Genomic DNA, 144179 nt, shown 5'->3' on the forward strand with positions numbered 1-144179 from the left:
CTATTCCTCTGAATCTCCTGACTGGATTCACTGCAATTACTGCCTTGCATGGTTGTTGTCGTCTCACCACGTTTTGGGCAAACTAAGCCTCTGGCTGGCTTTGGATAGGATTTAAACCACTATCTTCAGACAATTCTCACCTGGAACCGTAGAGATTCAACATCTCTATCAACTGCGCCACGGGCCCCGAAGGGCGATCAAGGTGGGATTTTTTGGTCTTATGAATCCATGTTTTATTTTATTATCTGATCTTCCATGGTCGGGTCCGTACCGAATGGTATATATTATTTAACAGGGAACTTCTTTAATCTTTGCTGCCACTTTCAGAAGTAAGAATTTTCTATTTTTTACAAGTGAGTCTCTTGCCCACGCATGCCTATACATTACCTGAAAAGTGTTAAATTGATTGGCCGATTTCAATTGTCTGACTCAATTTCACAAAGGTTCCACGTGCTTATATGATGCTATGGATTCAGGAAACGGCAAGGTGATCTGGTGATTTGATAACAAGGTGATTTGGTGATGCCAGGTACTAGGAATGTCACAAGGTTCAATTCTCAGTGTTGACAACCAAAAAATACAGTTATGAATTACTTAGGACCTCTATCTGTTGTGTTTGGGGGGTGAGGTCTGTATAACATAGGAGGTATGTAAATCGTGTATATATTTATGAGTTTCTATTATTGTATGCAAGTGTATATACATGTGTGTATACGTGTGTGTATATGTGTATCTATGACTGTCTACATTGTGATTGTCTTATTGTAGCTCCACCGTCGACTCAGCGAACGATGGCGGGATCTACTCAAACAGAATAATTGTTTGTCTTAGCGTGAGTTGTACAATCGAACAAGATGGCTAGCGACAATGCCAACTACAATCCCTCCATCAGCATCGCTGTGCATCTGATGCACCTACCAACGTTCAGTGAACATGGCCCAGGCATTACTTCCCGCCGTGGTTAACGAAGTGGTCAACACATTCAAACACGTCCCTCAACATGAACCGACACCGAGCTCTTGACTTCATACGAGATGTAAAAAGTCGGGCTCTGCAAATATCGACGACACTCTCCAGGACTTACAAACTTTCTCCGACGACTTATTCAACAAACCCGAACACTCACGGATTTTCGTCATAAAATCCACGGACATCAATAACAACTACCATATTACTCCCACCAATTTGAAACGAGTTAGCTGCGACACGCACGTTGAAAAACTCAATGACTGGATGTAATGAAAGAAGTCACACCAGTTTAAAACGAGTTAGCAGAGACATGCACATTAAAAACTTAGCGACTGGACGTTCGTTGATTTACCCAATGCATGGGAACCTGATCAACATAAACGATGCAGACTGACCTCGGTATAAACTCACCTGTACTTGGCACTGCAAACTCGCTAGCAAGCTTTTGTGTAACTGACTTCAACCTTATTCGCTTAGACTCTACAGACGCACTCGCAGACTAAGATCACAATTGTGCAGATTCACTTGCACTCGTTTTCAATCTACCAATGAACAATCATGCAGACCCAATTTGCATGCACTGATAATTCTCAACCAACCATGTTGAAAATTACATACACTCTTCTTCGACAACAGGAAGCTTCAACATATTTGGTTCATTTTCCGGACACCTTAGAAACGTTCATTTATTATTGAATTGATTATCCAATCAATTTTCTAAGGAGGAGGCTATATCGTAGCCCCATCATCGACTCAGCAAACGATGGTGGGAGCTACTCAAACAGAATAATGGCGCGCAGCCCCAACTGTAAAACCTAGTTGCGCATGCGTGGCAGTGTAAAGTTCATTTTAGCTATGCGCGCATTTCCTTTCTACACCCACACAAATTCAGTGGGCATAAAAACTGGAACTCTGTCTTTTCACGTGGACATCTTTCAAAGCACCCTCCATCACAAAGATGCTTTTTTCATCCAATCAGATTATGAAGAAAGCAAATTTAAAAAATATCTTTTCTGATAGTGTTCGTGGAGCCGGTTTGAAATCTATAAATGGGGCATTTTACGCCAAAACCAATTAGTCAACCTCCAACCAGCATGCTGTAAACATCAACATCGATTCCGTTCATGGGATGTTAAATGCGTTTATGCCCGATAATTAATTCTCCATGTAGAGATGGACTTTTTTTACCTAATGGATTTTTACTCTTTTCTATCTCTTTACTAAAGTAAACGATGGAATTTTATGTTGTTTAATTCTTCCTAAAAAGAACTGATTATTTCTAACCAAGAACTTTCATTTTTCCACTTCATTTCATTTTATTACCTCAGTCGCAGGAAGAGACTCACTAAGAAGAAACTTTTTTGTCTTCTCTTATTTACGATTTTGAAAAAATAAATTTTGTATTAAATTCATTCTCCGCCTCAGTCATCTTTGCTTGACTGTTCAACTCCATTTTATACACTTTATTTTCATTTATTTATTTATTTTTTTTTTTTAAATTATGGGACTAACATCGACACTCGTAGTCCCGCAACAGTCTAATCTAGAGCTTGTTTTATGTGTATGTACTTTTAAATACAGTTCATGATCGGATAAAAATATACATAAATACTTTTACAACACAATGAACGAATAACACTTATTTGGGGTTTGAACATCTGACCAATCGGGAAACATCTAGTTTATCTTGGGTCTTGTTTGATGGGAAGCTGCACAGAAGATTCATCCTAGGAATGACAAAGCGTGGAGTTTTATTTTTGGCAACTTTTTAATGCAGAATGTTTTTGTTTTTTTTTAAGTTGTGATGCTGATCCTAGATTCTCACATTTGATAAGCGTTGGACCTCTTAATTTCTCTGGTGCTTCCAACCATTTGATCACTCCACTCAGCTCTGCAACTCTCTGTCTGTCTCTTCAAACTCTGAACACTAACTACACGTCTCTCAGAATCTATCTTATTACGTCATTAACTCATGTTACCCGGACATTTATTGGATTGGTTTCTACCACCATTTTGTTTTATTTTTTATTTTGAAGTCATTGGCGATACTTTAAAGATGCAGAGAGGCATTGCGGCCACCTTTTCTTGTTTTTTGGACCGAATAAACATTTTACATTAAATAAAACCACTAAAAACTTATCCAGCAAGGTAGAAGAGTAACTTATCTTGCCTTTGATGACATTTATTTGTTATGTATATATATATATATATATATATATATATATATATATTATTTTTAAAATGTAATTATCCACTGACACGTGTTTCGTCGTCTACGACTCATCAGAGTGGCTGTATATATATATATATATATATATATATATATATATATATATATATATATATATTGACAACTTTTTTGTACCTCTGTGGATTGTAATAGAAATCTCAAAATTTTTATAGCTTTATAAGTTTATTACTTAATTTATTTGATAAAATTGTGAAATTTTATGGAGTCGTACGACGTCGAAATATTTTTAAAAATGTCAAAATATTTAAAAAATGTCAAAATATTTAAAAAATGTCAAAATATTTAAAAATGTCAAAATATTTTAAAAAATATCAAAATATTTAAAAATGTCAAAATATTTAAAAAATGTCAAAATATTAAAAAAAAAAACAAAAAAAAAAGTTAAAACAAAAAAATATCTAAAATTGTGTTGTTTGGTTTTGAAGACTTCCACTCGGAACAGGGAGAGACAATTTCAAGATCTTAGTTTTCCAATAATGAATGTTCAAAAATTATTTATAAATTTAAATGATTATTTTTATTTATTACCAAAGATTACATTTTGTAAAAAAAAAAAAAATCATTTTCAAAGAAAAAATTTTGAAATGTACTAATTTTAAATATTGCTTTCATCTGAAATGCATTGGTTTAAAAGAACATCAATATAAATAAGTACCGCTTTATGAAATTTTTATTGATTTCTTTCTTTTCTTGATTTATTATTATTACTTAAAAAAATATAGAATAATTTTTTGTCTTACACCGTTTGCTGCGGACTTAGAGTCGCCTGTTCTTCTTATTTACCGAGACATCAATATAAACCATGTGTTAGCACATGCGCAGACTAATATTGCTAAACTTCCGATATTTTATCTACTTCCGGTTTTATTGTTTTGCCCCCTTCCCTTCCTTGTTTCGTCTGGTGCTGCTGCTGATTATTATTATGATTTCATTCTTTTCTCTAAATGTCATAGTAATAGATACACACAAGGGAGCAGATTAGCCGAGTACAAAGAAAGTTTTTTTTTTTCGATTAAGAAACTACAGTTTTATATTTTTATAATATATACATAAACATTTTAAACAACTTTATATCATAAGCGCAGACTTTTAGAAGGATCCATATAGCAACAATTTAAAATAATAATTTTCAGAAAAAATAAGAACGCAAACATAATAATAATAATAATAATAATAATAATAAGAGATACTAGGATTAAATATATAGATTCTTTTAATTCGGTTTAGGCAAACCATAAAAATAGATATCTACATTCACCGCTATCCTCACTACTACAGACAGCATAACCGATATTATTATTATTATTATTCCTCTGATTATTATTATTGCGAAGACTTGTCCGACGGTGGCAGAGGGAACAGCCCTTTCTCTCCTTCTTCTTGGCGTTGTTATTTCAGTAAAAGTCTGTCTGCGATTGTGAACGGAACCAGCGGTTCTTCTTCCTCGCTATCGTCGTCTGTGCTGCCGAGCCTGATTGTGGTCGGCGCTTCCCCGAAGGACGGACCCGACGAACGAGACGACGACGGAGGAGGAGGGGGAGGGCCGTTCGACAACCAACACAGGAGAAGGTTCCTCCTCCTTCACGCGGTCATCGTCGGCTTGCTCGTGCCGCTCGTCCTGCTCACTCTCTTGTTAGTCTCCAGACTAGTCAAGAAAATGTCCAAGAAAAGGTTCGCCACTCACGCTGGAAGTTGGTATTCGGAAAATGGTGAGATTTTTTCCTACCCACCTTTCTTAATTCTTTGTTTATTTCTCTCCCAGGCAACTTTATTAGATTTTTTTTTGTATGTGCTAATTAATATAGTGGACAAATCGATTTTTTTAAATATATACTTTAAAGAAAAGAAAAAAAAAAAGTACCTACGTAATTGCCATGTCGAAAATAGTAATATCTCCAAAAATTACGAAATTTCAGAGTAGAACTGCTATCGTGTTTTTAGCATATATATATATAAAAAAAAAAGTATCGCTATAGACAACAAATATTGGTACTAGTGTACTTTTTGATCCGTGCTGAAATAATAACGTTATTATTTAGAAAGCCATTCTTAACATGGGGGAGGGAGGGTGTTTTGTACCTATTCTGTACTTTAACCTTACAATTTAATAAACACATAAAACTAATTGAACGTAAAAATACTATTTAAAAGATAGCGCGGATCAATAAGTGCACATTAAAACCCAAATATTGCACTTCATGGACAAGTAATGTATGTAAAATATTCGTTCCGAGTTATGTCTATTGTGTGCGAACTCTTCAATGTCTACTTAAATGCAATTTTACCCCATCTTTCGTAAAAATTACTTTTAACTATAAATAACTGTTCGTAATTTTTGGATACATCCCTATTTTCGACATAATTAAGTACGTGATATTGTTTTTGTTTAAAACGATATATAATCACTGTAATCCGTGCTTTTACAGAATTCGAACCAAACAAAACCCTCTTTTGCTAAACTAAATCTAAAAGTTAAATTAGAATTTGTAAAAAAAAAAAAAAAAATTAAAAAAAAAACAGTTCGGTTTCGGTTCAAATTCTGTAGAAGTACTAAATAATTTAGGTGAATGGGGTTTGTATTACTGTACACATAGATTCGAAAAAGTTGTCAAAAAAACAAATATATAACAAATAAATGTTATCAAAGGCAAGATAAGTTACTTTTCTACCAAACTGGATATATTTTTTGTGCTTTTATTCAATGTAACATGTTTATTCAGCTCGAAAAACATGCAGTGTTTACCGATGTATTGGAAAATTCAAAATGGCGCCCGACTCTCTTTAACACGGTAAGTTTGGGAAAAGGTGTTATAAATAATAAACTAGACAATACTATTTAAAAAAAACACCGAATATATGTCAACTTATGTCACGGTAACATATATTGAGCGAATTTCTAACAGTATTTTGGCTAGTTTATTATTTATAACACCTATTCCCGAACTTACCGTGTTAAAGAGAGAATCGGGCGCCATTTTGAATTTTGCAATACATCGGTAAACACAAACACTGTATGCTTTTCGAACTGAATAAACATGTTACATTGAATAAAAACACGAAAATTCTATCCAGTTTGGTAGAAAAGTAACTTATCTTGCCTTTGATAACATTTATTTGTTATATGTTTTTTGACAACTTTTTCGAATCTGTGTACAGTAATACAAACCCCAAAACGCTCTCCCCCTCTCCATGTTAAGAATGGTTTTACAAATAAATAACGTTATTTCAGCACGGTACAATAAGTGCAATGTTTACACCCGTCTTCAAACAGGGTTAATTGTAGGATTAATATTTTATTCATTTATTTTTTTCTGTTAGGCGTTCATGCGTAATCACTTAATTGTAGAATTTCTACCCCCCCCCCGCAAAAAAAATAAACACCTGATTGAAAACTTGAGTGACGAAAATAAAGGGTGCTAGTGCACTTATTGATCCGCGCTATTTTTTAAATAGTATTTTCAAGTTTAATTAAATTTTTATATCTGTTTGTATTAAATTGATAAGGTTAAAACTTAAAGTACAGAATAGGTACAAAACACCATCCCTTCTCAATGTTAAGATTGGTTTTCTAAATAACCTTAATTCAACACAAGTGCAGTCTGCAGTGCAGTGCAGTACTGCACTACTATATATATTTATATCTGTTTGGTAGTGCAGTGGAGTGCACTGCAACTAACTAGTGCAGTGCACCACCAGTACCAAATAGATATAAATTAGTATTTATTACAAATACGATAAAATAGTATTTGATAAAGTACGAGGTGCTTCTACAGAATTTGAACCGATTTTTGCCGAAATAAACCTAAAATTTGGGGTGAAAAAAAAATTGGTTCAGATTCTGTAGGAGTGCCAAAGATACTCCAAATAATTTATATTATTTTTAGTAGTTGCATTATTTTTACTTTCGAAATTTGTAGGATTCATAGTGTTTTTTTAATTTTTTATTAACAATGTTCACCTACCTCCACCTCCCTTTAAAGAGGAAGGACTACTTTAGAAAGTATTCCTACAGTATTTACTATTTTAAGACTCTAGAGATATTCTTGTCCAGTCATTCTATTTCGAATAGTTTTCGCTTAAAAAAAAAAAAATCAATTGTTGGTCTAAAATATTCCCCAAATTACAAATTTCATTTTGTGACGCTTCTACACTATTAGGACGAAATTTCGGAAATCGTAAAACTGAATTTCATATGAAAACAATGATATCTACATATTCCTCGTATTTTTAAGATGATTTTATCAAAAAAATTACGAACATTGATGAGGTAGAAAATTATTAAAGAAAAAAAAATAGAATTTGATTGAAACGATCGTGAGACACAGAGTTCAAAAGGGAGGTAATTTTCCGTTTTGATTTAAATTAGATGGCCGCAATTTTTCACCTGCTAACACGATAAAAGTTTTTTTTAATAATTCAGTAATATGCGGGTAATTTCGACTGCATAATTTGGAAGGTACCCTTTTAATTTATTAGAATTGACAAAAAAAAAAAAAAATCAGTAGAAACCATTATTTTTTTTTTATCTGAAAACTCCATTTATCAACTAAAAAAAATCGTCCTAATAGTGTAGAAGCGGCGAAGCGAAGCGCCCATTTTTTTTTATTTTAATTTTTATTTTTTTAAAACTTTATGAAAATAGCTAAATTACAGTATACGTAGATTAAATCAAATTGAGAAATAAAATTTTGCCTTTTTTATATATAAATTTTAACGTTTATTCAAAATTTGGTTACATTGTATTCACCGTTAGACTATATCCCCCCTTCCGTTTTTGTTTGTTTTGTTATATATATATATATATATATATATATATATATATATATATATATGATTCTTTAAATGTAGACGGCGGACGTTAAGGAGATTGCTCCCTCTAAATTCCATTATGTACATTTTCTATTTTTACGTTAATCTCATCGATTACAAACTTAACTTTCAGATTTAAAAAAAAAAAAAAAAAAAAATAGTTATGATTTATCGTCGGGGGTGGGTTTTCAATTATAATGTTCTTCTAAATTGAACACCCACCCTGTGCTGTGGCCATCTCTCTCACATGACCGGACCGGGACCGGTAAATATTCCTGTCTAAAAAGGGGTTAGGGTATTTTTTAATTTTTTTTTTTTTACTTTCTTTCCAACTCGATAACGACTTTTACAGGTTTTCGAGTATGCTGAAAACGAATATCACAGTAATGTTCTATTTTAACGTCCTAAAAAATTGACGTAGTTGAAATAGATAGAAGACGTGGGGTGGTGGGGTTAAGAAAGTTCCCTTCCTAACCCCTTTTTTAGACGGGGAATATTCACCGGTCACGTGAGAGTCGCAATATTTTTCTCGGTGAATTCAAAACTGATCCCCCGACTATAAAAGTCATAAAAAATATATTTTTGCAATTTTTTAATCTGAAAGTTAAGTTTGTAATCGGTGTGATTAATGTGGAAAAATGTGTAAATTGTGGAAGCAATTTCCTAAACGTATGGAGACTTTTTGATATAATAAAAAGCTCGACATGCAGTTGAATACAAGAGGAAAATATGTTGATAATAGAAAAATATATACTGGTGTGTATAGATTTATTTTTCAATTTGAAATGAGGTAATACTATACAGTAATGAAAGATCCCTTTATGCTAGGAATTTCGAAGCTTAATGCTTCTCATCAGAAAAGGAAGGGAAGTACTAGATAACACAATAAGGATGCGACGTCTAGCATTAGTTATATTAGGAGATCTTGTATAGGTTGTATATATTGGAGGAGGAGGCGGCGGTTGTCTATGAATAAACTCGAATCATGCTCTGGAATCATGCTTTTTGTCATCAAATATTTAACAAAAACACGTTTTTTAACGCATATAAAATTAAATTTTACTACTTGAGTAAGTGGTGATGATTTCAGTATTTAGTAATTCCTGAATATTGGCGGAGGACATGGAATCGGTCCCAGAAATGACCGAAGTAGTTTGCGATTTAAACGTTTTTTTTTTTGTTTTTTTTTTTTTTTTTTGTTTTTTTTTTTCATGTCTACATTTGTGAGAAAAAGTTAAACAACTAACTTGACTTGAGGATGTTGGAGATCAGAGGAGGGTCAGATTCGTTTTGGACTGTGCATGCACTGCACTAGGTGTGTCAGAAACCGACCTTACAAATGCGTGAAAAAATATTGAATAATTCGATCTCCTATCTTTCCAAGCTTATAACTACTTGAAAAATGTAATTCAAACCCTAATTTTTTTTTCAATTGAAGGAGCAATTGAAGGAGCAAAGACCAAATGAAAAAAAAAAAAAATAACAGGTTTAATAGCAAATTATGCAATATTTGTTTTTTTTAATCGGTTTTCTTTAAAAAAGATTTGAAGAAAATAAACGAAATTTAACTTACGTTGATTATAAAAAATCTATATAAATTCCAAAAAATCACTTACCTATAAAAATTACTAATCAATGTGGAGTTCTATTCTTCATTGTTAAGAATTTATCCATATTTATATTTTAAAATGCATTTATTTTTTAAATAGAAGAATTTTTTAAATACCTATTTGAAAAAGGTGCCATGACGCAAGAATTTTACTTTTTATCGAAAACCGGAAGTATTTTTTTTTGTTTGTTTTGATAGACAGAAGGAAGTAAAAACCACACGTTTGTGTTAGTCGTCTAGCCTTGTCTGTGAAGAAATATGTGTTCCCATAGTTTAAAAATAGTCAAATTTTACTTATAAGATTTTGTTTTTAAAAAAAAAAAAGACTCGAGGAATTTTCTTTTTTTTCTTTTCTCAAAGAAATATATAAATTTTTGATTTATTATATTTTCATTTTTTTTTTTGTTGAGTGAAATTTTTTTTTTAAATATCTAAAAAAAGAAAACATTGAAATAGAAAAAATTGTCGTCATCGCCCATTACTTACTGGTCAATATAAGCAGAACATAGGCTTCCAATAAAAAAAAAAAAGAAAAAAAGTTTTACACTTTGGACTTTACAGGTAAATTTCCAAAAAAACACTTTTTATTTTAATTTACAATATATTATTTATTGATCTTTTATCTTCAATTTGTGATATATAAAACTTTGGTACATAAATTATTAAAATTTTAATAGACATTTCAAAATGGGGGTAGGAGTGAATTTAAAAAAAAAACGTTTGTCTAAAATATTCCGTTTATTGGAAAGAGCATAAAATTTCACATTGACCCTGAAAATATCGTAAAAATTTAACCAATAGAAAAATTTTGATAGATTTTTAAAGTTTAAAACTTGAAAAAAAATTAACTCGTAAAATTCAATTGATTTCATTATGTAAAAAAAAATGGCTGCATGAAGGCACGCCGGCACTTTATAAACACTGTTTTGTTTTTTTTAAATAAAAAGTATTTCTATTTTTTAAACAACTGTAAATGACAAAGTTCTCTCTGATTCTCTCTCCTCTGATCTCAAGCGCGTGGTTCAGTGGGGGAAGATGTGGCTGGTTACCTTTAATGCATCTAAAACCAAACTCCTATCCTTACATCATCAATGCTCTGATCCCCATCTGGCATTAATTGGGATGAATGGCTCTCGTCTTGGAGAGGCCCCGTGTTTTGACAAGCTTCTGGGTTTGACCTTTACTTCTGATCTGAAATGGAACACGTACATCAAGTCTGTTGCCAAGGTCGCTGGAAAGATGGTGGGATCCTTCTACCGCTCCAGAAGATATCTCACTACTGATGCAATTCTCTATCTATATAAAAGCCAAATACGTCCAAGGATGGAATACTGCTGCCATATCTGGGCAGAAGCTGCTAAAAACAGCCTATCCTGCCTTGACAGAGTACAAAATAGACTTTGTGGCTTAGTGGGGGATGCCCTTTTCTCTACCCTGCAACCTCTCTCCCACAGAAGAGACGTTGCGAGCCTATCCTTATTTTATCGTTATTTCCATGGCAGGTGCTCGTCTGAACTCCAATCATTGGTCCCCCCCTCGCCAATCTTTCACGAAAAACACCCGTCTAGCTGAATCCACTGTGAAAAATTTCCCCCACTCTTTATTTGTGCCTAAATCAAAACGTGGATTCCATGAACAAAGCTTCTTTCTTAGAACTGCACGCCTGTGGAACTCTGTTCCGTCTGCCTGCTTCCCACCTGACTACAACTTGGATGTCTTCCAGTCCAACGTTAACAAATTCCTAATGAACCGCCCCCCCCTTAAGTAAACACTTCATCAAATCTCCACACTAACATACTGTACTTGCAATAACCCTTATCCCTGAGTGGCTTCCGGGCCTTGATAAGTGGTGACCACTGTGTAAAAAAAAAAAAAAAAAAAAGAAACTTTAATAGTTTATTTTGGAAGCATATTCCATAAAGAAAATAAACAAACCACTTTTAAAAGAAAAAAATTAGGAGTTTGTTACATTTTATTCGCAGTTTTGTGTTAGGGGTGTCAAAAATTCCCCCCAAATTCTGATACACCTCGCACTGAACACCTAGTGACGTTTTAATTCTAACTTTTATCTGTTGCTTCTGCTGGAAATGATGTCATATGTATGACAATTACTGGTTATTTAAGGGATTGCTTCCATTGGAGCATCAGTGTTCTGATGACGGATACTTTGAGCAAACATTATTTTGTTACCAACACTCGAGTTCAGACGCACGGGTTTTGATTTATAGTCTTGTGTTTCTTGACTCTTAACAGAGCTGGGGGTCGTGATCTTGGAAAAATTTTCCACCGTTATATCAGACTCAACTCTGATTTATCCACTATCTTTTGGTGTCGGAATTTTCAACAAATTCTATCGTATATAAGCATCCAAACTAAACCGACTCTTGCCGAACTAAAACTTTGGGGCAGTCTTGCAGTTAAGTCCGGCAAACTCGAAAGTAAGTTCGACAACTCTAGAAGAGCCACATCAGTATTTACACAAAGTTTAAAGTTTTATCACAATATTACGAATTAATGTTTTAAAATACTTTTTAAATATTTTATTTCAAGTTTTACACTTTATACACGACAGTTTCACAGTTTTTTATATTTTGTTCTGTTAAGACAATAATACACTTTCTAAAAATTTCTTTTTTTTCTGTTAAATAAATAGTTATAATTATAAAAATGTATATCTTGTTCGTTTACTTGATTTAATCAAGGGGTTACTTCCAATTTATTCAATATAATTTTCTTAACAAAATAACACATGATTTGACAGTGTAAATACTGATTTAACCTTTCTAGAGTTGTCGAACTTACTTTCGAGTTTGCCGGGCTTAACTGAAAGACTGCCAACTTTGCTTAAAATAAAAAAAATAAAAACAATAACCGATTCTTATTGTTAGAAATATCTTTAACGCTAACACTTCTTATGCATAACGTCGCCTGCTATGTTTTTATATTCTATGGCTTTCAAATCATAAAGTGCTCCAGCCATTTCTGGAACTGATTCTGATTTCTCCGTCAATACTCGGAACTAAGTGCTGAAATCCTTAATACACATTAGGTAACTCCAACGCACGCCACGGTTTTAACACAATGTAACTGTAATTTAATTTAATATTATAATAACCTTTTTACTATTTTAAAAGAAGCTTTAAAGAGTTTCTATTACTGTACACATAGATTCGAAAAAGTTGTCAAAAAACAAATATATAACAAATAAATATTATATTATAATATACAAAATACTGTTAAAAACCCACCGAATATGTCAGCCTATGTCGCGGTAATATATATCGAGCGAGTTTCTAACAGTATTTTGTCTATTTTTTTTATTTTTTAACTCCTCTTCCTAAACTTACCGTGTCAAAGAGAGAGTCGGGCGCCATTTTAAATTTTCCAATACATCGGTAAACACTGTTTTTCGAGCTGAATAAACATGTTACATCAAATAAAAACACTAAAAGCCTATCCAGTTAGGTAGAAAAGTAACTTCTCTTGCCTTTGATAAGATTTATTTGTTATATATTTGTTTGTTTTTTTTTGACAAATTTTTCGAATCTGTGTGCAGTAATACAAACCTGCTTCAAATACTGCTAATATTTTTAATTTTTTTACAGCATACAAAAATAATGAAAATGCAAGACTAAAATCGTATTTACATTATCAATGCTTTAAAACAACGTTCCTACATAGTGACGTTTTTGAAGCCGTAAACATAGCCATGTTTTCAAAATCGGTAATTTAGCAGAAAAGCCAACAACCAACTATACGAAAAATAAATATATACAAAAAATAAATGTTACCGTAGCCAATAAAAGTTAATTTCATACGTATTTGGCTTATTTATTTTGGTTTTCAAGTAGTTTTTATTGATCTTTATCTATTTAAAAAAAAATTTTTAAGGGGTTAAACGACGTTGGGGCACGTCGTAAAAATTTACCCTTTTTTTTTTTTTTTTTTTTTTTTAAATGTAAAATAATGAAAACATGGTCGCCAGCGATTAAAACCTAAAAAAAAAAAATTGATTCTCATTTTTTTAAAAAAAGAATTATTTACAAAATTAAGACTAAGGAGGTACATGTAAGAAATAATTAACCATGAATTTCATTATTTACGTAGCGAGTTCTGAATATCAATGAAAATTCCGATCCAGTCTCGGAAATGGTCGAAGAAGTTTACGATTTAAAAGCCGTTAAAAAGGGAATCTGAAAAGACCTAAAATTTTAAAATCTGGTTTTAAAATCGTAAACTGCTTCGGACATTTCTGGATCTGATTACACAACTGGATAACTAAAACTAGCTTTTAACCAAGCGAAATAGGGGAAATGTTCAGATTGTCTCTATACTACAATTGAACGTAGTAAGCGAGTGTGGAGACACTGACAACAGAGTGGTACTATTGTGTATGTCTTGGAAGTTTTTTTTTAACCTTGAAAACTAAAAAAAAGAAAAAAATTTAATTTTATTATTAGTCCTTCTTTGGAAAATTATTTTGTCAGTAAGTCATTTAATCTCTTCCTCTACCCCTACTCCCTTCAGCACACCTCCCTAAAAAAAAAAGCCCTACTGCTTACATTCATGAAGTATACACCCCACTTTCTTCCAGAACGTTAACCACACCCAAATATTTTATAAAACTATTCTAATTTTGACTCCCGTTTCAATATCGATTCTTTTTTGGGGGGGGGGGGGGTCTGATGAAGTGTTATCCTTGAATTGGGATTCCACTGAAACATGTATGCACATATGTAACCAATAATGTTTGTATAATAAAGGACTATGAGTGTAGCCATCAACAATTGTAGGTTTTTCAGACTTTTATCATTTTTTAATATTTTAAAATATTGATAGCTACACTCTTTTAAATATACATTTTAATCATCCCTTTATATATATATATATATATATATATATATATATATATATATATATATATATATATATATTTACTGTTTAATTTTTAATTTTTCGTTTGTATGTATATATGTACTGTATGCATGTGTATGTGCGTACTTATGTTTATATATTTAAGACTGACGTGGCACCTTCTCATTGGCTATACCTCCTTCTCCTCCTTCTTCTCCTCCTCCTCTACCTTCCTTCCTTTTCCATTCCCCTTTTCTCCGTGCATCCTCATACTTTCACTACACCGATGAAGACTGAAGGATCGGTCGAAAATTATGTACTTATGAAAAAAGTTTTTTAATTTTTTTTCATAATATTATTTTGTATTCCTGCACGTCACCAATTAAAAACGAATAAAGAAAAGTTATAAGCTTTTATACTTTTCGTATTCTTTTTTATTCATATATATATATATATATATATATATATATATATATATATATATAATGAACTTATTTACCTAATTTGAATTCGCCCTCTTTTAGAAAAGGACAAAGTAACTTGATTAAGTGTTCAGTATTTACTATTTCAATATCTAGTTTCTGTCTTAGTGACGAAGTAAATGTAATTTTCTTTCAATCATCCTCGGCATTTTTTCAAATAATTTGTATTTTTCTCTTCATTGCCAAGAAGAGGTCATTTTATTTTGGGGAGAAGAGGGCTGGCAAATATGAGGAATGGAGGCTGATAAATTGTTTCTTTTTCTTTTTTTTTTTCTTCGGACTGATGTCTGTTGCCGCTTGGACTTTGGTTAGTGGTTTTACCTGATTTAGTATTATTGTAGAAATAAAAAAAAAAAAAAAAAAAGGTAAAAACGAAATTCAATAAAGTTTTGAATTTATATGCGTTAAAAAATAATTTAATTTGAAGAAATTTCAAACATATCGAATAAATCCATACTTTGTAAGAAATCTATGCAAGTACTTCTACAAATCGAACAAGATTTTTTAATATTCGTCTGTAAGGTATAAGTTTAAAATTTATATACTTTAGAAATTGCAAATACAATCGCTCATTGCAATCAATAGGTGAGATTTTCCTGTGATTCTACGGAATTTTAACCAAACCGAATTGGGCCGAACTAAACTTAAAACTTGGATTAGTTTAGGGTTAATAAATTTGTTTTAAGTAGGTTCAAATACTGTAGAAGTACCGATTCTTTAACTGCCCTTATTTAACATTTTTTTTTTTTTTTTTTTTTTTTTTACAAAAGGGGTCACCACATATCAAGGTCTGGAGACCACTCAAAGATAAGGGTTAATGTGTGCATTATAGTCATTGGGACAGTTGTTTAATAATAATTTGTTGAAGTAATTTGGTATGATTAAATCATTTACGAGGACGGCTGAACAAGAACTTATTTACATTGCACTTTAAGATAATTATATTGCAGTCAGTTGAAAAGCAGACCAGCGGAACAGACTCACAGGCGAGCAGTTCTAAGAAAGAAGCATTTTTTTTTTCATGGAATCCATGTTTAGGTTTATAACTTTTATTTTTTATTTTTTAGGTAGTGATAGAGTGGGAGAATTTATTGATAGTGATTTTAGCTGGACGAGTGTTATTTTTTTTTTTGTGTGTGTGTGTGTGAAGGATTACTGAGAGGGGACTATTGATTGGAGCTCAGTTGAACACTTGCCATGAAAATAGTGATAGAGCAGGGACAGGCTTGCAATGTCTCTTATGTGGGGAAAGAGGCTGCAGAGAAGAGAAAAGGGCATCATCCAGATTACGAAATCTGTTTTGAATTCTGTCAAGACAGGATATGATCTTTCTAACAGCTCCTGCCCAGATGTGGCAACAGTATTCAATCTTAGGATGTATTTATCTCTTATACATATAGAATTGCTTCAACAGTGAGATATCTACTGGATTAGTAGAATGATTCATCCATTTTTCCAGTGGCCTTGGCTATAGATTTGATGTATGTGCTCCATTTCAAATCAGGAGGGAAGGTCAGACCAAGAAGTTTGTCTAAACATGGAGCATCCTCAAGATGTTTTAGATGCATTAAAATTAACAAGCCACCTTTTTCCCCATTGCATCATCAGGGAGAATCAGATCTTGACCGTTTCTTGTCTCGTTTGTTATGTTGGCATACATGGTAGTGTCGTCTGCATAAATGCCTATGAATTATCTAAGAATGTGATTTGGGATATCATTGATGAAGATCAGGAAGAGAGTTGGGCTCAAGATGGAACCCTAACCATCATGATTGGTTATTTTATTATGGTGCTATTAAATTTTCTTGACTGGAGCGATTTCATTTCTGTTAATTTCAGTTTTGTGTTGTCTCCAGCATAATCATGTTTGACACACCAGTTCTCATTAGATCACCAAAGGTAAGCAACATTGTACCTGGTCAGTACTAGAATGGATAACAGTTTTAAAATACCAGGCACTGTATGTGCTCTCTGCTTGTCTCACCATTGTCTCTAGTCGTCCTGAATTTCTCTTTGCCACTGGAATCAAGCAGTGCCAATTTAGAAATGTAGTTGAAGATTGTGCAACCCTTGCTTTAGTTACATGCGCAGCCACCTTCGCAGTAGGTATCCATTGTCTTCCAAGACTAAATGGAGGAGGTGATGGTGGTGTTGTTTTTTTGCTTATACAGTGTTATAAATATTCATTTAATTAGTAGGGCATTTTGCAGTATAGACCACAAAACGAAAAAGTGGACAAAATAAATGTTACCAAAGGCAAAATAAGTTACTCTTCTACCTACCTAGATGTGTTTTTAGCTTATTTTAAAGCGTTTATTTAGTTTAAAACATAAGTAGTACTGAGTCTGAAGTTAGAGCAAGAAAAAATGGCTATGAGATGGTAATCGATTTAAAATCAAACAATACATTGGTAGAAACTAATGTTGGGACAATTAGTCAGGAATAATAAAAAAAAAAAAAAGTAATAATTTTGCAGAGGTATCAGAATCGGAAAAATTTGTGCTTATTTTGTGATGCCAAAACGATTCTTTTAATTGTCTTTTTATTTGATTTTGTTTTAAAGCAAAATCTTTTACTGCTAGTAGTCATCATCATTGCCCGACCAATGTGACTCTTCCTCTCCAGAGTTTCCTGCCTTCCATCAGTTGCCTCAGATCTTCAGGTTCACAGTTGGCGTCGTGTACCATTTGTTGGATGTACGTGGATCTAGGTCATCCTCTGCTTGCGCGTCCGTGTCGTGGAGTCCATAGCAATACATCACTCACCAATTCATGCTTGCTCCTCAGACAATGACCGGCAAATCATAAGCATCTTTCTCTGATGGTATTAGATATGGCAGGTAGGTTGCCATAAAGTTGCTGCTTCGTGGGATGATTTTGCCAAGATATATTTAATATTGTTCTTAGCATACGGGTATATGTGCCATCTAGTTTTCTTTCCAATCTTTTGGTGAGTGTCCAGGTTGTAGCACCATAAACAAGGACAGACTCTACCACTGCCCTGAAGGACTGCCTTTTCAGTTTGTCAGCCAGTCCCGAAGTTCATACTGAATGTAGCCCATCCAATGCGGTCCATTCTTTTGAGATGCGAATTCCGATATCTCTCTCTGTGGAAACTATGTTGCTGCCCAGATACGTAAACTCAGCGACTTCTTTCAGTGTTGATCCAACCAAAGCCCTGATCTCTCCTTTCACATTGAAAGTCATAAACTTTGTCTTATCCGCATTTATGTGGAGACCAATGTCATTTGCAGACTTTTCTAGCTTACGTAACAGTGTTTGTTTGCGCATCAGCAGTGTTGTTCACGAACAAAGCAATATCATCTGCGTAATCTGCATCAGTTATGTATGCTGATTGATGACGTCTGTTTCTGGATTCATTTAGGGTGAAGCTTAGCATGTTGTATATATCAACAGAGGTGCGAAGTACAAAGTCAAGACAGATAATAAAAAGAAAAGGGGCAAGAGTATTTCCTTGTAGAACTCCAGTGCGGATGTCGAAAAATTCAGTGTCCCCATCTGGGGACCTGACCATTGCTCGAGTGTGCTCATATAGCATCATGATAGCATTAATGACTTCATTTGGAATGCCATATGCTTTTAATATGCTGGCCATCTCCAATTGCAGCAAAAATCTACAATGCCATGCTTCTCAACCATATCCAACCAAAGATCGAAGAAGTGCTCAGGAAGAACCAAAATGGATTTAGAAAGAATCGCTCTACTACTAGTCAAATACTTACTGTTAGGAGACTGGTTGAAGGAGTCAAAGCAAAAAACATTGAGGCGGTCATGATCTTTGTAGATTTCTCCAAAGCATTCGACTCTGTACATTGAGGAAAAATGGCCAGCATATTAACAGCATCTGCCATTTTAAATGAAGTCATTAATGCTGCTGGTAGCAATAATAGATATTTATTGATTTTAGATTACCAGTAAAACTAAAACCTATAGATCATCTCGCACAAGTGTATTTTTATGTGCGAGAAAATATCTGCACATTTAACATGTGTTTTTACGGTAATCAGAAATAAATAACAATATGGTTACATAATTAGATTTGTAAAGAATCGGAATTGGGAATTTATTACGAAATCGGTAATTGTATCGGAATAGAAGAAAAATATTGGAATCGTCCAATCACCAGTAGAAATCCACACAATAAATGTCCCTATTTACAATGCCTCCCCACGGGACAGAGTTAGACACCGGGGTCGTTTTTTAATGCATAGAAAAGGGACAAAAATAAAAATTGTCTCAGTCGTGAAGGATTTCTCCTCCACCGACAGAGAACAAGAAATTGAAGTGCAGCATCTGGAGAACAGATACTACACTTTGATCTTGTCCCGGATTGCTGAGAACAGCGATCCACACAATAAATGTCGCTGAGTAGGTTTCTACCAGTATTTTAATTTTTTAGCAATTATCTAGACTCCTCAGAATTAGTATTGTTGTTTAATTATTTATTAGTGTTTTTTTTTTCTTTTTTTTTTTTGAGGAGGGGGTGGAAAAACTTATACAAATTCTGTTCACATATTTATTCTTTATTTTAAGACTTTGTTTATATTTAGTATGATCCCCAATGGAGACTATTATACTTAGGGTCTGCTTTTAATTGTGAGTTCAGCTTCCTTAAGAAGGGTCATCCTGTGGATGGGACAAAAAAATTTTTTAAATTGTCTTGGTTCTCTCTGGCCGAGGATTACAACACGATAGGGTGCTTATTTAGAATTGCACTTATTTTAAAAAAAAAAAAAAAAAAAAGATCCAAAAAAAATCTTTGTGCATAATCGTTATGGAGCAAAGATATCATATTCCAAAAATTAGGTAAATTGATCAAGTAATTTTATTTTTAACTAGGAAAATCAAAATTTAGGATTTTTAACAATTTTAATACTTAATTGTATCCCATTATGAGGCTGATTTCAATCTTGATTGTTCAAATTATCTCCCTTATTTACAGATTATGGTCGATCAAAACCTTGCGTTTCACTTAAAGGATCAAATTTGATTTTCTTGGTTAAAAATAAAACTTGATCAACTTATTTGATTTTTGGAATATATCTTTGTTCCGTGACGAGTACGTGCACCATAAAGATTAAAAAAATTTTTTTTTTATATGTGTATAATTCTAAATAAAAACTCAGAATCTTTATTTGAAAATGAATGAGATATGAAATAAAAATAAGAGGAAATAGAATAAAGAAAGAAAAAAATGAGTGGGTAGAATATAAGAAGGGATAAAATTAAGGGGGTTTCATTGTAACTGAAACATGTATGCACATATGTAGCCAATGTTTGTATAAATATACATTCATACTATAACACCTTGCTGGCTATTGAACACCTTTTGATAAACACCGGGCATTGAATTTACATCTAGGAAATTGCGGTCATAGAATCATACGACCCCCCCCCCACACACACACACACAAATAATAGTACAAACATCCAAAGTTCAAAATGTTTATTTTTCTTACTAAACAATGCTTTCAGCATGTCAAAACTTTGGCACATTTTTTATAGATCTGTTTCATTACGCAGAAACAATCAATTATGTCAATATGGATTCCCCCCCCCCCCCCCCGTGTATACTCATCAGAAATTTTTTTTTCTTGGAAAAATGGAATTGCATAGATCTAGCATCGCGTATTTAAATAGCCATCTTAATATTCACACACATAAGATTCAAAATGGCGTAATGGAACAATATTAAAGGTATTTGCAGCTTCTCTTCCAATTTTTGGATTTAATCATATGAAATCGCACTAAATTTCCTTTTGATGAATTAATTGTTGCTATTTCTTCTGATGAGTTAAGGGCATAATACGTTCACTGATTGATATAATAATAAAGTGATTGATTTTGCGCTATTAAACAGATACTGTCAAGAATTGTAAATGCCAGCTGAATTAAAGGAATAAATTATAAGATGGTCAACATCATGATTTTTGGAATATAGTTTTTTGTCATTTACTCACTAATATATATATATATATATATATATATATATATATACACACACACACATGGCACAATCACGTTAATATACCAGTTTTCACCAGATCACCAAAGTTGAGCAATGTTGAGCCTGGCCGGTACCAGATGGGTGACCATTTGGAAAGGCTAGGCACTGTATGTACCTTCCGGGAAGGTTAGGTGTGGAGCCAGCATCGTCACTCCGAAAAAAGAACTCGCTACTAAAGCATCTACAAAGTTGTGGATGGCCTATGCTCCTCCAGGGGTTCAAGGCTATATATTAATGATGGTATGATTCCAATATTTTTCCCAATTCTGATACAATTTCCGATTTTTTTATAAATCTCTAATTATTTAACTATAGAGTTCTTATTTTTCCCGATTTCCATAAAAACACATGTTAAATATGCAGATAGTTTTCGTAAACATTAAAATAGACTTGTGTGGCTAAAATCTATAGATTTTTAGCTTTTACTAGTAATTTAAAATCAATAAATATTATTTTATCATTACCAGCAATGGAAGATTTTGCTTTAAACAAAATCGAATTAAAAAAGACAATTAAAAGAATCGTTTTGGCATCGGAAAATAGGCAACAATTTTTCCGATACCACCAAATTTTCTGATTTTCGATTCCGATTAATCGTCCCAGTACTAATATATATATATATATATATATATATATATATATATATTAGCAGGCCGCCCAGCGTTGCCCAGTCATAAATACGCACGAATATTATAGTTTCATTCATACAGAAACTGAGACGTGCATGCGAGTATTGTTTTTTTCTAAACGGTTCAATTCTTTTAAGTAAAAAAAAAAAATACTCTGAGATTGAAACCAAAACCTAGTTGTAGTGAGTCAAGTAAGATTACCATTAGACCAGCTTGACACTTTTTTTTTTTTTTTTTCCCCGGATTAAAACCTATTAAATTTTTCCACATGTCTGAATACCATATATACCAAATTTCAAGTTTGTAAATAAAAAATTTGGAATATATAGGTTGAGGTGTGTCTCTCGCACACACCTCACATGATTGGATAACTATAATTAATTCAAAGTATTGAATTATTTTTTAAACTCATGGAAATATATTCATTTTTTTTTTTTTTCTAATTATGAATGTTGCGTTTTTTATTTAAATTTTTATTTGTTTTTATTCTTTACTAGCGGGGGTACCCGGCGTTGCCCGAGTGTTTGTTTCCGGGACGGGGGGGGGGGAGTTTTAAAAAATGTTATGGTAGGTAAGTAGGAAGGATCAAACCCGGAGTCATGAGTAAAAGTAGGAAAATAAAGTGTGAAAAAAAAAAAAAAAAAACATCTGCAACGTTAACAGTTCGGCCACCAAGAAAAGTCCATTCCAGTTACGGTAGGTCGGCGCGAACGTGAAAATATAATGTGAATTGTCCAGCACGCTAACCACTACGCCACAGAGCACTGCAGCTTAGTTTAGTGATTTTAAATGACTTCACATGTAAGAACTACGAAGCCAAACCGGTGTTCTCTTCTCAACTATTCCTTGTGAACGATCCCCAAACGGTGTTAAGTGGTGACAGGGGGAGGAGGAATTTATTAGAGAGAAAATATTTTACCACTTCCATTGATCTTAACCGATTTTGGCCGTGACTTCTCAGCAGAAAAAGTATAGAAATCTAAGATTATCGAGGAATTTGAGAAATAATAAGCCTATAACACACCTCGGATATTGTTCTACCGTTTGTGCATATTATATTTGCATAAAATATCTTGATTTTTAATCCTATTAAGGTCAAAATCAGACGGGAAAAAATGAGTTCATTTTATTTATATAGATAGAGAAGAGAAGAAGAGAAGAGAAGAGATATATAGAGAAGAGATAGAGATTTCTTCCCATTCCTCATGCGATGTTGTAAATTTTCTTCCTCGAAATAAACGAAACTTTTACAGACGGTTTATTTATCAAGAGACTTGTAAGAAGTCATAGTTTTACTAATATCTATGAGGAAGGTATGACTCCATATATCTTCTCCATCCATCCAGCTATGGATTAAATAGTAGGGCAGGGGTTTAAAAAAAAAGAAAAAAAAAAGTAGTAGGATAGGGTTAAAAAAAAAAGAAGAAAAGAAAACGTCCGAAACAACGCTCAGCATTGTTTTCAGTCGTGCCGATTTGAGATAGATACGGTTGCGTTTGCGTAATTCTTGCTTTATCTATATTTACAGTTTACAGAGTGTTGTCTCTCGAAATTCAAAACTCTCTCTCACACACTCACATATAATACCTTTTTAAAAAAACATCTTTAAAAAAAAAAAAAACTTTGATGTACGTGACCAGTGACGGAACGAAGATGTCATTTTTCGAAAATCATGTAAATTGATCAAGTACTATTTTTTATGTATAAAAAAATACAAATTTTAGCCATTTTAATAGGAAATTGTAGCCATAACTAGATTGATTTTTATAGTTCGAATTGACTTGTCTCCTCATTAAACATAACGATTTTAATTTAATTTTTATTTTTTTACTACTTGATCAATTTAGGTGACTTTTGGAATATGACATATCCGTTCAATGGGTAGGTGTACATCACATCAAAAAGATGTTTCTGCATTTTTATTTATTTATACTTAATTTTGTGTATTTATCGTTTCAATCAAATAGTTAAGATTTTTAATTTTCTTTGTGCAAGTTCAAAATTCAAACTAATTAAAAAAAAAAAATTAAAAAAAATAAAAATAGGTTGAATTCTGGACTTGCACCTCAAAAAAAAAAAGAAAAGAAAAAAAAACATTGAAACTGAATACACAAAAGAATCCAAAGTAAAAAGCTTCTTTTTTTTTTGTTGTTTTTCTTCTTCTTAAAAGCTCATTCAGTCCCGTTTACGGTAAGACGATTCACGTGATAAATTTAAGGGCGCCCCGAGAATGAACGGGGTTTTCTTTAATTATTATGTAATGTCTGCAATGCGACTAATCTCTTTTCTTTCTATTTGTTAGTTGAAGTTGGGTGGGAGCTTGTCTGTTATTGTTTTCTTTGTATTCAGCATTACAAAAAAAGTTTCCGCGGTAAATTTTCGCTTTTTTTTTTTTTTTTTTTTTTTTTTTTTAATAATAAATTTCTTTAATGAAAGACTTTAAAATAATTTTTGGAAAAGGCAGGTACGACGCATCCCGCACTCTCTAAGCGTTTTTTTTTTTTTTTTTTTTTTTTTGTTTTTTCCGCCCCGTGAAGCGTGAAGAAGCGACGTGTTTTTGCTTTTAAATACTGTGCGAAAAATTTACTCGCTCATCCTATCCTTTCCAAAAATCTAGGATTTGTATTTCTCGTCGTTGAGGACAGAACAGATTCTACACTTTGATCGGAACCCTAAAGGCAGAATTGGGTTTGTATTACTGTACACATAGATTCGAAAAAGTTGTCAAAAAACAAATATATAACAAATAAATGTTATCAAAGGCAAGATAAGTTACTTTTCTACCAAACTGGATATATTTTTCGTGTTTTTATTCAATGTAATATATTTATTCAGCTCGAAAAACATAGTGTTTACCGATGTATTGGAAAATTCAAGATGGCGTCTGATTCTCTTTTTAACACGGTAAGTTTGGGAAAAGGTGTTATAAATAAAAAAAACTATACGAAATACTATTAAAAACCCGCTCAATATATGTTACCGTGACATAGGTTGACATATATTCGGCGGGTTTTTAATAGTATTTCGTATAGTTTTTTATTTATAACACTTTTTCCCAAACTTACCGTGTTAAAGAGAGAATCAGACGCCATCTTGAATTTTCCAATACATCGGTAAACACTGTATGTTTTTCGAGCTGAATAAATGTTACATTGAATAAAAACACGAAAAATATATCCAGTTTGGTAGAAAAGTAACTTATCTTGCCTTTGATAACATTTATTTGTTATGTATTTGTTTTTTGCCAACTTTGTCGAATCTGTGTACAGTAATACAAACCCGAAATATTTAATTAAAATAATATTGATTTAGCACATTTTGCATTTATTTTTTTCTTTAGACGTAAGGGTTATTTGCTAGATTAATTTAACGTGGATCTGCCCTCCAGGCAACTAAATTAATTTAACAAAAAAAAAAAAAAAAAAAAAAAATTCAAATAAAAAGGCATGCCGGCATAGAGACCGTTTATTGTTGCATTACTTCCCCTGGTGATAGATGATTTGGTGTCCCCGACGAAACATCTTCCAACAGATATTTTAACTGAAGGAATTTATCACTTTCTTAGACGAATTATTACTATTATTATCATGCTTCTTAGTAGTAGTAGTAGTAGTAGTAGTAGTTTGGCGTTAGAATGATACTTTTCTATAAAAATGTTTTACCTTTAAGAATGTTTTACATAAAAATTCTCTTTCTGTAAAACTTTCTTAAAAGTATTTTTGTCATATTTGGGCTGGTGCATCTGCTACTAGTCTCTCACTCCTAGACAAGATTCAAGAGAGTCGCCAACCTAATAGGTCCTGAACTGTCATCTGTCCCACCAACGAAATATTGCATTCCTCTGCCTGTTCTACAAGTATTTTAATGGTGAATGCTCTGACGAACTGCAAACACTTGTGCCCCCTCGACGTAAATACCACCGACAAGCAGCTAAATCCCACCTCTACACAGTAAAGATCCCCAGATGAAAGAGATCTTTCTACTTCAGTAGTTTCTTCCCCAGAACCACTGGACTGTGGAATTCCTTTCCAGGTTCTTGCTTCCCCAACTGTACTGACATGCAGAAGTTCAAGTGTAACATGAACCGACATCTTGCTGCCCAGCTCCCTACATAGTACTCCTGTAGCTTATGTCCTTGATAGTAGCCCCCACATCAAAGTGGCAATGTGCCTTGTTTAGGGGGAAATGTAATTAAAAAAATGAAATAAAAATAAGTAAATAATAATTACAAGAAATAAATATTACTTTTTTAAATAAAAGTAAGAATTGTTCACACTGTTTCACTTATTTTGATATAAAATGTTAAGGTGCTTATGCACTTTTGTTACCATGCTGAAATAATGTGATTTCGAAAGCTATTCTTAACATGGGAGGGATTTTTGTAATTATTCTGTGCTTCCACCTAACAATTTAATAAAAAAAAAAAAAAAGATATGGTGAAACTTTAATTCAACCTAAAAAAAAAAAACTATTTAAATATAGCGTGGTATGAAAAGTTCATAAACACCAAATATTAATAATAAAAAATATTATATATTATATGCAAAATATCTGTTGGAAGATGTTTTGTCGGGGACGCCGAATGATCTATTACCGTCCAGAAAACAGGAGAGGAAATGTCTCGAGGAATACATTGGAATGCACCCCCCCCCAATGAATATAGATATATAACATTTTTATTTTAATTGTGATATTTTTCTTGGTTTTTATTTTTCGTTTTTGCGTTGAGGCACTGACATAAGAAATTGAATTTAAACAAATTGTAAATTAAATTTTACGAGGAATACAAGTTGAAAAGTTAAAATTTTTCTTGTGAAATGGAATTTCAAAGAATGGCTTTTATCCTCAGAGGAAAAAATAATCAGAAAAATAATATTCATAGGCAGGCTGTAATTTTGCTGGTTAGCACAAATTGAAAACTACAAATAATGAGAAGTTATCGAAATAACTATAAAACTCTGTAAACCTTGTCTTTGATCAGACGATTCAGTTTTTTAAAAAAGGTGAATTGTGTGTGTGTGTGTGTCTATAATATAAAGCTGAATGTCTGTGTCTGATCACGAATAGGCTCCTATATGGTTGACTATTATAGAAAACTGATCACATATAATGATAGAAGATGTATCGAGACACAGGCATGGGTATGTTTGATCTGGCAGAATCATTATTCATTAAAATTGTGGGGTCTGCGTACGCGCATGGTCCACAAAGTACGGAAATAAAAAATTTAAAAATTAAAACAAAAACGTTTACAAGTGTTTTTGATATGGATGTACATAATAATACTTTGATAAGTATGTTTTAATTTAAATAGGGATGGTATGATAAAATTGTGGGGTCTGCGTTCACGCCTGACCTCCATAGAATGGAAATAGGCACAAACGTTAATAAAGACTTTTCATATCTATCTGCGTAAGTATAATGTGATGATTATGTTTCAGTTTGAAGAAATATGGTATAATAAAATTATGGGGTGTTCGTTCGCGCCTGACCTCCATAGAATGGAAATATGTCACAAAGTTTAACAAGGTTTTTTAATATAGATCCACAGAATGTTGTGATAAGTGTTTCAGTGTGAACAGGTATGGTATAATAAATTATGGAGTTTATCTATTTTATTTTTACTTTCATATTTTGCTTTGGTTTTGATACTCCCAAATTCGAAGCTATCTCTTTACAACCCTTCATTTTCATAACCTATCATACTTTCATAAATCAGTCCATTTTCTGTAGGCTGTTTTTGAACCCAGTCAACGACGGGTACTTTTGCTAGTGTGTATATATATATATATATATATATATATATATATATATATATATATATATATGTATATATATATATATAATTTTTTTTTTACACATGTAGTGTAATCCAGATGTAAGAAAAACGGATAAGAGAGATTTTCTCTGGTCCAAAATTAGAGCCTGTGTTAATGCACAATGTAACCTGGATATGAGAGAGCTGTAGTGACCAGAGAAGTCGTTGTCTCTTATATCCCATATCCTAGTTACACTGTGTGTGCGAGCGCGTGTATGGGTGTGTCTTAGAGGCTAAGGAATAAGGGTGGAGAGTTGTATGTTTTGGTTTCAATTCTAGATGATGGCACCCAAGTCATATAGTTTTGATTTCACTATATAATAGGTTCACTATAATAATCTATAGATTTGTCTCTGTAATAATAAATATTTAATCTGCATTAATCAAAATATATTTAAGCGTATCTTACAATCGGGCAATGCCGAGTGGCCTGCTAGTATTTGTGTAAAAGTTAATGATAATTTGAAATATCCTTATAACGTATACATTTCTGCATTAAGTCCAGGTTCGATAAAGAAAAGGTTGAAAAATGTGACATAATTCAAAGAAAATGTTGCTTGGTTAAATGTAGAGATGCAAATGAAATAGTCCAATAGTAATTGTAATAATCCAACTTGTTGATTGATAAATTTGTCAAATTGTTGTAAATTCTAATTTGAATTGAATGTCTTACATATAAACACAATAGCACCCGCCTGGCGTCGTCCAGTCGTAAAATGTTTAAATATATTTTAATTAATGCAGATTTCATATTTATTATAGACTAGCCTGGGTGCCCGGCGTTGCCTGGGTGTTTGTGTTTGTAGGTGTGTGTGTTGAGTAAAAAAAAAAAAAAAAAAATGTTATAGTAGGCAGGCGTGCTCGAACCCGTGACGCGAAGGCAAAAAAGAAAGTGGAGGTGTGTATAAATGTGTTGGTTGAACAAAAAAAATAAAAAGGAAAATTACGAGCACAACAAAAAAAGTGGTAGTCGGCAGTACCACGAAGGAGGAAAATAAAATGAAAAATAAAACGTGACGCATTAGCTAAATGCCAAAATGGAAATGACGTAGGTTTAAATTAAGGCTAGTCAATCGAAAAGTGGGGATGACTTTTGAAAAAAAGCGACCATTCCTTGTAGAAAAGTGTCCAGTTGAGGGTGAAGGAATGTGTTTAGTCAAGTTTTTGATATTTGTCGTCCGAATGGTCGAGCTTAAAATGATATCGATCTCGTGAAAATCTGTCTCCTCTGTTGGAAGTTTTTGTGAGACAGACATATATACATACATTTAAACGGAGAGGTGAGATTTATATTATAGATTAAATTCTCTATTGTTTATGATATTGTACCCAATATATAGTAGTGATTTTAAAGAGTTTAAAAAAAAATAAGTTGGGTTCCATCGACTAAAACCAAAACATCTAGTTGTCAAGCGGTATTCACTACTATCTGACCTAAGGACACATGCATATCAAAACTTTACAAATTAACACCATTAAACAGATAAATGTATATTTGCGCATGTGTAGAGTATGCACATTAAGTCGACAGGTCTGCCAACTGCCTATATCCATGACAAATAACACTCTATCTGAGAATTCTTCCTTCAAACTCCTTGGCCCAACATTTGCGGGCAATATGAACTGGAACAAATACATTGAGGATATTGCAAAGAAGGTGGGTTCCCTCTATCGAGCTAGAAGACTGCTCACACTTGAGAGTATCCTGTACCTCTACAAGGCCACCATTCGCTCATGCATGGAGTATTGTTGCCACATCTGGGCTGGTGCATCTACCACTAGTCTCTCCCTCTTAGATAAAGTCGAAAAAAGAGTTTTCAATCTAATCGGTCTCATTGTCAACTAAGCTCCAACCCCTGTCCTATCGCCGCAATTGTGTCATTGTGCTTGTTTTACAAATATTTTAATGGAATATGTTCTGATGAACTTGTTGCACTTGTGCCCCCTCAACGTACATATCCCCGACAAACCTGCTTAGCAATAAAATCTTACCCCTTCATTGTTGAGGCCCCTAAATGCCAGAAAGTTTTCTATTCTAATCGTTTTTTCCTTCAACAGCTAGACTTTGGAATCCCCTTCCTGTTACCTGCTTCCCTGGCTGTACTGATATACAGAAGTTTAAATGTAATGTAAACCAACATCTTGTTAATCTTTCATAGGCATGGTTCCAAATAGTAGCCACTTACGTCCAAGTGGCAATATACCTTGTTAGGGGTGAATGCGAGTAAAAAAAGTTTCAATTTTTTACTTTTGACACCTTAGTAGCACTTTTTTTTTTTTTTTTTTACAGCTAAAAATTAAATTTTTTTCAGTTAGTCTGTAAACCAAAAATTGACAGAAGCTTTGTATACCGTTCTGCACATATTTGAACCGTATTCATTACACCTTAAACCCCGCAAAGGAACAAACAAAAAATAAATAAATCACTCTGCATTTTTTTTTCTGTTTTAGCAAAAGTCATTTATTACCGTTACTTTCCAAACAATGCTTCTTGTTTTCCTCATTTCGTCCTCCATAAGATTAACAAAACCTGCTGTCTCGCTGCCACTAAGTCACATGTCCATCTTGTCTCGCGCGCGCTTTCCTTCTCTGCTGACCACATGCCTTTTTCTTTTTTTGTTGTCACGCAAGCTCGCACACACATGCTCATTTCCATAGTGATCAAACGGCAATGCTGCTGCTGCTACCTTCACTAGCCATCTATCCTTCAGCTGCTGCTTCTATTTTCACAAGCGATCGTGCACACTCAAGTTCTATACCCCACAATATTATTGGTGTGAATAAAGTAAAATTATTTGAAACTTATTTTTCATTCATTTAAAATTGCCTAGTCACAAAAACCTTTTATTTATTTATTTTTTTGCATTTTCATTAGGATCAAAGTTTAGTATCTGTTCTCCACAATATCAGTACTATTTGTCATCAAAAGTTTTCATGCAATTATCACCCTTGAAAAAATTAAAACATATATACAGTGAGTGCTGCTTATAGCTGGACTAGACTATCCAGGCCTAAACGAAAGCTGACCCCAAAATATTGTTTAAAAAAAATTATATGTTGATGCACTATATATCTAAAGATTTTTTTTTATTATTATTATTCATTTAAAAATGCCTAGTTATAAAAAGAAAAAATTATAGCTTCATGGCCTTTTGTCTAAGATTGAAATGTAGTACGTGGTATTATGGTGATTGATTATAGTCAAAAATAGGATAGAGATTTTCTAAGTTATGGTGACGAAGGATGACCAGTAACACCATATTCCCACACTTTTGAATGGCCTTGTACCTAATTTGTTAGAATGTAAATTTTTTTTTATATTTTGTGCAAATGAATCTTTCAAAGTGTAGTATTTGTTCTCCACAACATAACTCCATTTGATGTTGGAAGTGTTCATATAATTATCTCCCTTGAAAAAAATTCAAAATATGGACAGACAGACAGAAAATGCTGCTCATAAGTAGATATGAATGAAAATGATCGAATTGGAACAAAAGTAAACAAATTCTATTCAATCAAATTTAGGATGATTTATTTACTGTTTTTTTCTTTAAATGAACAAACAATGTTGTTCTAAATATAAACTGTTATTCTCTGGGATTGACCTTTTGCTCCTAACCTGAAATTGAAAGCTTACATCAAATCTGTTGCAAGGTCGTTGAAAAAAAAATGCATCATTCTATTGCCCCAGAAAGTATCTCACTCCCAATGTGATTCTCTATCTGTGTAGTGGCCAAATATAGCCTAAAACAGGACGGTTACCACATCTGGAGAGGAACTGCACGGAGCACCTTTTCCTGCCTTAGCAGGGCTCTACATTGCGAGTGAAACAGTAACATTTGCGATTGATTTTTTTTTTTTTTTAATTTTTTTTATCAAGTGGCAACTAGAAATGATAAAATGCTCATCTTTTGGCGTTTTTTTTTTTTTTTTTTCCCCCGTCAATCTTCTAAAGCTCATTCCTTGACGTTGTTCAAAACCGGCTTTGAAACCTAATAGGTGATGTCCTTTTCTCTTCATCATAATTTCGCTCTTACAGCGAGTCTATCTTTATTCTATCGTTATTTTCATGGTAAGTGCTCGACTTGGCTTCAATCTATGGTCCACCTCCTGCAAAACTTTCAAAAACCCGTGTCTAGCTACAACCACTGTCAACAATTTCCTCCATTCTCCATCGGTGCCTAAATCTAAGCACAAATTCCATGTGCAAAGCTTCTTTCCGAGAACTGCCTGCTTGTGGAACTCTGGACCTGCTTTCTAACTGACTACAACATGGTTGTCTTCAAGTCTAATGTAAACAAGTTCTTGTTGAGCCATCCCTTGGAATAGTCAAATTCTACCCAGTTTTCATCAATACTAATCATTATGCGGTTGTCTCGCTGACCACCTTATGCTCATTAACCCTTATCTTCTAGTGGCTTTTAGGCCTTGATAAGTGATGACGCCTTTGTAAAAAAAAAAAAAAAAAAAAAAAGTCTAAACTGTAAATGTTATTCTAAATGTAAACATGTCATTTTAGGCTGATGTATCGTAATGTTTTTCAACTGAAAATAGACTAAAAACAAAGAATATCTTTTAAAGTAAACAAACTTTAAAACTAAACTTTTAGGAAGTGGTATTTTATTCCAAAATTTTTGGAGTTGAAGATTGATAACCTATATAATATTCTGCTTGTTCCTTTCTTGGTCCATAACCTCGCGCTTTGAAAAAAGCTAAATACAATTTTTGAAATTCAAAATTGTTTTTAAAAAAAATGAAATTTGGCCTTTTTAAAGCCAAATTTGGCAACCCTGGACAAGAATATGAGTGACCTCCCATTGATGTAGCATCATTTTTGGATACTATGATTGTTGTAATGGTGTGAGAAAGGAACTCAATTTCGATGTGTGACGGTTCCTCACTTAGAAGTCAGCAAAACCTCACACAAAAAAGGGAACATTGAAAATAAAAAAGGCAATAAAAAAATGTCTGCCTAGAGGTTCTGGATTGAAGGAATAAAAAGAAAAATTCTCTTGCAATATAATTTTATTAGTAGTATTGAACAGTACTTATTAATTTATTCGATTTGAGTCAGTTCTAGAAATGTTAAATTCCTATTTGCATGTTTTTTTTTTTATCCCAAAAAAGTAATTTTTTGTGCTAGAAAAATATGTGCAAAATCAACCATTCATAGCTGAGTCGCTTAATTTTTAAGCTTTCGCATCCATCTGTTGGTAGCTGAAGAGATAAATAATGGCTAAAGTTAGAGCGGTAAAAGTTCTGGTTTTGATTTTAGCAGATGGCAACCAAGTTTGATATCCTTGTATCATTGGTCCTGGATATGACCTTCAACTATATTCAGTGGGGAGGCCCCAGCTTGCGGGCTTTGGGGAGTGTGGAGCCACCCTTTAATTGCCAATGCTCCCAGGTCCACTCTGATCCGGAGTGGTAGTACCTGTTAGGGTCCTAACTATGGGTTAAATAGAAACTGACTTGAAAAAAACTAATAAAAAATTTTTTCTTCAAAATCTTTGGATTCGGCATTAAATAACCTGAAAAAAGCTTGATATGCCGTAAAACAAAAACAACCCAAACAACCTTGTATCATTAGCTCAGATGGTATGGAATACTGCTAGAGAGCCAAATGTTTTGGTTTCGATTTTAGCTGATGGCACAAAGTCGAATTAAAAAAAAACATCCCCACTATAATAGGTACAATATAATAGTGTATTGGCTCTATAATACATATGAAATCTGCATGAAAATTAAATATATTTAAGCGTATTTTACAACCAGGCAATGCCGGTACGTGTACATAATACACAGTAAACCCACAAACACATTTAGCCCTTCTTAATTTGCATATTTATTTTCTAAACAAATTCTAATATTCTGTAATATGCAGTTCTAATTTTACATTGCCATATTTTCTGATATGTACACAATATTTTTGTTGATAGTAAAATGTCTGATGTCGTTAGGATGTCAAGAACAGATAATACACTTTGAAATATTTGCAGGATTTTTTTTTTAATAACTTTTAAACAAACAAGGCATAAGAATATTAAAGTGTGGAGAAATAAAGTGTTGTTAGTCATCCTTGGTCACAACAAAAATGTTTATCTTATTCTTGACTAGAATCATTTCAGTCACCACAATACCACATTTACATTAAGAACACGTTCTACTCAAGATCTAGTTAGAAATTTTGTTGTTCATAAATATACATATAATGATTTCATTGGAATGAAAGAAGGGGTGAGGTTGTTAGTAAGACCAAGGAGTCATAAAAATATTTTATGACTAGGCATACAGGAAGAAAAAAAAAATTATTATTGCATTATCTTTTAATGGGGAGTGGTAGTGTATTATCTGGGCGTGTTGTCATAAGATCATCCTCCCGGGAATAACCTCCTTTTTAAGAAGGTGGGGGTAAAGCTTTCAGGTATTACATCCTCCTTAAGGAAAGGGCATAATGTAATATCTATTCTATTATGAGGTTATCTTTTATGGAGCGATTCTCCCAGGTATTACCTCCTATTAGCAATAAACTAACCCTCTTCTCAAAGAGAGAAGGCAAAGCCTGGGAGGGTGGACCTCCAGTAACTGCACATAACTAGTATTATACTGCAATCAACAGGGTCACCTTTTAAACTTCAACATAAATTTTATTAAAGCAAAAAAAGATCCGAGTTGCAAAAGATGTGTCACCTTCAGCTATCTGCAGTAATGGGTTGGTAACACCTCAAAGGGGTAATAGTTCATCTTCGAGAAATGCTGGGTACAAAACTCTGCTGACGAAGAACGCTGCAACTGGTTAAAGAGTTGAATGATGGCTTCGAAGATGGATACTGCAAGTGAGGTAGCCTCGAGGAGTCCACTGTAGATAACTGTCCAAATGGTGGACAAATGACAGGTCAAACTGTAGATCTTAATTTTGTCTCTGACAGACATAATGATGAGAGCATAATCGCGTTCAATAATATAATAATTCGCCCAACATAAGGGCATTGGTGTTTGCAAATGAAAATAACATTTCACCCACATTAGTGCATAAATATGTCTCCAAGAGACAATTTTGAGGCTGCAAGCCTTGAGTGAATTTCGAGCGTCCATCTTCAACCCGTGTCTGTGTCGAAACTGGTGATCTGAAAGGATAAATTTGGCGCCAAGAACACCCTCGGCAGTTAGTAATAACAAGCAATCTGAATGGTTCAAACAAAATCGTGCGCAGACAAACCGACCAATGAGGAACCTGCTTCTTTCTGCAGAATTTCTCACACTATGCATAAATAGAATTCAGCGTAATTAAACTAATTGTCTAATAAGAAACCATAAAAAATAATTAATGCGATTTTTTCCAAGGAATTTTTTTTTTTTTTTTTTTTTTACGTGCTCATCACCACTTATCAAGGCCCAGAGACCACTCGAGGATAAGGGTTAAGAGTGTACAGTAGTCAACTAGACAATGTAGTAATCGTTAGTAATGGAAATTCGGTAACTTTGTTAACTTAAGTGGAACGGCTCATCAAGAACTTGTTTACGTTGGACTTGAAGACAATCAGATTGTAGTCAGCCGGAAAGCAGGAAAACGGAAGACCGTTTCAGAGGTGTGCACTTCTAAGAAAGAAGCTTTGTTCATGGAATCTACGTTTAGGTTTAGGCACAGATAAAGATTGAGGGGAATGATTGATAGTTTTTCAGCTAGAAGAGTGTTTCTTGTGAAAGTTTGGCGAGGGGGGGCATAGATTGAAGCTCAGTCGAGCACTTACCATGAAAATAATGATAAAGCAGAGACAAACTCGCAACATCTCTTCTGTGAGAAAGAGGTTTCAGAGAAGGCAGAGAAGAGAAAAGGACATCTCCTACGAGGCTACGAAGTCTATTTTGAACTCTATCAAGGCAGGACAAGTCCTTTCTAGATGTGGCAACAGTACTCCATCCTTGGACGTACCTGGCTCTTATATAGATAGAGAATTGCATCAGCAGTGAGATATCTACTAGATCGATAGTAGGGTCCCACCATTATGCAAATTATTTAACCCCTTCATGTAGTCTCTCACATATCCATGACTGAGTATATTAAGAAGTTCGATTTAATTTTTAAATTGAAAAAGTAGGCTTTTAATATCGATGTCAGAGCGAGAAAAAAAAAACCATATTAGAAAATAAGACACTAAAACGTATTATTATTATTATTATTATTATTATTATTATTATTATTATTATTATTATATAAGACATCAAAGCGAGAAACAAAACTATTTACTAGAAAATAAGACCTTGTATCATAGAATTAAACAAACAACTTGTTTGATGTTAATATAGCTAGGATAGGTGGGGGAAAAAGATTAGCATTTACTCATTTAGATATGTGTACTTACATGCAAAAGTTAGTGGTCTTTTTTAACCCAAGGACAAAAGCATTTTATTTATTTTTTATATATATTTGGTTTTCATTTCTTTCCGTGTGTGCTTTGGAATCTCAGTTTTAGCTGTAATAAACAAACAAAAAATATTCAAGTTATAAGCATGCTTATATATATATATATATATATATATATGGCGATTAAGCTACGCGGAATATTCAGTGTAGCTTAATCACCATATATATTTTATAACTAACTAGCTCTATCTACGTATTGAGCACTTTTGAAGTAAATAGTTAAAGTTTACGCATTAATTTATACTTTCGTATATCAATTTTATGTGAGTAAATGAAGTAGTTATATATATATATATATATAGTAATTTATAAAATATATATGGCGATTAAGCTACACTGAATATTCTGCGTTTCGTCCAACTATAGGATTCGTCAGGCTTATGCTTATATATATATATATATATATATATATATATATATATATATATATATATTTGAATCTTCCATTAACCCAGTCAATTTAAGATGCTATCCATTCTCACTAATGTTGTGACTGACTCACGCGGATGACTATCGTGACCTCATGTCAACGTCTGTGTCAAATCTCTTCAGCTGATTTGTATGACTACTACTATTACTGACTACGAGGGGCGGGGGTAAACCCAAGCTAAATAGGGTTTGGAAACATTGCTAATTATGTAAAAGTAATATGTATATATAGAGAGAGAGAGGGAGAGAGTTAGTCGTAGTTTTTGAATGCATTATTTCTAGTTGTTAATGCTATTAAGAATTTGGTATTTAATTTTTTATTATTAAATAAAAAAATTATTTTTGTTTTATTTTTTGGGACTTTGATGGCAGCCACCTTACCGTTATCAAAAGAAAAAATTATTTTCTTTTTTCTTTTATTTTATTTGTGTTGCTAAGTCCGGAGGTGGTGTACTGGTGTGGTGTGGTGGGCTTCTAAAAGAGAAATTCTGTGTCCGATCTTGCTGACGATTGTATCAAAAACAGATCCGATGTATCCTGCGTGGTTGGTGTAGATTATATACATTATTGGGACAAAATTTCGGAAACCATGATACTGAATTTCTCATGAAATCCATGGTATCTACGTATTCGTATTTTTAAGATGATTTTATATACAAAAATTACGAAAATCGGAAAGGTAGAAAATTATTTTAAAAAAATAAAAAATATTATTTGTATCTTACGATCGTTTTCATCAGAGTTCAGAAGGGAGGTAATTTTCTGTTTCGATTTTAAACAAGATGGCGGCAATTTTTCCCCTGCTACCACGATTAAAGTAATATTCAGGTAATTTTGACTGCATAAATTGGAAGCTACCATTGTAACTTATTAGAATTGACAAAAAAATCACTTGAAACCATTGTTTTTTTTATCTGAAAACTTCATTTATGGACTATAAAATCTCGTTCCAATAGTGTAGAAGAACCGATTTTTTTTTTTTTTTTTTAAATAACTGAATAAAATAGAGATGGGGCAGGGTTTATAGCCACAACTCTGGGCTTGGCTTTGTGGCTAGAAACAAAGTTTAAAATCTGTTCTGCCTCGGTTTGGGGAGATAGATTTCCTTCAAGACTGAGGCAATGTTTTTATCTTAATCTGGAGTGCCCCTACCTTTTTTTTTTTTTTTTTGGAGGGGGAGGGGTGCTAAATTTTGTTCCATATTAAAAAAACCAGTCTTGTGTCTAACTCTGCCTTTGTGGGAAGATGGTAAGCACCAATATTTTCTAAACAAAATATAGGTTGATATGTTAACTTAAAAAATGAACATTGTGCATAGTTTTATTTTTAACTAGTCTGCGTGCCCGGCGTTGCCCGGGTGTTTGTTGGTGTGTGTTAAGCAAAGAAAAAAAAATGTGGTATTAGGCAGGCTCGAACCCGTGATACGAAGGCAGAAAAGAAAGTTAAAGAAAATCTGACGTCTTACCGCTACTTCATAACGCAACCGGAAGTCTAAACCATTCAAATGGAAAACAAAAGATGACTTGCAGAAATGGCATTGTTTTTAAACCTCCCACGAAAGCAAATTAGTTTAATGTGGGGAGAAAACCAGCTCTCCCAAAAAGGGGAGGCACTCTGGCAGTATGTACGGCACAATCACGTTGATACACCGGTTCTCGCCAGATCACCAAAGTTAAGCAACGTTGAGCCTGGCCAGTACCAGATGGGTGACTATTTGGGAAGGCTAGGCGCTGTATGTACCTTTTGGGAAGGTTGGGCATGGGGTAAGCACCCTCACCCTGTAAAAAGAACTCGGTCGCTACAAAAGCATCTACAAAATTGTGGATGGCCTATGCCCCTAGGGGGCTCAAGGCTATGGATCTGGCAGTATCCAAATAAATAGTAATTGTCTCAGTATGAAGGGTTTCCCCCTACATTGACCATGGATCAATTACAGAACAGATACTACCAGGTCCGAAGGCCAGGCGGTTGTATTCTAATAGTTTCACTTTGTCTTTTTTGTATATATAAACAGCCGAGATGAAATGGTGGGAATTTTGTTAAACTTGATCAAAAAAAATAAAGACGATGTCCATTTGTGAATCTGAGATATTAGGATCTGGAATGTATGCGAAAAATTCTTGCAAAATCTCACCGAAGCGAGAAGCCTGATGCAAAAGGCCTTTTGCGGACATACACAAACGCTCGTGCCCATTTTGCCTCTTATATATTAAACTAGCGGGGGTACCCGGTGTTTCCTGGGTATTTGGAGGTGTGTGTGTGCTCCTAAATAAAAAAAAAATTTTTTTAAGTTTTGGTAGGTAGTTAGGATCAAACCCTCGCCCTGAGGCGAAGTTGGAAAAAAAATGTGAGACGTTAACCGCTCGACCAGCAAGAAAGAATAAGTGAAAGACGTTTGAATTTAAGTAGAATTGGCAGGTGCCAGCTTAATGAGGTCAAATAGAAGTCGCGGAGTAAAGATTTACGACAACATAAGCAATGGCTATTCAACAGTTAACATTTTCTGCGGGACAGTTTTTAATGAGGTGCCCCCGTTTATTAGGGGAGTGTTGTCCAAATAAAAGCAATCGTCTGATATGACGGTGAAAAGCTGATATTGACCAAACGTTTACATCGCTTTCTGGAGACCACCCGGCCAATTGGAATCCAGTTTTGCTTTATACCGAATAGTGAAAGAAACATATGGCGATCTAAAAATCTGGAAAAAATAGCGTTTAAAAGTTGGGCAAATTAAATACACACACGACTCCCATTAAGTTGTAAATATTATCATCTAGACAGCATATTAAAAGTTTTAAGAACGAGTGAGCCGACCGAGCGCTCCCCTGAAAAAAGCCTTTTGTGGACATACAGAAAAAGTGCACACACATACATACATACATACATACATACACACATTTTCACTTTTATATTTATAGATTAGAAAATAAATTTTAATTATAATATTCGTATTCATGATGAATAAAATTCATGATGGGATTAAGACCTGCTGCTCAGGTCTTAATCTCTTCATGATGAATTTTATTATTAACCGTGGAGGATTTTGTTTTAATAAAAAAAAAAAAAAAAAATTAAAAGAATCGTTTTGGGCATCAGAAAATAGGCGTACTTTTCTGATTCCAATACTCCCAAAAATCAGGATTTTCCTGATTAATCGTCCACCGCTATGAGAATCCCCTATAAGCTAGATTTAAATTTAAAAAAAAAAAAATTCTGGCCTTAAATTTTATGTAGAGGTTGATAGGCCAGTCAGTGCAACCAACTAACTAACCATTTTAACTCTTATCCTTAAATGGCTTTTAACCTTGCTAAGTGGATTCATTAGTAAATAAAAACTAAATTATTGATAGTTTTGTGATAATTAATTGGGAATAAGAAAAATTGGAACTTTTTGAGGTATCGCTATTGGAAAAACTGCATATTTTCCAATATCAAAAACGATTCTTTTGTTTTCTGTTTTTGTTTAAAACTTAATTTTCTTTTGATTGTACTAATGATAAATATTTGTTGATTATAATCTACCCATAAAATTAAAATCGAAGAGAGAAACCCACGCGAGTGTATTCTTTTACCTTTTTGCGAAAGTTTATGTGGGTGCGGTTGCAAAAATCACTCTGGGTCAGCATTTTTCTTTTTCTTTTGTAACAAAAGCATTTATTATTGTTTTCTTTCTCCCTGTCTTGACACCAGCTTAAGTCTCTCGCTGCCACATGTTCATTTTACCTGGCAGCTTTTTTTTCTTCCGATTGTACGCTAGCCACATCCGGCCCATTTTCACCGCTTTACATGTCCGTCTCCTTCGGTGTCAAATTTTTTCTTTCAAACCATGTGGTATCCTATTTTTCTTCTTCAGACGCAAGCCTGAGCACACTTGCCAATTATCATACGCGTTCAAATGTTGCTCTTGCTGCTAATACAATCACTTGCCATCTATGGCTGCTACTGATGTTTTAATACATGCTTAGATGTGCTGTTACAAGTATGTGCACATATTATTACATGGGTTTTTACGGTTATCTGAAAAAAAAAAAAAAAGAAAAAAAACTCTGGCTAAATATTTAAAAGAATAGGAATCTGAAAAAAAATATTGGAATCGTCCCATCCCTAGCTATTACTTTCTATTTTTTATTTTATTTTAAGTAACCCCAAAACAAAGCACATTACCACTATGACATAAGGAGTTATTGTGAATTAGGAGCTACAGGAAATGTTGTGCATTGAGATGTTTGTTCACATTACATTTAAATTTCTGCATGTTTGTACAAGCAGAGAAATGAGGAGCAAGGAGAAAATTCCAAAACTAACAGTACGAGAAAATAACCTATTAGGGTAGAAAGCCTTTCAGTATTTGGGAATCTCTACAATGAGTGATTTTGCTGATATTTCAGGTCGGGTGAGTGTATTTACATTGATTTTTTTTTGGGGGGGGGTACCAGTGCAGCAAGTTCATTGAAACGCTTTTCATAAAATAATTTTTAAAACAGGCATAGGGATGCAACATTGTGGCAATGCGGTTGAAGCTTAGTAGATAGTGTGAGACATTAAATTAAATGCTTTTTTTTTTTTTTTTTTTTTTTTTGTCTTTTATACCCTGTCTGATAGGGAGAGCCTAGTAATGGGATGCAGAAGCCGAACGCTCCATGTAATTCTTTGTTTATGTTCCCTTTAGTTCTTAATTATTCGCTGTCAGATTTTACTAATCTCTATACTTAGCAGATGTCTTGATTCTTGCAATTTTCTGATCTTCCACTGTTGATCTTTGTATATTTAACCTCTTTTCACAGAGGGGTTTGACCTCTTTTTTTTTTTTTTCTTTTTTTTTTTTTCTTTTTTTTAGTATATTATAAATTAAAGAGGAAAAAAAAAGAGGTCAAACCCCTCTGTGAAAAGAGGTTAAATATACAAAGATCAACAGTGGAAGATCAGAAAATTGCAAGAATCAACAAAAGTTGTTTGTTTATTTTAATTTATTTTTTTAATCAAAGTTAATCACAAAAAAATTATGTGCTTTTATTCCAAGGATTAATTTTTGACATTTATAATTTAAATACAATTTCGGGCATTAGGCCTTTCAGCTCGCGCATACATGCTGTAATCTAGAGGCCCAATTTTCCAAAACTATGCATTAAATTAGATTGTATTTCAGTAATAACAGGTCGAATGTTATCTTCCAAGTGGTCTATTGTCTTGTTTATCAGAGTAGACAAGGGGCTTTATATATCTCCAAGGAAAATAATCTAATGGAGTTAAATCATACAAACGAGGTAGCCAGTTGACAAATCCATTTTGTGAAATTATTCCTTCATCAAATGTTTCTCTCGGTATATTGATCGTATCATTTGTAAATGCTGCTCAGGTGTTAGTCTCTTCATGATGAATTGCCAAACTAAGTTGAATTAAAAAAAAAATAACTGATCATTGCCAAATTTGCAATTAAAGAAAATAGTTGTCAATTTTAAGTTCACGCAGCTAAAAAAAAAACAAAAAAAAAAAACTGTACAATTTAAGATAAAGTTTCATAGGAACTTTATTACATTATCAAATCAATAACGGTTACAGAAAAAAAGAATAAGCAAGAAACCTCTTTGGGCCATGGCATTTTGAAGTACAAAAATAAAATTAAAGACAACACTTTGAAAATATTCGGATTAAAATTGGAAAAATTGGCAATATGGTGGGGATATAAGAGAGAAAGGTGAGAAAAGAACAGTAAATGCTAAAAAAAAAATATATACAGAACAATATATAACAAAATGAAATATTTTAAAAGAATTTTTTTTTTTTTTTTTTTAAACTTCAAACGATTAAAATAATTTCAAAACTTGATGAAAAAAATTACAAAGTTCTGATTAAAAAAATTTTTTTTTAATCTATCTACTATTGTATGAGAGGAACTTTGTGTCAGTTTGTTCCCTATGGACTCGAAAATGGCTGAGCTGATTTTTATGAAATTTCACTCAAGGTACTTTATTTGCCTGGCAGTGTTCTTAAATAGGTTTTGTATTGGAATGTCTTTGATAATCAAAATCAATGAAAAAAGGAAGACGATTTTAACCAAAGTTAACACCTTATACAGCCTAACATAACAAAGTGCATTTGAGAAGTTTTATTATCACAAAATAAGAGAGGCCTGACATAAAATCAACATTAGGTTCTTTGATATGACAGCGGCATGTTCAAAATGAATGTTTAAAGCATAACTGCGCTATGATACTTGACTTTTATTTTAAACTTTAATTCAAGCCATTATCATTACACAAGCAGTAAGACCAGGCATATAAAATCAACAGTAGGTTCTTTAATTCATATATAAAAACATAATTTTATAAAATCAACAATAGGTTATCTACAATGTATTGTGAACTAAGCCACTGTGAGAGGCATGTGAAGTTTCTAGGTGTACTGCGATGGGTCCCCCAACTAGTGCAGGCAATCAATCAATTTGATTGAAAAAAAAAAATGGGTGATTTAATTGAAGTAATCTATATCTATAAAGTTGAATTTTTCATTGCACTTACATTGATATTGAAAGCCTACATTTTCTGTTTAAAAATTATTGAAACGAATTTAATATAGTCGATCATGGATATGCGAGCTACTAAACAGTTTCATTAATTTTTTATGGTTTCTTTATTGGATGATTGATTTCATTTAACTATTACACTCCATTCTATTATGCATATTTCCTACATCATGCATAATTGTGTAACATTTAGGATGATAAAATTCTAGCACATGAACGTGTGTATATGTATATATATCTATAAAAGTGAACGTGTCTGTGTGTCTGTCTGTACATTTCCCTATGCAATAACTCTGTCAATATTTAGTCTACAGACTCGAAATTTGGTATGTAGGGTATTGAGATTTGGGAAAATCTATTTGATCGGTTTTCTAACAGAAATTTGGCTGTTAAGGGGTCAAAGTTCAACGATTTGACCTTTGAGAACTCTACCAAACTCCTCCGACAATTTTGGGTCTAAACACTTGAAATTTTAGATATAGGTTCCTTGGACATGAATCTAACTTAATAACTTGATTTGAGCCTAAAACAAATGTTAAGGGGTCAAAGTTTAAAAAATTGACTTTTTTTTTTTTTTTGCTCAGCATACACCTCCAAACACCCGGGGAACGCCAGGCACCCATGCTAGTATATATATAAGTGAACGTGTCTGTGTACATCTCCCTACGCAATAACTCTGTCAGTTTACAGTCTACAGACTCGAAATTTGATATGCAGGGTACTGTGATTTTGGAAAATCTTTCTAATCCGTTTTCGGCCAGAAATTTGGCTGTTAAGGGGTCAAAGTTCAACGATTTGACCTTTGAGAATTCTACCAAACTCCTCCGACAATTTTGGGCCTAAAAACTTGAAATTTTAGATATAGGTTCCTTGGACGTGGATCTAACTTAATAACTTGATTTGAACCCAAAACAATAGATGTTAAGAGGTGATAATAGGGGTCAAAGTTAAAAAAAATTGACCGCTTTTCTTTTCTTTTTTTTTTTGCTCAGCATACACCTCCAAACACCCGGGCAACGCCGGACTGAAATAAGTAACCTTGTATGTGTGCAGAACGTCTCTACCAAATTCCACTCTGAATTTTTAGTCTACAGACTTGAAACTTAATATACAGAAAGTTTGGACTTGTGAACATTTTCATTTTGGTTTTTAGCCTTGTCCAGTGGAAGTATGACACAAAGCCAGAACAAAATCAGTAAAGCCCCCCCCCCCCCAAACAAAACAAAACTATGATTGTTATTGGGGGCCACTGCCGGCTCTGGAAAATAGCAGATACTGGCGGCTGTGAGCTAAATGAAATTATCTGGCTTTCACTGTTGGCCATTGTCTGGTAGTGGCAGCTAGCAGAAGACACTTGTGATAATTATCGTCACTGTTGTTTACTGGAAGGCACTGGTTACTTTTGCAACTGGAATTCGCTGGTGGCCATGATCAGTGCCAGCCTTCTTTAGAATGCTTCTAACTGAAATTGTCCGTCTTCAACTGTCGGACATTGGCATCCACCAGCCGTCACTGGTTATCTGTGGCGGGGAGTGATGATCACTGGCAATTAGTGCTGTATTGAGGCGTTTACTGATAGACCTTGGGTACCTTTACGACTGCCACTGTTTCTGGCATGGCCTTCGGTGGACTGCTCCAAAAAAGAAGTGATTTCATTTACTGGCTGGCACTGGCTTCTTCTACAATTATTGAACATGACCAGTGTTATGCCCCATTACTGCTCTGAAATGAAATCAACTGTTTAGTCACTTCTTGACAGAGGCGGGCACTGGCGGACAAATCGCTTGTCTTCAAGTGGCGGACACTATGGTGGTCATTGTTCTTTTAAGGTGATTAGTGTCACTTTATGGCAGTTGCATCAACTGTCGGTCACTGTTGTTTTTAGGTTGTTTACTGCTTTATTCAATATGTCCCGTGCTATTTTTTTTATTTTTATTCATTTTTTTTTTTATGTTCCAATTATATGTAAGATACGGTATACAAATAATAGAAACGTTATGTTTTCTTAAATTGTTAGGTGAAAGTACCGAATAGTCATAAAAATCCTTGTCCGTATTCCACAGCTTATTTAGAACCAAATAGAACTAATTTTTTTTTTTTAATTTTTTTTAACACCAAATCAAATTTGCATTAAAAAAAAATGTTAAAGTTGTATACACAACTAAACAATACCGTATTTTGTTTGTGCAGGGCTACTAAGGAGTCAAAATTGAAAAATTAGTATGTGGGAGTAATCAGATTTTTATCTGTTTGCTGTCTGACGAATGCGTGAATAGTTCACATTACTGATTCCTTATGTTGGTAAGCTTGAAAACACTTTAAAGATCGTGTTAAGCTGGTCTAATGGATAATGAAAATATCCATTAGACTTTTTTTTCTCATAAATAAAATGTCCGTGGCTTGTGTTGTATTAAGGTTCTGTACAGTGTTGCAGCATGGGATAATGTGAAAAAAAAAAAAAAACCCTCTTTACTTTGAGCTTTTTTTAGGTGTGATCACTGTAAGATTTTCAAGACCTTTATAAGGATATTTTCATAGGGTGGGAGATATGGATAACAAAATGGAAGTGTTAAAAAAAACTAACATAACATCTTTTTTCTCCATCTACACGTCCTCAAGCACGTGTTTCATTAAATTTCAAGTTAAAAAATGACATATTATATAATTACTCGGTTATATGAAAATTTTATTTTCATATAACATTTTTGCATGAAGAAATGAAATATTTGAATAAATGTTCATTAGGGACTGCCAAAATTTACCACAGCCTATATGTAACACGATGTAACTTTTTTTATAAATTAATATTATTAGTATAACTTTTGTACCATTTAAAAGAAGTAATAATTTGTAAAAAAATTTTTCATCGAACGAAAATAATGAAATTGCGTGACGAAAATAACGTTCCCATGTAGTAGACATTCCAAACGTGAAAACATACCCGTATTTAATAAATCTAGCAAAAATTAACTAATGGTCAGATTTTTGAAATTTTCGATACTTATTCATTTTAGAATGAAATTGAATATAAAATGCAGTTTTTGTAAAATATACAAGGGGAAATATTTTTTTAGTGCGTGCCCACCATATTTATTTTTTCGAAATTCGAACAAAATATATTTAAATCTATCGAAATTTCTATTTATTATGAAATATAAAAGTTCAAATAATTAAAAAAATTTATTTTTTAAAAATTTAAATACACATATTGAACAAACATTTACCTTGAAGTTGAGCATAAAAAAACTTAATATTATGTTTTTTTTTTTTTTAAATAGCGGTTTTTCCGAATTAATATATATATACATCAGTTAAATTGCCAAGAAAAAGAAACTTCGTAAACATTAATTAATTTTTAAAAGATTAAAACTTAAAATTCCATTATTTCAAAATGTTCCATCACAACATAGATTTTTAATTGTGTTTAAATTTTTTTAAATATCAAGTTTTAATATAAACATGACTCTTGTCAGCTATTTTATCGCCAGATTAAAACCAATTCGAAAATATTATTGCACAAATATTAAGCATTTTGTAGCCCCCCCTCATATTTTGTTTGTCTCTTTTTACCAAACAAAATATGGAACCCCGTAGTAAAACCGTATTTCATATTTAATATACAAATGTTTATATTATTAATCGTTAAACGGTGTAAATCTTAAAATCTAACAAAATTATAAAGATTAATTGCAGTTTGAAGAAGATAAACAGAGGTTTTAAAAAATAATTAAGTCGCTTCTGCTTTTCCATAGTTCTTATAGTTAACACAAATCTGACGTCACGGAAACATGCGGTCCATTTTTCACACTCGTTTGGCAGACCCTTAATATTCATCTGACATTTTGCCCTCCCCCACCTTGCGTCGTTGCCCTCCCCCACCTTGCGTCTTTGCCTTCCACCACCTTGCGTCTTTGCCTTCCACCACCTTGCGTCTTTGCCTTCCACCACCTTGCGTCTTTTTCCTCCCACCACCTTGCGTCTTTTGCCTCCCACCACCTCGCGTCTTTCTTTTTTTACCTTACCCCCGCCTTGCGTCTTTTTAAACCTTACCCCCACCACTTTGCGTCTTTTTTTTACCCCCTCCCCCTCCCCCAGCTTGAGTCTTTTTTAAATCCCCCTTACTTTTTATTTTTAAGTTAATAGAGTAGCATATTACGAGGGTTGTTCCAACAGTGAGGCCTATATTTTTTTTTTTTAACCAAAAAAAGTTGAAGAGCTACGAAGATGGGAGTTGTAACATTGAAACGAGGAACCTATTGTGCTCTTCAATTTATTTTTTTTTACATAGTCACCATCATTCTCAATGCACTTTTGCCAGTGTAGGGTAGTAACTGTGCATGGGCGTCTGGAACGCAATTTGTTGCTCACATCTGTCATCACTCTGAAATCGACAAACCCAACTGGGCTGACATTTACTGTATCGGCTTCGTAAACGTTCAAACCCTGGTAAATGTTGGTCGGTTCAATGTTTTCTGCATGGATGAATTCAATGACGCATCTCTCTTCTGATGCACGTCCATGACTAGTTGCTTTCTTAGAGGCTCATACTGTCAATATCTGCAACAAATGATTTTTCAGGTCATGAATGCATAAGTTCACTCATCATAACAATGCAATTTTTGGTCCCCCTAACAAAAGGGGGATTGCACCTAGTAAATTATTTCTGTTCGTTTGTTTGCACGTTTCTCAATAACCACCTGATTTTTTTTTTTTTTTTTTTTTTTTTTTTAAATTTTGCACAAACATTAGTCACGGTGAAAGTAAACTTTTCACTTATGGAGGAGGACCCCCCGCATGCTCAGCTTGTTAATCCTCTCTGATCTATTCGGGTGGAATAAAAAAAAAATAGATTACTTTTTGAACGTCTCTCATAATTTACCTTGGTAACATTGATTTATTTATTTATTTATTTTCCGGGGTGGAAGGCAGCTATTTGCGAGTGCGGATCAGTAACGTGGAACTGTTTAATATTATTCACCTCAAGTTCTATCTCATGTGTTGATTATGCATGCTTTGTTACCATACATTTTTGTTCAAGAGAGAAAAAAAAATGCTTTTAAACACAAAGGATTGATAGTTATAAATTGTGAAGAAAAGACTTTACCAGATCTAAAAGGTTTTACTCTTTACAATTACAACAAGTGCTTTTTATTGCGAAGGAGGGAAGGGGTCTTCTCCATAGAATACTTCTTTGTTCGGTTTTCTCATACATATCAAACTTTGCAAAGCGATAATGAGCCGATAAAGCCAGTTTGTGCGCGCGCGCGCGTGTGTGTGTGTATATATATATATATATATATATATATATATATATATATATATATATATAAAAGCGAAAATGTATACGTGTTTGTGTGTGTATGTATGTTTGTGTGTCTGCTAAAAACTTTCGACACACACGACGAAAATTCACAAACTCGATATCATATCGAAGCCCCATCCTTCGCTTGAAAAATATCGAAAAATTGGCCAAAAATGTTAACTTTTTCATCCCGAAACCAACAATTTTCCACAGGGGGGTGGGGGGGGTCAACAAAAACGGGTTTCTCGTAACGATGCCCGATTCTACGCATGCGTCAGATGACGTCATGACCTGATTTACTAGTTGAAAAACCAAACGCATTTCATCCCCGTCGCTTTAGCGCAGTTGGTTAGCCTGGTTGTTCATTATCTAAACGTTTTGGGTTCGAATCGTGGTGTGAGATGTTTTTTTGTTTTTTTTTTTCTCAATTTTTTAAATTTAAATATTGAACTCTGTATTATTCGAGCCATTTTTCACGTAACGTTCGTTTTCCTGGTTTTTTTCTTTTTTTTTTACTTCACTTATTCTTAGCGACACCCGGGTATCCACCGATTTTTTAAATTTTAATATCGAGACAGGCTTATTTAAGCTATTTTTCACGTGTTCGTTTGCCTTACGTTAGATTTTTTGTGTTTTTTTTTTATGTTTTGATTACCCCCCCCCCCGCTAAATTAAAACGTTGTTTTCTTTTCTTACTTCGCTTATAACAATGCTTACATCGTCGTCGTAACGCTCGATGACTTTCAAACATCTTTCACTAACTCATTCTGGCTGGCCGATTTTATTTTCAAACTTCGCCTCAGGGCTTCGGGTTCCATCCTATCCCCCCCCTCGGTTTCTTTTTTATTTAACACCACACACGCCTACAAACACCCGGGCAACGCCGGGTACCCCTCGCTAGTCTATATATATATAAAAGCGAAAATGTGTGTTTGTATGTTTGTATGTCTGCTAAAAACTTTCGACAGACACAACAAAAATTCACAAACTTGGTCTCATATGAAAGCCCCACCTTCCGGACGACAAATATCGAAAAATCGGCCCAAAGTGACCATCAGAAGTGTGTCAACTGATCGATTTTCTGCAGGGATGGGCAAAAAAAGTGACAAATATTACATATTTTTAAATCGATTTACAACTGCCCCCAAAAATACGGCCGCCAACTCTTATACATAAAGTATACACGCGGCCGTTTATTTTGGGTCAACTTGTATTTAAAACCCGCTGAGTCATGTCACGTGATCTTGACATCAGCAACCTCTAATGGCCGTCGGAATTTACAATTTAAAAATGTTGTTATCGGTAAAAAAAAAAAATTAATTAAAGCTAAACTATGAACTTCTACGCTATGGCAACGTTACCAAAGTTATTACCACATTCAAAATAGTTAAACGAAAAATAAAGTAAAAAAAAAAAAAGTGAAGTAAAAAAAAAAAAAAAAAAAAAAAAATATGCTTACAAAAAATATTAACGATCGAAGTTTTTTTTTTTTTTTTAAATAAAAACAGCCAGACGCCATTTTCCAGTCTTTAGAGTAAGGCAGACGAAGAGACAGAGAGATAGATTCGACAGGGGGGAGGGTCAACAACAGATGACGTCATGACCTGATTTACTTTAAATAGTTGATAAACCGAACAGACTTTGTATACGCCGCTTTAGCGCAGGTAGTTAAGGGCTTGGTTCATTATCTAAACGTTTTGGGTTCGAATCGTGGTGTGAGATGTTTTTTTTTTTGTTTTTTTGTTTTTCAATTTTTTAAATTTAAATATTGAACCCTGTATTATTTAAGCCATTTTTCATGTAACGTTCGTTCGTTTGCCTTACGTTATTTTTTTTTTGTGTTTTACCCCCCCCCCCCCCCCCGCTTAATTAAAACGTTGTTTTCTTTTCTTACTTCGCTTATAACAATGCTTACATCGTCGTCGTAACGCTCGACGACTTTCAAACATCTTTCACTAACTCATTCTGGCTGGCCGATTTTATTTTCAAACTTCGCCTCAGGGCTTCGGCTTCGATCCTCCCCCCTCCCCCCCCCCCATGGCTTCTTTTTTTTATTTAACACCACACACCCCTACAAACACCCGGGCAACGCCGGGTACCCCTCGCTAGTATAATATAAAGCTGAATGTCTGTGTGTGTGTGTCTGGTCACGAATAGGCTCCTATATGGTTGACTATTTTTAAAAAACTGATTACATTAGTCACGTTCTGTTCTTCGTCATCACTCAGGTGATTTCATCCATAAAGTCGATGAATCAGCCCCTGAAGAGGTCAGCTGAAAACCGGGTTCAAAACAATGAAACATGCTGCCAGGCTGATCCTGGGCCCTTGTCTCTGAGATTCAACACTGGGACCATAATTGGCTAACTCTTGTATCTGCTGCTGAGATGGATCATCGCATTCATTCGGAATGTGGCAAATTCTCAAGCACTTCATGGTGAATGCCAAAACAAGTTCAATTAGTAATCTCACCGCTAGTTGAGTTCTGTCCTCTTTTTATTTTATTTTTTTTAAATTTTTTGTGATTCTCAAAGATGCTCATTCTTCACTTTTAGTTTGCCTCCTTTGGCCCCTTCCTAAATGGTATTTATTTTGCAAGAACACCATCCACTCCCAAACTTTACACTTACTCAAGTGCCACTCCTATTTAGAGATCGACTTACTAGTTTTCAGTTCAAATAACTAAATGATAGGCAGTTTATTCTGAGTAAGAGTTGAAGGTCTTAGCTGCTGCTGATTTATTTTTTTTACATTCCTCATATTTCAATTGTACTTTTTTTCTTTTTTTTTTTTTTTTTCAGATAAATTTTGAAACCGTTAGGTAGTCCTTAGAGCAAATGTGGTATTATGGTGATTTCCGAAATGAAAGTGAACAAATGGTGAAAGGAAAATGTTTGTTCAAATGGGTCAAAATGTATCTGATTAAGAATTGAACAAACCATAGAGGATGATCACAAATCCTCCTGCTTACACTTGCTGCCTAACACTTTTTAGTAGGTCCATTGTGCCTAATTTGTAAAACTCCTTGACTTTTTCAAATGTTTAAAATATCTCTTCTCCTTAGTTCAGGATAAATCCTTTTTGTCTGGAGCATTTTTTATGTTTCTCATTCAATCTCCCTTTTCGCTCACATTAAAAAAAAAAAAAAAAAAAAAAACCCTTGTTTCATATCTAGCTAGCCCTCCTGAGGAGATAATAAATATGAAGTCTGTTGCCTTGGTAACATATTCGAAAACCTATTTTTTCAGCTGCCTAAGGTAACTTGGTGCATTTGAGAATAAGACTGAGAATAAACAAAATTAACACCGCAACAACAACGTGGCCAGGGATATGGGGCTAGTAATTAAAATGACATCTGGAAAATTATTTCTGATTTTAATTGCTTTATGTTATAGTTTAAGACTAGGGATTGATATGGTTTGAATTACACATGGCTGGATGTCTGTAGTTGGTGAGTCAGTCAGTGCTGATATCTTAAAATGAATAGGAATAGTAAGTTTGGAAACAAATGAAGCCAGTGATGACTCAGGTGCGGCTAAAGACTAGTGTCCTTTATGTGTATTTATGCTGTTATGGCGGTGTGTTTTAATGAGGGTTGGCTCTTAGAAGCATCTTTTCGATAAAATTTTAATGTAACATTGTTTTGAAACTACATTAAGATGCAAATATTTTATTGATGTATAAATTTGAAACTAGCGGGACCAGTGGAAATTCCACAGCGGACTCTTTCATATGATGTTGGAATTCTGATGTTTAGCGTAAATGGGGACGCCCTGATATTATTGTAGTTCTTTTGTTAAAACTGAAAAAGTATTTATCTAAACTAGCAGGGATGCCTGGTATAGCCCAGTCATAAAATATGCTTAATAATATTTTAATTTATGCAGATTTCATATATGTCAATTCTCTATCGATTCTTATATATTTAAAAATTCTTATATAATATATTCAAAAATTCTTATATAATATATTCAAAAAGAAAAAAAAAAATGTCCATATGAGTTAGGTGCATCAGCTTGAATTAAAACTGAAACCAAAACTTATGAAGAAAAAGTGTATATAACTTGAGCTCCTTCGGTTATAATTGAAACCAAAACTTTTCAAGAATTCTTGGAAAAACTAATTATTAAAGGAAATGGAAGGTCATAACAATTAAACGACAGTCACTCGGAAAAAAAAGATGTAAGCAGGACACACGCTATCGTATTAATGTGTAGATATTAATTTTGGATAATGAAATATCCATTATTCGAGAAGTAAACTTTTTTTTTCTCGTAAATAAAATGTCCGTGGCTCGTGTTGTATTAAGGTTCTGTATGGTGTTGTAGTATGGGATAGTATACAAAAAAAAACCCTTTAGTTTGAGCTTATTTTTAGGTGTGTGATCACTGTAAGATTTTCAAGACGTTTATAAGGATATCTGGCGTTTTCATATGGGGGGAGATATGGATAACAAAATGGAAGCGTTAAGAAAACAAACATGACATTTTTTTTTTTTCTTTATCTATACGTCCTCAAGCACGTGTTTCATTAATTTTTTTTTTTTTTTTTAACATAGGCGTCACCACTTTTCAAGGCCGAGAGGCCACTCAAGGATAAGGGTTAAAGAGTGTACAAAGCAGGAAAACGGAAGACAATTCCACAGGCGTGCAGGTCTAAGAAAGAAGCTTTGTTCATGGAATCTACGCTTAGGTTTAGGGACAGATAAAGAGTGGGGGGAATTATTGATAGTGTTTTCAGCTAGAAGAGTGTTTCTTGTGAAAGTTTGGCAAGGGGGACCATAGATTGAAGCTCAGTCAAACACTTTCCATGAAAATAATGATAAAGCAAACTTGCAACATCTCTTCTGTGAGATAGGGGTTGCAGCAAAGAGAAAAGGACATCTACGAAGCTACGAAGTCTATTTTGAACTCTATCAAGGCAGGACAAGTCCTTTCTAGCAGCTCTTGCCCAGATGTGGCAGCAGTATTCCATCCTTGGACGTACCTGGCTCTTATACAGATAGAGAATTGCATCAACAGTGAGATATCTACTGGATCGATAGATCCGACCATTTTTCCAGTGCATTAAAAGTAACTAGCCACTCCTTTCCCCATTGTACAACGTGATCAAGATCAGAGGAGAGAGAATCAGAGAGAACTTGGTCGTTTACTGTCTTAGATGTGCTACCATAAATGGTAGTGTCATCAGCAAAAATGTCTACGAATGATGTAAGGATGTGATTTGGAATATCATTAATGTAGATCAGGAAAAGAGTTGGGCCCAGGATGGACCCCTGAGGGATTCCAGCATTAATGCTGTGAGCTTCTGATTTTTGCCCATCATCTACTACTCTTATGAACCTATTAGAGAGAAATGATTTAATAATTGAGAAGACATTTCCAGCCATACCATAGCTGGAGATCTTGACAAGTAAACTTTTATGCAATACCCTATCAAAGGCCTTTGATATGTCAAGAGCAATTGCTCTAGAAAGGTTGCCTCCATTGAGAGATTTGCTAATCCTATGAGATAACTGTAAGCACATCTGCTGTAGATCTAGCAGAACAGAAACCATATTGTGTGTCACTAAGAAGGTTATTTTTGCTGAGATGGTTGATTACTTCTCTATTTAACACAGATTCCAGCAACTTATGACACACAGGAGACTTATTGGCTTGTACTGAGAGGGAGATGAGCGATCACCTGAATTCTTAAATACAGGGCATACTAATGAGATTTTCCAGGGTGATGGGAAGCAATTCTCCTTAAGACAACGTTTAAACAGTTTTGTAAGTATGGGCGCTAGTTCTGGTTTAAGTTTTTTGAGTACTATAATTGGAATACCGTCAGGGCCAGTTGCTTTACTGGAATCAAGGTTTTTGATTAGCTTGGCAACATCACGTACAGATATTTGTATATCATGTAGCATGTTTTTTGATACAGGAGGAAATATTGGGGGTTGGTGGCCTTGGTCGCAAAGGGTAGAATTAGCTGCAAAGTCCTTGGCAAAGAGTTTGGCTTTGTCTGATGCTGACGAGATTACCTTGATGATAGTTAGGATAGAGCACACGCTTCGGTTCAGGATTTTGTTTGTTGTTTGTCAAAACTGTTGGGAACCAAGCCGCTGCTCAGCTACTTTGGACTTGACGGACTGAGCATACAACTCTTTTGCGTTCTTTATTACTTTCTTACAATGGTTGCTGGCAGTCCTGAAAGCGACTTTAGTTTCCATACATCTATTACGTTGGAAGCAGTGGAAAAAGTGATTTCTGTGCGCAATGGCAGCGGCACATTCTGGAGAGAACCATGGCTGGCTGCTAGGTTTTTGCTGAAACTTTTTTGAGGGTATGAAACGGTCTATACCTACAATTAACTATTCCGTCAGGTCTGATACTATAGAGGACACGTCCTTTTTAAACATGGAACGCAGAGGTAGATCCGATATAAATGTACGGAAGCTATCCCAATCAGCCATAGTGTATCGATATATTGTACAATGGACAGGTACGTCTGAGGACTTATTACATTTCATTTTTATCTTAATTGATACAACAGAGTGGTCGGAAAATCCAAGAGGAGACAGAACGGAAACTGAACATAGTTCAGGGCAAGTTGTGAGAAAAAGGTGTAGGAGACTCGCATACTGGCCGTCATTGTTGAGCACACGGGTGGGTTCGTGAACAATCTGAGTGAGGTCATAAGCAATGGAGAAATCTTCACAGAACCTCCCTTCATCATTGGTCTTAAAATAAATTAGTTAAAAAAATGAAATATTATATAATTACTCAGTTATATGAAAATTTTATTTTCATATAACATTTTTGCATGAAGAAATAAAATATTTGAATGTTCATCTGACATTTGAATTTCATTTACATTTTTTCAACATTGTAATTGAAACGAATGTTGACAATTTTTATTGAATCAAATCTTATCAGATTTCTAAATTGACATTCAACAATTTTGCTGTCTTCAGTGATGGAAATATTGTACACTACAAACTTAGTTTCTTTGCTTTATTCTGTTTTTTTTTTTATTCTTCTCTGTTTTTCTTTTTTCTTTATTTCTCTTTGTTTCTTTTGTTTTCTTTGTTTCTCTTTGTTTCTTTATTTATTTTTGTTTGTTTCTTTCGTTTTTTTATCTCTTTGTTTCTTTCGTTTTTTTATCTCTTTTTCTTTCGTTTTTTTATCTTTGTTTCTTTCGTTTTTTTAATTTCTCTTTGTTTCATTCGTTTTTTTAATTTCTCTTTGTTTCATTCGTTTTTTTAATTTCTCTTTGTTTCATTCGTTTTTTTAATTTCTCTTTGTTTCATTCGTTTTTTTAATTTCTCTTTGTTTCATTCGTTTTTTTAAATTTCTCTTTGTTTCATTCGTTTTTTTAAATTTCTCTTTGTTTCATTCGTTTTTTTTAATTTCTCTTTGTTTCATTCGTTTTTTTAATTTCTCTTTGTTTCATTCGTTTTTTTAATTTCTCTTTGTTTCATTCGTTTTTTTAATTTCTCTTTGTTTCATTCGTTTTTTTAATTTCTCTTTGTTTCATTCGTTTTTTTAATTTCTCTTTGTTTCTTTTAAGAACACATTCTATTAAAAAATTGTTCTTCCGAATATGGGGTAAAACGAAAACAATCAAGCCACCCTTTGCATCCATACCTTCCCCCCAACTTGTCTTTGCCTTCCCCCACCTTGTGTCTTTGCCTTCCCCCACCTTGTGTCTTTGCCTTCCCCCACCTTGTGTCTTTGCCTTCCCCCACCTTGTGTCTTCGCCTTCCCCCACCTTGTGTCTTTGCCTTCCCCCACCTTGTGTCTTTGCCTTCCCCCACCTTGTGTCTTTGCCTTCCCCCACCTTGTGTCTTTGCCTTCCCCCACCTTGTGTCTTAGCCTTCCCCCACCTTGTGTCTTAGCCTTCCCCCACCTTGTGTCTTAGCCTTCCCCCACCTTGTGTCTTAGCCTTCCCCCACCTTGTGTCTTTGCCTTCCCCCACCTTGTGTCTTTGCCTTCCCCCACCTTGTGTCTTTGCCTTCCCCCACCTTGTGTCTTTGCCTTCCCCCACCTTGTGTCTTTGCCTTCCCCCACCTTGTGTCTTTGCTTCACCCCAACCTTGCGTCTTTGCTTCACCCCAACCTTGCGTCTTTGCTTCACCCCAACCTTGCGTCTTTGCTTCACCCCAACCTTGCGTCTTTGCTTCACCCCAACCTTATCTGGTACTACCAGATCAGACTGTCTATTGGCTTCTTGAGGCGAAATGCGCGTACATCGATTTTCTGTTTTCGTTTTCTATTCTCTTTTGTAAAACTTAATTATGTTCGGTAAAAACAAAAACAACAACCCCCCTCCCCTTCCCCTTTCCTTTCCTTTTCCTTCCTTACTTACCAACCCCGTCGCCCCCCCCCCTTTTTTTTTTTGCCCTGTTGGTAGAATAAGCCGACTGCCCCTCTGCAAAGGGTAAAAATCCCTCAATGGGGCAACCAGTTAGCCGTGGGTTGCTAACCGTAATGCCTAAGGACATGATTCTGGTGATTGACCTACCCTAAACCTGGGTGCATAAAAGTCTAGGCACTGCAACATATTACTTCGGCCCTTACTTCGGCTAGACGGGTGGTCGGAGAGGCCCGATCCGACCAAACGGCCAGTCACGCCAAGTCCTAGCACTTACACCCAAAGTACCAACTACCACAACGAAGAACGAAACTTTAAGGTGTTCCCATCTTTTTTTTTTCTTCCCCACTACAAAAAATAGGCAAACCAAGTAAGTGCTAGAAGGCAGTGGCAAGGGTCAATCAATTGGAAAGACCAGAACTCAACACTCTATTTGAGCAAATGTATTTTTGAGGACATATTGAACAGAAAATATTGTGCTTGAGAACTCTTTACCAAAAGAGTATATCCTCCACGTAGCCCCAACATGGTCAAGGCGAATGGGTTTCCCCCTTACTATGCCCCAATTTTGGACTCCGAGGTGGTTAGGGAGCGTGGTTGATGAAAATTAAATCCCAAAATCCATGGCTGATAAAAACAAATGCATCCCCCTCAAAACTCTTAAAAGAAACCATTCCTCTTCATCTGACCTCAAGCTCAGATGAAGAACAAAAATTCAAAACTAGAAAAACCGTTCCAACTATAGACGAAGAAACTTCCCACAATTCTTGGATTTCCAATTTTTTTTATTTTCGATTAATTGAAATCGAAAATAAAAAAAATTAGAAATTTATCACCTTTCCTAATAGAAAAGACATTATCTACAAAAAGTAAACAAAAAATGATCAAAAAACAAAAGATGAAAATCTACTAGTTGAGATAACCAATCTTAGAGATGCTCAATCTGTACTCAAAATGAAGAACTTCCATGAGTACAAGTGCAAAGCCTTTTCCCATAAAACACTAAACACTTCGAAAAACCTTTTGTAGTTGCCTCCCCCCCCAAACTTTTTGTAGTAGCCTCCCCCCAAACCTTTTGTAGTTGCCTCCCCTCAAACCTTTTGTAGTTGCCTCCCCCCAAACCTTTTGTAGTTGCCCCCCCAAACCTTCTGTAGTTGCCCCCCCCAACCTTTTGTAGTTGCCTCCCCCCAACCTTTTGTAGTTGCCTCCCCGCCAAACCTTTTGTAGATGCCTCCCCGCCAAACCTTTTGTAGATGCCTCCCCGCCAAACCTTTTGTAGATGCCTCCCCGCCAAACCTTTTGTAGATGCCTCCCCGCCAAACCTTTTGTAGATGCCTCCCCGCCAAACCTTTTGTAGATGCCTCCCCGCCAAACCTTTTGTAGATGCCTCCCCGCCAAACCTTTTGTAGATGCCTCCCCCGCCAAACCTTTTGTAGATGCCTCCCCGCCAAACCTTTTGTAGATGCCTCCCCGCCAAACCTTTTGTAGATGCCTCCCCCGCCAAACCTTTTGTAGATGCCTCCCCCGCCAAACCTTTTGTAGATGCCTCCCCCGCCAAACCTTTTGTAGATGCCTCCCCCGCCAAACCTTTTGTAGATGCCTCCCCCGCCAAACCTTTTGTAGATGCCTCCCCCGCCAAACCTTTTGTAGATGCCTCCCCCGCCAAACCTTTTGTAGATGCCTCCCCCGCCAAACCTTTTGTAGATGCCTCCCCCGCCAAACCTTTTGTAGATGCCTCCCCCGCCAAACCTTTTGTAGATGCCTCCCCCGCCAAACCTTTTGTAGATGCCTCCCCCGCCAAACCTTTTGTAGATGCCTCCCCCGCCAAACCTTTTGTAGATGCCTCCCTCAAACCTTTTGTAGTTGGCCTCCCCAAACCTTTTGTAGTTGCCTTCCCCCAAAAAAAACCTTTTGTAGTTGCCTCCCCCAAAAAAAACCTTTTGTATTTTCGTCCCCTCCCGCAATCTTGTGTATTTTTATTTCCCCCCCCCCAATCGTGTGTATCACCCCCAACCTTGTGTATTTTCCTCCTCCACCCAACCTTGTGACTTTGTCTATCCCCACCTTATGTCTTTGCCTCCCCTCACCTTACAGTTTTGCATGAAGAAATAAAATATTTTAATAAATGTTCATCTGACATTTGAATTTCATTTACATTTTTTCAACATTTTGTAATCGAAACGAATGTTGACAATTTTTATTGAATCAAATTCTATCAGATTTCTAAATTGACATTCAACAATTTTGCTGAAACCAAGTTTTTAGTGTAAAATATTTTCATCACTAAATGATGGAAATATTTTATACTATCAACTTTGTGTCTGCCTTTTTAAATCCTTTTTTCTTTTTCTCGCTATTTTCTTTTTTCTTTTCTGCAGCTGATGATTTAAATAACCAACTTTCTCAATGGTTATCAAAGGCTAAAGCTGTCCATTCTCCAGCCCGTGCTATTATTGCACCGTAAGTAATCAGTTTTCTTTGTTTTATCTTAAAAAAAAAAAAGAAAAAAAAAAGCATTTCTACATTTACTTATTCCAATTTTGATCAAAATTCATGAACTTATTCATAGAAAAATGTTTGAAATTAAAGCATTAAGTTCAAGAACTAAAGAAATTGAAATTCAAGGAATCTTGCTATGGATTAAATTCAATGCAAATCTGAAATATTTCAATTTTCAATGTGAGATTGTACCTATAGCATGCTTCCTGCCCTAAAAACCCATTAAAATATTTCAAAGAATGGGGAATATTAATTAATTGATGTCTAATAATATCTATTGTTAAAATTTCACAAAAATTTTAATTTCTCTGAAGAGTTTCCTTCTCCTTATTGACTCCTTTTATAGAAAGCTAGCGAGAGGGTGGATGGTGGGGGCTATTGAAACCGAAAGCAAAACTGTAGCATTCAAAGCTGGTAACGTTACCACTGTACCAACGTGACATGCATATGAACTGATTAAAAATAAACTAAGATGAATGTACAAGATGTATGGTTTTTTTTTTTAATTTTGACTTATTATTTGACTCCTTAAAATTTATTTTAACCAGCGAAAGGTCTATAAAAGGGCAGTCCATAAAAAAATCAAATCATTTGAGGCTCCAAGCGTTGCATTATGATTGTTGTTTTGTTTTTTGTTTTTTTTGTTTTTTGTTTTTTTTGTTATTTTTTCTTTATTTTTTTTTTGTTATTTTTTCTTTGTTTTTTTTTTTATATAGGCCTCACCACTTATCAAGGCCAAGGTGCCACTCTAGGACAAGGGTTAAGAGTATACAGTAGAAATTGGACAATATAGTAATCCTTAGTAATGGAAATTCGGTAAATTTGTGGAATAACAAGTGGAATGGCTCAAGAACTTGTTTACGTTAGACTTGAAGACAAACGGAAAACAATTCCACAGGCATGCAGTTCTAAGAAAGAAGCTTTGTTCATGGAATCTTCAGCTAGAAGAGTGTTTCTTGTGAAAGTTTGGCGAGGGGGGGGGACCATAGACTGCAGCTCAGTCGAACACTTTCCATGAAAATAGTCATACAGCAGAGACAAACTTGCAACATCTCTTCTGTGAGAGGTTGCAGGGAAGAGAAAAGGACATCTCCTACGAGGCTACGAAGTCTATTTTGAACTCTATCAAGGCAAAATAGACTTTGTAGCCTCGTAGGAGATGTCCTTTTCTCTTCCCTGCAATCTCTATCTCACAGATGAGATGTTGTCGGAAGAGATAGTTTGTAAATATGTAGACAGACTGACAGATATATCGCCCACATTGACATCTGAGATTGGTTAATAGTCAAAACAATATTCAATTAAAGATGAAAATCCGATTTTTACCAAAATTAACACCTTACATAGCCTAACATAAAGTGCATTTCAGAAGTTTTATTACCACACAAGCAGAAAACCACAGTATATAAAATCAAGAGTAGGTTCATTGATAAGACAGGAATGCATCTAAAATGAATGTTTCTGTTTAGAGCACAATTGAACCATGATACTTGACTTTTGCATTTAAAAATTTACTTCAAGCCATCTATATATATAAAAGCCAAAATGTATATATGTATGTATGTATGTTCGCTTTTTGTGTATGCCTGCGAAAGGCTTTTTTCCTAGGCCTTCTGGGTAGGCTCGCTCATACTTAAAACTTTTTATATCGCATCTAAATCATAATAACTACGACTTAACTACGAGGGTCGCGTGTGTATTTAATTAGCCCGAATTTTATCAGCTTGTCGCGTCTTCGAAAAGCGTAAGCGAATGATCTGGCTTGCAGTGCAAAACTAGGTCAGACACCACGCCACTTCCTCACACCTGTTTATTTCGCTTCATAAACCTTCATATAACGCCCTTATCAGTTCCTCTCCCTCGTGGTCGAGATGGTTAGGTGTCTGGCTTTTTTTCCCTTTCGTTTCCACCTTCACATCAAGGCTTCTGGGTTCAATCCTACCTTCCAACCAAAACTTTTTTTTTTCTTTTACACCTCTTTTTAACACACACACACCTTCAAACACCCGGGCAACACCGGGTACTCCCCCCTCCCCCGCTAGTTATATATAAAACTAATTTGATAAAATCCAGTTTGTGCTCTACATTGCCATGTAGACTACAATGTATTGTAGACTGCCACTATTTTGTTGTTTTTAACTCTTTTAGTACACGCACTAAAAGAGTTAAAAAACAACAAAAATATAACAAATAAAAGGTATTTGTGCACTTATGCTACCATGCTGAAATAATAACATTATTATTTAGAAACCCATTCTTAACATGGGGAAGGAAGGGTGTTTTTTGTTAACTATTCTGTACTTTCACCTAACGATTAAATAAAAAAGATATTGTGAAACTTGAATTTATTTTTAACTCATTGTCAAGACCATTTTTTCGAATGTGTAAAACAAACCCATTTCTTTTCTTTCTTTTTTTTAACTAAGGATGTCTAAATAATAATAATAATAAATTAGGTGGTTCAATAAAGAATTTTGTAAATTTTTACCTTGTTTCCACCTTAACATTTTTCTTTAAAATTACTACCTTTTAAGGTTTTCGGGTATGCTGAAAACAAATATCGCATTTAAATTTTCCACAAATTAGTAGCTTTCCAGATATTAAGCAATGTCATTTTGTTATTGCTGGTGGCCATCTTGGTATGCGCGTTTGTGCGTAGTTTCTCGGGGTTGCGTTTGTGCACTTGTGCATACCAAGATGGTAATATCTGGAAAACTACTTATTTGCTGAAATTTAAATGTGATATTCGTTTTCAACATACCTTAAAACCTATAGAAGTAATCATTTTAAATGTTAAAAGGTAAAAAAAATTACATTTTACATGTAAAAGGTGAAAAATTACCGTTTTATTTCTTTGTTTACATAATTTAATTTTCAGTAAAACAACAGAATAGAAATGACAAAAATTATCATCAACTAGTGAATATATAGTTGTTGCTTATCAGGATTCCTGATATCCTGGTACTGTGAAAGTTACATCGAGGATTCATGTAGAGTATGATTTATGGTTGCATCTCAGAAAATAGGCGTATATTTTGGGCCAGATAGAGAGGATTTACAAAATTGAAAATTGGACTGGTCCCAAAATGCATAAGTTCTGATCGACTGTGGGAATTTCCATCTTTTTACAGAAATCTAAAATCTATATGAAAAATTTTCTTTGATTTATTTCTGAGATTAATTCATACCTACTCAATTTTTTTTTTTCTTTGAGGGGAGTAGTAAATACCAGCCATGAATGCTCTTTAGGCATTCAATGGCTACACCCAGATTAAGGTCTCCTTTGGTGAGGAGGCAGGAAAATGCCTATTCTCAATAAAACTATATTTAAATACGACTATAATACTTAGTTTTGTTCATAAATAGACACCCACTGTATGACACCATGTACCAGTTTTAAAAAAATTGAAATTTGTACATCATGGCTTATGGTAAAGAGATACATCAGATTTGATTGCATAATCAGAAAGAGCACATACTTTATAGGAGTGCCAAGTTTCATGAGAATAGCTTGAAAAATAAATAAATGGTGGCAAAATTACCAAATTTCTTGAAATGTTGAGGTCCGTAATTTAGCCCACTTTTTCTAAAGAAAAATGTCCACAGAAAAGCCTAAATTTTGGTACTTAAAATTCCCATAACTTTTGAACTACTGATGGTATTTGCATAATTCAAACGGTTTTAAGCATCTTTTACATAACTCTTTTCATGCAAGTTGATAAAATAACAATTATCTAACAAGAAAAAAATCAATGCTAGTTGAATTTGGGGAATCTGCATGCAGTTTTGAATGGAACCCTTTATTTAATCCACTAGGTTAGTATGCTCTCTTTCTGTCAGCCATAACTGGGAAGCGCCTACATTCAGGATTGAACCTTCAACCTCCAAAAGTGTAACTTACTAGTGAATTTTACCAAGTACTTTTCTATGTTATGCTATGGGTCCTTGCACAATACTATGATTAGATTGCTGTGAAAATAATGTTAAAGATGAGAATAGTAGTCTCAATAATGCCCCAAAAATTAAAAAAAAAAAAAAAAAAAGTTAGCAATTCAAAGGAACGGGTTTTGCCATGACACCATATGTGATATTGTTGTTTGCTAACCTTGTGTCATTTATGCAGCAACCAAGTTGTCATGATCATCGCAAAAAACATTCAAGTTGACAAATTGTTATTCATATCGTGATTCCTGGATGTTCATCTTGTACACACCTTCGCTGTGATCCTCCCGGACTTGCAGAACGCTGTCCTGTAATTCGACTTTTTTATTGATACTAGTGTTGAGACGATTAATCTGAATTGGGAATCTGAAAAATTTATGCCAAAGGAGTAGCATAAGTGCTACGAGTTCATTGGGGCATACTCCATTAAAGTACTTGTAAAACACAATGGTTGTCTTCAAGTCTAACGTAAACAAGTTTTTTGATGAACCGTTCGATATAAGTTAACAAATTTACCGAATTTAAATTAACGAGTACTATATTGTCCAATTTCTACTGTACAGTCTGTAACCCTTATCCTCGAGTGGCCTCTTGGCCTTGATAAGTGGTGATGCCTATTTGAAAAAAAAATGCAACATTATGGCAATGGAGCAGTGGTTGGAGCTTGACTGATAGTGTGGGACCTATATCATATAGATTTTTCTGCATTTTCTTTTTCTTTTTTTTTTTTCTTTTTTTTTCCAGTCTGTTAAATTGAATTCTAAATAAGAACCTAACTTGGAAAAAAAAAAGTTTTTGGTTTACATATATAAAGCTGTGTTACTACTACTACTACTTCGAGTTGGGATTAATTAGATTCTTTTGATTTCATGTGTGCACATCGACAGCATTAAAGTTGTTACGGGAGAAATAAACAGAATTATGTTGGTTTTATGTTTTCTTTTTGGTAATTAGTCAGAGCTGACTAAGCCTTCATTATACGAAATGGGCAGTCGTTAACGTCCTCTTATTTCTCTATATAAATAGACTAATTGTCGAACCACTTGATAAATTCAAACACAAAACCATTAGAAATGTTAAGAGGACAGTGTATTAGGAAGTACTTTGGCTGTAGATGTATCCTCAACAAAATAACGCATTAAGTAGGTCCTTCCTTAATTACTATGTATGGATATACAGACATGAAAAAAAAAAAGTAGACATCCCCCCCCCCCCCCGAAAAAAAGAATTCATACAGTGAGGATTGAGGTCATGTATTGCATGGAGGGAAATATGAGGATAATACATTTGATGTGTAATGTATTAAAAGGCAGGCTTAGATCTGCTAAACTCTGGAAGATGTAATGTTGGCGGTATAGGGAGATGCATGTAAAATGGGAGACTGATGTTTTGGTCACATTGAAAAAATAAAGGAGTTTTTGGGTAAGTACAGTGGTTCCCAAGCTTTTTACATGGTGGTGTGCTATTGAGTTTATTAAATTTTCATAGCATACCTATCGCAAAAAAAAAAAAAAAAAAAATGAATAATTAACAATGCTTATAATTGTTTATTCTTATGCAAAATATCAAACAATTTAAACAAACGATTTTATTTATAATGTTATTTGATTATATACATGTGTATTATATACTGTGTTGTATTTTGTTACTAATTTTTAATGTACTGTATAAAATTTTGCTTAGGCCCCGCCATACGGTTTCACCTTATGATTCCAACCCCAGAATGGATTAATGCCATATCCCGGGTTTCTTACGGAAAAACTGTAAATAAAACTGCAGAAGCGTCTGTTAAAATCCGTACAAGTTCTATAATTGAATAACCCCCTTAAAAAAAGTTTTTGTGAACCGTTTGTGAAAACTTACTGGCATTATTTTTACTATTAAATGGGGTGAAAACTATCTTTAAATTTAAAGTATTTCATCTAATTACTAATGAGATGAAAACTATTTTTTTTTTTATTTTATGAAAAATAATTCCTGTCATTTAAAATGTCTGCCATGTATCCATGCGCCTTGTGAAAGGTCACGTGACTACGCGCATGCACTACATTTAAATAAGAACTGCTCCTGTGTAGCATTAACGTATACGGTGATATGACTCAAAATAGTGCGAGGGTTCAGGGGTAATACCATGTAAACGGTAAATTTTCGACAGGTTTGAATGTCAGATTTGTCGTCAGCAACCTCGAAAACCTTTAAAAAAAAAAAAAACAAATTTTATTCATAGGTGTTCTGTTGTAGTTAAAGTAAACATTTACACATTTTATTTTATAAAATCAAGATTCTCTACAGTGTAATTGTAGACTACAATGTATTGTGGACTGTCACTGCAGGGAGGCATGTGAAGCCTCCTCCTTGTAAAACTGCAGCGGGTAGGTCCCTAACTAGAGCAGGCAATCAATCGATTTGATTAAAAAAAAGTGATTTCACCAGTTTCAATGACAAAAGTATGGGAGGATCATTAAATCCTGGATAACATTGGGTTCTCCCTGCTAATGTGTGTGTGTGTGTGTGTGTATATATATATATATATATTGTAGGTTTTTGTGTGTGTATTGATATTCATATTAAAAACCCATTTTTTTATTCATTTAAAAAGAAAATACAATTTTGTTATATATGGGTCATGGAATTGAATTCATCTGCAAAAGATCTAGCTAATTTGCATATTCTTTTAAACATTCATTTTAATTCTGTATTATTTTTTTTCTTCGGTATTCTTATGGGATGATCATTTTTTAGTTAAGTATTATGTGTAATTATATTCATGCAGATATTCTACATGATTTATACTTGCGTAATATTTGCGTAAAAAAAGTTATAGTAAACGCAAACCTTTCTCTATATATATTTATGTATTCGTATATATATTTGTTGAAAAAGTTTTGCCTACCAAACTTTTGTCAGTTTTTGGTTTACAGACATGAAACTTAATATATAGGGTATTCGAACCCATGCGAAACTTTATATTTGGGTTTTCGTTGGGGAAAATTGAAGCACAAGATATTCTAGTAAAAAATATAATAAATTTATAACTTAAAATATTGCAGCATTAAGAATTGATTATATAATGTTATAAATTGAATTCAAAAGAAAAAATTCTTAATGCTGCAATATTTTAAGTTACAAATTTATTATATTTTTTACTAGAATATCTTGCCCTTTTCTTTTCCAGTTTTAACTAGTTCTTTACTTTTCCATGTTTAAGCTTAACCATATTACTTCTTATGCTTGCATGTTTCTATTGTAATCCATTTTTCCAGGCTTCCAATAAATTCACTTGTTCTTTGTTTAATTTCAGTCTTATTTTTTTTACCCCCATAAATATGTAATAACAATGTACGGCACTTGTCTGCTTTCAATAATCCCCCCCCTCCAATTATCTCTCTTTCATGCTTTCATTCTCTGTTTCTTGTCACTGTTACTTCTCTTTTCGCAACAGCCATGAATTAGTAGCTACAGTAGTTGCTGAAGCGACGTGGTTGCTATGGAAACCAGTCATAAAAAGCGTCGCTCACCTCCTTCCATATTTTCACGATTTTGAACACCAAAAAATTCATAACTTTTGTTTTACTGAACGAAAATTGAAAAAACAAAAAATTATTTTTTCACAATATAGCTGAGATAGAGATCTATAAACTGTAATAATTATTTTAAATTTGTTCGGAAAATGAGTGGGTGGTGAAACTTTAAAGCAGTTCTAAATGACTAAAACTGACACTTAACCATATATTCAAACATGATAGTGTTTGAATAAGTAAATTTAATGATATTATCAGATCTATTCTGTGATATGTTAATTAGCGTATAAATTTTATGAGAATAAAAATGCCTAAAAGCTTAAGTACCTTTGGTCCCAGACAGACAAATATATATATATATATATATATATATATATATATATATAAATTTAATTTAAACTCTGTAAATTAGAATTTACAACAAATTTATCATTCAACAAAGAATACAAGTGGAAACTTTTAAAAAATTTTCCTTATTCCACAAAGTTTCAAAGCATGGCTCTTATCATCAGAGGAAAGTAGTTAGAAAATGATATTCATATGCAGGCTATAAATTTTGCTGATCTGCACATAAATTGAAAAGTACAAATTATGAAAGTTGATGATAATGTAGAAATGTATAGGTTAAAGATATTCCAAATTGTGTGTGTGTGTGTATAATCAAGTACGATTATATAAATCCAGTGGATATTCTCTGAAGTTTATCCTACAAATACATTCTTAACCTAGTGTGTGTGTGTGTGTGTGTGTGTGTGTGTGTGTGTGTGTGTAGTTTAGATATCTGCCCACATCAGTTTTCAAAAGAGCAGTAGATCTCCAAGCAAAATCCAATCCAAATGTTTGAACTACACTTCACAGCCCTATGTAACCTGCAGTTTTTTTTTTTTTTTTAGGAGTAATTTTTTATTGTTTTTTTAATATATCAAGGTTTTATTTCTTATGTATTTGTTTTTTAATTGTTTTTTTTTTTTTTTTTTTTTTTATAGTCATGCTGGATATATTTATTGCGGTGCCTGTTCAGCCCATGCCTACCGCCAAGTTGACCCACAGAGGATGTAAGTCAATCTCATTAAAATTAATCATTATTTCCTCTTAAATGTTTTTTTTTTCCTACATATCTATTATATTTGAGTTTTCACGACCAAAAACTTGAATCACTGGTGAACCACACACACACACACACACATTTTTTGTATGTTTTAACATTTTTTTTTTTATTGAATTCAAGTTAAATTTTTTTGTTATAGTATCATCTGTTCGTTAAATTATTAATTTACTCACTATGAATAATGTAAAGCTGTTTATAAAATTGGATTTAATAGTTTCCAAAGCTTTCAGTGAGAAGAACTGACTTGAGAAAGAGGATAAATAAAGACCTGTCCAGAGATAGTGATATGTTATTTTGGAAGTCAATTTTTTAATTCTAAAAATTGTAAACCTGTTTAAATGACTTTGTATTAAACATTTTTAAATGCTTTCCTAATTTGGAATGAGTCGCTGTAATTTTTTTAAGCATTAAGAATAGATTACAAGAGTTGACCCATTTAGAAAGAAAATGAAATGCATTCGGATGGATTTATTTATTGCAATTTATAAATAGGATTTTAATTTTCTTATATGCTATTGCACTTTTCATTTTTATAGATATTCGATTAATCTTAAATATAGTTAGGTCAGAATTTCTATTTCTTTGACCAATATAACTGTATAGTGCTCTTAGAATATGCATAACAAAATGCCCCCTACAATTCTTTATTGTAAAATCAAGTTTAATAAAATATTATGCATTATTTTATTCTATCAGTTAAGCATGAACGTTTTGGTAATAGAACTATTAAGTTTTGAGACTTTGTGTTGAACAAAGATGGCGGCGTAGTTCAGATCAGTAACCAAGATGGCGACCAAGAATCAAATGCGGTCTGTGGCATAGTTAACCTCTTAAGTTCTGAGATATTGTGTTGAACAAAGATAGCAGCGTAGTTCAGATCAGTAACCAAGATGGCGGCGTAGTTCAGATCAGTAATCAAGATGGCGGCCAAGAATTAAATGCGGTCCGTGACGTAGTAAACAACGAACTGATTGAATCCAAAATACGAGAATTTATATATATATATATAATATATATATTAAATATGATATTTTAATTTGTCCAGATTTTGTATGTATTATTATAGTCATGATTTCAAAAGTAAAAAAAAAAAGAAGGTATTTAGGTGCCATCAGTTAGAACCAAAACTGTAGCATTCAAAACTGGTCACATTACCACTATACTGATGTGACACACATATAAACCAATTAAAAATAAACTAAGATGAATGTACAAAATGCTTAACGATTTTTTTCAATTTTGATCCCTTAAGAACAATTTTAACCAACTAAAGACTCATAAAAGAACAGTCCATAAAAAATCCAATCGTTTGAGGCCCTTAGCGCTGCTCTGCAACTTTTAGAGGTCAGTACATTGCTGATGGAAAGAGAGAAGCTTGGTTTTAGATGCATTAAAATTAACCCACTACCTTTTCTCCATTGCACCACGTGCTCAAGATTGGAGGAGAAAGACTCAGAAGGATCTAAAATAAAATCATTCAAAATTTATTAGTTAAAATTGATGAAAATAATTTTTGAAGTTCACTTTTATTATAAACTAGCAGTTCAATCCGGCTTTGCTCGGACCCTATGTACTGTTCATAACTTTATGTGCATATGTATATATTAAAAAGTGAATATGTACAGTAATGACTTTCGATATAATAGGTTTCCTTAACTACCATAGAGAACAGTTGGTAGAGACCAGACGTCAATTTTTTTTTAACTTTGACCCTAATTTTGACCCCTTAACATTTGTTTTAGGCTCAAATTAAATTATAATGTTTAACCCGTGTCCAAGTAACCTACATCTAAAATTTCAAGTGTTTAAACCCAAAATTGGCAGAGGAGTTTGGTAGAATATGCAAAGGTCAACCCTGTAAACTTTGACCTCTTGGCAGCGAAATTTTTGCCCAAAAACTGATTAAAAAGCTTGCTGCATGTCTGAATACCCTTTGTAAAATTTAAATGTTTAGACCCAAAATTGGCTAAATGGTTTGCGAGAGACCGCAAAGGTCAAAGCTTTTGAACTTTGACCTCTTGGAAGCCAAATTTTCAGAAAAAAACATTTATAAACTCGCCCGATGTCTGAATACACTATGTAAAATTTCAAATGTTTAGACCAAAAAATTGGCTGAGTAATTTAGTAGAAACCGCAGAGGTCAATTTTTTAAAAACTTTGATCCCAATTATGACCCTTAACATTTATTATTTTGTTCTCAAATCAAATTATAAAGTTAGATCCATGTTGAAGTAACCTATATCTAAAATTTTAAGTGTTTAGACCCAAAATTGGCAGAGGAGTTTGGTAGAGTTCTCAAAGGTTAAATTGTCAAATTTTGACTGCCTAACAGTCAAATTTCTGTCTGAAAACCGATTACAAAGATTTTCCCAAATCTCAATACCCCTTATGTCAAATTTCGAGTCTGTAGACCAAAAATTGAGTTATTTGGTAGGGAAATGTACACGCACACACTCACACACATACTCACACTTTCATAGATATATATAGATAGATATCTGATCATTGTGTGAAACTGTTTCACCTTTCACTATTTAACTTTTACTTCCTAAAATTTATTTCAATATGGATTTTATATAAATTTAGATGGTCTCCCAAACTTTCTTGTATACCCAAACTAGTTGCTTCTCCCATCTGAACCTTGTGAAAAAAGACCTAACTTTGAATATTCACTGTGAGTGAAGAAAACAAGAACTTTTACCATTTTTGGTCCAGAGGTTCTGCATGAATATCGAAAAAACCTGCGATCATATCAACTACGTCAGTGTTTTATTTATTTACTTATTCATTTGTTTATTTACTCATTTGTTTGCCTACGTGTTTGTTTATTTATGTTTGTTTGCTTGTTTGTTTGTATACTTGTTTGTTTGTTTGTTGTTTGTCTGCTGACAAGCAGGCAAATGGAAGAGAGTTCCACAGGCATACAGTTCTAAGAAAGAAGCTTCTTTCATGGAATCTACATTTAAGTTTAGGTACAGATAAAGAGTGTGGGAAATTATTGATAGTGGTTTTGGCTAGACGAGTGTTTTTCATGAAAGTTTGGTGGGGGGGGGCATAGATTGACACTCCATCTTTGAGACTATTTTACCATATTTGTCCAAATATTTTTGTGTATGTCTATTTAGCAGTTTTGCATGGTGCTGAACTCAAATTTAAATATGTTACGGCCTTGGGGACTTATGGGAGGGGGGGGGGGACAAATGGACTGTCATATTTTTTTTTATTTTTTTTTTGCATGATGCAGAACTCCAATTTACATATATTAAGGCCTAAAACTGCACTGTTTGTTCATTTTCACTGGGGACTTTTTGGACTAAATGGGGAGGGGGGGGGGGCAAATGCTGAACTTAATCATATTTTTTTATGCCTCGTTCACGGGAAACCATGCATGCTCCACTTGTTTGTATACTTACTTGTTTACTTTATTTACTTACGTTTTTACTTATTTTATTTTTATTTCTTTTTTGGTTCCATTTTCATGAATGTGTAAAAGTTCCAAAATTTGATAAAATCACATAAGTCTTCATTACTGAGAAACTGGCTGAGTAGTTCATGGCCTGATTACATGAATGGTCATATGACTCTACTTTGGCCAGACAGGCGGTTAGATAGGTTCTACCAAATCAATCGCCATGTCATTCCCTTGTTTCTATAAGTTCATCCACACCCATATTATTCCATCTGATTCTTATAAAAATCCAAACCTTATTCCTGATACTTTTTTTCCTAAAAGGTGGTGTCATGTCGAGAACAAAGATTGCTACTGCTGAAGAGTAATGTTTTCTAGGAGTAATGGATAGTTGTCATAAGTTCAACCAAAAATTTTTAGGAGCAATGCTTTTTAATTTTTAGTAGCCATTTGTAATTTTGCGCAGTGGTAATAAATGCAGCCAATTAATGTATTTCATAAGCTGCTGGTTTTGTTTGTCATAAATGAAAACTTGTTCCACTATTGTAATTTCCTAGCTGGCTTAATTATTCTCAAAAAGAAACTGAAGCAAACTAAAGTATAATAAGGCAAATATCATGGAAAATATAAAGCCTAGTTTAGATTGAGTATCAATTTGTCAGATTCATTGTTATTTAGGTCTGACTTTGAAAATCTAACTTTGTCTGCAAGGACCCGTGGGATAGTGGATAAAGTACTTGATAAAATTCTTGTTTATCTCTAAATTGTTTCCAGTTGTCTAGCACTTTTCCTTGCCACTGGATTCTAGTAGTGCCAATTCAGGAGAGGTGTGGTCTTGGATTGTGCAACCTTTGCCTCACAGTTACATTCTCACAGTTACATTAGAGATATCCATTGTCTCTTGAGACTGAATGCAGGCATCACATCAAAAATTCAGTTGTAAAAGTTGGTCTTCTGAAGGTTGAAGGTTTAATCCTCAGTGTAGAAAACTGAAAATATAATTGCAGTTCTACCCTGTCGTGACTGGTGGAACAAGAACATGCTAAATCCACAGATTAAATAAAATGTTCTGTTCAAAATTCTGTGCAGATTCCAGAGTTTGACAAGATATGCCTTAAGAAGATTGGAGGCGACATTTTTTTTTTACATGGAGTTCGCCACTTATCAAGGCCCAATGGCCACTCGGGGATAAGGGTTATTGTGTGTGTAGTAATCAATGGGATAGTGTAGCAATAGTATTGGAGAATTGATAAGGTGTTATTACTTGGGGGGGGAGTTCATCAGGAATTTGTTTGTGTTGGACTTGAAGACATCCAGGTTGAAGTTGGGAGGGAAACAGGCAAGCGGAACAGAGTTCCACAGGCGTGCAGTTCTAAGAAAGAAGCTTTGTTCATGGAATCTACATTTTGATTTAGGCACAGATAAGGAGTGGGGAAAATTATTGATGGTGGTTTCAGCCACATCGACCGAAATGTTATGAAAATGACACTCAAGATGAGAATAGTAGTCTGAAGAATTCAAATACATGCTATCAATCCTCATCTCAAAAATGTAGAAAAGTAACTTTATATATAATAGATGATTTCTTAGGTCAGTCAGACCTTTTGTATTTTCAAAAGTTGGAGTTGGACGTTTTATCTACGGACACGATCATGCAGTTTAAATAACCTGGTTATTTGTATTTACTACTGACTAAGACTTTAATCCTAGACATCACAAGTGTTTCGACTATTAAGAGTATTTGTTTAATCTGATTTATTAGCAACGTATAAAGATTAAAGCTTCAATTTTGACATGAAGGTTACATCATCATATTTCATTTAATGTGTTTCATATGCTGGTATGTGTTGGATGGCTTTTAGACGCCTCCCAAAGTAAGCTATCTCTGGCAAGGTGTTTATTTATCTTTCAAATCCGTCTTTATCATTTCCTCCTTTTAATGCTTCCTCAGTCATCTGGTTTAATGTCTGTTTCATGGGCTGGCATATGTTGGGTGGCTTTTAGACACCTTCCAAATTAACCTATCTCTTCTTTCAAATCTGTTAATTATCATTTCTAGTGATGAGACGATTTTAATATTTTTATTCCAATTCTAATACAATTACCAATTCCATACTAAATTCCCGATTCTGATACAATTACTGATTCCGATTCTTTTTAAATCTCTAAATATTTATCTATGTTGTTATTTTTCCTGATTACCATAGAAACATATGTTAAATGTGTATATATTTTCTCAAACATAAACACACTTGCGGGGGTCTTATCTATATATTCTAGTCTTACTGGTTGTTTAAAATCAACGAATAGTTATTTAATTATTACTATTAACAGTGGGAAGTTTTCTTTTAAATAAGATCAAATAATTAAAAAAAAAAAAAAAAAAAAAGATAATTAAAGGAATCATTTTTGGTATCGGAAAATTGGCACAAATTTTTCTGATTCCTCCAAAAGTCTTGATTTTTCTCTTTCCGATTCTGATTAATCGTCCCAACGTTAACACTTCCTCCTTCTAATGCTTCCTCAGTCAGTGACATACTTAATTTATATATATTTATATCTGAAACGCATAAAAAACAAGTCAGTTACTATAAAATATTTTGCGTTTCAAACTAGCTTGGAGTTCTGGTCATTTGGTGAATGAATCAAAAGCCGAATATGATAATTTAAAGTTTGACACCCATTTCCCATGTTGACATGCATTGAACAGCTTTTAAAAATTTACTCCCAAACTATCTCTGACCAGGTCTTTATTTATCCCTCTTTCTCGAATCCATCCATGTCGCTTCCTCCTCTAATTTCTTGGCTTTCTTCTCCCAATTAACCCTGCTACCTAAGCTATACTGCATCTATTCTTTTAAGCATTGTTTTTACAATGTGACCAAACCAATTGAGTCTCCTGTTTTGCACACATTTCTCTGTTATATTGTGCTCCAATGGTGTCGTATCAATGTTGCGCTTTTGTGTGTGACATGTTACTAATGTCTATAGTGGGCTTCTTCACTATCTGAACCAGATGTTCTTGTCTATCTATCTATCATATATATATATATATATATATATATATATATATATACTAGCAAAAGTACCCGTTGTTGACTGGGTTCAAAAACAGCCTACAGAAAATGGACTCTGATTGATGAAAGTATGATAGGTTATGAAAAGGAAGGGTTGTAAATTTGGGTGTATAAAAACTGAAGCAAAATATGATGAAAGTAAAAATAAAATAGATAAACTCCATAATTTATTATACCATACCTGTTCACACTGAAACACTTATCACAATATTCTGTGGATCTATATTAAAAAACCTTGTTAAACTTTGTGACATATTTCCATTCTATGGAGGTCAGGTGCAAACGAACACCCCATAATTTTATTATACCATATTTCTTCAAACTGAAACATAATTATCAAAGTATACTTACACAGATAGATATGAAAAGTCTTTATTAAAGTGTGTGCCTATTCCCATTCTATGAAGGCCAGGCGCGAACACAGATCACACAATTTTATTATACCATCTCTATTTAAGTTAAAACATACTTATCAAAAGTAGTATTATGTACATCTATATCAAAAACACTTGTAAACGTTTTTTTTTTTTTTTTAATTTTAATTTTTTTTATTTCCATACTTTGTGGACCAGGCGTGAACGCAGACTCCACAATTTTAATTAACCACCGTTCTGCCAGATCAAATATACCCATTCCTGTGTCTCGATACATCTTCTATCATTATATGTAATCAGTTTTTTAAAATAGTCAACCATATAGGAGCCTATTCGTGACCACACACACAGCTTTATATTATATATATATATATATATATATATATATATATATAAACTGTCTATTTCACGGTCCGTGATAATTTTGTGTAGTTTTTGATGTGTGTGTGTCATACATTGATGATGTACCTGTTTTTCTGCTGTCTTTCAGCCAAATCTTTGGGAGAAGGATTCTATGTAAATATAGACGTTTCAAAGAGAGACTAAGACACTGTGTTTTTTTTCTTTGTATATAAATATTTTATTTTATTTCTTTAGTCGACATTTGCAAAGGAGTGATCGACGATCTTTGCTTGGTTGTTTAGTTCTTGTACGTCTCACACTCTCCCCCACTCCCCACCCCCTCCCTTGGAGAGGAGACCCCTTTCAGACCATCTTCTTCCGTAGACGTCCTCAATTCAACTCAACAATTTTCCCAGCTAACCAGAATGTGTGACACACATACTGCTGATGTTGGTCAAATATCTTCTAGTGTAACTTGTCCAGTTTACACCTCAACATATTTTGACAACTTTATCAAAACATAGCTTCACATCGCATCTCTTGTTTATTTCCAGTTAGTTAGATACAAAGATAGATATATTGATAAACAGATACAAAGATAGATAGCTAGACCGATAGATAGATAAATAACAGCTAATTTATCTTCTATTATTCAACTATGTAATGTCTGTACTGTTCACATGTAATCTCCCTCTGAGGTTATCAGATTTAGGCCTGTCTTTAAGACATATGTCCATTTTGTTCTCATATCATTTTTTTTTTCCATGAAACATTTTGTTTGCAAAAATACGCTAGACATTGAGTCTAAGTGACATATTCTAAGAATTTCTGAAATAAGTACCATGGGTATCCTCCAATTACCTTCTAGATATCTATAATGAAATATGGGTTAGCGAAAAAATTCCAAATCTCAGGAGACAAGCAACAATAATGCTCACACCCAAGCTAGGAAAAGACTCCAATAATCTTTAAAACCAACAATCAATGGCATTAACTAGTTATCTCTGTAAAATTATGGGAAACTTGATAAATGACAGGTTAACATGGTGCCTGGAATCAAACAATTTGACTTTAGTTGCAGTCTGGTTTCAAGAAAAGATCTACTATTGACCATTTGATCAGATCGGAGACTTTTATTAGAGGTATTCATTAAAAATGAGGATCTCCTTTATTTTCGCCAAATTTGGAAATATTTTCAAATTTTCACCGGTAGGCATATAGCTCCACTTCCTTGTAGATGCCTGGCAAAGTCTAAGGGAGGAAACCTTGACAAAAATCTGGTTTGGAGTCCCAATAGGCAGATGGTAAAGCAGTAAAACACCTTTCCGGCAGCTTCTGCAGCTGCACCGGCTCCGATCTTATTGGCTTGCCTTCCTGTCGAACTCTGCGATGTCGTGAGGAGGATCCTGGTAACTGGGTAAATCTAGATCTTATCATCCACTTAGGCCTGTATCTGGAGGGGAAACTCCTGCTCAGATTGTATAGCCATACCAGATGCTGCAGTGCGCTAGGTGAAGAAAGTCATCATTATCATACCTGCACAGACAAATTCATCATTGGAGTCAATCATTTATCGATAGTTTTTTTTCATTTCAGAAGTATGAGTTTCGATGTAAGGTTTATCTCTAAAACATAATCTTCAACCTATTCCTCAGCCATCACCCCAGACGTACTTAACGTCATTTAAACCCAGAGTTGAAATCAGCCTCTGGAAAAGACATCCAAGATGCAATGTTTGCTGTCTTTTAGAAAATCCAATTTTGACTTGAGAAAACCTTCAACCTCTCATCCTGAAATCCATTTAATCCTGGAAAACGTGCACACAAACATGTAGACAACCAAAACATCCTCTTTTCATATCATCTTAGCATTTTTGGAATCTGCTTTATTCTCAAACCCTTAATTACCAAAGTTGTATCATTATCCTTTTCCTTTCTCTGGTTTATTCTCTCCTCTTATCATACCTACTTCATTAATGTGCCGGTTAATAAATTATATATATTATTTATACAATCTTCTGTGTCATTGTTGTTTCTTCAGTATCTTGTATTTATCGATATGTTTCAAACCTAGAATTGATTTCAGAAACAGATAACCACTTAAAAAAATTTTTTTTCATATTTGAATTGAGAAAATTGTCTGACGATAATGTCTCCTTGTACTACATGTCACAACCAGTTTTTTAATATTTTTTTTTTTTTTTTATAGAAAAAGGGTGTTTATCCTTGGACCCGCTCACCATGCACGACTTTATGGCTGTGCTCTCACGGGGTTGGAGAAGTATCAGACCCCTCTATATGATCTCACTGTAGATAGTAAAAGTAATGTATCTTCGGGTTTTACTTATTTTTCTATTTATTTTTTTACTTATTTTTTTTTACTTATTTTTTTTTATTTGTTTTTTTTATTTGTTTTTTTTATTTGTTTTTTTTATTTGTTTTTTTCCTTGTTTTTTTGACTTGTTTTTTTTTGACTTGTTTTTTTTTGACTTGTTTTTTTTTTGACTTGTTTTTTTTTTGACTTGTTTTTTTTTGACTTGTTTTTTTTTGACTTGTTTTTTTTTAACTTGTTTTTTTTTTTTGACTTTTTACTTTTTTTTTTACTTTTTTTTTTTACTTTTTTTACTTATTTTTTTTTACTTATTTTTTTTTACTTATTTTTTTTTACTTGTTTTTTTTTACTTTTTTTTACTTATTTTTTTTTTACTTTTTTTTACTTATTTTTTTTTTACTTTTTTTTACTTATTTTTTTTTTACTTTTTTTTACTTATTTTTTTTTTACTTATTTTTTTATTTTTTTTCTTATTTTTTTTACTTATTTTTTTTACTTATTTTTTTTTTACTTATTTTTTTTACTTTTTTTTTACTTTTTTTTTACTTTTTTTTTACTTTTTTTTTACTTTTTTTTTACTTTTTTTTTACTTATTTTTTTTTTACTTATTTTTTTATTTTTTTTTTACTTATTTTTTTATTTTTTTTTACTTATTTTTTTTTTACTTATTTTTTTTTACTTATTTTTTTTTACTTATTTTTTTTTACTTATTTTTTTTTACTTATTTTTTTTTACTTATTTTTTTTTACTTATTTTTTTTTACTTATTTTTTTTACTTATTTTTCTATTTATTTGCAACTGATGTACATTAAAAACCTGTCTATTTCAATATATGTATGTACAAATAGCTGTTTGTGTGAAACAGTAAGGAGAGATAATCTAGCATGTAATTTAAATGAACACAAACATCAGAAGCAAATGCCTGAAGTATTAGAATTATTTGTAATGTAAACTGTTTTCTCAATTTACTAATAAAAGTTTATGACATAAAACACAACTACTTTATAATCGTAAATTGAATGCGGGCGAATCTCTTTATCCTATTGTTTACTTTCATTTAATCATGTTGACACACCAGTTCCCGTCAGACCATTGAAGTTAAGCAACATTGTGGCTTGTCAATACTAAAATGGGTGACTATTTAGAAATTCCAGGTGCTGTAGTGCTCTCTGCTTATCTTGGCATTGTTTCCAGTCAGTTTTGGGTTTCTCTTTACCATTCGATTCAAGCAGTGCCGATTCAAGAGAGCTGTGGGGTTAGGGATTGCGAACCCTTATCTCACGATTACATGCACAGCTACACTTACAGGGGTGTGCATTACCTCTTGCAACTGAATGGGGGCAATGCACTTTTACTTACGTTACATAATGAGAGCTGGGGTTTTTTGAAAAAGTTACAAGATCAAGATCAGAAGTGAGACTAAATGTTAGTCACAAAGCCGTATCATTTCCTGGGGAAAGATTTGCAATCCCTGGCGACACTCCCGCGGAGATGACATGTCTGAAGGCTGGTTCATAATAAGAGCAGCATGCAACATGTAGCAGAAACTGGCTATCTATCTATGTATCTGCCTGTCTCTCTCTTTCTTTTTTTTGCACATATACAAATTGCCTCGCTAATGTTTTTCTGCTGCTGTCTTTTATTTTTTTTAAATAAACCTTTTTATATAAATATTGGAGTTGGACTGATTGTATTCCACAAACTATCAACAATCTGGGTTCACGATGATATAAAGAATTGGAAATTACAACTTTATCTAATTTAAAAAGTGAAGTCTATTTTTTAAACCTTTGTGATTAATGGTTTTCAAGAAAGTCAATGTTTAATTCTGATCTGACAGTTTTTGTGAAACGTTGGTGCATGTTCTTAACAAAAAAATGTATCCTTTTAATTTCTTTAAAAATAAGCGTACGTGTCTGAGTAATTGTATTCCATAAACCATTAACAACCAGGGTTCACAACAGTGACCTAGATGTATTAGAGTTCGTCTACTTCTGGGTAAGCTAAACTGCAGTAATTACTCCAGGCAATTTTTATAACCAGTAAGAACATAGTGCAATGTTATATGTGAGTGAATGCTGGATATATGGTGGTTCTGAGTGTGACCTTAAAAGAGGTCCAGTGGTGAGACAGCTTGGGGGCTATGAGGAATGTAAAGTTGTCTCTTAGTTACCATTGCTCTCATATCCACTTTGGCCCAGAATGGTAATATCTGTGAGGACATCTGGTGCTACCAGATCAGGCTGTCTAAAGATACTGACTTCCTGACTCAAAATGCACCAAACATTGATGTTATTGTTTTTGTTTTTTTTTGTCCTTTCCCTTTGATAACCTATCATGATCTGCAAAGTCAAAAAAACGAAAGAAACAATTTCGTTCTACAAAACAATCAAACCAAACACCATGAGTAAATATTTGAAGATATAAAGAACTTAAAGAATGAAAACCTTTTCAAAATTACTGGATTCAACATTAAACAACTCAAGAAAGGGTTGATATGCTATAAAACAAAACAACCAAATCACTGATTCAGTCTTTTTCTAGATGCGGAGAAATGACATGATTATGATGTGGTGGATTTGTGTTCATTGTGATGAGTTAGTTTTGACTCCATTATTGAGGCTGAATTTGCTCAAACTGGGTTCAATTCTCTATTGCAACCATTTGCTGTAGAATGGAGGTCTAGTTGGGTAAATAAGATATACACATATCTTGGTTTAGGGTAACCAAGGAAAAGGTTAAAAAGGATTTGGAGTGACTTGGTGAAAAAATCATCTCTAACATTGGCACATTGAAACCAAGATAAATGAGAAAATCACTTTGTATCGTCATAGCCAGCATGCAGCCCATGTGGGAAGAGACACTTTACAATGGAAATGATGAGACAGTATAAAATGAATTGAATAGCAAAAGATTACTAAACAACTCTTCAGAGATATAAAAGTGACAGATCAGTTATATACTGTTAGTTAGTGTCAATTTCAGAGCAAAATAAAACTTACACATGTTTCTGGGGAAAGAATTCAGTTACCAGATAAATATCCTCCTTTTTAGGACAAATTGCGAGATTGCAATTTTTTATTGTTTAAAGGTTTGAATATTGAGCTTCCTTTTTACTTTGGAAATTGATTTTCGTAAGAATTGATGGTTCTTGTCCAGAATTCTCCCCCAATATTAAAAAAAATAAAAATGAAGAAAAATTTGTATGATGTTCATAGTCGTGACAAAACTATCATATTCCAAAAATCACATAAATTGATCAAATTGTTTTATTTTTAAATAAGAAAACCAAATTGAGTAACCAAAGAGCGACTGTTTTGTTTGCCATTTTGGAAAGTCTTACGAAAACTGATGACTCAAATCTTGCAAGTTTGAATTATTTTTATGTTGTAATGCCTATGAATTCCCATTAATCGCTTAAAAATGATTTTCTTTATAAAAATAAAAACACTTGATCAGTTTGTGATTTTTGGAATATGATATTTTCGGGTACATATACCATACAGATTTTTTCTTTGGTTTTGCTTTTCTTTTAATATAGGGGAAAATCTGGACAAGGACCGAATCGATTTGAGCTATATAAGAATTGCTACCATTTTATGTGTGTGTGTATATATATATATATATATATATATAAATCATTTTGAATGTAGTTCACAAAGGCAAAAATGATTATCCATTTGCAAGACTTGACGCAGCCAGTTTTTTCACTTTGTGTGTATTTAGAGAGAGCCTTACAAAGGTGTTCAAGTCATTGGGGGTGGGGGTGGGGGTAAATTGTGTATATATTTATGAGCTTCTATTATCATCTAGTGGTGAAAGTATACAAGTGTATACATGTTGTTTGTCTTATAAATAGGGCTAGGACAACAGCATATTCTTTTCATTGTTTTGACTCTCGAGTATGTGTCCGTTGATATCTAAGTATGTTTTTATATAGAGTGATGTGGTTCTCGGTTGATTAACTCTGTCAGATATATACTTGAAGGTCAAAATAATGAAAAGAATATGCTGTTGTCATCGACCTACTTATGATCGTCTAGCTAAAGTTCGGTGTGTGTGTGCATGTACATTTAAATACAGTTCATGATGGGACAAATAATACACATTTAGAATACAAAGGACGAATTTTATTTGGGTTTCAACATCAGGCCAATCAGGAACATCTGGTCCATCATTGTCCTGTGTTGACAGAAGTTGCGATGGAAATTCTCTCCAAGAGACTACAAAGCCTCAGGTTTTATTTTCAGCAACTTTTTATTCCATGGTGTTTTTTCCCTTTTGAAAAGTTGCAACGCTAATTCTAATTATCATTTCTGACACCCTTTACTCGGAGCCATCACGATCTGAAGACCGTCTCTATACCTCTCCCAACTCGGAGTGACTCTAATTTCCACATATCTCAAAAAGACCATCTCCCCTTATAAATGACATCATTAGTATGCATCACTAAGATAATCACCTGATGTTTTTACATGTCATTATTTCTAAGTTGTCAACTAAATTGTTATGATAACATGTTTAAGTTACATTCATAAATTAATGTAAATATCTTGATTATTCTAAAACCTATTTTAGCTGACAAAACTTTTGTGCTTGAATAGTCATAATTAATCATTGACCAGCCACCTTTCGGGGTTGCCCGGTCAGTATCTAACATTGTCTGCATGTTTCCATATAATCTTGTGATGTTCTGCTTCTTTTTCTAACGACACCTATACCGGCTGTCTATTTCAGTATACCAAGAACTCTTAGCAACCGGACATTTAGAAGTGATGAGCCGGGAGACGGATGAAGAGGAACACAGCATAGAAATGCATTTACCTTTTATAGCTAAAGTAATGGAAAGGTAAGCCTTTAAGTTTTCTTCTCTCTTGGATACCATGTGTTCAACAAACTTGCCTTTATAGTAGTTGTTTTGAGCCAGCTTTGCCCGGGAAATATTACTTTCATTCCCCCCCCCCCTCCACTGAACATATACAAGTTGCAATGCATGCAGACAACAAGTGTGCTGTAGGAGAAATATTTAACTAAGAAGAGAGACCACTCAAAAATGGGGAAATATATCTGAAATAGAATTTGACCAGCCAGAATTTCTCTACTTGTTAAAAAAATTATTGCCTCTTTAAATAAGTATTCATGTAAAAAACAAAAAACAAAAAAAACAACTTAACCAAAATATTTTCTTGTTACATTATGCATTATAACTGTTCCTTTTTAAGTTTATAAAAACATCATTTACTTGAATCATCGAAAACGAAAATGTACAGCTATTCACACTACAAATTTACATTTTTTTTTTTTTTTATTTACATAGGCATCACCACTTATCAAAGGCCACTCGAGGATAAGAGCTAAAGAGTGTACAGTAGTCAATTGGACAATATAATAATCGTTAGTAATAGAAATTCAGTAAATTTGTTAACTTAAGTAGAACAGCTCACAAGAACTTGTTTACGTTGGACTTGAAGACAACCATATTGTAGTCAGCTGGTATGCAGGAAAACAGAAGATAGTTCCACAGGCGTGCAGTTCTAAGAAAGAAGCTTTGTTCATGGAATCTACATTTAGGTTTAGGCACAAATAAAGAGTGGGGGGGATTATTGATAGTGTTTACAGCTAGAAGAGTGTTTCTTGTGAAAGTTTGGCGAGGAGGAGATAGAGAATTGCATCAACAGTGAGATCTCTACTGGATCGATAGAAGGATCCCACCATTTTTCCAGCAGCCTTGGCAACATATTTGATGTATGTGTTCCATTTCAGATCAGGTGTAAAGGTCAAGCCCAGAAGCTTGTTAAAACATGAAGCCTCCCCAAGACGAGCCTTTTCTACCATGGATAATTATAGTTATCCAACTTTGCCTTATTTTTTAAATCTACTGCTATTTTTATTATAACTAGCATGGGTGCCCGGCATTGCCCGGGTATTTGGAGATGTATGTTGAGCAAAAAAAAAAAAAGAAAAACGGTCAATTTTTTAAAAATTTGACCCCTATATATAAAAAAAAAGTGGTAGTAGGAAGGCAGGCTCGAACCCGTACCGCAAAGGAGGAAAAGAACAGGGTAAAACCTAACGTTTATGCTGTTACAATCACCGCCAAACCGGAAGCAACATTTTAAAAAATTAAAGCTAGACAATCTAAAGGAGAGGATAACTTTAAAAAATATCGGCGAAAAAAAGTGACACCCCCCTGTAGAAAAGTGCCTAGTTGAAGGGGAAGATATTAATGTTTTTAGCCAATTTTTCAATATTTGTCGTATGAAAGGTCGAACTTTAAAACGATACTGATCCTGGTAAAATCCGTCGCCTCTATTGAAAGTTTAAGGCAGACATGCAAACAGACATACATTTATATATTGGTAACTAAAAATTTTCGACCCAAACTGATGAAAAAGCTTGCACTATCTCTGAATACCCTTTATGTAAAATTTCAAATATTTAGACCAGAAATTGTCTGAGTAATTTGGAAGAGACCGCAGAGGTCAATTTTTTTTTAACTTTGACCCCTATTATGACCCCTTAAAATTTATTGTTTTGGGCTCAAATCAAGTTATTAAGTTAGATCCATGTCCAAGTAACCTATATCTAAAATTTCAAGTGCGTAGATCCAAAATTGTCGGAGGAGTTTGGTAGAGTTCTCAAAAGTCAAATCGTTGAACTTTGACCCTTTAATTGCCAAATTTCTGGCCAAAAACTGATCACATCGATTTTCCCAAATCTAAGTAACCTGTTTATCAAATTTCGAGTCTATAGACTAAAAACTAAACTACTAACGGAAAGACGTTTGAATTTATTTAACTATTTAGAATTGGCAGGTGCCCGTTTTAATGACTTAATGAGGTCAACTTTTTTTATTTTTATTTTCGTAAGATGTTGGGAGGGAAACCAGCTCCCCATAACAAGGGGATTGTCCAAATTGAATAGCAATTGTCTGATATAAGGAAAATTTCCACATTGATCAAAGTTGATTGCTTTTGGACATTTCTGTTGATCGCGACTGGAAAAATATCGCCAGAATTAATGTCGCTTTTATTATACGAAAAAGCCTAATCCACATGCGGCGAGCGAAAAATGTTGAATATTTATCTTTTCAAAGTCAAGCAAATTAAAAAGACAGGTGACCTCCATTGTTAACTCGTAGATATTATGATTTCTATGTGATATAAAAAGTTTTGTGAGCCAACCGACCGCTTCTCGGAAAAAAGCCTTTTACAGACATACACAAAAAGCGAACATATATACACACATTTTCGCTTTTATATATATAGATTAAAGACTATTGAATTTTTTAATACTAGCCTGGGTGCCTGGCATTGCCCGGGTGTTTGGAGGTGTGTTGAGCAAAAAAAAAAAAAAAAAGTAGTAGTAGACAGACAGGCTCAAACCCGTACCACGAAGGACAAAAAGAAAGTAAAAAAAAAATTGATGCGTTAGCTATTACACCAATCGCCAAACCGGAAGTGACATAGGTTTAAATAAGGGCTAGACAATCAAAAAGAGGCGATAATTTTTGAAAAAAAACGGCGAAAAATGCGATTCCTCCCTGTAGAAAAGTGCCCAGTTGAGAGTGAAGGGATTAATGTTTTTTGCCAATTTTTCAATATTTGTTGTCCAAAGAGTTGAACTTCAAAATGACACCGATCTTGTGAAAAATCCGTTGCCTCTATAAAAAGTTTTTTCGAGACATACATTCATTCATACATACATTTAAACAGACAGGTGAGATTTATATTATAGATTATTTCAATTATTTGCCATTGTCTTGTATGAAATGATGTTTTAAACCAAATTGCATGAAAAACAAAATCTAACTTATAGGTGGGTCATTTAAAAAAATAATGCACCCTATTTTTTTTTATTAAAAAAAAAAAAAAATTGAAAAGTTATGAAGACAGGAATAATACCATTGATATGAGTGACCTTTTGTGCCCCAAAATTTATTTTTATACATAGTCACCACCATTCTCAATGCACTTTTGCCAGCGATGGGGTGGTGGCTGTGCATGGACGTCCAGAGCGTGCTTTGTCTCCACTCCGAAATTGATGAACCCATCTCCTTACTGTGCTAATATCAACAGACGCCAGTAACTGTTGATGGGTTCAATTTTTTTCTGCATGAAGGAATTCAATGTGCATCTCTGCTTCTGACATGACAGCTTTTTAGAGTTTCACACTGTCAATATCTGCAACAGAAAGATGAAACTTTCAGGTCAAGAATGCTTATCAATACAATTTGCAATCCCCTCTGATCCTTTTGGGTGGAATAAAATAGGAGGCATTATTTTTGAATGGCGAAAATCCTTCAAGCAAACATCTTTTAAACTTTATAAATTCATCAATTTTGGCTTATTCTTAAAAAAAAAAAAAAAAAAAAAAAAAAAAATTAAATCCTCCTTAACTTGATTGAGTTTTGTTTGTTTGTTTCTATTGATTCCTTTGCTGCTGTTAGTGTTAATCATTTTTTTTTTTTTTTTTTTTTCTTTTCTCACTAGTAAAAAGGGTCAGTTTACTATTGTTCCGGTTCTTGTTGGATCGTTACAAGGTGAAAAGGAAAAATCTTATGGAAAGATTTTTGGCAGTTATCTTTTAAACCCGGAAAATCTCTTTGTTGTTTCTTCTGATTTCTGTCATTGGGGTAAGTTAAATATTTCTTCTATTTGTGTTTATCTTGTGTTAAATTATTTGCTGTTTTGACTTTAGTTGATGGGATGTGAAGTATCTTTTAACCAATGTCATAACAATTATCAAATGTTGCCTATAGATATTTATATTATCATATTATCTAAATGAATTATGTTATATATTTTATATTGTATTGTTATATATTTATATTGTATTATATTGTATTGTATATATTTTATATATTAGATATTTATATATCATATTATCTAAATGAATTGTTATATATTTTATATTGTATTATATATATATTTTATATATTAGATATTTATATATCATATTATCGAAATGAATAATTGTAACCATCCCCCCCCCCAGTATATCGTTATTGCTTACTTTATACAGTTGTAATTTTGCATTGTCGTATTTTATTTTATATTTCCAATATTTTTGTCAACAGTAAAACAGTTGATCTTGCTGGGATACTAAGAACAGATACTGTGCTTTAAAAAAATGTATTTATTTCTGAAAATGCAAAAGTAAATTAGGTACCGGGCCATTCAAAAGTGCTGGGGTGGGGGTGTCTATGGTCATCTTTGTCACTGTACCTTATATATGTCTATCATTTTCCTAGCTAGAATCTTCAATCACCATAATACCACATTCACTCCAGAGGTGGTCCTACTTAAGATTCCCAAATAGTTTTTTTTTAAATAAATATGAACACAAATATATAAATCGTTTTTATCAAAATAAATTCATTGGCATGGGGTGAGGAAAAAACAAAATATAAACAGATGTTAATAAGATCTTCCCAACCCTTTCTAAATGGTACACCGCCCACTGTTTTCCGCCTTGATAGGAATTAAAAACAAGCGGGTTGATCTCTAAGTGGGTTGAAATCTAGATGAGAAAAAAAAAAAAATAATAATGTGGGATAGTTGGGGAGTATGTGATGTCCTCCCAAGATTTGCCCAAAGACACTGTTTTTTTTTTTTCCTCTATCATTTCAAACGTTTGCTCTTGCTATAATGCTGAGAATAGATACTACACTTTGATCTTTGCCCAAAGGCAAGACACTGTTTTTTTATGGATATGTATTTTTAGATTAAATTATTTTTCTTTTCATTTATTATCTTTTAATGAGGGTGCATAATGTTCTGTTGTCATAAGAATTACCTCCTATTTTTTTAAGGTGGTTGGAGTAATCCTCCTAGGTATTACCTCCTTTAAGGAAGAGAGTAATGTAGTATTTGTGTTGTCATGTGATCATCTGGGGGTGGGGATACTCATCTTCACAGCAAACAAGGCATGTTGCCACTTGGACATAAGGAGCTACTATTTGGGACCATGCCTAAGAAAGATTAACAAGATGTTGGTTTGTGTTACATTTGAACTTCTGCATATCGGTACAGTCAAAGGAAGCAGGTAGGAAGAAGAAAATTCCAAAGTCTGGCTGTTCAAAGGAAGTAAGCTATTAGAGTAGACAACTTTCCGGCATTTAGGGACCTTATCAGTGAAGGGGTGTGATTTTGTTGCTAAACGGGTTTGTCGGGGATATGTACGTCGAGGGGGCACAAGTGCAATGAGTTCAGCAGAGCACATTCCACTAAAATGTAAAACAGGTACTGGGATGCAACGTTGCAGCCATGGGACGGGTTGGAGCCTAGTTGACGAAGTGGGACCTATAAGATTAGAGACTTTTTGTTTTTGTATCCTATCCAAGAGGGAGAGACTCTGGGTACATGCACTAACCCAGACATAGCAATAATACTCCATGCATGGGTGAATGGTGTAGAGATAAAGGATACTCTCAGGTGTGAGTAGTTTTCTAGCACGATAGAGGAAGCCCACCTTCCTTGCAGCAGCTTTCGCAGTGTCCTCAATGTATTTGTTCCAGTTCATATTTCCTGTGAAGCTAAAGCCGAAGAGTTTGAAGGAAGAATTCTCAGGTGGGGAGTTATGTCATGGATCTCGGTAGTTGTAGAGGCTTCTTGTAATTGTTAAAGGATAGATTGGTAAAAGATAGATTGGTTTTACTAGCATTAAATGTTACCATCCATTTATGGATGCATTCCTATTATGGTCTGGAGATCATTTTCTAATAATTCTGCCCATTGTCTTAGATTTGTGTACATCTGTTCTTTCCTCATGCAGGTTAAGTTGTATCATCAGCAAATATACCCATCTCGGACACAATATCATCGGGGGTGAGGGGTCATTAATAAATATTAGGAATAATACTGGTCTCAGAGCCACTCCTGCATTAATGTTATATTGTTTGGATAAATGTCCATCAATGACAACCTCGGTGGTCCTATTTTCTAATTTAGTATTCGTCCAGTTATACTGTATGATTTTTCATTAGCAGCTCTTCATGCCAGACTTATCCAGTGCATAGTATATGCATTCAGAGATGACTGTTAAAATATCTGCAGTAGAATAAGATTGCCTAAATCCATACGGCTTATCAGAAAGAAGATTAGCTTTTGCGAGGTGGTGGACTAGTGCTTGATTAAGGTCTCAAAGATTTTAATAAAGAGGAACAGGAGACTTATAAAATAATAATTGAGAGGGTCAATCCTTTCACTAGAATTCTTCTATACTGGTACCACAGAAGCCATCTTCTAGCCATTAGGGAAGTAGGATTCAGCAAGGTATTTGTTGTAGAGTTTTGAAAGTATAGGGCCTAGCTCGGCTGAGCATTGGAAGTGTTTAAGTTTTTTATAATCTTGCAGACATGAGAAAGGTGATTTTTCAGATCATCAAGTGTGACTTCAATCTGCATAGAGAAATTTGGGAGGGGGTTGTTTGGAGGCGAATCGCGAGGCAAACAGTTCTGCCTTCTCAGTTGCTGTGCATGCTATCTTCTGGTTGTTGGATAGTGGGATAATTACTGATTGCCCTTTATTCACTACACTATTATAAATTTTTCAGAAATCATGAGTTCCTATCTTCTGCAGTTCTATGCATTCCCTGATTATTTCAGCATGCCTTTTGGTTGTGGCTATTTCTCTCTTACAATTATTTCTAGCATCTGTAAATTTTTGCCTATTTGTATTTGACTTATGACTTACAAACTGGCGGAATGCATGGTGTCTTTGTGCCATAGCAGCTGCACAATCTGTAGTGAACCATGGGGGAGAGTGGGGCTTGCTATAATACTTGTGTGTGGGAACATGTGCTTCAATGCCCGCTTTGCACCATTCAATTGTCTCCTTGATACACTGTTCAGCAGGAAGAGAAAAGATATTGGTCTATTGAGCATCTGATATGTTCTCTAATCGCTTCCCAGTTAGCCCTTTTGTAGTACCTTGTCGTTTTGAGTAATGGCTCCTCACCCTGGGGTTGGGATTTAAATGTGATATCTATTAATGCCACTAAAGTGGTCTGCGTTTCCAAATGGATTGTGGGCATTAGTTACTCTGGTACTGTGGTATGAAATCCGTCTAGAAGTGAAGCTTGCTGGTGTTCACGATCTGCTACCATGATACACTACTCCAAGGCATTACCTTTTCCTTTTATGGGGTAATCCTCCCAAATATTAGCTTTATTGGGGGTAGGGGTTATAGTACATGTTCAGTCTCCATAGGGAATAGGGAGGGTAGTGTTCTGTTATATCATGCGCCTAGGCATTAACTTATTCTGGGGGAGGGGGTGTTCATCATAATGCAATCTTCTCAGTCATTACATTTTTCTTTTTTGAGGTCAGTGAATCATGATTTCATGTTTCCAGGCTATGTGACTTAAGGGAGCATAGTTTTGTTGCATAAACTGAAATGAATTAAAATGTTGATGGCGTAAAAGATAAACAATTTTACTTCTGTTTGAGTTGAGATCATTTGTATAGATTGAATGAGTTTTTGAAGCTGTGGTTAGATAGCCATCCTGAAAGTGCATCCCCCCCCCACACACACACACACACATGCACACACCTCTCGAATATCCAGACAGTAAACTAAAACTTATTCAAGAGAAATAAGTTCAGCTTTTGCTAACCAGCAGAACATTACCATTATCGGCCATGGGTAGTGTCTATCAGGCATGATGTCTCCACAATGTGATGTATGGAAGTGGAACATGACCAGTGAGTTTTTTGCAAATGCAGAAATGATATGAAATGATATGAGGATGTTATAATGAATATGTAATGTGAATCTTAAAGACAGGTTTAAGTCTGATGAGCTCAGAGAAAGACTGCCTCCTTACAGTATAGGGAGATGTGTGTAGCACAGGTTTCTTTGATGGTATGGCCACGTTCAAAGAATGGGTAAGAGTTCTTGGATCACTAGATGTACAAAATTTAAGGTAGAAAGTTTAGTTTACAGAGAAAGGCCAAAGGAAGCATGGAACGCAATAATAAGAATGCACTCTAGAGTTGTAAGCCATGTTTAGTTTCAGCACAGTTTCCGATGGTTAGTTGTTCTACACAAGTCCTGGAGGTGACTGAAGATTACTGACTTCCTGACCTAAAATACACCAAACATTGACATTTCTTTTCTTTCCCTTTGCAAAACTCAATCATTTTCTGCAACGTCAAAAACATAAACAGCAGTTTTCCTCTATGAAATAGCCAAACTGTAACGTTGTTGATGCATTTTAACATGGACTGAACTTGCAAAGAAACAAAAGAAAGAATTTCAACACCAGTTTTTTTTATTTCTTTTTCTTTATTATTTTTTTTAATTTCTTTTTCTTTATTATTTTCTTTATTTCTATTTCTTTATTATTTTTTTTATTTCTTTTTCTTTATTATTTTTTTCTTTTTTATTTCTTTTTCTTTTTTATTTCTTTTTCTTTTTTATTTCTTTTTCTTTTTTATTTCTTTTTCTTTATTTCTTTTTCTTTATTTCTTTTTTATTTCTTTTCTTTTTTATTTCTTTCTTTTTTTATTTCTTTTCTTTTTTATTTCTTTTCTTTTTTATTTCTTTTCTTTTTTATTTCTTTTTTTTTTATTTCTTTTCTTTTTTATTTTTCTTTTTTATTTCTTTTCTTTTTTATTTCTTTTTTATTTCTTTTTTATTTCTTTTTTTATTTCTTTTTTTATTTCTTTTCTTTTTTATTTCTTTTTTTATTTCTTTTTTTATTTCTTTTCTTTTTTATTTCTTTTCTTTTTTATTTCTTTTCTTTTTTATTTCTTTTCTTTTTTATTTCTTTTCTTTTTTATTTCTTTTCTTTTTTTATTTCTTTTTCTTTTTTATTTTTTTTTATTTTTATTTCTTTTCTTTCTTTTTTTCTTTTTTTCTTTTCTTTCTTTTTTTTCTGTTTCTTTTTTTCTGTTTCTTTTTTTCTTTTTTTCTTTTTTTTCTTTTTCTTTTTTTTCTTTTTCTTTTTTTTCTTTTTCTTTTTTTTCTTTTTCTTTTTTTTCTTTTTTTTTTCTTTTTCTTTTTCTTTTTTTTCTTCTTTTTTTTTTCTTTTTTTTTCTTTTTCTTTTTTTTTCTTTTTTTTTCTTTTTTTTTCTTTTTTTTTCTTTTTTTTTCTTTTTCTTTTTTTCTTTTTCTTTTTTTCTTTTCTTTTTCTTTTTTTCTTTCTTTTCTTTTTCTTTTTTTCTTTCTTTTTTCTTTTTCTTTTTCTTTTTCTTTTTCTTTTCTTTTTCTTTTTCTTTTTTTTCTTTTTCTTTTTTTTCTTTTTCTTTTTTTCTTTTTCTTTTTTTATTTCTTTTTCTTTTTTTATTTCTTTTTCTTTTTTTATTTCTTTTTCTTTTTTTATTTCTTTTTCTTTTTTTATTTCTTTTTCTTTTTTTATTTCTTTTTCTTTTTTTATTTCTTCTTTTTTTATTTCTTTTTCTTTTTTTATTTCTTTTTTTTTTCTTTATTTCTTTTTTTTTTCTTTATTTCTTTTTTTTTCTTTATTTCTTTTTTTTTCTTTATTTCTTTTTTTTTTCTTTCTTTTTCTTTATTACCGGTCGTTTTCTACACTAAGCTGCCTAACACATATTTTCCAAGCAAGTAATAATATGGTCTCATTTTTGCTTTTTCCCATCGAGGTTAATTAAGTTTCTTAGTCTGCAGTTATAACCAACAGTTATGTCTAATTTGTTCTACTGTAAACGATCGTTTGAAAATCTTGTTAAAAGTTTGAAGGATAACTGAGTTTTGTATCTTGTTTAAAAATTCCTGTTGTGCCGTTCAAGTCTCATTCTCATTGCCACATGTTTTGTTTTCCTTTCAGCTTTTCTTTCCCTTCTCTTCTTTCGATCCCATTGTGAAATCATGCTTGCACCATGGCTTGGTCATTTGCATACGTGTCAATGGCTTTGTTGCAAAACCAAACAGAAAAAATATTTGTATATATAGAGTTTGAAGCATTAAAAATTTTTACCAAATGACTGGATTCTTGACATTAAATAGATTCAATTTTTGCATCAACCACAACACACATCAGATTTAAATTTGATACAATCGTCAACTAAATTGGATGTACAATTTTTCTTTTCTAGAGGCTACCGCCCTCAGACTTAACATCATTAACAAAATGACGAAAAGGTGGAGAGGGGATTACAAAGTCTTCTATGATTAGTGTGAATACTGCTGAAAATTTCAGAAAAAAATTAATTTGTAAAAATTATTTTTCAATTAATAAAAAAAATTAGATAGCAATACTTGTTTTTCTCAAATGTTCAAATTAAACCATACGAAATAATGCTTTTAAAAGATGTCAATGTTTGTTTTTAATTTTGTTTTATAGGTCGCCGGTTTAATTACACATTTTACGATGAATCTTATGGAGAGATCTGGCAGTCTATAGAATACCTGGATAAAATGGTATGTTTAATATAAAAAAAAAAAATTATAAAAAACTAACGATTCTGTAAATAATAATAAAGGATAAAATTAGCAGTGCCATATTTAATGCAAAGGAAATCTTATTTCGTTGTCGATGTTAAAACGTCTTTCATTTTTAAAAAATGCTTTTCACAAATTGTTCACATTATTTTTGTATACAAATTATTCAAATCGGTTCAGTTTTTTTTTTTTTTAATTTCATGTTTTAAATTGCTATAACACAATTCAAGTCCATTCAGTAACAAATATCTACCTACTAAGGAACTTCCACCCATGTTTGCCCTCCTTGAGTAAAACTAAACTAAATGTAGCCCACATTACCCACCCTTATGTCTAGTAGCTGTTCTAAAATTCATAATGATTCGTTAATTAGTTTAAAAGTGAATCTTGTACATACAAATATGTAAACATATGCACAAACATAACTTTATATAGAGATGAAACTGAAAAAACTCAGTGATCCATAGTTTGATTTGTAATAATTTATTTTGGCCACATTCTGTGGTTTCTTCAGACCAATTATAAAATTACATCTGGAAAATAAACTTGACAACCTCCACCCCCACCCACAAGCTACCTCTTGACAAAAAATATCCCAAAAATTTGTTGGTACAATATAGTTAAATCAATTATGGAATGATTAAGATATATTCATTTTTATTTATTTTACTTATATAATAATTATTCATATAGTCGGCTACACTGATAAGCCGTAGATATGGTGAAACATGTGTCCATGGAAAACTATTTTATAAGTAAAATAAAATAATCTTAAGCCCGAGCACAATGGATCAGTAACTGTTCAGCTAATTTTTATATTGCTGGAGAAAGCATCAGAATTATGATCAGTCGTTCAAAATAATTGAGCTTTTTCATTTGGTTGGGATCATCTTATATTGATACCAATATTTATATGGACTTCAAGTTTACAGTATTGTGAAATCTGTAGTCTGAAATTATTTCAAAATTTCCTTGATTATGTATATATAGATATGTCAATTTTAAATTTCAATGATAAATTCAGTATGAATTATCTTCCTCTGGGAGATAGGGAGTTAATTGCCCTTAAATCTGAATCACCCTATATTTTTGTTGTTTTTTATTTATTTTACTTATAAAATAGTTATCCATATAATCAGCCATGCTGATAAGCTATAGATACAGCAAAACATGTGTCTATGGAAAATTATTTTATAAGTAAAATATAATGATCTGAAGCCCAAGCACAATGGATCAGTAAGTGTTCAGCTAACACTTATATTGCTGGGAAAAGCATTGGAATTATGATCAGTCGTTCAAAGGTAAACACAATAATTATCCAGGAATATTTGCATATGTTTCAAGAATTCAATTCAAACACAGCTAAAATGTGAGTACGATCATTTCAGATATAATAGCAACTTTATTAATAAATACTCACTCATTATCGGCACAAGGGAGATTGGCATCAAATTGACTTTTAAATCATCATAACCAATGTTATTATACATCGAATTGATGGATAATTGGAAAAATAAGTGGATGTGAATCCTCCTTGTATTGATGAAAGAATTGGATATTAATAAAGTTGATATGGTCTCTGAAACAATTGTACACAAAGCTGTTATTGCTTGAATTCTTGAAACATACAAAGTGCCTTTAATAAGTTTCCAGACTTTTTTGTACAGGCATTTAAAATTGTTGTAGATGCTTGCAAATTCAGTATGTAGTTGCTATACATCTTATGAGATGACTGACCAATTTTTATAATTTCAGATTCAAATGAACAGCTACAGCAGGTATTGGAATACACTCTACTAAAGCCTGATTGTCACAGCTGGTGAATTTCAAAAATGCAGTCTGGACATGAGGACACTTTAAAAGAACGATATGCAATAAAATTGTGTTTAAAACTTGAAAAAAAATGCCATAGAAACATATGGAATGCTTCACTCCTTTTGGACAAGCTTGCATTAATCGAGCATCGGTTTTTGAGTGCCATAAGACATTCAAGGAAGATAGGGAGTCTGTGAGCGATGAGGTGTGGGAGGAGTAAGGAAGTCAGAACACCAGAGTTGATTTGCCAAATAAAGGATTTCATGAATAAAGACCGTCATGTGACTACAGAGATAATAAGTGCACAGTTTGATGTCAGTGTAGGAACTTTACACACAATTATTCGTAAGGAACTGAAAATGTGGAAGATTTGTGCGAAGTTTGTCCCAAGGATACTCAGAGAATATCAGACGATTTAACCAAGATGGGCATCAAGACAGTTCCTCACCCTCCCTATTGCCCAAATCTTGCTCTTTGTGACTTTTTTGTTATTCCCTAAATTCAAGGACAACCTTCGAGTCTGTCGTTACGAGACAATTAAGATGAAAGAGGCTGTGACAAGGGTCACTGACATGTTGACACAAGAGGACTTTCACGAGGCCTCCAAGAAGTTGTTGGAACGATACAACAAGTGTATTGCAGCCGGAAGAGATTACTTCAAAGGGGACTAGAGATTCATGTGTGTACTATCAAAAGTATCCACACGAAAAATGTCTGGAAACTTAAGGTACCTCGTATAAAAATGATCATGTATTTGTTTTATCTTCTATTTATTTGTGAAAAAATGTATTTAGTGTGATTAAAATATATAGGAAAGGAGTCCTTCATTTTTTTTTTCATTTTTTTTTTTCTCTTAGTTTAATTGCACAAAATACATGCTAAAATATTTTTCAGTTTTGTGATTGAGTTATAGTTTTTGAAAAAATCCATTTTAAATGTTCCAATTAGCTGTAATTGACTCACCAAATCACCCTTATCTCTTACTTAGTTTGTCTATCACTCTTCCTCTCTCTACACCTGTTGCGTTATTTAATGTATATATAATTTTCTGGTTTTCACTTTTCAAATGCTTGTGAAACTATATATACACTTGACAATTCTTTGGTCAACACAGATGAATTTGTCAACGTAGAAGTTTATTTACAATTAAATTTTTGACCATCGACAAAAAAAAAAAAAATGGAACATAGCAACTACATTTAGTTGTAAGAATGGGTATTAGTGGCAGACGACGGCAGAAAAATATCAATCACGCTGGACTACTGTCAGTCCTCTCTCTTCCTCTCTCTCTCCAGTTGTTTATGCTAATTGTCTTATAAAGACCTCTACCGATATTCCTGAAATGTAAATATAAAAAATATTTGGGTTTTTTTTTTTTAAATCTGTGTTGTGTAATCCTAACTTCCTGACCTGGGATGTAAGCCTTTCTTTGTTTTCAGTGCTAATTACAATTCCAATTATTTTTATGGGACACAACAATGTAGATCAAAGTCCATCTGGAATATGTGTGTGTGTGCACCTCCAGTATTATTGGCATCACCCTAGCTCCATATCCAACCCTTTCACTCTTATTTTATACCATTTCTATAACTCTTTCTTCCATAATTCTCCTTTATTTTAGTAATAGTAGAATTTAATAAGAAAGGGAACTGCAAAAAAATGATTCCCCCCTCATTTTGCTAGTCGCTCACATCTATGATAAAGCCTATCTGCCAGGCTATTGCTATTTTGACTTTTCATTGTCACACTTACAAAAAGATAAATCCATTTTTTAATCTTTCAGGTCTGTCTTGAATTCAGCATATGAGGGCATGAAGCAATTTATTATGAAAGCAATTTATTATGAAAGCCAAAATTCTTTTTCTTTTTCAAGAATCTTCTTGAACATTCATAACTTTGTATCTTTTTGATCTTTGTTACCAATACACACGAGTAATATTTCTTTTTTTTTTTTTTCTTTCAGGGAATGAATTTAATTGAAAATATGGATGCGAAGGCGTTTTCAGATTACCTATCGCAATATCAAAACACCATCTGTGGTAGACATCCTATAATGGTTCTTCTTCATGTAAGTGATATGTATGTGTCACATGCAAAAAAAAATGTCTAAGGGTTGACACAACATATATTGAAAAAAAAAAACTAAAAGAGCTTGAAAAGAAAAAAGAATTTATTGAATGGATAAACAGTGAAATCACATATTTACAAGAAAAAGGGTGCAAGGGAGATAAATGTGAGAAATAATAATGGTACTTGTACAGTTTAATCAAGACATTCAAAAATGAAAATATCAAAAAAAGTTTAAATTGTACATATCCGTTATGGAATAAAGTTCTCCGAAAAAAATTTTTCACTTAATTTCATCAAGTAGTTTTTGTTTTACAGCGAAAAAAAAACAATTTGTTACGATACCGAGCAAAAGGTTCGATTTTTAGAAAGAAAAGCTAGCATTAAACATGGGAGGGCGTGTTAGCGCTTTAACTGGAGTTATCTCCCCGTGACGTTTCTAAACTTCAAACAAAAATTAAGAATAAATCCAAGATGCCTGCCTTCAATGCGCTCTCATAAAAATGTCTTTTTCCGCTGTAAAAAAAAAAAAAAAAAAAACTGCTCTATCAAATTAAGTGAAATTTTTTTTTCGGAGATCTTCAGTTCAAAATGGATACGTACAATATAACCTTTTTTTTTTTTTATATTTTCATTTTTTAATGTCTTGATTAAACTGTACAAGTGCCATAATAATATATTACTTTGGTCAGAATATAAGATCAGAAAATCAATATTTACCAAGAGTCCTGTTCTTCGGAAGGGTGTTTGCGATTGGCTTGTTTCAGAAATTACAACCAGATTTTATCTCAGGAATATAAGACGGGGTCATAAATTGGTGAAAGGTCACCCCAAAATAGCGTTCCTTCTCAGAGTTGATTTAATAACTGAAGTTATTCTTTATCTTTATCTGTGCCTAAATCAAAACGTGGATTCCATGAACAAAGCTTCTTTCTTAGAACTGCACGTCTGTGGAACTCTGTTCCGTCTGCCTGCTTCCCACCTGACTACAACTTGGATGTGTTCAAGTCCAACGTTAAAGAATTCTTAATAAACTCCCCCCCTTAAGTAAACACTTCATCAAATCTCCACACTAACGTAATGTACTTGCGATAACCCTTATCCCTGAGTGGCTTCCAGGCCTTGATAAGTGGTGACCACTGTGTAAAAAAAAAAAAAAAAAAAAGTTATGATACTATTAGCGTCTACTTATAGTCGTTGAGTTTCTAAAATGGAACACTATAACTTGGAATTTTCTGGAGCCCTCAGAAAAAGAACAGAATTTTGAACAGAACTCTTTATATAATCCATGGAGTTAGCATGCTCTTGTTCTGTCGTTCTCCTAAAATTTATACTAGAATTGTCTGTAAGGACCCATGGCATAGTGGATTTGCTAAAATTGAGTTGTAAAAGGTCTCTTTTCTAGGGGTTGAAGTTTAAAACTTCAATGTTTAAAAAAAAAAAAAAAAAAAACCTGAAGAAATTCAAATGTTTATATTTTCCAGTCTTAACATAAAATTTAGTGCATTTTTAGAATTATTTTTAAAAAATAAAGAAATTTAAGAAAAATCTTTATGCTGCATGTACTCTTCACGGAACGAAGACGTCATATTCCAAACATCACGTGGGTTTGACTAATAATTTTTCTTTGTCTAGTAAACAAAAATATTTAGTTGTCAAAGGTCAACTAAAGATAAATTTGTCTGTAGAGCTCTGTTATTGTTTTTGACTTTTAATTTTACTTGTAATTTGTTTTAAAGGTTGACCTCTGTATATTTGTAATATTTTTAGAATCATTTTTCCTTTCTTTCTTTTGTAGGCGATCGAGAGCATACGAAGCTCCAATGATAGCAATATGAAAATGAAATTTATAAAGTATGCCCAGTCAAGCCAGGTGAAGAGCATGCGGGATTCGTCTGTTAGTTACGCATCCGGAGCCCTCGTCATTCAGTGACGATCATTCCGCTTTTATGTTTTTTTTTGTTTTTTGTTTTTTTTTCTCTTACATTCTGCACCTCTCCTTTCTTTTTTTTTCTTTTTTTTTTTTTTTTTTTTTTCCCACACCCATTTTTTTATGTTTTAGGTTTTATTTTCAAACCTTCAAATCTTAAGCTTTGTGAAAAGCGTTAAGATCTTACATTGCTGCAAAAGGATAAGAGAACCTAACGTTGCCTTTTTTTTTTTTTTTTTTTTTTTCTTGTTTGTTTGTTTGTTCGTCTTTTTCTGTTATTCATTAGTAAGTGACCAGACTCACAAGAACTTTTTTAGGGCAAAAAGCAGGAGTGTCCAAATCCAGGCATATCCAACAGAGTTGGTGCATTGCCTGATGACTAGTGGCGCATTTGCAACCCAGGTTATAATAAGTTCTATATAAAAAAAAAAAGAGAATGCAAAAACTAATATCGGCTTTGTTTATTTTCTTTATTGTCTCCCTTTGTTTTATTTTTCTGTTTTCTTTTGAATTATCTCCCTTTGATCGAATTCGTTTTTAAAGGTAGTTTATTTCAAAAGAAAAGAAACGTTTTTCATTTTCTCTCTTGTTTCTCCTTCCTTCTTATTCTGAATGAACATACCCAATGTGTCTCTATTTACTTTCCTCCCGCATAAGAGCAGTGTTAGATAAGGTTGGCTTTTAATGTGGGAGGAAAATCCAGCTTCCTATCCACTGTTGATTAAAGGGGGGGGGGGAATAAAATTACCTCAGTCTAGAAACATTCCTCCTCCACTGTCCGAGGACAGAACAGATGAAGTGCAGTATTAACAAATATTACACTTTATTCGTTATTAAATGATCAAACTTGTAAGGATTTTTTTTTGGGGGGGGGGGTAAATGCAGAAGTGTCCAAGGCCAAACCTATCTAACAGTTGGTGCATTAAAAAAAAAAAAATACATAAAATAGCTAGTCTTTCTTTCTTTTTTTTTTTTTTTTTGCTCCGCTCAATTCATTTTCCAGAAATTTCAGTAGTTTATTTATAAATGGAAACAAAATATATATGAATATTGCATGAAACTAGCGAGACCCATGGAAATTCCACAGTTGCATTCTTCACTTCATTCTTTATATATTCCCACTGTGCATTCTATGAATATCTGACACCCCCCCCCCCCAACTGTATCGTTGTACCACCTTCCTTTAAACTAAAATATACTTATCTAAGTACTCTTGCTATGGAGGGTGGCGGCGAAAGAGGGCGGAGGGTCTATCTTCAAAGCTCTTGTAGGAGTTTGTGATACATTTCCATTCTTTGGATATTCAGCATAAACGCAGACCCCCTTCCCTACAATATTGTTCTCTCTCTGGACAAAACAGATATTACAACCTAAAGGATAAAAGATCACGATAAGTTCTTGATGACGTGGCATAACAGTGGTTAATGCTTCACAAAGTCCGTTCTGTTTCTAAATGTCCTCTTTGGGGTTGTATGAATCATAAAGGTATGTGTGTGTGTCTGTGTGTGAATTATAAAGACTTCTCAAGTGAGTTTATCGTAAAACAAATAAACACGATTTATACATCCCTGAAGATGGTCTCTGCCAAGATTGAAAGTGTTTCAGTCAATACAAATCACCTATTGACTGCATTTTTACCCAATTCCAACCGGATATGAAGAACTTGATCTACACTAGGTCGAGTTGTCAAAAAGTGAAAAAGAAAATTTGGTGTTTATTCGGAATAATAATGAAAATTGAAAACATTTAATTTCAACTAAAAGCAATATTATCTACTTAATTGTCATATCAAAATCAGTAACATATTTCATCTATATATATATAAAAGCGAAAATGTGTATGTATGTTCGCTTTTTGTTTATGTCCAAGAAAGGCTTTTTTCCAAGAAGTGGTCGGTTGGTCGGTCGGTCGGCTCACAACTCCTTAAAACTTTTTATATCACATATATCTACAAACTTTTTATATCACATAATATCTACAAGTTAACAACGGAGGTCGCCTGTCTATTTAATTTGCTCGACTTTCAAAAGATAAGTATTCAATATTTTTTGCCGCACGTGGATTAGCTTTTTTCATATAATAAAAGTGACACTAATTCTGGCGGTAATTTTTTTCCGGTCGCAATCGCCGAAAATGTCCGAAAGCAATCAACTTTGATCAATGTGGAAATTTGCTTTATATCAGACAATTGCTATTCAATTTGGACAATCCCCTTGTTATGGGGAGCTGGTCCCCCTCCAACATCTTGGGAAAATAAAAATAAAACAAGCGTTCCCGCAGTAAATAAAATACTGTCCCGCAATCAAAGTTGACCTCATTAAGTCATTAAAACGTGCACCTGCCAATTCTAAATAAATAAATAAATTCAAACGTGTTTCCGTTAGTATTTCGCGGTAGCCCAATGGTTAACATCGCACTTTTTTTCTTTTTTCTTTTTTTTTTTTTTTTCACACTTTAATTTCTAACTCCGCCTCAAGGGTTCTGGTTCGATCTTCATACTTACCTACCAAAACTTTTTATTTATTTTAATTCCCCCCCCTCCCCGAGTTTTGATTTACCCAAAACTGCACACACCTCCAAACACTCGGGCAACACCGGGTACCCCCCCCCCCCCCCCGTCACTTTTGGTAACTATTACTATTACCGACACAAATTATTTTAAAGGAAATATGGTTGGGAAATTTTGTTTTATCTACTTATTTGTGGTCCATTTGCATTAAGAGTTTAATATAAAAAAGATGGTTGGAAGCAATTTAATTTGCCATAGAGACTTTTTTTTTTAATCTCAAATAATTCACAACTCCGTATGAAACTCAAAATAAATTGTTTTTGACTAATTTTCCAACTGTATTTTGTTTAAATTTGTTATAGTAATGATTATATTTATATACAGTAGAAACCCGGGATACAACATTAAAAATTAGTAACAAAATACAATATAGTATATAATACACATGTATATAATCAAATAACATTATAAATAACACCGTAAGGCAGAGCAAATATCGTAACCAGGATCTGGAAAAACATTGTATTCCACATTGTAACCTTGAAAGAAAAATTGTATCCTAGGGTTCTACTCTGTGTGTGTGTGTGTGTGTGTGTGTGTGTGTGTGTGTAAATTTTGCTTATCAGCACATAAATTGAACATTACATTTGAAACGATAGTGTAATGAGTATACAAGAACAGTTGTAAAATCCAAAGCAATGAATACTGATGTATTCCAAAATAAATTGCAGGTATTTTTAAAGCTTATTCCAGGCTGGAAGATAAAATCTTTGAAGATCCAAGTCATGTATTCATGCATATATATATATATGTGTGTGTGTGTGTGTATATGTATATAAATGAATACTGATATATTCTAGGATGAATTGTGAGTATATTTTTAAAGCATGTTCCAGGCTGAACGATAAAATCTTTGAATATTCAAGTCATGCATTTGTAGTAATCCATTATTTTCGATGTGGTTGTATCTTTTGAAAAATCCTTTAAATAACTATTCATGCAGGCAAATTACTGGAATGAACTAAATTTTTACACAAGTCCTCATCAAAAGCATTTGAGACTAATTTAGTTTATTTCATTATTGTTACTATTTTGTTTTATTATTTTCCTATTTATTTATTTTTACTATTTTAGTTTATTCAACGTTATATTATACTTTAAACACTTCTAATACTCTTCTTATAAGAAAGAATATATTAATTAAATAAATTGGCTATAAAAGACATTTCTCAGCAAATCTATATATCTGTGAAAGTGTCTGTCTGTGTACATTTCCCTACAAAATAATTCTGTCAATTTTCAGTCTACATACTTGAAATTTGATATACAGGGTAATGAGATTTGGGAAAATCTTTGTAATCCGTTTTCAGCCAGAAATTTGGCTGTTAAGGGGTCAAAGTTCAACGATTTGACCTTTGAGAACTCTACCAAACTCCTCCAACAATTTTGGGTCCAAACAATTGAAATTTTAGATATAGATTCTTTGGACATGGATCTAACTTAATAACTTGATTTGAGTCCAAAACAAATGTTAAGGGGTCATAATAGGGGTCGAAGTTAAACAAATTTTGATCTCTGCAGTCTCTACCAAATTACTCAGACAATTTCTGGTCTAAACATTTGAAATTTTACATAAAGGGTATTCAGAGATAGGGCAAGCTTTTTAATCCGTTTGGGTCGAAAATTTGAGTTACCAATATATAAATGGATGTATGGATGTTTGCATGCCTGTCTAAAACTTTCGACAGAGGCGACGGATTTTCGCAATCTCAGTATCGTTTTGAAGTTTGACCCTTCGGACGACAAATACTGAAAAATTGGCTAAAAACATCAATTTCTTCACCCTCAATTGGGCACTTCTCTACAGGGAGGGGTCGCTTTTTCCACCAATATTTTCGAAAGTCATCCCTTCTTTTGGATTGTCTAGCCTTAATTTAAACCTACGTCACTTCGAGTTTAGCGGTGGCCATAACAGCAAAGACGTCACGTTTTTTCCCCGTTTTTTTTCCCCCTCTTTCGCGGTACGGGTTCAAGCCTGCCTTCCTACTACCACTTTTTTTTTTTTTTTTTTTCTCAACACACACCTCCAAACACCTGGACAACGCCGGGCACCTATGCTAGTAGTAAATAAAAAAAAAACTGCTTTTTAGTTAATTCAATTTAGTAGTTTGCCTGTGCGAATATATAGTTATTAAAAGAACTTTTCAAAAGATACTACCACATCGAAAATAATGGATTACTACAAATGCATGACTTGAATATTCAAAGATTTTATTGTTCAGCCTGGAATATGCTTTAAAAATATACTCACAATTCATTCTGGAATATATCAGTATTCATTTATTTATATATATACATATATAGCCAGTAGAGTTCAGTTTCCTAGAAGTACATCCAATGAAACATGTGTCTACCAAAGAGTGCTCAATGAGTAAACAGAGCAGGTATAGGAAATTTATTTATACAAACATTGATGGCTACATATGTGCATACATGTTTCTGTAATCACCCGCGTTGGGGGATTACGTCTTCAGGCCAAGAATTATCGTCGAGAACAATTCGATAATTCTTGGCCTGAAGACGTAATCCCTCAACGCGGGTGATTACAGAAACATGTATGCACATATGTAGCCATCAATGTTTGTATAAATAAATTTCATATATACATATATATATATATATATATATATATATATATATGTATATATATACACACACATACATGCATATATTCATGAATACATGACTTGGATCTTCAAAGATTTTATCTTCCAGCCTGGAATATGCTTTAAAAATACCCGCAATTTATTTTGGAATACATCAGTATTCATTGCTTCGGATTTTACAACTGTTCTTGTATCCTCATTACACTATCGTTTCAAATGTAATGTTCAATTTATGTGCTAATAAGCAAAATTTATTTTATATATATATATATATATATATTTATTAAATGAAAGATGAGGAATAAAAGTTACATATAACTTTATATCAGAACAATTTAAAAAAAAAAAAAAACCTTTAGGACATGGCATTTCGAAGCTAAGTGCTTCTCATCAGAACAGAAAGGCCAGAATTATACAAATATAGAAAAAACAACTGCCTTAATTACATTATGAAATGAGAATGAAGGAATAATGTAAAATCATAAATAATTAAAAGTAGGTACAACATATAAGGGTAAATCAGAAGAGTAGATAATATTGTCCGTGAATTTTCACAGCTGATTGTGATTGCCATTTCTCCGCTATCATCCTTTCTTTGTCCATGACTTCATTGGTGACTTATGCAGAACTGCATGGCCTGTAGGACACAAACATACTATCCATAGCATTTTGACATTTGTACACTAACACGTCTTCATGTGACTTATTGTATGTGTGGATGACATGAAATTGCAGACATCTCTACATCATTGAGTTTTATTAACAAACTAGCCTGGATGCCCAGGCTCGAACCCATGACGCGAAGGCGGAAAAGGAAGTGAAAGAAAACTTGACGTCTTACCCACTCCTCCATGACATGACTGTAAGTTTGAAACATTGAAATTAGTAAAGTCATTTCAACCGATACGATAACTTGCAAAAATGGCGACACAAAAAAAAACCCCAACCCTCCTTGTAGAAAACTGCCCAGTTGTGAGGGTGAAGGAATTAATCTTTTTAACCAATTTTTCGATATTTGTCATCTGAAGGGTCGAGCTTCAAAACAATATTGATCTCGTGAAAATTTAGCTTCCTCTATCAAAAGTTTGTCATATTCCAAAAATCATGTAAATTGATCAATGATTTTTTTTTTTATGTTAAAGCGATTGTGAAATTGTAAGCATAACACAGGCGATCTGGCAAGTTTTGAATTATTGCGGGCTTATCTCCCCCTTTTTTCTTTTTTTTTTTTTTTTTTTAAGATGGTGATGCAAGATGGTCTCTTTTTGCTTACTCATAAACTTTAATTTTCTTAGAAAAATTACTTGATCTTTTGTTTGTGATTTTTGGAATATGAGATCTTTGTTCTGTGATGGGTACGTACATCATATTTTTTTTTTTTTTTTAATTAGGTAAAATTCTAAATAAAAGCCAGATACAAAATGTTAATAGTAATGCTGTTGACCTGCATGACTTTTCTATATGTAAAGAAGAAACAAAAATTCCAATGCTTATGAATCAACCAGTTAAGATTTTGATTAACGATTTTTCTTTTTTTCTTTTTGTTCGGCATTGGTTATCTCCCTTTTTCCCAGATACCCTTGGTACTTACAAGGGGGGACCACATGAAGATTGCCAACAACAAAATACAAATAAAATATTAAGCTGTTAACTTGCATGACATTTCTTCTCGTCTTTCTTCTCACTTTGTACAAAACACCATGGCTCATCATCATATTGTATGAATTCAAAAACTTTATTGTTGGCATTGGTTTCCCTGATATTTTTCTAGTCAGAATGCTTTCCAGAAAGACAGATCACAAGAGGGGCTATGTGAAGGTTGCCAACATTCTAAGTGAAAATGATTTTTTTGTGGAAGAACTAGACATCCTGATCGTCAGTCCATGTTGAAGGTTGCATTAGACCATCATCACCTCCCAACAGCATTCCCAAACGCAATGGCTATAAATATGAGAGCGAGCGACAGGAAGTAATCGATAGTTAACACTACACATCTAAAATGAGAATAGATGGATCCGTGGCACTATAATCGATTCTAAGTGACAGTCTGCTGGAGGTTGAATAAAAGATTCCATTCAAAATTCCATATTCGATGTTTTTCTCACAAAACGTTTTTTTGGGGTTTTTTGTTTTTACATGGTGGTCACCACTTATCAAGGCCCGGACGTTTGCTGGATGTAACGTCTGGCATTCTTTAGGTGCGTCTTGTTGAATTTTAGAATGGAATCCATTATGTAACTTGCTGACCAATGAAAAGGGTTCGCTTTTAAATGCTGTGCGGATTCTAGAGTTCAACAAGCCAGATGTGGAGGAGATCGGAGGTTAAATCAACAGAAGTATATCATCTGAGGCGAGGGTACTAGTTTGAATTATACAACGTTCAACACATAAGAATCGTTTTAAATTGTTTTGCAATTGTTTCCTTCGTCAGCTGTATTATATAAAAACCTTTTTTTAGAATCCAAAAGAGGTCGTCTTAAATTCTGTCTGACCTTCATAAAACAATTGAAATTTAATTTTTAATCTTACAATCATAATCTGTCGCTTCTGCTTTTTGTTTGATGAACGTGTTAAGAAGACATTTTTCAAGTTTATTAGTTCCAGTGTATCTTCCAACATTTATTTATTCTTGCCATTTATCACTTTTATAATTTCTTACTCATTTCAAAATTCATTTCTTATCCAATACTAATCTGGGTGCCACGAAGGAGAAAAAGAATGGGGGGGGGTGACGTCTTTGCTATTGCGTCCATCACCAAACCGGAAGTGACAAAGGTATAAATTAAGGCTAGTCAATCGAAAAGAGGGAATGACTTTAAAAAATATCGTCAACAAAAAAGAGACCCCTCCCTGTAGAAAAGTGCCCAGTTGAGGGTGAAGGAATTAATGTTTTGGGCCAATTTTTTTATATTTGTCTTCCAAAGGATCGAACTTCAAAATGATACCAATCTCATGAAAATTTGTCGCCTCTGTCGAAAGTTTTTGCGAGACATACAAACACACATACATACATTTAAACAGACAGGTGAGATTTATACTATAGATGATGGGGGTATAGTATGATCGGCATCCCTCACCCCACCAAATGTTGGGAAGTGGTGTAGAAAGAGAAAAGACGTATGACAAAAGAAATGGGTTTATCAGCAGAACAATAAATAGGAAGTTGTTCACAAAGTAACACAAAAGGAAGCTGAAATGGGGTTGTTAATCAAGGTGTAGCACACAGACTAAATATAAAAGGTAGATATGTTTGTAGTTGGGTTTGTATTAGTGATGAGACGATTACAATATTTTCCCCGATTCCTATACAATTACCTATTCCGATTCTTTATAAATCTTTAAATATTTAACTATAGGGTTGTTTTTGCCGGCTTGTGTGACCTTACTAGGGGACCACTGTGCATGTGTTGACATTATTTGAAATATAGTGCAAGCCAGGCAAGAATCTATTGCAAATAAAATAAAAGTGAACCAATAAGATAAACAGTGAATTCATTTCACTAATTCAGTTTTCTTCACATATAAATACGGATCATATGAGACTATTGTCTTTGTCTCCGTCTATATTTCTACATTTTGACCGATGTGTTCTCCAGCTTTCTTTAGGTGCATTGTTCATTTGTGTGCTTCCCCCACCACCATATTTAAATCTCCAAAATCCTTTTTATTTTCCTTTTATTAAGCCACAATCATAAAACCGTTAGCAATAGACAGAGGCTACTAAGCTAATTAGGGAATGTATAAAACATACGAATATCATGATAGATTCAGAGTTGCATCATGATAGTTAGTCAATACAGAACTCCATAAATGTGTCAGTGATACATGTTCATTCACACAATTCTGAGGCAGCACGTTCAGGACTGCAGAACAATGCGAAAAGAGATCGCCGGTACATCTGATTATGCAGAGGATCTAATGCGAATCTACAGGGTGTCCAAAAAAAATTGCCATCATTTTAAATGCCAATATCTCTGAAACTATTCAATGTCTCTTAATGAAACTCTACAAACTTTATATTGAACATCATAAGTTTTATTAGTTAACATTGCAAAGAAAAAAAAAAACAAAGATTTGTAGATTCTATGACCGAGTTCATAATTTGGGGTCATTTCAACAAAAATTGCTAAAATTATTGGCCTGTGAAAGGATGTTAAATTTTTTGAAACACCTTGTATATCGTCGCTGGTTTGGTCTGTATGAGTATTGGTCTTGTATAGGTTTGTGACATATTTCGATTCTATGGGCTTCCTGCCCAAAGTGCAAACCATCAATTATTAGTGTATCATCAGAACAGAAACTACATTTTGATCCCTGCCTTAAGGGTAAAGGACGTGTATTTTAGTTTGGCTTTTACACTCAACACAACAATGACATCAGATGAAATTTTAAAATTTCTTTATTCATATTTCAACTTCAGTGATTTTTTTTTTTTTTTTTTTTTTTTTTTTACAAGGTGGTCACCACTTATCCCTGAGTGGCTTCCGGGCCTTGATAAGGGTTATTGCATGTACAGTACGTTAGTGTGGAGATTTAATAAAGTTTCTACTTAAGGGGGTGGTTCATCAGGAATTTGTTTACGTTGGACTTGAAGACATCCAGGTTGTAGTCAGGTGGGAAGCAGGCAGACGGAACAGAGTTCCACAGGCGTGCAGCTTTAAGAAATAAGCTTTGTTCATCAAATCTACGTTTTGATTTAGGCACAGATAAAGAGTGGGGGAAATTTTTGACAGTGGTTTCAGCTAAACAGGTGTTTTTCGTAAAAGATTGGCGAAGGGGGACCAGAGATTGGAGCTCACACGAGCACCTGCCATGGAAATAACGATAAAACAAAGATAGGCTCGCAACGTCTCTTCTGTGGGGGAGAGGTTGCAGGGAAGAGAAAAGGGAACCCCCCACTAAGCCACAAAGTCTATTTTGTACTCTGTCAAGGCAGGATAGGCTGTTTTTAGCAGCTCCTGCCCAGATATGGCAGCAGTATTCCATTCTTGGACGTACTTGGCTTTTATATAGATAGAGAATTGCATCAGTAGTGAGAGATCTTCTGGAGCGGTAGAAGGATCCCACCATCTTTCCAGCAACCTTGGCAACAGACTTGATGTACGTGTTCCATTTCAGATCAGGAGTAAAGGTCAAGCCCAGAAGCTTGTCAAAACATGGGGCTAGACGAGAGCCATCCATTTCAATTGATGCCAGATGGGGATCAGAGCGTTGATGATGTAAAGATAGGAGTTTGGTTTTAGATGCATTAAAGGTAACCAGCCACATCTTCCTCCACTGAACCACACGCTCTAGATCAGAGGAGAGAGAATCAGGGAGAACTTTGTCATCTACAGCCTTTGATGTGTTGTCATAGATGGTCGTGTCATCAGCATAGATGTCAACGAATGATTTAAGTATGTGTTTAGGGAGATCATTGATGTAGGAAGAGAGTTGGGCCCAGGATGGACCCCTGAGGGACTCCAGCATTAATACTGCAGGCTTCTGATTTTTTACCATCGACCACTACTCTTATGAGCCTATCAGAGAGAAATGATTTAATGATAGAGAAAACATTTCCAGTTATACCGTAGCTGGAAATCTTGTGAAGTAGGCCTTTATGCCATACCTTGTTGAAGGCCTTTGATATGTCAAGAGCAATTGCCCTAGAAAGGCAGCCTTTGTCAAAAGATTCACTAATCCTATGAGATATAACCGTTAGCACATCTGCGGTAGATCTGGCAGAACAGAAACCATATTGCGTGTCACTCAGAAGGTTATTTCTGCTGAGGTGGTTGACTATTTCTCTATTTTATATGGATTCCAGCAACTTACTCATGACACACAGGAGACTTATTGGTCTGTACTGAGAGGGAGATGACTTTTCACCTGAATTCTTATATACAGGGCATGCTGATGAAATTTTCCATGGTGTTGGAAAGCACTTCTCCTTAAGGCAATGCTTAAACAGTTTTTAAAGTATGGGGCAAGTTCTGGCTGAAGCTTTTTTAACACTATATTTGGGATGCCGTCAGGGCCAGTAGCTTTACTGGAATCAAGGTTCTTGATTATCTTGGCGACCTCACGCACAGATATTTGTATGTTACCTAGCGTCTGTGTTATAGGAGGAAATATGGGGAGATGATGGCCTTCGTCGCAGAGTAGAATTAGCTGCAAAATTCTTGGTAAATAGTTTGGCCTTGTCTGATGCTGACGAGATGACCTCTGGTCCATTGATAATGGTTGGGATAGAACGCACACTTTTGTTCAGGATCCTATTTGTTATTTGCCAAAACTAGTGGGAACCAAGCCGTTGATCAGCTACTTTGGATTTAACAGACTGGGCATATAGTTTTCTTGCATTTTTTATTACTCTTTTACAGTGGTTGCTGGCGTTCCTGAAAGAAGCTTTAGTCTCAGTGCATCTATTACGTTGGTAGCTATGGAAAAAGTTATTTCTGTGCGCGATGGCAGCAGCACATTCTGGGGAGAACCATGGCTGGCTGGTAGGTTTTTGTTGGAATTTTTTAGATGGTATGAATCGGTCTATGCCTACAATTAACCATTCGGTCAGGTCTGATACTATAGAGGACACATCTTTTTCAAACATGGAATGCAGAGGTAGATCAGATATGAATGTACGGAAGCTATACCTGTCAGCCATGGAGTATCGGTATACAGTATGATGGAGGAGTACGTCTGGGGACTTATTACATTTCATTTTTATCTTCACTGATACAACGGTCAGAGGATCCTAGAGAAGAAAGAAGGAAACATAAACATAGCTCAGGGGAAGTTGAGAGAAAAAGGTCTAGAAGGCTTGCATACCGACCTGTAGTATCGGGCACACAGGTGGGCTCATGAACAATCTGAGTGAGGTCATAAGCAAGGGAGAAATCATGACAGAACCTCCCCTCATCGTCTGTCTTATTTGAGTGGGTCAGCCATTCCACGTTATGGACGTTGAAGCCACCACAGATGTGAATGTTAGCCGAGGGGTGTGCAGACAGGATGTGGTCTATTTTCTCAGATATACTCTTAAAGATAGTAACTCCGCTAATATGGGGCCGATAGAGGGCACTGGTGTAAGCAAGTGCAACCCTGAAGCACATATAAGGTAAATTAGGATCTTCTCTAGAGATATCCCTGCCATACGGGAAGCCATCTTTAATGTAGGCACATATTCCATGCCCATGGCGATCTTGGGGGTCAGATTTAGATGTTAAGTTAGAGTATCCGTTAATTATGAACTCATCTAGGGAAGTGGTCGGCCCTGTTCCAGTTTCGCTTAGAAAGAATATGTCTGGTTTCGTCTCCTGTAATTAGGTTTCAACCTCTGGAAGGTTGGAACGTAGACCCCTGATGTTGGAGAAGGAGATATGTTGGAAGATGGGGTTCTAGGTGATCATCTCTTAAAACCAAATAGCATACAAACATCGAAACATAAAATTTTTTGGACAAGTCAGAAAGTTTATTTGCGCTAAATATAGTTGAATTACAAAAAAAGTTATTGCAAATTTTGTTCATGATTTCATATTTGTGCTTCAGAAAAACTTTAGAATAGTTGATGTAACAATGCTGTAATTGATGAAAATGTATATTTTTTTTATTTATTTGCTAGATGATGTATCCGGTGTTGCCCAGTATTGAATGTAACGTTAAATTCTTTAAAAAAAAAAATGGAAAGAAACTGAGACGTGCATGCAAGTATGTTTTTTTCTAAACAGTTCACAAACTTGAACTGAGATCGGAATCAAAGCCTAAAGACATTGAGTCAAGTACAATAACCATTAGGTCATCTTGTCACAACCTTTTAAAAGTGTTTTCAAACCTACTTATTCTTAACATAAGGAAGCTGCCATGTGAATGATTCATGCATGCAGTCATGAATAGTTGATGAACAGATAAAAAAAATCCGACCCCCCCCTCCCATACCAACTTTTCAATATTGACCCCCTAACAGCTTTTTTTTTCTGGATTGAAACCGATTAAAAACTCTTCCACATGCCAAACACTGTGTATACCAAATTTCACATCTGTAGATCAAAACTTCATTGAGTACATAGGTTGACTGTCTTCACATACTCATCCTCACTTTTATAGATATATTGATTTATTTATTTTTATTTTTTTTTGCACACATAAAATAGTTTAAAAATCGTATATTGCTTTAGTATATTGTAATGTGGTTTTTATATTTTAATCCGGACCCGAGGTTGTGTATGAAAATTTTGCAAAGAAACAAAGGGGAAAAATTCAACACGAGTTTTGTGTGTTTTTTTTTTTGTTTTTTGTTGAAAGAAAAGGCATTTATTTCCCGTTGTTTTCCACACCAAATCACCTGACAGATATTTTCCAAACCAGCGATAATATGGTTAATTAACAGTTGCTTAGTTGGCAGCTATAACCAGCTCTCATGTGTGTAATTCGTTTGACATTTCCCGGCCATCTGACAATCTCGTTAAAAGTTTGGAGATTAACAAGTCTTGCATCTTTTTTCTCCTCTTCTTTCTTTTCTTCTCTGATCCCAATGCCTATCTATCCATTTATTTATAAGAGAAGAATTCAGATTGTCCTCGATGGTTTTACGTCAAAACAATATGATATAAATGTAAGTGTACCTCAGGGTCGATCCTTGCACCTTTTTTATTCCTGATATTCGTAAATGACTTCCTTGATTAAATTGTCTGAGATGGGTGTATTTGTGTGTTTATCTGTGTGTAAATATTTAATTGATTAACTCTTCAACTACTGGTCACATAACACTGAAATTAAGAAATAGTAATCGAACAACAAGGACGGTTTATAATGAGTAAAATCTTTGTTTGGATGGATGAATAACACGTACAGAAGTCGGCAAGTTGAAATGTAAGATGTTCAGTTTGCTAATAGCAAACCTTGACCCCCACTCCCATATTATCAAGTACTCATGGGAAGGATCACATAAATGTTGACAACATCCCACGTAAAAATTGTACTGAAACCGCCAGAAAACGTATCGAAGCACAGAAATTAGGAAACCATGATTTTTGAAAAATCTACAACAGTGTAGTAAATAATAGGCAGTCAACAATTCTCCCAATATCAAACAATCATGAGGTTGTTTGCATGGCAACCACGAAGGCTAACATGCTTGCCAGTCGGTTTGCGACATTGGACCCAGCAAACCACTATCTCCCTGATTTTCCTTTACGGACAAACATCACACTAGATGATCTGAAAATCACCCCTTTTCAAGTACATGGTATCATAAAAAACCTTGACACCTCGAAAGCATTTGGACCCGATCTCATCCTGGCTGTGCTATTAAAAAAATGCTCTGTAGTCTTGAGAGCATTGAATGTGACCATCCATTTTTATCCCGATTCCACTACAGATTGGAGGCCTTTTTTTTTTTTTTTTTTTTTTTACAAAGGCATCACCACATTATCAAGGCCCAGAGGCCACTCAAGGATAAGGGTTAAAGAGTGTACAGTAGAAGTTGGTCAATATAGTAATCATTAGTAATGAAAATTTGGTAAATTTAATAACTTATATGGAACGGCTCATCAAGAACTTATTTACCTTAGACTTGAACACAACCATATTGTAGTCAGCCGGAAAGCAGGAAAACGGAAGACAATTCCACAGGCGTGCAGTTCTAAGAAAGAAGCTTTGCTCATGGAATCTATGTTTAGGTTTAGGCACAGATAAAGAGTGGGGGAAATTATTGATAGTGTTTACAGCTAGACGAGTGTTTCTTGTGAAAGTTTGGCGAGGGGGGACCATAGATTGAAGCTCAGTTGAACACTTTCCATGAAAATAACGATACATCAGAGACAAACTCGCAACATCTCTTCTGTGAGATAGAGGTTGTAAGGAGGAGAAAAGGACATCTCCTACGAGGCTACGAAGTCTATTTTGAACTCTATCAAGGCAGGATAAGTCCTTTCTAGCAGCTCCTGCCCAGATGTGGCAACAGTATTCCATCCTTGGACGTACCTGGCTCTTATATAGATAGAGAATAGCATCAGCAGTGAGATATCTACTGGATCGATAGAAAGATCCCACCATTTTTCCAGCGGCCTTGGCAACAGATTTGATATACGTGTTCCATTTAAGATCAGGAGTAATGGTCAAGCCCAGAAGCTTGTCAAAACTTGAGGCCTCCTGAAGACGAGAGCCATTCATTTCAATTGATGACAAATGTGGATTAAAACGTTGATGATGTAAAGAGAGAAGCTTGGTTTTAGATGCATTAAAAGTAACCAGCCACTCCTTTCCCCATTGTACTACATGCTCAAGATCAGAGGAGAGAGAATTGGAGAGTACTTGCTCGTTTACTGTCTTAGATGTGGTACCATAAATGGTAGTGTCGTCAGCATAAATGTCTACAAATGATGTAAGGATATGATTTGGAAGATCATTAATGTAGATCAGGAAAAGAGTTGGGCCCAGGATGGATCCCTGAGGGACACCGGCATTAATACTGTGAGCTTCTGATTTTTGCCCCTCAACTACTACTCTTATGAACCTATCAGAAAGAAATGATTTAATAATTGAGAAGACTTTTCCAGCTATACCATAGCTAGCGATCTTATGAAGTAAACCTTTATGCCATACCCTATCAAAGGCTTTAGATATGTCAAGAGCAATTGCCCTAGAAAGATTGCCACCATCGAGAGATTTGCTAATCCTATGCGATATAACTGTAAGGACATCTGCTGTAGATCTAGCAGAACGGAAACCATATTGAGTGTCACTAAGAAGGTTATTTTTGTTGAGATGGTTGATTACTTCTGTATTTAACACAGATTCTAGCAACTTACTCATGACGCACAGGAGACTTATTGGCCTGTACTGAGAGGGGGATGAGCGATCACCTGAATTCTTAAATACAGGGCATACTGATGAGATTTTCCAGGGAGATGGGAAACTATTCTCCTTAAGACAACGTTTAAACAGTTTTGTAAGTATGGGCGCTAGTTCAGGTTGAAGTTTTTTGAGTACTATAATTGGAATACCATCAGGGCCAGTTGCTTTACTGGAATCAAGGTTTTTGATTAGCTTGGCAACATCACGTACAGATATACGTATATCACATAGCGTGTTTTCTGATACAGGAGGAAATATTGGGGGTTTCCTCTAGTGTTTCTGTTATAACTTAAAATTGTGTTCAATCGTTTCATCTAAACAATATGATATAAATGTGGGTGTACCTCAGGGATCGATCCTTGGATCTTTATTATTCCTAATATTCATAAATGACCTCCTTGTTAAGATTGTCTTCGAGATGGGTATACTTGGTAATGACACCACGCTCTATAACAGGCATGAGGGGAAAACAAATGAACACATATCTAAGGAAATGGCAGAAACACTAGAGGAAGACGTCCAATCTGTATTGGAATGGGGACAAAAATGGATGGTCACATGCAATGTTGCCAAGACTAAACTTGCTTCCTTCAATAATTACAAGAAACCTTTTCCACCACCAATAGCAATGGCTAAAGATGGTATTTATTTGCTCCCCCACTGAGCAAATTAGGCACAAGGCCGTTTTAAATGTGAGGTAAAAACCAGCTCCCCTAAAAGGGGTCACTCTGGTTACCAAAAATAATAATTGTCCCAGTATAGAGGGTTTCCCCTCCATTGACTGGTACAAATTATCTTAAGTGCAGTATCTGTCGGAACAGATACTACACTTTGATCCTGTCGCCCGGGCCAGTCTGGCTTTTGGCAATGGCTAAAGATACATTACCTGAAAGTACTTCTTTCAAACCGCTTGGTTTAATGTTCACATTGAACATGATTTGGAATATATATATATATCGGGGAGTTAAAAGAAAAAGATTGATTCTTTAAGAGGATACTTGTCAGGATAATGCAAAACTCAACAAATAGCTTTGAAATAAGAAAACAACAATATAAAAATATATATTAATGCATATAAAATTGTTTATTTATTCATTTTTTTTTATAGAACTCTTTATATCATATTTCTAAACCTAATGCTTATCATCATCAGAAGAGAGAAGATGTTAGACAACATATTAGGGATGTGATGTCTAGCGATAGTTACATTTGGAGCAAAATAATTGGGCGTGTGAGGAAAAGGGTAATATATTGAATCTGTTGGGGGAGGGAAATGGGAGAACTACAGTGATCTATGCGATAGTTTTCCCCATTTCATTTTTCATTATCTTTTTTTCTTTTTCAGCTCTGTTTAACCCAGCATCATTGGAGGGACACTAACTTCTACTAAGGTTGCTCCTTTCTCCTTCTTTCCCCCTATCACTATGTTAGGTTTTATGTGCCCATTTTCTAGGGACGTAGCTGTAGGAATTGGAGAGTCATAGTTTGGTATATGTATTTATTTATGACCAGTGACAACTATCATTACTAATCCTCACAATGTTGCATCACTATCAACAAACTCATTAACTCTTATGCTCAAGTGATCTTTGAACCGTAATAAGCAGCTATTTATTCGTAAAAGAAAAAAAAAAAAAGAAACAGAGTTGTCTCCCTTGCAATTTTTTTTTTTTCCTTTGGGCTTTGGTAAGCAGCTACTTATTATTAGGGCTAGAACAACATCATATTCTTTTCATTGTTTTGACTCTCGAGTGTGTATCCATTGATATCTTATATGCTTTTATATATAGTGATGTGGTTCTTGGCTGATTAAATGTGTGGGATGTATTTTTTTTTTTTTTTTTTTTACACAGGCATCACCACATTATCGAGGCCAAGAGGCCACTCAAGGATAAGGGTTAAAGAGTGTACAGTAGAAATTGGACAATATAGTAATCATTAGTAATGAAAATTCGGTAAATTTGATAACTTATATAGAACGGCTCATCAAGAACTTATTTACGTTAGACTTGAACACAACCATATTGTAGTCAGTCGGAAAGCAGGAAAACGGAAGACAATTCCACAGGCGTGCAGTTCTAAGAAAGAAGCTTTGTTCATGGAATCTACGTTTATATATACTCAAGAGTCAAAATAATGATAAGAATATTCTCTTGTCATAGTCCTACTTATAAGTAAAAAAAAATAGTTAACTTGGTCTAGACAACTGGTAATATGAAACATTTCTAAACCAAAACTAAAAATCATTGTGAGGAAAACATTTTTTACATATTTATATTAAAAACATATAAAAATATAAAAACATATAAAAGGAATTGTTGTTTACCTTGAAACTAAAATTTTATTTCTTTCTCTGTATAAGTTTAGAAAATGTGCAAATAAAATTTAACAAGCCGCGCGTGCGTGGTCCCCCTCTGGTGCTGCATGTGAGATGACGCCACAAAAAATAGTGAAGAAATGATGAATGTGAGAAGTGTGAAGGGCCAACCTTGCCTTCACATTTTTGCCAAGTTTCAGAAAAATCTAATGAATGGGACAAAAGCTATGGGGTAAAAAGTGTCATTTTTTTGCAATTTTGGAGCTCCTGGGAATGCTGAATCCCAGTGAAAATGGAAAAACGATGCAGTTTCACACCTTAAGACGTATATTTGAATTCAGCACCATGGAAAACTACTATATAGGTATACATATCTAGTTCTTGAGTAATATGAAGAAAGAGCTCCAAAAAGGCATGTTTTTTTAGCCCTAAAATTCTCAGAGGGATGTGAACCAGAATTTTGCCAGGGTCGCCCATACTGAATTTATATTAAGAACAATAACTTCCACATTTTGGCCAAGTTTCAGGAAAATCTAATGGATGGATCAAACGCTATGGGGCAAAAAGTGTTATTTGGGGGCATTTTTTACCTCTTTTGAGCCCCTGGGGACGCTGAATCCCAGTGTAAATGGATAACGGTGCAGTTTCAGGCCTTAACACATGAATTGACTACTGTGAAAAACCACTATCTAGTCAGACATATCAAGTTTTTGTTGAAAAATATGAAAAAAGAGCCACAAAAAGAGGCGTTTTAGCACTGAAAATCCCTGGGGACGCAAACCAGAATTTTGTCAAGGTCACCCATACTAGATTTATATTAAAAACAATGGGCTCCACATTTTGACCAAGTTTTAAAAAAATCTAATAAATGGATCAAAAGTTATGGGGCAAAATGTGTCATTTTTGGGCATTTTTGAGACCCTGGGGGTGCAACAGGAATTTTTGTAAAAAAATTGTTTTTTACTGTGCACATCTATTTACTGAAATACAATTTGTGGCAAAATTTCAGAAAAAACTAATGGACAGTTATCTGGCAATAGTCTGGACTAACAGACACACGGACGCCACTGAAAACATAGGTCTCTCTCCGATAAATCAGGGGACCAAAAATTTAAATGACATCACTGCATCCTGGGCAACTCCTGTTAAATACAACTAATTTATGATGAAATAAGTTAAATATTGGCTGTTTTAATTTTAATAATTAACTTCAGAATACAATGAAAGCTGACATATCAAACTTTGATTCTGACAGGCCAATTCTCATTTGTTTTTGGCACTTATAATATTGACTTTAATTACAATTAATAATAAAAAAATGTAGTTCCATCAAGATAACTGGTAATATAGAATCAGCAAGGGAGAATAACTTATATTTTTAAGTAACTATAAAGAGTTTATTTTTTTATTTATTTTTTAAAATTTTCTTCCTTTGAAGATTGTAACACAGGATATGGGGCAGCCAAACCAGCTGCCAACATTACCCTGCTTTTTATTGAAACCAGCCGAGAGTTCTTTTTAGTATCCTCATTGTTCCCTTAAGTGCAATTGTCTGGATCTCTTGTGCACTTGATTCACCAGGAATATTAGTTAGGTAGGACTTCAGGTTCTTCTTTATAAACCCTGTGGTACCTATAATAACTGGTATGATTGATATCTCCCAAACATTCCAGTTTCTTTTTTGCTGTATAAGTTTGAAAATATGCAAACAAATAAAAATTAAAAACTAAAATGACTTTATTGCATCCGGGGCAACACCGGATAGATACAACTAATCATATACAAGATGATGAAAGATAAAATTAAAATAATTTATTTTCATTTTCCATATAAAAATAAATACAAAACCTCAAAAACTGAAAAGAAAATGTGAACGAAGGAGAACAATTGGTTTGAACGACAACCAATTTATTTTACTGCTCCTCACTTCTCAGGTTGGTCAATTCCAATCGCAAACTTAGTAATTTCTCACTTAAATTTTCCATTATTTCTAGAATTAGAAAGAAAAGAAGAAAGAAAGGTCAATTAAAGAACTTTTATGTGAATGCAATCAGTTTCTTTTACGTCAAAATCAACAACTGATAATCTATATACAGGATGACCCCCCAAAAAAAACAAAAGCTAAATGGAGGCCATCTAGAACATTTGTGTAGAACAGAGAAAAAAAGGCCAAAGACCCTAGTGTTTTGATGTGATGTTTTGAATATAATAAACTAGTTATGACCAAAGTTTCATTTCATTCAGACAAAACACTAAGAAACAGGGCCTAATTAGAGTTGGGGGCCCCGTTTTTTTTTGTTTTTTTTTTTGGGGGGGGGTCACCCTGTATCTATAAAAGTGAAATTGTTTGTGTGTGTGTGTATCTGTCTGTGTACATTTCCCTACCAAATTACTGTCAATTTTAAGTCTAAAGATTTGAGATTTGACATAAGGGGTATTGAGATTTGGGAAAATCTTTTTAAGTGGTTTTCGGCTAGAAATTTGGCTGTCAAGAGGTCAAAGTTCAACGATTTTACCTTTGAAAACTCTACCAAACTCCTCTGTCAATTTTGGGTATTAACACTTGAAATTTTAGACGTAGGTTTCTTGGACATGGATCAAACTTTTTAATTTGATTTGAGCCCAAAACAATAAATTGGGGTTCAAATTTTTAAAAAATTGAACTCTCAGCCAATTTTTGGTCTAAACATTTGAAATTTTACATAAAGTGTATTCAGACACAGGGCAAGCTTTTTAATCAGTTTTTGACCGAAAATTTGGCTACCAAATTGAAAGAGTTGGCCTTTGAAGACTCAACCAAACTCCTCCGACAATTTTGAGTCTAAACACTTGGAATTTTAGATGTAGGTTACCTGGACATAAGTCAAACTTTATATATATATATATATATATATATATATATATATATATATATATATATAGAGAGAGAGAGAGAGAGAGAGAGAGAGAGAGAGAATAAATGACAAAAAGTTATATTCCAAAATTCATGTTGCCATCTTATAATTTATTCCTTTAATTCAGTTGGAATATAACTTTTTGTCATTCATTTTCTATATTGCTCTGAAATTACATTGAGCTTCTTATATAAGGATTGATATATAATAAGAAAATATATTTCTACAGAAATATATTATATATATATATATATATATATATATATATATATATATATATATATATATATGCACATAAAGTTATGAACAATACATTGAGCCTGAGCAAAGCCAGACTGAGCTGTAATATTTAAAAGTTAAACCAATCTATATCTCTATCTATATTAGTTAATTAATTAGAATGCTTATTAAGATGAGTATTATTTATTTATTTATTTATTTATTGCGGACTATTATCCTCATCTTTTACTTGTTGTTTCACAACGTTTCGGCCAACTATTCCTCTGCCCTTCGTCAGGTGGTAACCGCGACGGGGTAGGAACTCAAAATCTCCAAACTGCATTCTCAGCAATTACTGCCATCTATAGTTGTTGTCATCTCACCACGTTTTGGCCAAGTAAGCCTCTGGCCAGCTTTGGGTAGGATTGAAACCGCTATCTTCAGACAATTCTCACCTGGAACCATAGATATTCAACATCACTCTCCACTGCACCACAGGCCCGAAGGGCGATCAACGTTGGATTTTTTTGGTCTTATAAATTCACGTTTATTTTTTGATCTTCCATTGTCGGGTCCGTATCGAATGGCATATATCATTTAATTAATTGGAATTCATTATTGAGATGAGTATGATTTATTAATTTATTTATTGCGGACTATTATCCTCATCTTTCTTAGTTGTTGTTTCCTAACATTTCAGCCAACTATTTCTCTAGCCTTCATCAGGTGACTACCATGCTGGGATAGGAACTCCGAATCTCCTAACTGCATTCTCAGTTGTTGTCGTCTCACCACGTTTTGGCCAACTAAACCTCTGGCTAACTTCGGGTAGGATTGAAACCGCTATCTTCAGACAATGCTCACCTAGAACCGTTGTGAATCAATGTCTCTATCCACAGCGCCATGGGCCTCGAAGGCTATCGAAGCCAGTAATTGCTGAGGATGCAGTTAGGAGATTCAAAGTTCCTATCCCGTCACGGTAACCACCTGATGAAGGCCAGAGGAATAGTTGGCCGAAACGTCATGAAACAACTACTAAAAGATAAGGATAATAGTCTGCAATAAATAAATGGACTATCTATCTACTATTATATAAAAAGGAATTTTGTCTGTCGATGTGTGTGTGTGTGTGTGTGTGTGTGTGCTCATTCCCTATAGACTATAGACGGCTGGGCCAGTCTTTATGAAATTTTACACAAAGGTACTTTATATGCCTGGCAGTGTTCTTAGATAAGTTTTTGTATTGAAATCTCTTCGATAAGTATCGATAATTGGTAACCGAATCAATCCAATGAAAGAACTAGGCGATTTTGACCAAAGTTAACACCTTACACAGCCTAATATCACACGCGCATTTCATAAGTTTTATTACAACACAAGCCGAAAACCCGACACATACAATCAACAGTGGGTTCTTTGATATGACAGGGGTGTGTTTGAAATAAATGTTTTTGTTTAAAGCACAATAGCACTATTATACTTAACTGTTTTATTTAAAACTTAAATTCAAGCCATTATCACCACACAAGCAGTAAGGCCTGACATATAGAATCAACAGTAGGTTCTTTGATATGACAGGGGTGCATCTGAAATTAATGCTTCTGTTTAGAGCACAATTGAAGTATTATCTTTGACTTTTGCCTTTTAAGCTTTAATTCAAGCCATTATATAAAAAATAATTTTATAAAATCAACAGTAGATTCTCTACAGTGCAATATAAACTACAATGTATTGTGGACTAAGTCACTGCAGGGAGGCATATGAAGTTTCCTCTCAGTGCACCACGATGGGTCACCAATAAGAGCAGGCAATCAATCGGTTTGATTGAAAAATTGTCAATTTTGATGACAATAAAAATATGGGAGTGTGAAAAATGTGTTGATCATAATTCATTCCCGGGTAACGTCAGGTTTCCCTGCTAGTTTTAAAAGTGCAAAAAGTTGGAATGGCATGAGATGTCTTAGAGTTATTAATTTACGTTTGCTTATGAGACAATGTTTCAGTATAGACAGGAATCTGGATAGGTCCAAAAAAAAAAAAAAAAAAAAAAATCACCATGTTAGGCCCTATCAGCATTCCCAGTGAGGGCACTTCAGATAATCGGCCATAAATCATCCCTTCCTAAAGTAAAAGATAATGCCTGAGAAGATGGCCTCCTGAGATCAAATAGATCTTACACTTTGTATCAAACAAAATAAGTATTTGATAATATTTATTTGCATATAACGATTACAATAATTTTTATAAAAAGGATAAGTACTTGGTTCCTAATGCAATACTGCAATGTAAGAGCCACATCTGTGGAGGTGGTGCTCAAAGAAAACTCTTGCCTTGACAGAGTACAAAATGGACTTTACAATCTAATAAAAAGATGATCTCTTCTATTGTCAAAAACCCCTTTCTCACAAAATAGACAGTTATTCTTTCTCTATTCTATCATTACTTTTATGGAAGGTACCCAACTGAACTCCAGTTTGTTTGTTTTTTCTGTAAAACATTCACAGCAAGAACTCGCTTAATATTAACTCCCATTTAATATTGACAATGCTTGCACCCATATTTTCATCAGTCGAAATGAATGTATCTCTCCTTGGGGAAGCCCCTTGCTTTGATAAGCTCCTAGGCTGACTTGCACCCCAAAGTCTACAATGAAATACTTACATCCAATCTGCTGCTAAAGTCGGTGAAAAAAATTGGATCATTTTAACCCTATGCAGATTAAACTGGCTTCAGTTGAAGGAGGAAGTTTTATGGGAATAGCAAATTCACAAGTGGTCCCCAGTCGCTTGTATATCCCCTTTAGGAGAGATGACGATGTTAGATTTTTGCAGTTCCCACATGAGGTGCAGATGTCCTCCTACATACTGCAACTAGTATCCCTAAATGGACACTTATCTGGTACTGACCAGGCTCAACATTGCTTAACTTTGGTGATCTAACGAGAACCAGTGTGTTAACATGATTATGCTGTGTGATCTTTCTAATGCTCCAGAAAGTACCTGACTCTTGATGCAATCCGTTAATTATATGAGAGTTAGATACGACCTAAGATGAAACACTTCTGCCACATCTTGGGAGGTGACTCTCAAAGCACTCTTTATTGTTTAGTAAATGTTTAAAATCGACTGTGATCTAATGAAGCGATGATCTTTTCTGTTTTTCACAGCCTTTAGTAGAATAGATGTTGCCACTCTTTCTCTGCTCTATTGTTACTTCCATGGAAGCCACCCGACTGAGTACCAATCTCTGATTTTTATCTTAAGACATTCACATGGAAGAAAAAGATGACTAAAATAAACGGACATCCTCATACAAACCTGCTTTCAATTCTGGGTGGGCCTCAATTTGCTTGACAATATGAAGGGTTTTCTCTAATGGCGTCCAGCTAATAGACTTTCCCCAATCCTCTTGGATTTGAAGGGCTTCATTTTCCTGGAGGAGAAGAATATAATAAAAATTAACAATATTTTCTTAGATTTTCAATTGTTGGCCTCAGTCAATTACTTTCTAGAAGGTAGGCTCCCTCTACCATGCTAGAAAATCACTCATACCAGAAAATATATAGAGAGATTTTTTTTTCCTGGTCCCGTCAGCTATGAACAATTAAAAGTGTAAAATTGATAAGGTTTGCGGCAAAACAAAGATGTTGAGTAACATTCCGTTTTGACTCCGTTATCTAGGGTCCAAGGTTCAATCCTAACTACAGGTGACATTAACTAAAATAAAATAAAAATTACTCAAAATCTAGCCGGACATAGCTGACAGAATGAGATCAATTTACCTGCAAGGAAGAAAGTGTTCTGTTTGAAATTTAGTATGGATTCTCAAGTACAGGATAACATTAGGTAAAGTTATCCAATATGGCCCAAGTGTGACGACCATTTTGTATAGCTTGTTATTCTTTAGCTAATGCTTATATATTCTCAATACAAAATGTATATTTCTCAATAGATTTTAATTTGAAATGATTTCTCACATAATAATATAAAAAAAAAAAAAAATGTTTTTTAATGGTTACAGTTTTTTTTTCTCACAATAAACTCACACAGGGATTTAGTGACTTTGCCATAATGTCTTGAAAGTAAAGCGACAGTTTTGTAGCAATAGATTAAAGTTTAAAGATACTAAAATGAAAAGAAATGTACATACTGTTTAGTGGAAATGTCATCAATTATCTCAAAAGCAAGATTATAGTTTTGGAAAATATATTATTCATTGAGCATCAAGCCGAACATGCACAGGACTCTACAATGTGAGTGAAACCGTCGCATTTGCGAGTGATTTTTCAAAGTGGCAACTAGAAATAATGAAATGCTTATCTTTTGGCGATTGTATTTCTTTCACCGACAATCTTCCAAAGCTCACTACTGAGTGAAAAATATCTTTTCAACTTTTTTTTTTAATAAAACGAACAAAGTTAAATTATTTAAAGAATAAATGTTTAATAGAACAATATACTTTTTTTTAACAAAGGCTGTTTAAAAAAATATCTGAAGAAATTAGAATGTTTATACCTTCAAGTATCAACATAAAATTTGTTGTATATTTAGAATTACACTTATCAAAAAAACAAAAAAAACACAGAAAAATCTTTATGATATACATACTCATCATAGAACGAAGATGTCATATTCTAAAAATCATATGAGTTTGGCCAGTAACTTTTCTATTTGGCTAGTAAACGAAAATATTTAGTTGTCACAGGTCAACTAAAGATAAATTTGTTCATAATTACTCAAAATCTAGCGGGACATAGCTGACGGAATGAGATCAATTTACCTGTGAGGAAGAAAGTGTTCTGTTTGAAATTAAGTATGGATTCTCAAGTACAGGATAACATTAGGTAAAGTTATCCAATATGGCCCAAGTGCGACCACCATTTTGTATAACTTGTTATTCTTTAGCTAATGTTTACATATTCTCAATACAAAATGTGTATTTCTCAATAGATTTTAATTTGAAAGGATTTCTCATATAATAATATTAAACAAAAGAAATGTTTTTTAATGGTTACAGTTTTTTTTCTCACAATAAACTCAACATAAAATTTGCTGTATATTTAGAATTACACTTATTAAAAAAAACCCAGAAAAATCATTATGATGTACATACTCGTCATAGAACTAAGATGTCATATTCTAAAAATCATGTGAGTTTGACCAGTAACTTTTCTATTTGGCTAGTAAATGAAAATATTTAGTTGTCACAGGTCAACTAAAGATAAATTTGTCCAAAATTACTCAAAATCTAGCCGGACATAGCTGACGGAATGAGATAAAGATAAATTTGTCCATAGAAGCCTGATGCTATTAGTATTAGTGAATTAATAAATGTATGGATGAGTCTAAGTGCAGTAATATTTCAGTGTATTATTTATAAATTTGTATAGGTAAATAGTTTTCTACTAGTTGGAAGAAATTCAATATGAATCATCTGCTTATAGTAATGATTTTTTTTTTCCTTTTCATCTCAAAAAAGGCATACTGCCACTTGGGAAAAGAAAGGAGAAAGGCAAGGGTATATAAACACCAGGACAGGAGACACCATCACAACCATAATCAAGAAGCCCCCTCTCGACACTGAGGAATATTGCAGAACTGGTAAAAGGGATGCCATTAACCGGGTTAAGTGTGACATCTGTGATTCTTGGAATCACATACAGTGCACCAGCATCAACATTTCATTGAAAGATCCCCCAAAATGAGGAATCGATGCCTCCGTTCAGTCTTGAAAGACAAAGGATACTCCCTGTAGGGGCAACTCCGTGTGAAATTGTGAGGCAAGGGTTGCACAATCACCAACCACACCTCCCTGAATCGGCACTGTTTGAGTCCAGTGGCAGGGAAAAGTCCAAGATGACTGGAAACAATACCAAGACAAGTGGCGAGCACATACAGCACCTAGAAGTCCCAAATGGTCATCCATTTAGTACTGACCAGATTCAATGTTGCTTAACTTCAGTGATCCAGCGGTAACCGGTAACATAATGTGATTATGTCATGTGTAATGAGGAATGGCTATGTGATTATTGCACACAGCATCCCTTGTGCTTAATACCCTGATAGATGGTGCCTATAGAACCTGGCAGGTGAAATTTATGGAAAGCTAACCTGAGTTTTAAAAATATTCAAAAAAAAATATAAATTCTTCTCTGATGAACACAAATCAAATGTTATTTATTTAAACAAGATATCACCAATATATTTTGCCCATGATAGTCCAAATAAACTATAAAAAAAAAACTTTTATGAAGCTGAAGCAGTCAGTCATAAAAGCGATGTGTAATGCCCCGAGTTACCCTAAATATATATTTTATCTATCAGTTTTTGTAAGCAATCATCAAATACAGGGTAGAACAATAAAATTGTCACCCTAGAAAAGACGACATGATTCCATTTCAGTTTGATAAAAACCGGTTTTCTTTTTTTGTTCTAGAATATCTACTAATTGGCTAATTGTGTACAAATCCCAAGAGTGATAAGAGCTGAAACTGACACAATGTTCAACGAGCAAGGTCAGAGATGTGCCACTGTACAACTCATGCTCTCTATTAATCCAAGTTATGACAACAGGACCATTGCCAGCACCCTCAAAATGCATCGCTGGATTGTAACAAATAACAGGGGCGTGTCCAGGGTGATGAAAACAAAGCTTCCAGCCATGACTTTAGTCTTCGGTGTGGTTTTAAGTGAAGACATCATCATGCCACCTCACATCTTCGATGTTGGCTTCACAGTCAAAGCCAAAGTGTACTTGGATGTGCTGAAGAGTGTGGTGATCCTCTGGTGCAATCAGGTAGTCGCTAGCAGACCCTGGGTGTAGCAGCAGAACTTGGCGCTGGTCCACAAGTCCAAAGAGACCCAGGCTTGGCTTGCGATGACTTTGTACCCTTTTCTCACTGACCTAAACCTACTGAACTAGTTTGTTTGCTCATTCGTCAAAAACATCACCAACATGACCTCTCATAACACCAATGCTAGTCTGATTGCCACCATCCGTCAAGCTCCCGCCAGCAGTTGTGGAAAAGGCATACTTCCAGTTCTGGACCCATATCGAGGCGGTGATTGAGGCCGAAGGTTATATTAAATAGATGTCAGCTCTACTACACAATCAAATTACCTGAATTGATTTTTTCAATAAAAGTTTAAAAATAAATCTGTAGTGTTGTTTTCTTTTTTAGGGCGACACTTTTATCGTTCCACCATGTAGTGGCCAATCATTATTACATGGTTAGTTATAAAGCCTCTTTAAAGAAATTAGAGTTGAGTCCTCTTTAGGGAATTAAGATAAAAAGTGGTCAACTTTAGTGTGCATGCAACATTCCAACTTCCAGTTGTTGAATACTTTCCGATTGCTTACTATGTATGCCTGCTGACATGGCATTTATAGGCACTTAATTTCCTTCAATTCTATGTTAATTTTTTTTTTTTTTTTTACATAGGCATCACCACTTATCAAGGCCAAGAGGCCACTCGAGGATAAGGGTTAAAGAGTGTACAGTAGAAATTGGACAATATAGTAACCGTTAGTAATGGAGATTCAGTAAATTTGTTAACTTATATGGAACGGCTCATCAAGAACTTGTTTACGTTAGACTTGAACACAACTATATTGTAGTCAGCTGGAAAGCAGGAAAACGGAAGACAATTCCATAGGCATGCAGTTCTAAGAAAGAAGCTTTGCTCATGGAATCTACTTTTTATTTACAAAATACATGGAATTTAAAATATAAATATGGATAAATTCTTAGCAATGAAGGATGAAACTACCCATTTAATAGTATATTTTTTAAAGTGATTTTTTTGGCATTTATATATATACATATATTTATAAGCAAGTCAAAATATGTTGATTTTCTTTATATTTTTTTAAAAGAAAACCGCTTTAAAAAAACAAATATTGCATAATTTGCTATTAAACCTGTTATTTTTTAAAAAATTTGATCTTTGCTCCTTTAATTGAAAAAAAAAATTAGGGTTTGAATTACAGTTTTCAAGTCGTTATAAGCTTCGAAAAATAGTAAGTTGAATTATTTAAGTTCTGATCATCATTTTTAACGGCCACTTCTGATACACACCTACTGATTTACTGTCCATTTCTTTACCGACATGCCACGTGATTAGAACTTTATAACGAGAACGTTATTTTCATGGCAACTGCTTGTCTGAGCTCCAATCTATGGTGTCCCCTGGCTTGATTTTCATGAAAAACACTCGTCTAGCTGAAACCACTATTAATAATTTCCTCCACTGTTTATTTGTGCCTAAACCTAAACGTAGATTCTGGGGTTGTATTACTGTACACATAGATTCGAAAAAGTTGTCAAAAAACAAATATATAACAAATAAATGTTATCAAAGGCAAGATAAGTTACTTTTCTACCAAACTGGATATATTTTTCGTGTTTTTATTCAATGCAACATGTTTATTCAGCTCGAAAACCATACAGTGTTTACCGATGTATTGGAACATTCAAGATGGCGTCTTATTCTCTCTTTAACACGGTAAGTGTGGGAAAAGATGTTATAAATAAAAAACGGATAAAATACTGTTAAAAACTCGCTCAATATATGTTACCGTGACATAGGTTGACATATATTCGGCGGGTTTTTAATAGTATTTTTATAGTTTTTTATTTATAACACCTTTTTCCATACTTATGGTGTTAAAGAGGGTGTGAGACGCCATCTTGAATTTTCGAATACATTACATCGCCGATGTATCGGTAAACACTGTACGTTTTTCGAGCTGAATAAATATGTTACATTGAATAAAAACACAAAAAAATATATCCAGTTTGGCAGAAAAGTAACTTATCTTGCCTTTGATAACATTTATTTGTTATATATTTGTTTTTTGACAACTTTTTCGAATCTATGTGTACAGTAATACAAACCCTAGATTCCTTCTTAGAACTGCTCGACTGTTCCCTTTTCCTGCTTTCCAACTGACTACAATATGATCGTCCGGTCGTCCAACGTGAGCGCATTTTTAATGAGCCGCCCCGGCCCCGCCCCCTTATATAATCCAATTTACTAAATTTCCACTACTAATGATTACTATGACATTTTTCCTTGGCCACTGTACACTCATTAACCCTTATCTTCGAGTCCAGGTAGAAACACGAAAACAAAATTAAAACATTGGCAAAAGCGTGCGCGACTGAACGTGGACCGTTAAAAGTTAATTAACAGCCTTGGGCCTTGAAAGCTCCTTTTCGCCGAACAAATGCTTTTGTTTTAACTCACTTCTTGAAGTTGTCCAATTTCTTTTATCAAACGTTGAATGTCACGGACAGTTGTATTGTAAGCGTTTTGTATTTGCATTAATTCCCTAATGCTTTTATCAATCTTTTCGTCGTCCTCCATTTTTGATGCTACTGTTGTTGTTTTGGTTATATGCCAGCAGCGTCGCTTATGAATTTGAAAAGAATTTAATTAAATAAAAAAAAATATATAAATATGTGGAAAAAAAATGTTGCTAATGATGTAAAACCTTTTCGCATGAAATTAGATTTTAATTCTCAAACATCATTAAATTTTAGCTAAAACAATATATATATAAAATATATATATATATATATTATATATATATTTTATATATATATTTTATATATATATTTTATATATATATATATATTTTATATATATTAGATATGAGTATTTTGAATTTCAAGGCCGCTTACGGTTTGTAAATTATAAACCATCGTTCGTTACCCTCAATAAAAAATTTTGAATTTTACTCGAAAAGACAATACTTTTTCTTTCTTTTTTTTTTAAATTTATTATTGTTATTACGCGCCCTTGATTCAAATTGGTACCGCTCTAATACATTAGCGCCTTATTTTCTAATTTACCTTTTCCGAAATATTTTTATACTTTTTAATTAAAGACCTAAATTTATACTTTAGCGGTACCCGGCATGTTGCCTGGCCTGGGTGTGGAGACTGGAGAGATGAATGTTTGTGTGTGAGAGGGGGGGGGGGCAAAATAACACTAGAAAGTCCGGGTGGAGAATGGTGTTAAGAAAAGTGGTAATAGCGGCGGGTGGGGGGTGGGGGATCAAAACAACAGTAAACAGACCGGGTTGAGAGAGGGGTAAAAAAAAAAAAAAAAGAATGGTAGTAACGGAGGGGGTGGGGGTATCTGGCGTTGCCCGGCTGTGTGTAGGTGGTGTAATAAGGAATCCCGGGTGAAGAGAGGTTAAAAGAAGTGGTAGTAGCAGGTGTGTGTGTGGGGGGGGATCAAAACAACAGTAGGCAGCCAGAATGGAGAGAGGTGTTTAAAAACAAGTGGTAGGTAGGCAGGCTCAAACTCATGACACAACGGAAAAGAAAGTAAACGAAAATCTGACGTCTTACCGCTTCTCCATGATGTGACTGGAAGTCGAAAGCGTTCAAATTAAGCAAAGTCAATCCAACCAATATGATGCCTTGCAAAAATGGCGACGTAAAAAAAACAACAAAATGATCCTTCCTTGTAGAAAACTGACCAGTTAAGAGTGAAGGAATTAATGTTTTTGGCTAATTTTTCCATATTAGTCGTTCGAGACTTCGAGCTTCAAAATGATACCGATCTCATCAGGATCTGTTGTGTCTGTTGAAAGTTTTTGGCAGACATACAAACATACATACACACTGACAGACAGGTGAGATTTATATAATAGACTAGCGAGGGGTACCCGGCGTTGCCCGGGTGTTTGGAGGTGTGTGTGAAAACTCTGGGGGTGGGGGTTAAAATTAAAAAAAAAATGTTTTGGTAGGTAAGTATGAGGATCGAACCCAAACCCTTGAGGCAAAGTTGTAAATTAAAGTGTAAAAAAAAACAAAAAAACGTGCAATGTTAACCATTGCCCCACCGCGATACGCTAATGGAAACACGTTTGAATTTATTTGATTACTTGGATTTCGCAGGTGCCCGTTTTAATGAGTTAATGAGGTCAAGTTTGACTGCTGAACCCTTCCCCCCCCCCAAGATGTTATAGGAAAAAGACTAACCCACATGCAGCGAGCGACAAATGTTGAATATTTATCTTCCCGAAATTGAGCAAATTAAATAGACAGGCGAGCTTCGTTGTTAACTGTGATATATTACGATTTATTTATGATATAAAAAGTTTTAAAAAGTTGTGAAGCGACTGACCGCTTCTCTGAAAAAAAGCCTTTTGTAGACATACAGAAAAAGCGAACACACAGACATACATACATACATTTTCGCTTTTATATTTATAGAAGAAAGAAAACTAATTTAGAATAACAATTTTAGTAGACTTTTCGGTGCTTTTAGCAAAGCCATAAAAAAAACGAAGATAAAAATAAATCTCTTTGATGTATGTACCCATTATGGAATAAAGTTCTAATTAAAAAAAATCGCTTAATTTGATCAAGAAGTTTTTGTTTTTTTTTTGAAAGAGAAAAATCAAATTTTAGTGCGATTGATCACGAAGAAGCCATTTTGGCAATTTTAACTACGAAGAGGGGATGCCAGGGGAGATGACTCCATCTAATTCTTAAAGTTTGCCAAAAGTTGACAAGATTATTTTTTACAGTTTTGAATAATTTTAGGCATTTTTATTTTCTTTCTGTTTTTTTTTTCTTTCAAAAAATCGTTTAAAAATTTATTAATAAAATTATTAGAACTTCATGTGTGTTTTGGCAAGCTTCAAGAATTAGATCGTTATTTCCCCTAGCGTAGGAAATCAATCGATTTGATTTTAAAATGAGTGGTTTCACCCGTTTTTATGACAATAAAAATATGGGAGGGTTAAACATTTATTGATCATCATTCCATCCCTGGCAACATCGAGTCTGCTTGCTAATATATTATAAAGCAGTTTTAGCATCTGATTGGGTCATGATCACAAAGATTTGGGTGACTGAGATAGCCACCTGGGTAGTTCCTAGGAGATGCACCCTTCCAGACCTTGCCACCTGGCTTTCAGGTGGAGTAATGACTGTATTTACATAAGGAATAATAAAATTGAGGAGGCAAAAAGAAAGTCCGCAGCAACAAATTCGCTTAAAACCAGCTTAAATTATTCTCCCTAAATCAGATTAAAATGTCCACCAATAGACAACAAAGTATCTCTAACCGTAATTGTTATTGTTCCAGGTTAACATAATGTTATTGCTCCAGGTTAACATAACATTTAGTCCATATGCTGCGACTTTCTCTTAGTGATCATCAGGAGCTCATTAATCTCCATCTTTCTGTTTTATCCAATTGAGAAATCAGCCGCAAATTGAAATGTGATGAGAAAACGGTACGAAAGACTGCGCAAAAGCACCAAAACACCGGCAGTGTTCATGTTGCCCCTAAATCTGATTGTACTAGAGTTACTTCTAACAGGGAAGACAATGCTATCAAGATCTGCAGCCTAAGAAACAGATTTGAAATGGCTCCCTAAATCCAACAACAGTGCAATCATGTTAAAAAGTGCTATCTTTCTACTGTCAAGAACAGATTAAAGGAATTTAATTTGCGAGGATGTGTTTCAAGACGCAAGCCAATGATTTCTGTAAATAACAGAAAGTGCCGTCTGGACTTTGTCAGATGCAATGAAAATCATGACTCTTCATATTGATCAAAAGTGTTTTTTAGTAACAAAAGCAAATTCAATAGGCTAGGCAGTGATGGTAGGCAGTACGTCCATCGGAGGAAAGACAAAGAATTTAATCCTAGGTGCTCAGTTTCAATGCTGCAAGGTGGTGGAGGTTCAGTTTTGGTGTGGGGCATTATTAGTACCAATGATCCAGGGCCTATAGTTCACTTGCAAGGTCGAATTAATTCGACCAAGTACATTAATATGTTGACTGAGCATTTTCTACCCTACCCTACTTTGGTCGGAATTATTATGATAATCCCATCTTCATGCAGGACAATGCTCCCATTCACACAGCTGGCAATGTCAAGAAGTTTCTGGAAGAGCATAATATTCCGTGTTTGGATTGGCCTGCACAATCTCCAGACCTCAATTCTATCGAAAACGTATGGCATTACATCAAGCAACAGCTACGCAATAATAAACTTTCAAATTTGGAAGAACTTTGGACAAAAATGAAAGAAAAGCAGGATGCCCTTTCCCCGGAGTATTACCGTAGTCTAATTCAAGGAATTCCCAAAAGATTGCAGACTATCAATATGGGTGACTATTTGGGACTTCTAGGTGCTGTATGTGCTCTCTGCTTATCTTGGCATTTGTTCCCAGTCGTCCTGAACTTCTTGTCACTGGACTCAAGCAGTGCCGATTCAGGAGAGGTGTTGTTGGGGATCATGCAAGCCTTTGCTACACAATTACACGTGCAGCTGCCCCTGCAAGGGTCATCCATTGTCTCTCGAGACTGAGCGGAGGCATCGACGTGTTTTACATGCGATGTTATCATCCCACTCCCCACCCGCTCCCTGGTAACATTGGGTAATCTTGCTAATCAATATTCATGCGGAGATTCTTTTCATAAAAAATTGAATAACAAAATAATTTAAATTCCGGTGAAATATAAAGATTCACAGGTGGCGAAACTTGTATTCATTCATGAGGATAAACGTCATCTAGACTCAAACTGTTACTCCTTAATTCATTCATATGCCATTCTGAAAGGTATTTAGATACTTATGTATGTAAGTATAGTTATTGTTTCACCATTCAAGGAACAATACATTTACTCCTTCATTTGTAATTTAATAACAAACTATCATTTAATTTTCATATGATTAATTCCCTTTGTTTTACAAATAAACAACACACAAAGAGTCACTCCTATATTTGTCAAGGTGAAACTTAGTGATTGGTTCTTTCATCAATGACAAAGAATTATTAATATTACATTCATGTTGCGGATGCTGAAGGTTTGAAAAATAAGCAAATATCATCATATTAAGGTTACCGTCTGTTTTACATGCTGACATCTGCTAGACGGCTTTTAGATATTACAAGCAGGGAAACCCTACGTTACCCGGGGATTGAATGATGATCAACGAATGTTTCACACTCCCATATTTTTATTGTCATCGAAATCGGCGAAATCGGCCATTTTTCAATCAAATCGATTGATTGCCTACTCTCATTGGAGAGATACTGCGGTGCACAGGGAGGAAGTTCAGATGCCTCTCTGTAGTGATTTAGTCCACAATACATTGTAGTCGTCATTGCACTGTAGAGAACCTACTATTGATTTTATAAAATTAGTTTTTATAGCTAATGGCTTAAATTTTAAGTTTAAAATGCAAAAGTCAAGTATTGTACTTTAATTGTGCTCTAAACAAAAAGATTCATTTCGAATGCACCCCTGTCATATCAAACCTACCTACTGTTGATTTTATATGTTGGGCCTTTCAGCTTGTGTGGTAATAAAACTTCTCAAATGCACTTGTGATGGTAGGCTATATAAGGTGTTAGCTTTGGTTAAAATCGCCTGTTCTTTCTATCATTGGACTATTTTGATTATCGATGCTTATTAAAGACCTATCTAAGAACACTGCCAGGCATATAAAGTATCTTTGTGTGAAATTGCATATAAATCGGCGTAGCCGTTTTGGAGTCCATAGGGAACAAACTCACAGACACACAGACACAGTTTTTTTTTATATAATAGTAGAGATCTACAAAATTAACCTAGGTCTTTATTTCTCCCTCTCTCAGATCCACTCCTACCACCTCCTTTCATGCTTTTATTGACCACCCCCTGCCAACTAATCCTGCTACTTCTGTGATAAAAACATGTGTGCTATCTCTGCTCATAAACATTGCTGACCCTAACATGGTTTCCATGGTCTTCTACTCCTTTATCCTCTCTTCTTGTTCTGGCCGTGTCGTCATCTCTCACACACTGCTAACTTCCAAGAGAGTGCATTGACTCAAAAGAAAAAAAGAAAACAAAATACAAAAAACACAAATATCAATCGCACTCATTCATTAAATCATTAAAACAGAGTTTTAATCAATCATTAAATCATTAAAACAGAGGTTTAATCAATCATTAAAACAGAGTTTTAATGTCCACATATTAGTCATCTGCTGATGCTGTGTTTGTCAGTCAATTGAGCAATTCATTTCCCCATTGTAGAGGACTAGTATATATATATATATATATATATATATATATATATATATATATCCCAATCCTGTTACAAAAGAAAATAATGAAACGAATGGAATGAAGGAAACAAAACTGAATTGCTGGATAAAAATGAATGTCGTTTATTTTCTGTCGAAAATAAAATGGCTTAGGTGTAACACGTGTTCATTCAAGCGTTGACGACTACATGCGTGGAAAAGAAAGGGATAAAGTTGAGGACGAGAAATGGCCGTCCCACACGTAGAAAGGAAAATAGAAAGAGAGTGTTTGCCTTAGCAAAACCGTGCGTTCATGATAGCAGTCATCCACGTGGAAAAGTCTTCAAACCAAGAGCTATGGACGCCGAACTTACCTGGTTTCGTCAACCAGGCACAAGGGAAGAAAGAGGAAGTTGAATAGTGTTGTGGACTTTTATATCGGGGTGAGTGTTCTGACTGCGCATGTCTAGAATTCCTTTCAGGGGAAGTGACGTTTCGCATGTGTGCGTACTTGTGCACGTATGGTATGTGTGTGTGTATGAGTGAGGATGTGTATATGCATGCGTGTGTGTGCGTACATGTGGGTGTGTATATGTGAGGAAAACATGTTCGAACACCATCTCCTCCACGCCACAACCTGCCTTCGATTGTGTCCAACTTGAAACTGTGTCAACACTAATTGTCGTCAACCATTGCAAACCCAAGATCGTTCTCAACTGTTCCTAACTGCCGTAAACTGTTGCAAAACCCAACATCACACCTAAAACTGCTCATTAAATAACTCTAAATATATATCCAGTCCTTTTGTTTCCGTTTATTGAGACACCTTGACCAACAATTCCTTGTCAGCTTCCTTTTGTGTGCCTTTGTGACCACTTTCCTATCCATTGTTCTGTCGATAAACCTATTTCCTCTTTCTTTTGTCACACTCATTTCTCCTGTTTTTTTCTCACTTCTTAACATTTGGAGATTGGGTAAACCCCGATAGTATCTGTTTCACATCTACTATTTTACATCTACTAACCCTAACCAATTTCATCCAATCTTTCAATGTGGGGGTAAAAAAAACGAATTCTTCTATTCTGCACACATTTTCTTATACTGTTCAGATTTAATCTTCCTCTGAGGTCATCAGATCTAAGTCTATATTCAAAACTAACATTACACATCCATCGTATCATTTGCATATCATCCCTCTCCATGCAACACATCAATCTTCATGGCCAGATTTCTGTTCCATACTGTTTATACATGCTTAATAGACTCTTCTCTTGGTTGACAATGGTAACGCTGTGCTGGTTAGTAATGACAGATCTTCCCTTTATTTATCTTTCTCTTAAATCCATTTGTATCATTTCCTCCCATTGACTCTTTTACCTTAAGTATTTTACATCTTATCATTTCCTCACATGTGCTTTCATCATCATCATCATCATCATGAGTTCAAAGTCTTTTACATGTCGGCATGTATTGGATGGCTTTTAGAAAATTAACTTCAAAACTATCCCATCTCTGGCCAGGCCTTTATTTATCCCTCTTTCTCTCAAATCCACCCTCATCACTTCCTTGCATTTTTGTCTTGTCCGTTTTTTTTGTTTTTTTTTTTTACACAGTGGTCACCACTTATCAAGGTCCGGAAGCCACTCAAGGATAAGGGTTATTGCAAGTACATTACGTTAGTGTGGAGATTTGATGAAGTGTTTACTTAAGGGGGCGGTTCATTAGGAATTTGTTAACGTTGGACTTGAACACATCCAAGTTGTAGTCAGGTGGGAAGCAGGCAGACGGAACAGACGAGAGCCATCCATCCCAATTGATGCCAGATGGGGATCAGACCTTGCTACCTCAAATGTTCTACATATACTAATCAAAATCCTCTTTTCAATAAAGTCCTCTGTTTTGCACGAATCTCCCTACACTGTCCAGACACAAATAAAAAGCAATAGACTCAGTAAAGATCCCTAATGTACTGTTGAGAGTGAAAGCACTGGCTCACAAGTATAGAAAAAATAAACAACTCAAACTCACAAAAGAAAATACAGACTCCAACATATTGTGTAGATATTAGTCGTACTCTGGGTGTGCGTTTGATATCATCGTGGAAACGACCCCTCAAACACTAACGTCTACATTTTTTGTTATCTGTCAAGGCCAACACAGTTGATAAGCCAAAGTCAATCCATCTCAGGTTTACCAAAACTCTCGCAATCTGCTCCAAACCACAAACTGTTGCAAAACTAGAAACTTTTCTTAACTGAAAGCTGTTCTAAACTAACTCTCACTCCTAAATTTATTGACCCAAAATCAGAAATCCTAAGTCTTTTTTTTTGTCTCAAAATGAGATAACATAAGCAGAAATGGCTTGTTGAAAAACTAACCACTGACCATAAGGCGTCTTCCTGTCTTAAGAATTCAAAAGACCTCAGCAGCTCCCCATCACCTTTTTACTAATCTCACTTTCTATACACTTGTTTTGTTAAAGAAGCATTTCGTTTCATTTTTAACTTTTTTTTTCCTGATACGTTTTTCCTCTTTTTATGTAAATCACTTCCTAACACTCTGGGGGAGACGTCCATAATATTACATAAGGAGAAATTGAGTAAACCTTTTCATTTGCCTGGCACCATGTACATTTACATGAATGTAAATGGTGTGGTGCTATGTGTGCTTGCTTTGTTAGTGAGAGAATGTATGTACGAATCTCTGTGCAAGAAAGTTCAGTTAGCAATATGTATTGGTAGTCTATGAAAGTCTCATTTCATCTGTTGGGGCTTAGGCAGGGGCTGGGATTAGCTTTTATGCACATACCCACAGGCATTGGGTATTGAAAAAATACTGGAAAAAGAGAAAGAAAACTGTGTTTGGGTTTTTCTAGTATGCAAATATTTTCAGCAGTGAATATCTTTGCTTCTCTAGTTGGCTAAAAGAAACTGTTGATTCAAAATTTTATCCAGTTCAAGAGTTGATATGTAAAAATAACATTCACTTTTGCTTCTGCTTCTAACATAATCACCTCTATCTATAGCTCCTCCTTTATCCATTTAATATTGTTTTAAGATTCTAGCCTTGCTGTCTTTTTATGATATGACTCGTAGGGCAACCTAGTATTGTCTGGGATAAAAGTGAAATATATTTCTATTAAAACATCTATCTCTCTCTATCTTTCTCTTTTCCCTTCTTCCTCATTTCTCTCTCCCTCTTCCAAAACCCTTTTTCCTCCTTCACCCAGCCCACTCCTATCTAGCTAGCTACACACACACACACACACACACACACACATAAATACATACTCTCCTTCATTTGAGGAATGAGTCAGGATTTTCTTTGCAAATGGCTGAAAATCCGAGTCTCCTACCCAAATCTGGCCCAGCTTACTCCCCTAAAAAAATGAATAATTTCATTTAACTTTTAGATATTATAAAAAAAAAAAAAAAAAAAATTCCCGTCTTTTTCTCCCTTACTTTCCCTCTCTGTACTGCTCTAACCAAGTATGCCGACCTGTTCCACAAATCCCCAAACTTCAACATGAAACGTCTCCAGAAAAAAAACTTGAATAAACCTAGAACCCCATCTTCCAACGTAGACCGCCTACTACCATGTCTCCTTCTCCAACATCAGGGGTCTACGTTCCAACCTTCCAGAGGTTGAAACCCAATTACAGGAGATGAAATCGGACATATTCTTACTAAGCGAAACTGGCATAGGGCCGACCTCTTCCCTAGATGAGTTCATAATTAACTGATACTCTAACTTAACATCTAAATCTGACCCCCAAGATCGCCATGGGCATGGAATATGTGCCTACATTAAAGATGGCTTCCCATGTGGCAGGGATATGTCTAGAGAAGATCCTAATTTACCTTATATGTGCTTCCGGGTTGCACTTGCTTACACCAGTGCATTTATATTTGCCCTCTATCAGCCCCACAACAGCGGAGTTACTATCTTTAAGAGCATATCTGAGAAAATAGACCACATCCTGTCTGCACATCCCTCGGCTAACATCCACATCTGTGGTTACTTCAACGTCCATAACATGGAATGGCTAACCCATTCAAATAATACAGACGATGAGGGGAGGTTCTGTCATGATTTTGCCATTGCTTATGACTTCACTCAGATTGTTCGCGAGCCCATCCATGTGGCCGATACTACAGGTCAATATGCAAGCCTTCTAGACCTTTTTCTCTCAACTTCCCCTGAGCTATGTTCATGTTCCGTTCTTTCTCCTCTAGGATCCTCTGACCACTCCGTCGTATCACTTAAGATAAAAATGAAATGTAATAAGTCCCCAGACGTACTCCTCCACCATACTGTATATCGATACTCCATGGCTGACTGGGATAGCTTCCGTACATTTATATCTGATCTACCTCTGCATTCCATGTTTAAAAAGGATGTGTCCTCTATAGTATCAGACCTGACCGAATGGTTAATTGTAGGCATAGACCGATTCATACCATCTAAAAAATTCCAACAAAGACTCAACAGCCAGCCATGGTTCTCCCCAGAATGTGCTGCTGTCATCGTGCACAGAAATCACTTTTTCCATAGCTACCAGTAATAGATGCACTAAGACTAAAGCTTCTGTCAGGAACGCCAGCAACCACTGTAAAAGAGTAATAAAAAATGCAAGAAAACTATATGCCCAGTCTGTTAAATCCAAAGTAGCTGATCAACGGCTTGGTTCCCACTAGTTTTGGCAAATAACAAATAGGATCCTGAACAAAAGTGTGCGTTCTATCCCAACCATTATCAATGGACCAGAGGTCATCTCGTCAGCATCAGACAAGGCCAAACTATTTGCCAAGAACTTTGCAGCTAATTCTACCCTATGTGACAAAGGCCATCAACTCCCCATATTTCCTCCTATAACACAGAACATGCTAGGTAACATACAAATATCTGTGCATGAGGTCGCCAAGCTAATCAAGAACCTTGATTCCAGTAAAGCTACTGGCCCTGATGGCATCCCAATTATAGTGTTAAAAAAGCTTCAACCAGAACTTGCTCCCATACTTACAAAGCTGTTTAAACGTTGTCTTAAGGAAAACCTTGTCAGTATGCCCTGTATTTAAGAACTCAGGTGATAAGTCATCTCCCTCTCAGTACAGACCAATAAGTCTCCTGTGTGTCATGAGTAAGTTGCTGGAATCCATATTAAATAGAGAAATAGTCAACCACCTCAGCAGATATAATCTTCTTAGTGACACGCAATATGGTTTCCACTCTGAAAGATCCACAGCAGATGTGCTAATGGTTATATGTCATAGGATTAGTGAATCTCTTGAGAAAGGCTTCCTTTCTAGGGCAATTGCTCTTGACATATCAAAGGCCTTCGACAAGGTATGGCATAAAGGCCTACTTCACAAGATCTCCAGCTACGGTATAACTGGAAATATTCTCTCTATCATTAAATCATTTCTCTCTGATAGGCTCATAAGAGTAGTGGTTGATGGACAAAAATCAGAGGCCTGCAGTATTAATGCTAGAGTCCCTCAAGGGTCCATCCTGGGCCCAACTCTCTTCCTGATCTACATCAATGATCTCCCTAAACACATACTTAAATCATTCGTTGACATCTATGCTGATGACACTACCATCTACGGCAACACATCAAAGGCTGTAAATGACAAAGCTCTCGCTGATTCTCTCTCCTCTGATCTCGAACAAGTGATTCAGTGGAGGAAGATGTGGCTGGTTACCTTTAATGCATCTAAAACCAAACTCCTATCCTTACATCATCAACGCTCTGATCCCCATCTGACATCAATTGAAATGGATAGCTCTCGTCTACGAGAAGCCCCATGTTTTGACAAGCTTCTGGGCTTGACCTTCACTCCTGATCTGAAATGGAACACGTACATCAAGTCTGTTGCCAAGGTCGCTGGAAAGATGGTGGGATCGTTCTACCTCTCCAGAAGATATCTCACTACTGACGCAATTCTCTATCTATATAAAAGCCAAGTACATCCAAGGATGGAATACTGCTGCCATATCTGGGCAGGAGCTGCTAAAAACAGCCTATCCTGCCTTGACAGAATACAAAATAGACTTTGTGGCTTAGTGGGGGGTGCCCTTTTCTCTTCCCTGCAACTTCTCTCCCACAGAAGAGACGTTGCAAGCCTATATTTGTTTTATTGTTATTTCCATGGCAGGTGCTCATCTGAACTCCAATTTCTGGTTCCCCCTCGCCAATCTTTTACGAAAAACACCCGTCTAGCTGAATCCACTGTCAAAAAACTTTCCCCACTCTTTATCTATACCTAAATCAAAACGGAGATTCCATGAACAAAGCTTCTTTCTTAGAACTGCATGCCTGTGGAACTCTGTTCCATCTGCCTGCTTCCCACCTGACTACAACTTGAATGTCTTCAAGTCCAATGTAAACAAATTCTTGATAAACCGCCCCCTTAAGTAGACATTTTATTAAATATCCACACTAACGTACTGTACTTACAATAACCCTTATCCCTGAGTGGCTTCCAGGCCTTGATAAGTGGTGACCACCTTGTAAAAAAAAAAAAAAAATACATCCGAGATGATGTGGATCAAGAATATACTTTGAGGATGTTTATTTTGTAGTTTTTTACTTTTAGCTGGATATAGATCTGAGTTAATCTCGTCAGTATCAGACAAAGCCAAACTCTTTGCCAAGAACTTTGCAGTCAATTCTACCCTTTGCGACCAAGGCCGCCAACCCCCAATATTTTCTCCTATATCAGAAAACACGCTGTGTGATATACAAATATCTGTACGTGATGTTGCCAAGCTAATCAAAAACCTTGATTCCAGTAAAGCAACCGGCCCTGACGGTATTCCCATTATAGTTCTCAAAAAACTTCAACCAGAACTAGCACGCATACTTACAAAACTGTTTAAATGTTGTCTTAAGGAAAATTGCTTCCCATCACCCTGGAAAATCTCTTCAGTATGCCCTGTATTTAAGAATTCAGGTGATCGTTCATCCCCCTCTCAGTACAGGCCAATAAGTCTCCTGTGCATCATGAGTAAGTTGCTGGAATCTGTGTTAAATAGAGAAGTAATCAACCATCTCAGCAAAAATAACCTTCTTAGTGACACACAATATGGTTTCCGTTCTGCTAGATCTATAGCAGATGTGCTTACAGTTATATCTCATTGGATTAGCGAATCTCTCGACAGAGGCAACCTTTCTAGGGCAATTGCTCTTGACAAATCAAAGGCCTTTGATAGGGTATGGCATAAAGGTTTACTTCACAAGATCTCCAGCTATGGTATAGCTGGAAATGTCTTCTCAATTATTAAATCATTTCTCTCTGATAGGGTCATAAGAGTAGTAGTTGATGGGCAAAAATCAGAAGCTCACAGTATAAATGCTGGAATCCCTCAGGGGTCCATCCTGGGCTCAACTCTTTTCCTGATCTACATTAATGATCTTCCAAATCATATCCTTACATCATTCGTAGACATTTTTGCTGATGACACTACCATCTATGGTAGCACATCTAAGACAGTAAACGACCAAGTTCTCTCCGATTCTCTCTCCTCTGATCTTGATCACGTTGTACAATGGGGAAAGGAGTGGCTGGTTACTTTTAATGCATCTAAAACTAAGCTTCTATCTTTACATCATCAACATTCTGATCCCCATCTGGCATCAATTAAAATGAATGGCTCTCGTCTTGGGGAGGCCTCAAGTTTTAACAGGCTTCTGGGCTTGACCTTTACTCCTGATCTTAAATGGAATACGTACATCAAATCTGTTGCCAAGGCCGCTGGAAAAATGGTCGGATCCTTCTATAGTAGATATCTCACTGCTGATGCAATTCTCTATCTATATAAGAGCCAGATACGTCCAAGGATGGAATACTGTTGCCACATATGGGAAGGAGCTGCTAGAAAAGCCTTGTCCTGCCTTGATAGAGTTCAAAATAGACTTTGTGGCCCGGTAGGAGATGTCCTTTTCTCTTCGCTGCAACCTCTATCTCACAGAAGAGATGTTGCGAGTTTGTCTCTGCTTTATTGTTATTTTCATGGAAAGTGTTCGACTGAGTTTCAATCTATGGTCCCCCCTCGCCAAACTTCCACAAGAAACACTAGACTAGCTTAAAACATTATCAATAATTTTTCACTCTCTTTATCTGTGCCTAAACCTAAACATAGATTCCATGATCAAAGCTTCTTTCTTAGAACTGCACGCCTGTGGAATTGTCTTCCGTTTTCCTGCTTTCCAGCTGTCTATAATATGGTTGTCTTCAAGTCCAATGTGAACAAGTTTCTGATGAGCCGTTCCACTTAAGTTAACAAATTTACCGAACTTCCATTACTATCGATTACTATATTGTCCTTTTGACTACTCTACACTCTTTAACCCTTATCCTTGAGTGGCCTATTGGCCTTGATAAGTGGTATCGCCTATGTAAAAACCAAAAAAAAAAAAAAAAAACAACTGCCGTTTATATAATAGATTTCTCGATCTCAATTCCTTTAACATTTTTGCAATTCTTATTGGCTAATCAAAATGTAACGTGGGTACCATTGCAAAATGAACAAACAAATAAAACAGGAAGGAAAAAAAAATCCAGCTTTTAAAATGCAAATAAAATGCATTTATTTGTGGTTTCTCCAAAACAATGCGTTTCATTAAATTTTCAAAATTTTTTAAAAGGCACATGTCATCGCAACCTCCTGCTGGTGCTAGCCAGCACTTCATCACCCTCGAATTTACATGTCCATTTTGCCTGGCTTCTCTCCCGACCACATGCTGTACTTTTTTCTTCTTTTTCTTGGGTTCCAAACTTGCACACACTTGCTAATTTGCATACATGCTTTAACAACTGCTGCTGCTGCTGCTAATATTTTCATTAGCCTGCTATCCTTTGACTGCTGCTGATTTTCTCACACACACCTATATACGCTCTGTTACGAAAATACTTCAGTACTTCTGTAGTTCAAAGCCTGTTTTTCCGTGAGTCTTGCTTGGCACCGCCCAGCGAACGACGCAAACCGCCGGATGATAGTGAGTGAGCAAAAAGAGACTCGAGCGATCAGACGATAAAAATTGGAAGATAAAAGGAAAGGAAAAAGTTTAAAAGGAAAAGAAAAAAAAGGGCAGAGTATCGTTGTGCCAGCATAGTATGAATACCCACTGCCTCCCCATGTTAAGAACGGCTTTTGAAATAAACACTCCCAACCTCAAGAGCCGTTCTTAACGTGGGTAGGTTGGGGGTGTTTATTCTGAAAGCTGTTCTTAACATGGGGAGGTTGGGGGTGTTTATGTAGTGCTGGGGCAGGTCGTAAAAAAGTACCAAATTAACTTTCCATACAAAAACAAAACAAAAAATATATTTTGTCACTAATTCAAAGAAACAAAACTTTTATTATCCCTCCCCTCCAAAAAACAGGA

General features: G+C 34.4%; 2 protein-coding genes across 2 annotated transcripts; one reads left to right on the top strand and one right to left on the bottom strand.

The window, feature by feature from the left end:
* The first annotated feature begins 4183 nt into the window (after positions 1-4183).
* LOC145256230 (protein MEMO1-like) lies at positions 4184-98751 on the top strand. The gene is made up of 9 exons (XM_080114873.1): positions 4184-4929; positions 58862-58943; positions 67432-67500; positions 76964-77076; positions 81824-81935; positions 85579-85721; positions 92393-92469; positions 96269-96373; positions 98171-98751. Exons 1-9 carry the CDS (start codon positions 4878-4880, stop codon positions 98303-98305), a joined length of 888 nt encoding a protein of 295 aa, XP_079970999.1. The 5' UTR covers positions 4184-4877; the 3' UTR covers positions 98306-98751.
* Positions 98752-118417: 19666 nt separating this feature from the next.
* On the bottom strand, positions 118418-129147 carry LOC145256231 (uncharacterized). Its single transcript, XM_080114874.1, has 3 exons — positions 128989-129147; positions 123058-123172; positions 118418-118617 (listed from the first exon to the last, which is right to left on the bottom strand). The coding sequence occupies exons 1-3, from the start codon at positions 129106-129108 to the stop codon at positions 118541-118543; spliced, it is 312 nt and encodes a 103-aa protein (XP_079971000.1). The 5' UTR covers positions 129109-129147; the 3' UTR covers positions 118418-118540.
* Positions 129148-144179: the final 15032 nt, after the last annotated feature.

The sequence above is a fragment of the Euprymna scolopes genome, chromosome 32, assembly GCF_053919585.1.
Source record: "Euprymna scolopes isolate OS-2025 chromosome 32, ASM5391958v1, whole genome shotgun sequence".
Lineage (NCBI taxonomy): Eukaryota > Metazoa > Mollusca > Cephalopoda > Sepiida > Sepiolidae > Euprymna > Euprymna scolopes.

Bases quoted from the DNA above. Each gene is read 5' to 3' on its own strand.
- LOC145256230 (XM_080114873.1), top strand. From the start codon at position 4,878: ATGTCCAAGAAAAGGTTCGCCACTCACGCTGGAAGTTGGTATTCGGAA. The intron at 58,944-67,431 runs GTAAGTAATCAG...TTTTTTTTATAG, and splicing joins GCCCGTGCTATTATTGCACC to TCATGCTGGATATATTTATT. The intron at 77,077-81,823 runs GTAATGTATCTT...TGTCTATTTCAG, and splicing joins TCTCACTGTAGATAGTAAAA to TATACCAAGAACTCTTAGCA.
- LOC145256231 (XM_080114874.1), bottom strand. From the start codon at position 129,108: ATGGAGGACGACGAAAAGATTGATAAAAGCATTAGGGAATTAATGCAA. The intron at 123,173-128,988 runs GTGAGTTAAAAC...CTTCTCCTCCAG, and splicing joins AAATTGGACAACTTCAAGAA to GAAAATGAAGCCCTTCAAAT. The intron at 118,618-123,057 runs GTTTGTATGAGG...TTCTAATTCTAG, and splicing joins CCACCCAGAATTGAAAGCAG to AAATAATGGAAAATTTAAGT.